Below are 142,435 nucleotides of genomic sequence, written 5' to 3' on the forward strand. Positions count from 1 at the left end.
TAAAAGCTTTTATGTAAGAAATAAAAATGGCTCTAAACACGGAACACTTGGCAATCTTTATTCTAAAGTTACTGAGCAACCCTGGTGTATATGTGCAAGTTCAAAACCAGGCTTTTTAGAGCAGAATGAGCCTTCAGTGTCCTTAATCTCTTTTTATAGGCAATAAAATGCATTTCCCACATTTCCAAACACTCCTTTCTGCCTTTAGAATTCACTTGCTCATAAGAAACAGTTTTGAACATCATCTCTATCAACTACTATGTTCCCCCAACTGCTTCAAGTCAAAGCAACACGACTGATTGCAAAGCAAGGCACCCTCATTCTAGTTACTTCCAATTTTCTATTTTTCTCTGAAAACAAGTCCAGGCCATTAGTACAGTTGAGTGTTAGACAAAAGGTTTCCAAAAAAAGCTAACATAATGCAACAAAAGTAATTTTATAACACAGAAAAATACAAGTACAGTTATACAAGTGTTCTTGTTCCAAGAACAATTGTAAGTGGGTTTTGTTTTGATTTTGAAAAATCTCCAATATCTCAGGGTAGCTGCAGTAGACCACACACTGGAAAAATTACGTGTTCTGGTCACTGTATAATAAGAAAGGATTTTTCTCTCTGAGACAGAAAAGGCCTATTCAAGGTTGGAAAGGGAGTGCAACTTGGAAGAATGAAGAATCAGGAAGCTGGGGGGATAGGTTATAATTGTAGGAGGAGGATTTGGTCTAGTTGTCTGAACAGCTGCCAGGGAATTAGGAAAGACAGCTTCAACTTTTTCATCAGCCTAGGCAAAACATAAGAGCTAAAAGCAAAAAATCAAATAAATTCCATTTTTATGGTATCTGTTATTAGGGGTGACGCCATCTCTGCTTGTCTATCTGGAGATAAGTTTTGCAACAAGAAGTGTAGCACAGATGGAAAATGAAGTGGGAGGATAAGTATCAATTCACTTAAGATAGTGGGTTTTCTGCCAAACTTTTTGTGGTATGCTCACATAGTATTCCTCAGCAAGACAATATGTAAATATCTACATCATTTATGGATGAAGATCCACTCCAGGCTGTAGACAAATGAACAGCAGATAAACCATAAACTGAGAGTCAATCCCAAGTTTCCCCCGATTTCACAGCCCACGGTAGTAAACCAGTTACATAATCTACTTTCCAGGTTATTTTACTGCAGTCGTTGGGCAATTTTGGATGGACGCCACTGAGTACATTTTTTTAACATTCTTTTTACCAATAAAACAAAATAAAAGATTTTATAGCCTTGATGTGTTTCTGGCATATTTTAAAAACTGCTGCTAATAAAACTTTTCCAAGATGAAACGGGAGGAAAAAATGACCAAGCTGTAGCAATGTAAATATCTCGTGATATTTTTTTTTTTAATTTTTGTAAATTTGGGCTTTTATGCAGGAAACCGGGAAACAGCATCACGGAAAAGATTGTGTTCAGAGAAGAAAACGCATGTAAGCACAACTTAGAGTGGAACAGTATCATGCTTCTAGCAGCCCATGTTAAAAGTAGCCTGAAAGAATCGTGTTTTCATGCACACCAAGGGCTTGCTCCTTCTGACCACTGAAGTCAGTACAATTCACCAAATAACTTTAGTGATGCATGAGCTAGTCCCTAAAGCAGCAGACCAGCTTGTATGTATGGCACTGGGCAGAGAGCCAAGAGATCCGAGTTCGTTCCTAGCTTGATACAAACTCCCTGTGTGATTTCTGTCCAATCCACCCAGGCCTCAGCTTCTCCTCTGTAAAGAGGGGTGATCTGTCTTTGTCTGCTTCCACTGTCAGCTCTCTGAATAGTCATAGTCTCTCTCTTGGCACACCAAAGCCTTTGGTTTTGGTATGTTGTTTGGGTGCTATTGTGATTTAACAAGGACTGACTAATGTGCACGCACCCTCAGCCCTCACAACTCTAGCATCATACAGTACTGCAGTGACTCTATACACTGCCCCACTCACTTCTGCAGGAGATAAAGCATGCCAAATGTATAGCAAGTACTTAAAAACGTGCCTTAAACACCAAACTCCTCTGTAGTAGGCTGACCTATGTATACAATACTGCCGTTACGTGCATCATCAATCACAAGGCACATGAGCTCGTTGATTTTCAAGGATCACCTCCTCCATGCTTGAAAATGGTCCATTCTGATAAGCAGGAAGTCAAGCAAGCACACCAAGAGACCGGCACGGATGACCGAAGAGCCCCTGATGATATTCCCTCTGTAGTTTCAAAGCACTTTTTCACTTCCGAGATCAGAGGTAATATGTTGTTACTTATTTTACACTACCAGGCAACCTTTTTAATGTTAATGCTTTTTCATGAAATTGACCACGAGAGGGCACCAGTACTGCTCAAAAAAAACCCCCCAAATTATAAAAGGAGGGGAGGGGAAAAAAAAAAAAAGAAAAAAATGAGTAGCTAAATAAATAAATGGGAATTCGCTTACAAACAGTATAGCTTCAAAGGCATAGGATAGCAGGTTCTACGGTCACGAGTCACGCCACTCACAGAATGCCCAAGTGTCAGGCAGCTACACGAATGCACTGCAGTGGGGAGAAAATGACTCAACTACCTAGAGCCAACAGAGCTAGTGCTTCTCCTGCTTCCCTGCAAGACTCCCTTTGCTTACAGACCCCCTTCCTTAGGGTGGATAGGCGGAAGGTTCACACATCTTTTTGTATCGGTGTTGTCCACAGCCTCCCCCTGCAGCACCTCTCTCCTACTGCAGGCCTCCCACACAGGAGCAGCCACCTTCACTGCTGCCCTTGGGAGGCTTGCCCCCGCCTCTCGGCAGAGAAAGCCTTTTTGTCCGTCATCAGGTGAGCTGCAATGTCTGAAACCACGTTTTCAGCCCAGCAAGCCCTAGAATGGGTGTGCTCATTTGATAGTATTTTCAATGCACACTGTCTATGAGGGGGGACTGCATGGTAACTCGCAGAACTAAAGAATGAGCAGCTGTAGCTCAAGCTGAACAGCTGACCTCCAGGACTGGGCGAGTTATTTTTTCCACAAAGACATCACCATAAGGAATTCTTCCAGAAACAAGAGAAAAGAAAAAGCATGTTATTTTTCAAGACTGCATCCTAAATATCTGATTCAAAATTATGCCATGTAATAACAAAACGCTTGGCCTCACAAAATCTCCCAGAGATCTCCCTGCCAAATACCATCTAGGATACGGATAACTGCACTGAGAGAAAAAGGTCTACAAATACCCAAATCAAGAGCAAGTGCAATTATGTATGAACGTATAGATCTTTCACAAAGCTAATTTTGCTTACAAAGGAAAATACCTCATTGCTAAAAGATTCGTACGGTTAAGCTAAACCTTTTCCTGCAGCATTTGCTGTGAATACAAAAGGATTGTTCTTTTTTGTTTTGGCTGTAAGTGAACAAAATGCTGTTTTCAACTAGATGTTTCTCCTAGTTTTTGTGACAGTTGGATTAATTCTGTGCAATTATTCTGTGAAAGTAAATTTATTCTGAACGCCCTAGTAAATTTCTGGCAGTTCAGAGGAATCTCCCATTTGGGACACATCCATTGCAAAGAACACCAGGTAAGTCAGAAATTGGGGAAAATGAAAATAAATCTATAACCAGGGTAGAAGGTAACACAGCTGCTAGAGAACAAGAGAGTCAAAAGAGTGCTTTACAGTACCAGCCTTACAGCCTAAACTTGATGAACCTTTTTGCACTATTTGAATAGCTGTGTCTTCTACTGTATTTGTAAAGGTATGTGCCAGAAAAATGGAGCAATAAAGAGTTCCAAAAAGTATGTATTAATTTGAAAAGTAATTGATAGAATATTCCACAGAGAATGGTGCATAAAATAATACTGTTCTTCAATACAGGTATAAAATTGTTTGCTTAAAAACTTGTTTCTTGTGCTTGAGCAATTCTTGAAGTACTGAAACTATTTCTAATACAGTTATCAAGCTAAAGAGAAAAAAAAATACTGATTTTGATTCAACTGTTATTCCTAGCTCCAAGTGAGTTACCCAAAATAAAAATCAGATAGTTACAAATGTCTAAAATGATAATAAACACCCTAAAATGTTATTAAAGCTATGCTCGAACTTTGGAACAGAAATATCAACACCCCTGCAAAAGCATAGTCCTCCTATGCCCATAGGGTTAATGCCTCTGCTATAGAAACCAACGATATACCTCGCAAAAAAATTTTCTGTGCTCCTTGCTTCTTTTCATATGACTGTCAGTTATTGCTAACAAGAATACAAAGGGCAACTCTAAAAATAAACTAATTTATTGACTATGCTGAAGAGCTAGATATGACTGGCAATGCCTAAATTAAAATCACATGTATTTGCAACCTTCTATATTCAAAATACAAACTTATTTAGACCCTGTGGATCTTTTAAATGGTTGTAGTCTGCTCTCTTCCCCCTCGCCCCTTGCAATCTAAATGTTCACATTAGAAATAAAGAGGTAAAGATTCTTTTAATCCAAGGCTAAAGGCTTTTGATGTTGAAGTAGATACATTTTCCCAAACCAGCTGTGCAGTTCCTGTGTTAATTAGGAGATATGGAAAGCTCTTTAACAAGCGCAGAAAAACAAGAGGTCTGTGAGGTCATACATTTATTACATGCTCTGAAAAGTGATTCCTTTGCCTTTTTGTTTTAGCCAAACTTGTTTTTTCATTTTGATCATGAATCAATCTGCAAGCCACACAGGTATTACACAGGCTGGTTGGATCTGGTATCACAGATCACTAGAGGCTTGACCTACAGTCCAGGGAAGTCAGGGCAAAGATTCCCATCAAGCTTTGGCGCAGATCCTAACTTTTTATGTGCAGGAGACAGATGCTACAAAGTCATGGTAAAAAGCAAGTCAGAAATAAATTGCTGCTTAGTTCTGTTTAGCCAATCTCTCCCTTTACTGACATCTCCTAACAGAGAAGGTGAAGAAGCACACAGCAGGCTCACCCATGGGTCACCTCATTCCAAAGGTGGTTTTTCCACCCTCATTCTGTCATTTGCCCCAGGGCTGTGCAAGAGGAGCTGATGAGAAGAGATGCTGTGTACAAAGCAGTTCCCTTCTTGCATGTTGCACAAAGACTGCAGCAAGGCTGGTTTCATAGAGGCAGGCACAGATGCGGTGTTTTCAGACCTTCATTTACCTGCTCTTGGGATCCCTAAGACTATGAAATGCTGTGTCTCACTGGCTTAGAGTACGTGTGCAATCCTGTAATCCCAGTTTCCTTTTAAAAGCTTTGGATCTATTTTTTCTTTCTTACAATGCTCCAGTGCAAAATATGATTATTTTTAATGTTATTTGTTCTACTTCTCCTCACCCTTAACCCCATCTTCAAATTCACCAACAGAGGCTAGGAATGTAAAATACATCCTTTGGGAAAATAGTGCAGTTCTACAAAGCCCTTCTGAAACTTTATTTTAAATGGTTGCAATTGGTCATCCCACCAATAGTTCAACCTGATTCAGCAGTTAAAATCTTAAATTGATGCTGTAACTGGATAAAAGGGATATCATCAAAAGTTGCAATTATTAAAACTGCAACAACTGCAAGTACTAATTTTCTTTTTCAACTTCCACAAGGTTTGTTTCCATTACACATTTAGGTGACAAAATGCTAGCAGCATATGCACTTTTATTTCTTGCTCCCACTCACAACCACTGTTTGCAGGGTTGTAGTTATTGACACTGGTGGGACAGTCTGAAATCCAGAACAAAACAGCTACCAACAAAGAGACGTTTAGAATATAGTAAAGATAAGTAACATTATGGAAAATATGCAGGGAGCACATCTAATAGTTGTAAGCATGCATTTCATCCATTTTCATCACCCTGCCAGAAGCTTACCTGCATCTTCCACTTTGCGCAAGCACTGCTTTTAGCCTTCAATGAAAATTGTACCTATTCAGTGTAAAAAGTAAGCTTTTCCCTTTTGATCACCCTAAGCCTACTTTGTAGAGCCGCAATACTTGACAATGCTCTTCTATTTTATCAGGTGGGAACTTACAGAGAACAGTTTGCAGTGATGAAATTAACAGCGATGAAGACTTACATTTTGAGAATATGGTGTATGCTTGTGCCGATAATACAGCTGAATTCAGCTGAGGATTTCCAGTGGACAAAGAATAATCCAGGCTCTTTCTATTATGGCACTTTTCCAGCTGGTACTTTTGAACTACACTTGATGGCGGGTTTTCTAATGCTCTAGACCTATGTGTGTGTGTGCACAAGCAAGCTACCAAAAGGTTTTCCTTGTTCTTTCACTGAAATGACAGAAACAAAGATTCAGACTCTTGCAGAATACACACTTAATATCACCTTCTGCACCTGGCTCTGGAAATACAGGGATTCACATAACCCTGCATTTCATATAGTCACTTAAAACAGTAATCTCAAGAATAAATGCTAATAGATTAATACTTCAAATCCAGATCTCCCTTTCCTGTCTGTGATTAAGATGCATGGTTTAACAAAAATCACAGCTGAGAACTTTCTCCTTTTTCATACATTATCTACCACTACTGAAGAACTATAAACTAAAAATATCCTTTGTTATGCAGATGCAGCTAACTTAAGAATGAACATGAGTGAAATAATCACATTGGGTTTGTTTCAAGCTGTTTAGTACTATCTAATTCACCCTCCAGTACTGCTTTATGAAACCCTGTCCTTTCTTCAACATATGTTTATACTCACACATTTCATTCAACCAAAATCAAAACTAAAAAGATACAGGCACTGATTTGTTTTCATGCTCAAGTTAAGTGGCTTATGAAATGTATTAATCGTGTCCTTTTGTATAATACTAGGGAAGTAATCCAGAATCTTTCCATATATTTTACATAACAGCTAAACTTTTAAATGTTAAAAACCCCAGAAAAACTAGCAAGCAGAAATTATGTCAGAACCTTATTTTTTTCTTACAGTGAGACACTTCTGCCACACTGTCCATGCCTCCTCACTGCAAAATTATAGTAACAAGGTTTAATACATGAAAGAATTAGACTTTTTTTTCAGTGCCTCAGAAAAGGATACCTTTAGCCTAGACCACATTTTCAGACAGTCCCTTTATACACACCGATACAGTCTGACATAGAAAACATTGGCCTCTTGTTCAGCAGGTATTCAATCATGCTCATTTCACACCAAGCTATGCAGCTGTAAAGGTGTTATCAATTACTTTCTCATATGAAAATTTAGTACGAATGCAGGAAACTTTAAATCATAACTCACTTATTTTTACTTTTAGGTTTTTTATGGGGTGTTGGAAGTTCTGCATACCAGACTGAAGGGGCTTGGGACAAGGATGGGAAAGGACCAAGTATCTGGGATGCTTTTACTCACAAGAAAGGGAAAACATTTAGAAACGAAACAGGAGATTCAGCATGTGATAGCTACTACAAAGTTAAGGTATTGTTAAAGAGGAACTATCCCTCTAGAAACATTCATTTGTTTTCATGATTTCATGATACTGATTTCCCATTTTGAAATAACAGCAAAGGTGAAATACTTCAGTTGCTCTATAGGCTCATTTAAGTTAGGAAGCCAAGGGATGATATTTTCAATTAGTTTAGTAAATTTTTTTTCCTAATAATCCTATAGAATCAATAATACCACAGTACTTCCCAAATATGTCTCAGTTTTTCCAGATTATTGTGTCCAAAGAAATATTCTAAATTTTGTGGGAAGTTCAAATGCTTAGTTAGAACAACAATGAACACATCTGAGCTTTGAATAAAATTAACATTTGTGTGTGTGTGTGTGTTCGAGCAGCTTGAAAGGGTTTCTATGTATATTTAAGAATAGTAAGACCATTAGGGGCTTTAAAATTCGGTCTGAATGTTTTCCATTTTTCTGAATGGATAACAAATAAATAATCAATAAAGCTCTATTAGCAATATGTTTCTAAGATTAAAACTGTAAAAAACAATTTCAGAATTACTGTCCTGGAGGAAAGAGATACACAGCAAGAGGAATCCAAATGACTGTGATAAGCCAATATTACATAATTGGAATTTCAACTAACTTGATAAAAGTCATATTCCACTGAGGGTTTTGCACATAATGAAATCCCAGGGAGAACCAGAGGTCTCAGCAAGAACCAAGAAGAAAGAAACTAATTATGCCTTGCTATCCTAAAATGGGAGATTTCATTTGATCTCTCTCAAACAAGTAGAAGCTTGAAAGAACAGCTTAATAAAAACCCACAGAGAGGCTGGAACTCTGACGTTCACTGGGCTGTTGCATCAAAAGAGATTGACACAATGATCACAGGGGCTATTTTTCAGAGAGGATTCAGACATAAATGACAACATTTCAACATTTACTTGCTACTGTGGGCTTGTATTTTGAGATACTTTCTAAAATTTGCTTGTGTGTGTTCGGTTACATGATCCTTTTTATATAATAACACTCCTCTCTTTGCTTTCATCATCATAATTCTCTTTGCATTGGCTCATACCATCAATTTCTAATTTAATTTAATATTGAAGATATACTATTACTTCGAAAAAGAACATGTATTTGCACTGAATATTTTTGTTTGTGCTAACTCCAGTATGAGACAGTAAACGATAGCCTGCATAATCATGTTTTTGTGCCTAAGCTGAAATGTTTGAGGTCAAGATTTAAAGGTTTGTATAATTTTTAAAACATACACATCACAAATTCTGACGTAATTGTGTTGCAGAACACCTCAACACATTTTTCTGTCCTCTATTTGATGGTGAAAATGTTCAGCTTCCATAGTTGTTAACACAAATATTACAGGATTTCTTCGGAGTCAAGAAGAAACATACAAGAAAAAGGAAGAACACAGGTAGAAAAAGCCATCATCTCAACACAAATGCAAAAAATAACTGATGGAATCCTTATTCTGCTCAGACTTCAGATATGTTAATTGGATTTTCTTTTCACAGGATGATATTCAGTTACTGAAGGAGCTGAAAGTTAATCACTACCTATTCTCTATTTCATGGCCTCGGATTATGCCCACTGGCATCAAAAGTAAGCATAACAAGTTCACCATATTCTTACCGGTATTAGTAGGCAAGTAATTTTACTCATGAGTATACCATAGCTGTTCAATGTTACTGTTAAATAGATTTCTCGTTGTCTGCAGACCAAAGTTTAACTATCACACATCCATTACAGCACAACCATCACTGTAATGTAAAATTCCTTGGCTAAAATTTTCAGATTTCTGTTCTTCCAGTTATTTGAAAAACCTAGGTAACTTCTTGTCTATGCATTTCATCAGCAGAGCAACTGAATGAAAAAGGAATACAGTTCTACAATGATATAATTAATAGTCTTCTGGAAAACAATATTATCCCTATCGTGAGCCTCTACCACTGGGATCTTCCACAGGTTGGACAACATTTAAATGAGTGAAATCTCTAATACAAATGCTTCTGATAGGAAAGGAAGTTTATTTCTAAGTTTAAGGACTATGCGTACTTTAGAAAAATGTTTAAAGATGTCTGTATGCTTTTAAATGCACTTATTTTTTATTCATTTGCATTTTATATATACTGTAGTTCATATACATTGAAGTTTTGAAAAAAATCTTCTGAGCTACTGAAGTATAAATAACAGTCTTTGTTAATAAGAAATGTTATTTTTTAAATAACATTATTGATTCTTGAAATTCTTATTTATGAAGGTTCTCCAAGACAAGTATGGTGGCTGGCAAAATATAAGCATGGTAAATTATTTTAATGATTACGCAAATCTGTGTTTTGAGAAGTTTGGCGATCGTGTGAAACATTGGATTACTTTTAGTAATCCTTGGGTAAGTCATCAATGCTTTCCTTCCAATCGCTCCCATTACTTTCACAGAACATTGGGAACAGGACTGTGTGACACTACAGAAAAGCAAGTTAAAAATTGGAAAGGGAAGGGGGAAGGGAGAGACTTATTCCATTAGTCTTTGTGCCCAAAAAGTCTCAGTGGCCAGATTCTGCACATGGACGGAGTTTTAATCAATGAAATTCCAGTGAAATGTTGAAAAATCAGTAGCTGGAGAGGAGAGAGGCACAGAAATCAGAGGCGCAGTTATAACTTGCCCTTTGTGCAGGGAACAGCAAACTGGCAAGTCAGCCCACTAACTAGTCAACAACAAGCCACAGCATATTATCAACCAAGCAGTGGGGCAGTAGATGCAAACCAAAGGGAGGGAAAGGAAAAAGGGGATTGGAGAGGATAGAGAGATTGAGACGCAGACAGACTGTGCAGAAGAGCACAGGACCTAAGCCCATAGGATGACAGCAAATTCACTACCTCAGCTGTTCTGAGAATAACGACTCTGTGTATTTGTAGGCAGTTGCTGAAAAGGGTTATGAAACAGGAGAACATGCACCAGGACTGAAGCTCGGTGGATGTGGAGCATACAAAGCAGCACACCATATAATTAAAGTAAAACTAAAATTGTGCTTTAAAGTATGTGTAAATTAAGAATTTTTAGCAGACTGATAGTTATTTTGATTCTTTAAATGGAAATACAGTTTTGCAATGATGCAATTTCCAAATAGCACATCGAAATTACCACCTGACTTTAAGCCCCCCATGCATATTCAAGGTAGTTGATGCGACACTGTTGCAACAACTTAAGATTTTTCTTTACAACTTAAGTGTCTTTTACAGTATGTTTCAAACTGGTTGAATAAGAAAATATCTGGGTTACTCTAGAAACAAGGAGTAAAATACTGACCTGCTGAAAGGACTTGAATTTTCTATGTGACTTCAGTAAAGCTAGCTCTCATAAAAATAAACTTTCATTTGCCCGAATAAATTAGGCAAAGACACCCAAAGACTGGAGACATTGGACAGGACACTATACTGAATGCTGTGTGTTATCTTCATGGAGACCTCCTGGAATTTAGGAAGGGAATCTTGCTTAAATGCTTTTTTGACATCTTATATGAAATAAGTTTTTCACAATATACATAAAAGAAATTACGTGATATTTTCAGGAACACCTTAGGGTAAAAACTGCTCTTGATTTTCACTAGCTTTCTATGCTGACCATGGCATAACAGAGTAAAATGTGCATATGATTATTTTTTCTTTTAACTTACAGACTCACGCAAAGGTATGGCACTCTTACAATAACACATGGCGTAGTGAGCAGCAAGGTAATAAGGATTCATTCTGTGATTATGCTTCTATTAAGGGCTTAAAGATTATGCATAAACTGCAGAATTATCACTTTGTGTTTTAAGGTATGGTTGGAATTTCCCTAACTAGTGGTTGGGGTGAACCTGTTGATCCACATAGCCAAACAGATAGAGACGCTGCTGAAAGATACATACAGTTTCATTTGGGATGGTTTGCAAATCCAATTTACAGAGGAGACTATCCAGAAGTTATGAAGAATTATGTAGGTAAGCCCCAGTAACCGACTAGAACTTGAATAAATTACACACAGCATATCACAATACCCCTTGACCAACGTGTCGTTTAGTCAGGTACGCGGACATCGGTCAGACAAGGCTAAGCAGCCCATGGGCCAGCCACAGCTCCTGACCAGTCCGGGGGACACACTAGAACTGAAAAGCAAGGCTGCTGCTGAGCCCAAATGTTGCAAATTTCAGCGCTCCACACTTCAAAGCAAGCAACTACCTCACTTTTCAGTCACAGTTTTTAGTGGCCTAACCAAGCCAGGGAGAGAGTTGGTAAATATTTTTCTGGATTTTTCACCTAAGGACAAGGAACCAGCAGTTTCTCATCTGTAAAGCTTGCCTTTCTACAGGGCTCCACTATCTTTGTTTCACAGAATGAAGAAGACAGGCAATGTACCCAGCAGCAAAGCGCCTGTGTTCTTGTCATGTTATATTTCCAATCATTCTGTTGACATTTACCATGCTCTTTGGAAAAAAACACACTTTAATTCACTGTCTTCTCCATGTATTGCACCCAACTTCTCCAAACCAAAAGGACGAAAGATTATTTAATCTTAAAAAAAGCAATCAAACTAAACAGCCCCTCTACACTAACACTAAGCTCAGGAAAAACGTATTTATTGCTGGTGAGGTAAAGAAAACAAATTTCTGTGCTCCTCAGAAGTATGTTTCCTATAATTATTTTGATAGGTAGGAAGAGTGCCCAGCAGGGCCTGGGGACATCAAGATTACCAACTTTCTCAGTGCAAGAGAAAACCTATATTAAAGGCACATCGGATTTCCTGGGAATAGGTCATTTTACAACTCGTTATGTTCTACAGAAGAGCTTTCCCTTTCTACAAGTGTCCAGTTACCACACTGACCGTGATTTGGCTGAACTGGTGGACCCAAAATGGCCAGCTACAGGATCTAAATGGTTATATTCTGTGCCTTGGGGATTCAGAAGATTACTCAATTTCATTAAGGTGATTACAGAGTAAATCTTTAAAAGAAAGCAAACAAAATAATGCCTGGTTACAGACAGAAGCTGCAGGAGCATTTTAGATTTTCAACAGCTTTACCTATATTTATGTCTTGTCATACTGGGAAGTTTCTTTGCCAAAAAACCCCACCCTAATTTCACTTCAGAAAACTACAGAATTCAGTAATTTTAAAATAAAAACCATAGCTAACTTAAATTCCTAGTTACACATTCTTCTTACTACAGGTAACTGTAAGTAAGCCTAGTAAATGGCTTTTAATGCATTTTACTAAGAATCTCATGTTCTGTCAAAATAAGACGACTTTGTTTATATGACACTGTCTAAACATATCTTTGCTTGCAGACACAGTATGGGAACCCTCTCATTTATGTGACAGAGAATGGAGTTTCTGAGAAGGCACAGCATACGCAACTGTGCGATGAATGGCGGATGGAGTATCTGAAAGGATATATTAATGAAATACTGAAAGGTAATTTTAAAAACATCTTTTCAGTGCATAAGCTTTTTGAGCATTTTCACCTTCTGATTATTTTTTGCTCTTGTATTTGACATCATAGAGAAATATTCACAGATCAAATAAGATGGCAAACTAGACTGATAAGTTTTCACAAAAATGACAATCTAGCCAAACATACTGATGCTAATAAATAGAGTAACCTACATGAGATTTAATACTGTAATAGATCATTGGTTTCCACTATCAGAATGGAGAAATTGCACCTTATTACAGTTCTTACAGAGCTCTAGTGCCTCTAAGCTAAAGATAACGTTTTCAAATAATCTAAATTACTTTATACTTGCCATTCCCCCCCACTCCCATCTCTTTCTGGTATAAAAGAAAACACCTACAGAACCATATTTTAAGGATGACGAACACAGGCAACAAGTTTAACAGAATAATCTGTGTTCTGTTTACAGCTCTAAAGGATGGTGTTAATATCAAAGGCTATACTGCCTGGTCACTGCTGGATAAATTTGAATGGAACAAAGGCTTCTCTGAAAGATTTGGATTTTATCACATTGATTTTGAAAACAAGAACAAACCACGATACCCAAAGGCATCCGTTGAGTATTATAAAAAGATTATCAGTGCAAATGGATTCCCAAATCCAAGACAGGTGACGTCATTTGCTAATTTTTTTCTTTGATATATGAGCAAATATCACATTGAATTCCATGAAACAACTTGCAGGAATACAGTACATGAAATGACACTTTGGTTCTGTGAATTAGGGATGTGTTAAATGCACAGGCCGAGAAGAGACAGAGAAAGTGGAAACAGCCTCAATCACTGTTTCTAAAACATTTCATGAACTCTAACTGGACTTAAGAGATGCAATCAAAAATTTTGAAACATAAGTTGCCAGTGCTTTGCCAGATTTCTAGGCAGAAAGTTACGCATATGTGCTACCTTACTGGAAAATTATATGGAATATATTACGTGCTTTGAAAAATTCTATTAAACAATTAACTATTAGACATATATTGCAATAAAAATCACAAAGATACAGAGAAACTTTCAGAAAATCATGTGTTAATGGAATAAAATAGTTTTGCAGCAATTGTAGTGGATAAATGTTCAAGGACAAAGAAGCAGCTGCTGTGAACGAGACAGAATGTTACAGTTTAATAGAACTGCTATATGTCAACCTTCTCAGGTGGAAAATTGGTATCGGAAGGCCATGGACACTTGCTCTATCGCACACCAACTCCTTGGTACAGGTAATGATGTGTCTTCTGTTTTATAAAAGCGTATTATGTAACTTTCAGATTTAAAATTTCTCTGGAATACTAAATTAGCAGGTCCTAAAAGGTATTTTCTCCCTGAAAATACAACAGTTTTCAAGTACAACAAGCCTCTAACCAAAATTTCTTTATTTACTCTCTCCAACTAAAATCACTGTACCTAAACAGATCAACTTTGGATGTTAATGAAATCCACAAACTCCAAGAGTCACTATTTAAGATTAAGACTAGGGAAGGCAGCATTCTCCTTAAAATAATGAAAGTGCTAATAGCTCTTCCAAACAGAAAACAAACCCAGACAAATCAAAACAACCATGCAGATAACAAAATCTCTAAATGTTTGACTGCTATATAAGATAGAACTATAAAAAAAAATGGACTAAGTACTAGCCTAAGATAGTGTTAAGCCACATTTCTGCTCTTTCATACTCCTGGTAACAAAGCTAATACTAGCACGACTTAGAGCAGCTGCTCAAGAATACTTAATACAGCAGACTTTCCCTGCAGTTTCCACAGTGCCAAGCTAATCCATCTCACTTAAGACCTCTCCAGTGTAATTCAGGACTTTTCATTAATTCCTGAACTAGAAGAATAGTCTACCACAATGGTTTTCTGAAACTTTTAAGAAAGATGAGGTATTATAAAGCCTCATGAGAAGGATGAGATAAATTCCACATGGTAGAAAAACGTCAAAACAGTCATCCTAATTTTATCCTACTTGGCCTCAACTGCCGAGTTACATGTTCTAAGTGAATTAATTGTGTTTACTGAACCGTTTGAGGCTTATCTATGGAGTAAAATTCTACAAAATAAAACCCATTTAGTTTTTCAAAGAGCTACAAGGCAATCATAAAAAGTCTGAAGTGCTTCCCAAGGATTTCTCTTTGACAATTTTACTTTCTACCCTTCCCTTGGGGTGGAAGGAAGAAAAATCAAAGGAACAGTAGAATACTGCTAATGAACTGAAGCCAATTCATAATAAGCAAAGTTTCTGCAGCCCTTCGAGCACTGACATATCTTCAAAAAAATAAAATAAAAAAAAGGGGGGGGTGCGGGGGGAGAGGGAACTATCATGGATTTGCTCCAGCTTTTGCAGACCTACAGAATTTTCTTTGTTTTGTTTGCTGTTTATGCCAATGTCAACGTTTAACAGAAGAATTTTTGCCATAAACGTTCAAAAACATCCTTTATCTATGGAAACTCTAAGTTCACAATTAGCATACTCCAGAAGATTAAACTTCTTATGTATTACTCATTTCTCAAATTTTAGATTCCCTGATTGCTCACATGGAAATGGTGACAGAGATTGTTCTTCCTACAGTTTCCATGCTCTGCATACTCATCAGTATTGTCCTACTAATATTCTACCTTCGAAATCATAGTTAAAATTGCACGCCTACACACATCTTCATTTTGCGTAATAAATAAAATGCAACTGTGATTATATGTTAGTTTACCACAGATGCCTTTTTATACCATTGTGAAGAAATACTACTTCACTTATCCATTTAAGTTTTTTCTATTCAATTCTCAAAAATATAATTTGTTAAAACCAAAACCTAAAGTACATTTTCTTTCTGCATTACTTTCTACTAATTTTTAGTAGCAGATTTTGTTTCTTCTTATTTTTTAAACGACTATACACTTTGTTCACTAGGAAAATAGTTAACTAAGATTAAAGTGATTCAAATCCTGAAAGTAGAAATTTCAAGTAAAAGCCGCTTGCAAATTCTGATTTCAATCTGTTCATCAATACTTTTAATTAGCATGTAACTGCTATTTGAAGACAGACACATAATTTTAAAATTGAAAAGCATTTAAATATTCCAAGAGCGCTGTTCAAACATTAGTTTGTCATGCACGTCTAAAAGCTAGGATAATATATACCTTACTATTTATGCGTGGAAAAGAACTATTTGAAGTGATTAATTGAAGGCAACAATTGTTCAGTCAAATTTGAACTAATGACTCCTGTCTCTCTAGTTTTGTTTCGAGGGAACTAGGTTTACCTCGTATGACTTTATAATATATTACAGACAGAAGTGTATTATATGTAATCCAAGCCCTTCCAAAAGTAATAGTCCCCTCAAATTCACTTCTGCTGCGGGTAGGAACAAGTTAAGTACATGATTATAAAAAAATTATTCCAGAATATGGTCATCTGGCTATATCTGTCCTTCTGTTGTGCTTGCAATTATTTCTCTAAAGCAAACCACCAAGTTTCCTATTTAGCTTGCACTGTATTTTCACACTGCATGTGCATATACTGAATGCAGAGCAGCAGCACATAAATCCAAGAAAGGAACTTGTTCTTAGCTTCTCTTCAAAGGCTAACTACTAAACTGATATTAAGATATAATACTAGGAAAGGGATAAGAAATAAGATACACTGACGAGAAACCAGAAATTATATAAATTTACAGTTTTTTAAAAGCACCAATATTGGCATTTTCCTTATTCTTATCAAGAATAGTTTCTTTTACACAAAACATATCTGTCTCCAATTATTTCATCAGCATATAATGAACTATGTAATTGTTTAGAATTACACCACCAAAATGTTACATACGCTATCTAATCAACATAAGAACATACACATCTCTCATCCCCATGTATTAAAATGATTATGCCCGGCCACTTATACTGACTTTTTTTTCCCAAAAAATGATGCAAAAGTATACAAAGACAACATTTCTAAAATAATTACTTTGCATGAAGGAAAAAAATTAATTTGAAGAGGAAAGAGAAGTATATCCAAGAATACTCCAAAATATAAATACAAGGACAAAGAAAATCAAACTGTAAGAAGTTCAAAATGCCCTGCACGAACACTTCCCAAATATATCTGGATGATGAAATGTCACTTGACACCAGGAAAACATGACAATATTGCTTGTTTTGTTAAGATAATTCACACTTTGAACAGTGTCTGATTGCATTCTTAATGAATAAAAATAAAACTTTAAACCCCAAAGTGCAGAACTTTATTGAATGATTGTAAATATATGAACAAAAATATCTACTGTATTTTCAGGATAATTATACTGTACAGTCATAATTGCACAACCTTTATAAACAAACTAGGTGCGTACGGATGAACTATGGCTATTTATGTTACACTTCAAGCATACTAAAGCAAGTAACTCTTTTTAAAAGATACATTGCTCTTCCAGTCACAGGGTGTTCCTAAATATACTGTTGGGACACAGACAATACTGAACCTTCCCCTTTACTGTACCTTTCAAGTGCCTGCCTGCAGAGTAACATGCATTATGTGAAATGCACCTGACTGCACTTAGCCATTGTAATAAAATACATTTTTTCTTCACTGCTTTCTTTAACCGTGGAATCAGAAAAGAGACCTGCATAAACAAAAGGAAAAGATATGATGAGCCACTCTTCTTAGAAAGAGAAATTGCAGTGATTAGTTCACACAGCAGCTTCAAGAACTGGTTTCAAAACTTCAGGTTTACTGTAAGTAGCACTTCATTAAAAAAAACTAAGAATGACAGGAAAGCTTTACTAAAGCATTACCCTGTATCAAACCTCACCGCAAAAAGGCAAATTATTTCTATACCAGTCTGTATGTTTAATTCTTCCCCCTTCTCATGCTTTTTCACTTGTTCTACATTTGATTGCAGCAAGGCATGTCTTCTCTCTTTAGCACCTGCTTGCTTCTCTGACTAGAGACCAGCATTCAAAACCAGGTAAATTTCTCTTCAAACCCATTCTCAGATACACTGGCAAAGATTTTAGAAATAAGTTCTAAGTCAGCATAATGAATGCTTAATCATATTGTATTTGGAACTATTCCAACATTTTAACGTTAAAAACAACTCAGCAAAGGTGAGAGGGCAGAAAGTCACCACTTTCTGAAATTTTTTTAGTCTCTAAATACCACCTCACCCTTTTGTTAAAAGGCAAAACATCATTTCTCTTTTGCTGAAAAGTGTAAGTACGAAAACATTTAGACCCACCAAAACCCAGTATAAAAAATGAATTTATTTGAAGCATGTACTTTCACTATTTCATTTCACTACAAATATTCCTCACCTGTATTGTTTGATAGCTTATGTTCAGCTGGAGGATTAGTACTAACTTGCCATGTTGTTCTAACCTTCTGCAGTCCATGCCCACTACTTATGTCCACCTTCCATACTTCTGGTTGATCACTGAGAGAATAATCAAAAAATGTCAAAACTCAGTCATGTATTCTGTCACATCTGAATTTTAATGCTACAAACATTGAAGTTTCTCTTACTTGCGATAGAATTTCTTGACAAGAGCTGGTCTGATCGGCAGTTGAAATACATGTTTCTCATTCAGAGGGTTTTCCTTATAATACTTTATGCAAATTCTAGAACAGATATCAACTAGTTACTTTCGTTGGAGAAAAATCTGTGCAACATTGCATAAACCTTGTGCAAAATTAGCTATACTCTCTGATTTCAGGATTTCCTTTGGTTTACAGATTTTAGTCACAGAGCAAAATTTAGCAGGAAGATATAATTGCTGCTTCTCCAGTCTCATTATCATCAACATTAAGCAGGGCTGCTTATTTTTTTTTATAAGAGAGTTTCTTTACAACTGTCAAAAAGAATCTATTTGGTTTTGTCATTTAAAGAGCAAGAAGTAAAAAAGCAATAATTACTGTGTCAAAGGGAAGAGGTTCTCATGTTTAAACTCAAGTAAGACTGTACAGCTGAGCATTACTTCCAGCATATGGTGAAGCTTTTGAACACGATGAACTTGTTCTTGTAGATCTACTGATGTGGAAATGAAGTAATCCTGCAACAGCAAACAGCTTCTGCTCTTAACTGGACACTCAATTTCTACAGACACACAACACATCCTCAGTATACTGAAATAATTTTCCTGTTTCTTTTGAGAAGCTCGAATTTTAAGAATGGCCCAGCAAACTCAGAACAAAGTTCCATGCTATCAAAGTACAGGCAAAGGTTCACTGCCTTGCCTGACAATGACCCATACCAGATACCCAGGAAACAATATACAAATAAGGCAACAACATAATGACATTTCTGCAGTATATTGTTTCATCCTTACGATTTGCAATTCAGTTTCTCAGCTTATAGGAATGATATGACTTGCATCCCACCATCAGCTAGGTGTGCTCTACTTTATACTACTTTCAGAGTTAAAAAAAAATAAAAATAAAGCATCTCACCAAGTAGGTTAATGTTGCAAGTTCCTGGCCTGTAAAATGAACAGGGGCAGGGGGAAAATATTAAAATTTACTATATAGCATCTGATGAAATATAAGCAACTTTCAGGTAATCAAACAGGGAATTCTACCAAAGAAAAGCACAATGTCACTAGGACTGTGATACGATTTATTGACATGATTACTCACTCAAAACAAGAAAACACCTGTAAAGTGGCATGGCTGTATAGGCATTATTTTATTTACCACCAAGGCTGCACAATGAAGAAACCCACCACATACTTGGAGACAACCACCCTCCTTGGGACATAGATTTACAAATAGTGAAAATAAAAAAGCAAATGAAACCAAGAATGAAAACAGGATGAAAAGCAAAAAATAAATGAAGACATGAAGAGACAAGTGATGCAGGTAACAACAATGATAAACCACAAACCCCTTGCACAGATTAAAAAAAATAATAATATGAAAGCTGTAATACTGAAAACAAAGCCATGTTTTCAAGAGAAAACACATGTAATTTACAAAAAGCTTTCCACCCTAGCTTTTGTTTCCAATATTATATATATAAGACTAATTAAAAATATCATTCTAAATACTACAGACTGTACAGACACAGCTATTACAAATAAATACCCTCGCCTCATTTCCTTTTAACCCATGTAGACCATAAAGGAAAAGACAGAAAGAACAAGAGAGTGCTATTTTTTCACCTACAGCAAACAGATAAGGAAACAAAACAATCCACAGTTATATAAATCTGATATTTATTTTATCTGAAGGTCAACTTAAAGGTTTTTTCAAATTGAAAAAGAAATACTGTTATGCAAGCTATAGTTATTTTGAAACAAAGTAATTCAACAAAAGTAGTTTTTTTTTCATTTCAAAACTATATACAACTTAGAAGTATAATTATTAAGGAGGCTGGAAACAGCATTTCAGCAGATGGGAGCAGAAGTGAGATCAAGGTTACCAAAACCTTCATTGTTTCCTGCATGAAATAACATGATTAGAGATTTGAAAGAAAAGGTAACAGCTATCAGGCTTACCGACGAAAAAATTGACATAATCCTTCTTCACCTTATCCAAACCAATCTCCAGGAGCATTTGAACTGGAGTGATGCCATCGAGGGAAATGACCTCCATCTTTCCATGATAAGACTGCTGAATCAATTTACTTAGCAAACTGCTACTCCCTTGATGAATCTAAAAATTAGAAAAGTTTTCTTGTGGTGTTAACTGTGTACAAAACATCATAAACATTGTTTAGAAGTACAACACCACGGAAACCGAGGCAAACTCTGATATGTGAGTTATTTACAAAACAATAAACACAGAAACGAGGAGCAGTTAAGTGACAAGCTATATTCTACTTCAAACAACTCAAAATTTTAACATATATTGTGAAATACAAATACATACCCACGGCTGCATCTCACCATGTTCCAGGGATTTTATGATCAGTGTGAAACAATCTATCAACTCTTGATAGGAACTGACACCTTAAGAAAAAAGATGCAGTATTTTATTTATCAGTCCAGGCTCTCTGTCTAGCTGTTAAGTCAGTAACAATAGGCCAACACATACTTGCAAGAACAAACCCCCTCATTTAAAGAGCGATAGCTGAAATGAGAGATTGCACTGCTTTTTGTTAAGTTTTTCATATCATGATTGTAAAAAGGGTTACTCTAAAGAAACAATGATCAAGAGACCACTGAACTGCACTTGACTGTTGAAGAACAGCACAGGGCAGAAGCAGATTGTCATGTAACACATTTTGGCTACATTCTTTCTATATACATTGAAGCTCGGCACATTTCATAAATTTAACTGAACATCTATCTAGAATATGAACTATTAGTGTCCATTTATCCAACTAACTGCTTCCTAAGCAAGAAAAAAACCTTCAACATTGTGCAGCTAACACTGCCTTTATGCAGGACACACTGCTGCAATCACAGTACATTTTCGCTATCTACAACTAAAAGAAAACCAAAAAACAATTGTAGCTATCTACAGCTAAACACAACAGTGGTCACACTAGTAGAAATGCAAGGGATTTAAAAGTTGCATAACTCCACCCCTCAAACAGAAAGAAGTTGTTCCAAATTCTGGAACAGCTTAACAAAAGTTAATTAGCAATCTGAAAATAAATTCATAAAAATATATTTTACTGAAGGATTGTGAGAGGTATTACAAAAATGATAAAGGTTCTGTCCAGCTTTATCAACTTAAAAATCGTCCTTCAGATCTAGAAACACAAACATTTGATAAAGTTTTCAGTCTTAGAGCAGATGAGTACTACCGACTCTTTATTACCTTTTACAATAAAATGAAATATAGTATCCCCTGCTAGATGCTGGTCTACCTTTATATGTTGTAAGGAAGTATATCATCTTACAATTCTAAAACTAGCTCTTTTAGAAAAAGCCTGTTGATAATTTTCTGAAGAGCTGACCAGTCCTTAAAACTCAGAGAAATTTATATACATTTCACAGAGAAAGCAGTACAGTATAGTAGATACACAGAACAGAAGAATTGAAGTAAAACATATGAGGCAAAACCCCACAATACACTTACTTCTCATTTTGCACCATAATTGTTCAGCAAAATCCAGGTCTTCTCGCTCACTGAAGACTGATTTTATTGAACTGTCCACCGCAGCTGTGTCACATTTGATTTTCTGAAAGTATTCGTCTTAAGTAAAAAAGGATGCCTAAGATTCAAAGACCTTATGAATTCAAATTTTCTCCAGAGATCAAAACCGGGTACATCACTAATTTTTCTCCTTTTCCAGGGAAACTACCACACAGAAACCACTAGCGCACAGTAATTTGGAAGCATATTTTTATTTAAACATGAGACTAATCCTCTTCAGAATGATCACACTGGATCACTGCTAGCTTTGGACCAGGAAGTGAAGCCTGCTATCAGAAAGACTTTCAATCATAGCCAAGTAAAGCTTGACCAGACTGCCTAGCAAAACCCAACTGCTTAGCTCAGGATGGTCCTTTTTGCCTTACAATAGCACGACACACAGTGCCCTGGGACGCCAAAATTCTCAGAACACAAGACTATCTTCCTGTTACCCTGATCCTAAATCCTTCTGGTTTAGCTGATACAGAAATCACTATATTTTTAGCTTATCAACAAAACGCAACTTCCCTCTCAATAGCAAAAAGACTCAAAACCTTTCCTCGTAGACTGAAAGGGAAAAAGAATCTTAATATAGCTGAAGACATTTTTCTAATTTGTATTTGTCCATTGCTTTAGAATATCATATGGCTTTAGACAAATAGAGCACATATCCAATTGATACTATTAAATTGGCCCCAAATCATTAAATTAGGCAAGAAAAGCAAATTAGCGATAGAACGGAATAGTGTAAAGATCAGAACTCCTGAAAGAAACTAGGACATCAGGAGACTGATAGCTTTAGGTGATGACAGACAATGGTGTGTGATTGCAGCTGACATAAACAGTTCAATTTGCAAGCTTTTGGTAGCAAAAAAGCAGGGTAATGAAGCAAATCAAAACAGCTCCACGCCACTAAGTTATATAAAGAATAATAGGCACTGGTAGATCATTCAGATAAAAAAAAAAGGGGGGGGGGGAGGTTTTCTGAAGGTAAAAATTACGTGGACTTTCTATTAGAGAATAGCTACGGAATTCCTAATTTTGCCGTAAGGCCTTCTTCCCTTATTTTGACACAGCAGAAACAGAAAGCAAGAGATCTTTCTTTCTTTACATCTTTGTCTATTTGTATATATACCTAAATAATATACAAGACAGTCAAAATATGAAACAATTACAGTTATAAGGGAAACAAGATAACACAGCAATCAGTAGGAAATTGCATATACCTCCGTTTCATTCTTGTTCCCAGATATACAATATCCATCCAGCTTCTTCTTTAGATCTAGCAGACAACAAAAATAAATTTCATCATTATGAAAAAAAAATACCATCAAACCCATTGTATAAATCCCCAGACACATCATAATTAACAAATACACTGACTGGATGGCTAATAGACAAATTTATCCACTTCAGAATTGGTTTTACTGGGTAAGAATAGAGTCTGAAAAGATAATTTCTTCAATATTTTTTATTATAAGCTATAGATTTTCCCCATATACCTTTACTAAATTCTAAGTATTAACTTGTTACATTCCAGTGTGGAAGCAAAAAGGGGTAGTAAGTGGTCTAGTAAGTGTCTCTGGTTTTCTTCCATATGTATTTGTCAGAGTTTTAGCCTGTTGTATCTTTTGCCGAAATTTCATCCACATACTAAAAAAATTTACAGTTGTATTTGAAAATCTCTTGGTGCATTCCTACATATGATTCTCTTTTTAGACTTGTGTTCTAGTATCTTAATCTTCTGACAATACACATATTGTTCACAACAGTATTCAGAAGGAATCAGTAATTCACTTCATTTTAAGATGTCATCAAAGTATTGTTTTCCACCAGCAAAGGGACACTTAGCACATTTAGAAGCTCATATGTGTGCCAGATAAACTTGAAAGATGCATCCAGAAATCTCTCAATTGCTTTTTAAAGATAATTGTGTCATTTTATAAAGAATTACTACTTTTATAAAAGATATTAGGACAAAGAAAAATGACAGAGATGTACTTACCTATTTAACTACTTTGTGTAGGTAGTTATAGCATAGAAATTAACATGTCTAATTCTAATACTTTAAAAATTGTATGTGGAACTTCTTTTTTTTTATTTCTATGAAATGTGACATCCCCCCAAGTATCAAGCAGCAATTACCAGTCAGAAATTCCTGTACCAGTTTGACAGCTGAATCGGACTGTAAGGGCTGAGGCCACTCAGTCACACCTGTCTTCAAACCCTCGGCCAAAGCCTAAAGGCAGCGTGAAAATCAAAATAACACAAATCAGTTCTTGTTTGAGGTTCCACATGTGTCATACATCAAGATGTAGTTAACTTCTCCAAGGATCATACAACTCTCTCTGTACAGCTAACCATCAATTTAGAAACTTCTTGAATTTCCTGGCTTTGGTGTTCATGAGTTGTCCTCTTGGTCTTCAAGATTCCTAAAATTGAACTCAAAGTTTATTCTAAAATAAAAGCCTAAAGTTATCTTTGAAACATCTGATAAAGTTTTAAATAAAGTAAATTAACACCAAAAAAATATATCACGATTCCATGTAAATCTGAAATTGGAATTTCTCACTTATACTTACAAGAAGAAACTGCAGTTCCTTATATAGCTGATATACAGGACTTCGGGGGTCCCCGGACTCCACTGCAATATTCTGAAAGTTCCAGAAGTTTGTGTCAGTTTCAAACTTTCAAAAGCAAGAGTCCTAAAATCTTCATTAGTAAAACTCTCATTAGCATAATTTATGAATTAGCTTAAGAATACATTGTGTTGCTTAAATAAAGAATAATAAACACAAATATCAGGAGTCAAACTTACTTTCTATCCTTTACACTACTCATGATGTAAGCCATGGAAAGAGTTTGGGTTTGTTTGCTTTTTCCTTCTTGACTTACCAGTGTGGCAGCTGAAATTAGCGGGGGTGTCTGCAGAATCTTATCTATAGGATTCCAGGTAATATCAACATATATATTCCTTTCATATCGTACAATTGTGTCCCCTACTGCAGCAGCTCTACTAAGTTCATACTGAACAAAACCTTTTGTCATCACCTAAAATGAACAGATTAAATAAATTTAAAAAAAACCAGCAAAAAATGCCCAAGCCAGCACAACATCATTTTGTACGCATGCAAAATAATTTTAAAAGCATTTCAAGCACACACACAAAAAGGGCTAGTATCCGACAAACGCATTACAACATAGGGAGTTCAAAAGATACTTCAAACTATTATACTATAGAATCATATGAAAGTGAGCTTCTAAATAGATCTATAAAGCTTCCCAAAACCAGTATCATACACCCAAACCCAGAGTTTTGAAACTTAGATTGGAGTCATGACAGACTGTAAAAACCTACATTAGATGTGTGATGGGTCATTTTATGTGCCATTTTGAGCTCTTCCAGGTTTGCAAAATTGGTTTTATTAGCTGTAGGACCTAGGAAAGGAAAAAAGTAAGAATCAAAAGAACATTTGACAGAATTCAAGTTTGGTGCTTAAAATTAATTCTCAAATACTCCTTTCAGGCAAGTACAACTTGTGTTGCTTTTTAGAAGGCAGGCATTCTTCTTGCGTTTGTCCTATTGTTAGTAAGAGCTGGTGTTAACATATAAATGTTCTATAAGAGTCTGCTTGTGTAAGAAGTTGAATGGCAGCAGTTTAAGTCTGCTAAGTTACTGCACCTGAGTGAAGGTATCCTGCAGTTACTATTGCATTATGTTAAAAAGTTATCTCCACCACACACCATGGGTTAAAAACATCTTTTCTTTTCTCTATCTTTCTTTCCTACCTCCCTGTTTTTTTTAAAAAAGGACGATAGAGTAGTACCAAGCCAACATCACACAAAGAACAAACATAGCAGCACTACATCAACATTCCTACATTTTTAATCCTTCCTTATGTAATTGTATGTGTAACATTATAAACTTACTATCACATGTAACCATATACAGATTGATCCCTGTGATTTTGTTTCCAGCTTTCAGAGGTTCAGCTCCAAGCCAACAAGTATGTTCAGGATCAGAACCATCACACCTTATCCAGAGGGGAGGGAGCACAACCAGTTCACCTATCTGCAAGTGCGTCATATTTGGATTTTGTGCCATTGTATATAATGAAATCAACTGCCTAGAAATATGAACAGAAAAAAAATATATAAAGATGCCAGAAAGTATAGCTAAATCTATTCCTTACGTAAGACTCCTATCTACTATGCTTCATTAGCGGACATCAAATCATTTCACAAAAAGAATGCAGTATTATAATCCTCTGAAGTCACAAAGGAGGAAAAAAAATATCATAACTGAGAATATATTTAATATAATATTTTAATTTACACTGAAGATTCTGAAGTTATAATTTAATCTTACATTTTAAGCATGTTAAAAGGATAAGGTACTTAAGCAAACTAGTCACCATGTTTTGGTACCATGCCTTGATATTTTATTAAGAGCCAAAGATCCCAATCAGCTTTATTTATTTATTTTTTTAACAGAAGCTTTACAAAAACAAGCACTGAAGTCTTAGTAAGCTTTCTTTGCTCGCCTACAGACAGTCCCATTAACCTAATGGGACAGCTCACAAGCACTTTTCCAGTACCTTGACTTTAGCTACTTTGTTAGGAATACTTTTAGCCAGGGGAGACCATTTTGAGGATGAAAAGTATCTACTCCCTAAAATAATTAGTAATTTAATTTGGGGGGTCTAGAAATAATACAGATTCTCAATATTAGCAAGAGAAACAAAAGTTGCAGAAGAAAACTACATCAAAAGGGGAGGAAGACCTTTGACACTTACTTTGCTCTGCTGACAGAAAGAGCCACTGGCCCAGAACTCTCCTTTGGTGAAAGCTCAGAAGCATAAATAGCATCATCAGTTTTTGATTTTTCCATTGGGTCACCTTCTTCATTGTGTCTCTAAGCAAAATGCATAGGTAAGTCAAAAAGTGCAAGGTATGTGAAAATATTTGATGGGAATTCAAAAGTCTAGATTACATGAAAAAAATCAACAACATACACACTTACTGCTTTCTGCAAAATATATATCATACTTTTTCCATTCCAAAATCCTCTGATGGGACTTTTGTGACTACCACCAATCAAACAGATCTCTACATCAGTCTGGAAAAAAAACCCAAAAGCAAAAACTTTTTAATACACTACATACAAATGCTCCATTTCAGCATTTTTTTTACACCAGAAATTGCAAAATTAATAACTAATTCCACAAACCATTTCCCAACCCTACTGTAACCACTCGTAACTCATAAGGCTTTCCTACTTCAGGAGAACACAGTTGCTGCATGCCAGAGGTGGAATCAAATCAACTGAAAATGCAACAGCTTTCAACTAACCAACACAAAAAAATTAATCTTTAACAGTTTGATTCTTTGAGAAACTGAGGTTTGGTTTGACGCACAAAACTTCAGATAATCCGAGACGTAAGGGATCATTGCTGTCAAGTAGCGACTGCAGTCAACAGATATCCTTGAGATGGAGATTGCTCGTTTAAAGTAACATTAAGTATCAATTGATCATTTCTCTGAATGTCTCATGAGAGCTCTAAGCACTGTTTGGAGACATTAAATAAATCAAGCCTGTTCGCGAGAACGAAGGGATATCAGTCTTAGGTTTTTCCATGCACACAGAGAAGTATTGCTTGATCCCTCACATCTAGTCTGTTTTTCACATTACTGTATATTTAAACAATCACTTGATTTTATTTCCAAGCTATTATCAAACCTACACAAATCCCAAGATTAACACAACTAAATAGCATTAGAGATTTTCCCGCCATTCCCATGTTCCAAAAGCCACTTGAAGCAACCGCTGTTCTCATACAGTTATCTTACCCCTCATAAAAGTACTTAGATAAAAAGCGTGCCACCAGAGCTGCAAGTGAAGCACAAAGCTCCCCCCCCCTCCCCCCCCGAGTGCAGGCCACAGCCGCGCAGGGGCTGCAGCAGCTCGTTCCGCTCCCACCAGCAGCCGCCCGCCGCAGCCCCACACTCGCTGGTGTACCTGATCATCACAACAGTTACAAACAAGATAACTGTTAACAGGTGCCAAAAATATCAGGTGGAAGGCGGGAATGAGCAGGGAGGTGCAGGCTGGTGCCGGCCCCGGGAGGGCGGCACTCTGGCACCGGGTCTCCTTCCCCCTCCTGAGGCAGAGGCAGACCCAAGGAGGTGTTGCTGAGGTAAATATTCTTTTTTATGCGATATCCCCACACATAATTCAGCTGTCGGTCAATGGCTGCGCATTTTAAACACACACACACAGGTTACGTGACTGTATTTTCACAGATATACTTACCTCGAAGAGATACGGATGTTCAGGGGTGCTTCTCCCCGCTTCTTCATATATTCTAAAAGAAAATAAAACGTTAACGTACGTAATATCTTTTCCTCTGCATTCCTCATTAAGCACTAAGCTTAATTGCGTAAACTACACCACCGCAGATCCAGAATCTGTGCCTCGGCAGCTTCCCCACACGCCGGGGCGCCGCTGCCCCAAGCCAGCCCCCTCAGCGTCACGGCAGCCGCCACCCCGCGGCGGGCCCGGACCCACCGGCGCAGCTGCCCGTACAGCGCGGCAGCCGCCCGCCACCGCGCCGCCGCCATCGCCGCCCGCCGCAACTGAACTGCGCGCCTCGCCCGCCCCCCGCCCCTACATCCGGGGCGGGTGCCCGACGGAGACAAAATAATTATTCTTTACTCTCCTAGGAGAAATTTTTATTTGTATTTATTCTCTCCGCACGCCTCCTCGTGGAGGAAAAAGAAAAAAATTACCTCAAAAATGTTATAATTTCTGTGAGACTGAGTGACTCGTCACGTTGAATCCCTCCGCCAGAAAGGAGTTCCCCGGTTTGGGAGGCGACTGAGAGCGACAGAGGGGCCGGGAGGGAGAGAGTTGGGCACCGCGCGGCGCGGCGCAGCCGGAAAGGCTCGGCCTAAGGCCGGGGTCCGGAGCCGACCGGCCAGCGCGGCAGAAGGCGGCGGGCAGGGTGCGGAAGGACATCGCTCATCTGAGGCGAGAGGAACGAGTCCTTCCTTTTCCGGTCGGGGCTGCGGCGGGGACGGGCGGCAGCACGAGAGGCTCTGCCGCCGCCACCATGGTGAGGCGCGGGCCGCGGGAGCGCGGCGGGCCGGGGGGGGCTGGGGCCGGGGCCGGGCCGGGTAGCGGGTCGGGGCTGGTGGGAGGCAGGCCGTGCCGGCGGGCAGAGCCGTGCCGCGGGCAGCCCGAGGGCTGGGGGCGTGGGGCGGCCGGGCGGCCGCCATTTTGGAGCCGTCAGCGCTGGGCCTGCCGCGTGGAGCGGTGTGGGGAGGCCGGGCCGGCCGGCGGGCTGGAGAGGGGCCGGGGCGGGCCGCGGCGGGGGTCGCGGCCGAGAGCTCGGCTCGGGACGTTAGAAGTCACGCTGTCCTCGGGCAGCGTGGGACGTGGGGCCCGCGTCACCTCCTGGCAGGGCTTTCTTATTTTGCTCACGTGTTTCTCTAAAGCAAACCCAAACGGATGCTTTGCACCCATGTAGAGTGAAAAAGAGTGATTTCTGTAAAACCCCTTTTGTTTATTTTAACCTTTTTTTGTTGTTCCGAAACAGGCTTTTTAGAGGCCTTGGTCTGGAACCAGGTCGCAAATGAACAACGTATCTTACCAGTACAACTGAGGTTTTGATATGGTTCCTTCACCCTGATCAAGTTTTTTTCTTGCGTTGGGGTCTCCACACTAACTGCAGCAGTCGGTGCCTTGCTAGTAACCAGTATTGGATACACAGATAGTACTTTGCTGTTAGGTGGTTAGTTCTGAGTCATGTAATATTTTTAATACCTCTAAAATGAATTGTGGATGGGAAGGGGAAGGAAGATGCTTTGCCTGTGCTATTGCCACGAGTTATTAATTAATAACAAATACAGTATAATGCTAAAAGATTATTTTTTTAAAGGGTGTTGGTCGTACCAGCAGGCGATTATTGGACATCTCTTCAGCTTTTGGAAGGGAAGCTGGTACTGCTAGCAGTTAAATTTTTCATCTCAAATTTTGAGGCATCAGGGATTGTTCAGAGTGCCCAGGCTTTACAATCTTACAAACTTCAGTCTGATGCTAAGTTTGGTTGCTTGTAGTCTATATTGGAGAAGTCGCTGCACCGTTTCAAATGTTAAACACAATCTAAATAACAAGCTTTTGGTGAACTGGATAAACACAGGTGGATTTTATATAGGCTCTTTTAAATGGTAGAAGGGAAGTAATTTAGAAGGTGTTTCTAAAGAGCCCAGAGTTTCACTTCTAGGTTAGTTTTGCTCAAATGACTTGGAAATCGATTGAATTTCAAACCTCAGGTACAGTTTTCTGAATGTGGATTGTGCTGTGGAGTACGATTTTAAGTGAAAATTATTGCTATGATGATGTAATTTGCGTCTTATCCAGTGTTCAGTGACAGTTGCCTGCTGTCAGCATGCTGGCACTGTTGAACTGAAGACCCCTTCATTCTGAGCAATATTTGATGAAACTGAGTGCTAACAATTGACCTTACTTGTGCTTCAGAGCTGGGTTTTTTTCTTTTTCAGGCTTGCGCTCGACCGTTGATATCAGTCTACTCTGAGAAGGGGGAAGCATCAGGCAAAAATGTCACCTTGCCTGCTGTGTTCAAGGCTCCCATTCGCCCCGATGTTGTGAACTTCGTTCACACCAATTTGCGCAAGAACAACCGGCAGCCCTATGCTGTCAGTGAACTTGCAGGTATGGCTAGACCACAAAATGGAGAGAAAAGCTTGTGTTAACCTTTGACTTTAATGTAGGTGAGCTAAAATTGAAACTAATTTAGAACTGAAATAAGAGAAGCTCTGTTCAGTGGGGTTCTGTATAGAAGGAGAGGCAACTCTTCTGGTTATTCAATCTCATTTAAAATTGTATGAAATTTTTGTAATATTCTGGGGAACAGCATGGTGATGTAAGTTCTTGATGCATCTGGGCTTTTATCTGAAATGTTGTTACCAGGAGTGCTGTGGTGCCTAGCTCCTTGAGTGGAATCTACATTCTTTGCAAGAAAAACAGAAAATGTCTGAAAGGATTGATCAGGCGCAAAACTGTGATGAAAAATAGTGCTTTATAATCCCTGCTCCGGGTTGACCACATGGCACTTCGCTGAGGCATTTGCCAAGAAGAAACCTGTGCAAATGGGCGTAAATAAAAAGAGTTGCTTCAAAAGCTTGCAGGTGCAGAGAGCTTCTGCTTCCCAATAAATTTGTGCTAGGAACATGCATTATCAAGTTTGTTTCTGATGGTGTTTCACGTAAACGTTTTAGCTTACTAGGAACAGCAGTGCCACTTTGGACCTCCAAATTGAGAATCAAGCTTAGAAGTTCATGTGTTAATGTACTTGATTCTACCAAAACACATCTTTAATGTGGTAAGAGTTAGTTTACCCCTGATCAGGATTAGTTTTGCTGAACTGATGAGATTCCACTTCATTGGTCCGTGTTTTTGAAACACATGATAACAGTGGAAGTTCTGATTGGTGTTCTTGAACTCAGTGTATCTGTGACTTTGGGAAAATTGCAGCGATGTCGCTATGTGAGTTAAAATGTTTCTGTTCCAGGTCATCAGACCAGTGCCGAATCTTGGGGTACTGGGAGAGCTGTTGCTCGTATTCCTCGAGTACGAGGTGGTGGAACTCACCGCTCTGGCCAGGGTGCCTTTGGAAATGTATCCTTTCATAGCTGCTGCTTGCATTGGGTGCACTGAACTCATCAAGCAGAAAAATTATTTTTTAAGTATGTAAATGTGAAATGGAATCTTCTACTTGAGGTAATGGCTACCTGCAGGGATCTAGACCACCAGGCTTGAGAAATTTGTAATGTGATTAGAACCTTCTGAATGCAAATTCAGACTTGCTTTAATGAACAGCAGCTGTCACTGATTTCACACACACACTGCAAGAGCCGTGGATGCCTTGAATCTCATGTGATGCATATTGTCTTGCCATGATGTCGTAATTTGCGTCCTACTCTGTGCTCAGTGACAGTTGCCTGCTGTCAGCATACTGGTACAGATGGTTGACGAACAGTTAATGCTGAGCAAGGACTAAAGAGTCTCACTAGAAAAATAAGCTTCAGAAAGGTTATTCTTAACTGTAGATACATAGATGTGTCGTGGAGGCCGCATGTTTGCCCCAACCAAGACTTGGCGACGCTGGCACCGTAGAGTGAACACGACTCAAAAGCGTTACGCCATCTGTTCTGCTCTGGCAGCCTCTGCTCTTCCGGCACTGGTCATGTCTAAAGGTGAGAATTCTGTCTCTGGAAATGTTTGCTGGTGGTTCTGCGTTGCCTGGGCAGTACCAGTCACTATGTGATTACTCAAAACATTTCTCGTGGATAACTAAATTCTTTTTAGAGGCAGTCTGTTCCTGGGTGGCAGGGTATTACTGTTACATACAGCTCGGGAAGGTAGCGGTTACGCGGTGTGGGAAGTTAGGTGATGCTGGGGCGCTTTTGTGTCTGTTGCTGATGTGAATCTTGTCTGTGCAGTTTATGGAAAGGAATTGAATTTTGAATTGCACGGCAGTTCGGCTTGATTTCTGTTCATGGAAGCCAAAGGTTTGCTTAATATATACTTGGGTACGTAAAGTGCTGTCAGAGGCAGACCCATGAGTCCACTAAAATGTCACTGCTGCGGTGCTACTAGGCCTGAATATTAGATCATTAATTTAATTTCCACCGTTTATTGTTTTGTATCATTTCTGACTATGTAAGACAGTAACCCTGAGAAATGCATACAGCTGAGATCGGTGGGTAACTTAGTGTCTTGTAAAATCCTTGCTAGGCCACCGCATTGAGGAGATTCCAGAACTCCCTCTGGTCGTTGAGGACAAAGTCGAGAGTTACAAGAAAACCAAGGAAGCTGTTCTCCTTCTTAAGAAGCTTAAAGCTTGGAATGACATCAAAAAGGTGAGTTGATGGGGATGTTCTTAAAAGCAAAACCTGGGTGATTCGACTCTGCCTTGTCACAGTAGGAACTCAAAATAGTGTGTGTTTTGATGCTGCCAGTAATGCCTTGGTAACAAAACTAGTAGAAACTGTAAAAAAAAGAAGAGTTTAAGCAAAGTAAATTTCTTACTACACTGCTTTACTCTGTCTGTAATGGTCTTCATTTTGGTGTTAGTGTAACATTAATAGCACGCTTTTTTTTTTTTCTTTAACTGTAAAGAATGATGAACTTCTCACTGGTCCGTGTTTCAGATACGCAGTGATGATTGTGAAGTTCTGACTAAAGCAGTTTTACTGTGTCTTACTGGTGGGATTTGGGCTATTTTGAATATTCACCGTGTCATTTTTATACAGGTTTATGCCTCCCAGCGTATGCGGGCCGGAAAGGGTAAAATGAGGAATCGCCGTCGGATCCAGCGCCGGGGGCCCTGCATCATCTACAACGAGGACAACGGTATCATTAGAGCCTTCCGGAATATCCCAGGTAATTTTAACCTGGGACACACTTGCTTTGGGGTTGGGAGACTGCCTAGAATGATGAGATTCCACTTCACTGGTCCGTGTTTCTGAAACACATGATTTTGTGGAAGTTCTGACTTGCTGAAGTAGCTAATATGTTCTAAGAATGTGTTCTGGTGATATGGAGGGTGTTTATGACAAATGTTACAGCCGTTGCTGACCCAAAACTGCATTTGGAGCAGTTAAAAATGAGGCTGTCAAGTTTGTTGCTGGTAAAAGGCTGATGATTATTTTTAAAACGTAATAATTTTTCATACATAGGTGTAACTAATGTCGAAGCTAAGAAGTACACTTAAACAGACAGGGGCTTTCTCATGTGTTTATTGCTTGGTTTTGCATTCCTTTATTTTAATCCCAAACTAAAGGGATTGGTTTGCCTGTTTTCCTACAGGAATCACTCTTCTCAATGTGAACAAGCTGAACCTGCTGAGACTTGCTCCCGGGGGCCACGTTGGACGTTTCTGCATTTGGACGGAAAGTGCCTTCCGCAAGCTGGATGATCTGTACGGCACCTGGCGCAAAGCCGCTACGCTGAAGAGCGACTATAAGTAAGCTCGGACAGCATGGGCGCGGCGGGGCTGTCACGGGCTCTTCCGTTGGGAGGCAGAATATTAGTGAGATGAATACGAGTACTTCTTCCTGAATGCCAGTTTTCATTGAACAAGCCATATTTTTATCACCCAACTTAACGCTTTGGACGTTGTTTCGCAGCCTGCCGATGCACAAGATGACCAATACAGACATTGGGAGAATCATGAGAAGCCAAGAAATCCAGAAGGCACTGCGTGCTCCAAAGTAAGAATTCTTACTTGAGGAATGTGAAGTGCTGTGCCCCTTTAGTAACTGCCACGCCTGAGGCTTTGTAGTGAGTTTGGCGATCTCTGCGCTGGGACGTTGGGTAGAGCTGGGGTTTCTTTAATTTCTGGGTTTAAATAGTAAGAGATTACGGTGCTCCAGACTTCAGGGAAAATGTAGCAGAATGTGAATTGTGAAATAAGATGGTGACACCTGTTTTCTTCTCAGGAAAAAGATTCGCCGTAGAGTCCTGAAGAAGAACCCACTGAAGAACCTGAGAATCATGATCAAGTTGAACCCATACGCCAAAACAATGCGACGCAACACCATCCTGCGCCATGCGCAGAATGTGAGTGAGCGTGGAAGCCGCTGGCAGCCGAAATAGGGTTTGGTGCTTCAGATTATGTGCTGATGATATTTTTGTCTTCTTTTATTTTTTAGCATAAACTTAAGGAGGAGAAGAAAGCCAAGGCCAAGCTTGCAGCCAAGGCCCCAGCCGAGCCCAGGGCCAAGACCGCAGCCAAGGCAGCCAAGCCTGCCAAGGCAGCCAAGCCGGCGGCCAAGGCCAAGGCTGAAGCGTGAACCCTGCGCGGTGCGCGCCCGTTGGGGCTGGGAGCGCGGTGCCGCGGGTTTGCAGCCAATAAATGCTGTCGGAGCAGGGAACTGCCGTCTTGTGCGTTCTTCCCGGCGCGGCCCTGCGTTTTCGAGCCGGTTTTCAAGTGGAAACCGAAGAGCAGGGCGGGGCCGGGCTGCCCGGGGCGCCGCTGGGGCCGGAGCGGGGCCGTGACGCCAAGCGGCCACGCGGGGGCAGCCGCTGCCCGGACACGTGCAAATGGCGGCGGCGTGACGGCGGGCGGGGGCGGGCGGTCCGCCCTGCCGCAGGGGGCGCTGCCGCCGCCCGGTGCGGTGCCCGCGGCGTGGCGGGGCGCGGCGCAGGATGCTGAGCCGCCTGCAGGAGCTGCGCAAGGAGGAGGAGACGCTGCTGCGGGTGAAGGCGGCGCTGCGCGACCAGCTCACCCGCCTCAAGGTCCGCGGGCACCGGCCGGGCGGGGGCACAACGCGTGGCGGGGGCGGCCGGGCCCGGCGCGGCGGGAGGCGGGGAGGGGGGGGCGCGGGCTGCGGCGGGGACCGCGCCTGCCCTGTTGGCCGGGGCCTAAGGCGCGATGCGGGTACAGCCTCCGCGAGCACCGGCGGCGCGGGGGTCCGCCACCCCTCCAGGCGCTTAGAAACCGCGCGGCTGCGGCGCTTAGCGGCATGGCTTAGTGGCGGGCTTGGCAGAGCCGGGTTAACGGGTGGGCTCCGTGGTCCCAAAGGTCTGTTCCAGCCTCGGTGACTGCGCCCAGCACCGGCGCTGTGAGCCAGCGGCTGCCGCGCTCGGGGGGGGCCGTGCCTGCTGCTGAACCCCCGTGGCTTTTCACCTCGGCAAAATACACGCGAAGCTACACACAACTGGGGTGTCCCGTTAAACGCGGCTGGTGCGGGGTCGTCACCGTCCTGCCGTGTATTGAAGCTGGAAAGTGGTGAAACGCGATTTAAAAGCTTTCTGTTATTAAAAAAAATAGATTTTTTAAATATGTAGTACTTGAAATACAATGTCCAAGAAATAAAAGCAAAGGCTTCTGTGTTCCCTTGTTTGCAGGTGGAAGAGCTGGCGCTGCAGTCCATGATGAGGTCCGGGGAGGAGAGCGTAGCAGCCTCGTCGTCTGCTGCGGAGGAGACACAAACGGTAAGAGCAGCCCTTGCCGGGGGAAGGCGAGGCACTGGCCTGCCCTGCGCCGGGGAGAGCCAGCGCTGTGAGCAGCTGCAGGTGCTGCTGTGGGTGGTTTGCATTTAGAGTTCTTCACACTGACTGTCTTTATGCTGCTTGTGAACTGAAAAGCTCAGCTGCAAAACCTGTCTGGTTTGGTGCTGGTTTATGTTTCAAGGCTTTTGCCTTTTCCCATTCCTGAAAGCAGCCTGTTGTTTCCAGGGAGGTGGAGAAAAGCCTCCTTTCTGCTGGCGTAGCTTCAGTTTGCCGCTCATTAAGTGTTGTGCCGATACTCTTCAAGTGTTTAAACCAACCAATGGTGGAGGCACAGCTTCCATCTGAACTTACAAAATGTATGGCCAGCCTGAACTAGGCGAAGCTCTTCTGTGAACCGGTGCTTGTCAGTGTGATGGGCTCTTGCAGTCAGGCAGCAGTTCTAGCAATGAGGTTCTAAACGACCCTGTGACTGTGCAGTTTTAATAGCAATTGGAGAAGCATTCAGTATCGCTGCTCGTTTTGATAATTTGCAAGATAAACTTTTTTATTGCAACAGACTCTTGGGCAGATGGACAATGAGGCTGCTATCAATCAAACTGAATTACACCTAAGTCTTAAACATCATGAAGAGGAGGAGGAGGAAGAGGAGGAGGAATCAGATTCTTGAGAGAAGGAAAAAGGAGAGAAGGTTTTTAATACAGACTCAGGAATTTCTTCATCAACTGTAAAATCACAAACAGATTTTTGTTTTGTCCGGTGTACGAACAGTGTGATATGCCAGGCTCTTGGAGCCGAGGGAGGTTACTCTTGAACACATGAATGTCACAAGCTTGGCACATCTTGGCTTACATGTTAAAAGAAGGAAAATTTGCTGCACAAATACGTAGCATATAATCTGTTCCACATTTACAATCTAATGTAGCTTACCAAGTCTTTTATATGTGGATGGGAGAAGCTGTTAATCAAGTCTGACTAATTTAACATGTACGCTAAAAGCAATAATTTGTCTGTTCTTATTTGCTGATGCTGACAAATAAAACCAGGCCGTGGAGGCTGGTTTCTTGAATCAATGATTATATTATAACCTCATTTGCCTGAACTGGGAATTTTAAGATACACGGTGAGAAAAGATGTGTCCAGGATTGACTCCAGGCATTCAGCTGCTCTGTTCTCTGTTACGTGGAAGACTGGACTCGTGATGGAGAGGTAGGTGTTCCTACACGGGAGAAGCAGGTCCTGCACCGTCAAGCCAACTGTGATTGCAGTAATGAGGTGGCCTCTCTTCCTACCTACTGGTGCTCTTTACTCTCAGCCTGACTGTAGTAGTGAAGGGTTTTCTACTTTTGCTCTTTCCCTGTAGCAGCCACCTAGCCTTTTACTTGTCCACAAATCGTACAGTTAAGTTCTGTGTTACTTGTAATACAGAACTAATATTTTTAAATCAGTGTTATTTTCTTTTTTCCTCAAAGTAATTTCAGAAATCTACCTTCTGCTTTCAAAGTATCATCAAGGAGGACTAGCGGTAGTTTAGGAACTTAGCTATAAAATGGAAAGTGATGTGAAGTCTCCTCTGTGATTTCTTCAGTGGTTAGGTGATGAGCCAGTGCTCCTCTTACCGACAGAGAATACCTTCTTTCATCGCGCAGAGTACAGACACCATGTGGTGCAGGGGGTTATTTTATCAGTTCTTAAAGACTTTTTTTTTAAAAAAAAAAAAGCACAGAAACCTAAACTGTTAAGCCAATAAAAAGCGAACAATAAAAGTAATATTCTAACTCAGCCACTTTGTCAGCTGCCTTACCAGTATCTAAAGGTGCTGTTGCTGTCTCTGGCATCACTCAGAGAAAATAAAAGCAAACTTCAGAAGAGTGTTAGTATTCCAAGAACAGGAAAGGAATGTTGAAAAGCATCAGGCACGGTGGGTGTGATCAGACTTGGATTCAACTTGCAGTGAGCACCTGCCATTGTCTGAGGAGAGATTGTTTATTTGGCTCGGATTCGGTTTGCAGCGATAGAAACTGAATGTAGCTTGATCCTGTACTAAAGACTAATTGTTCTTTGACAATCCTGCGCGTCTTAAAGGAGCTTAGAGCATGAGTGCAAAAGATGTAGCAAAGCTTTCACAAGACTGACAGGTAGTAAAAAAACCCTCCAAAAGTCCAAGGTGAAAATGTTACAGCTTCAAGCATGAAATAATTCTTTGACAGCATGTGTGCGAAGAGCTGGTTTGAAGGAGCTCAGCAGCCAGGCTCTCCATCCTTCACACGTTTCAGCTCCAAAGGCTAAATTTGACTGTTGAAAAACATTACTTGTCCCTAGCAGGGTCCAGAGTAGTTTTCATGGATATACCTCCTGCTGCCTTCTGTGAATGAGTCTTTTGGATTAAAACAGACCAGTTCTATTGCACATTGGAATAAAGTACTTTTCCTGGTGTCCTACTACGTATAACTGCGTAACAGCGCTTGCAGCGTTCCAGTTAACTGCCATCTGTGTAACAGACCAGTAAAATGGGAGTTAAATCTCTGAAAGCATATTTTTCACATACTGCATATTTCTTTGACAGAGTAGTAAAAAGTACTGGTGTAGTTCTTCTGTGTGTTAGTGTAATTCACATATAAAACCCAGGACAGATTTTAAATCAAGCACTGTACAGCTGTGTCACTACCACCACCAGTCACATTCAAGTGAGGAGGAGCTGAAGCAAACCTTGGATGTGTCAATGAGTCATTTCCTCTGTTGATGGGTTGAGGGCTACTCTATCCCTCTCTGCTACTCGATACAGTAAGGCCCAGTGGAAGTTCACATCTAGACTGATGGCGATTCCTTTTAGGAAAGAACTTCAGCCATTTCCTTGTCTGAAACATCCTTTCAAGGAGCTGAACTTTTTATAGAGCGGCTCAGCAAGGCTGTTACGGGAGCAGGGCATTGTGCTGAGGACACAGCTGCGCCTGCCTCTCCCCAGTCCGTTGCTCATAGCTGTTGCTGTACTGCTGCTGACAGTCTTCTGAAAAAAAAATAAGCTGAAGAAATGAGCGCAGTACAAACACCCGTGGTTAATGAGATGCAGGCAAGCAGGCCGTTCCCTGGCTGGGCAGAGCACACCATTCCCATGTTCTATGCCACAGTGCTGGCTTGCCCCAGGGAAATGCCTGTCACACCCCACGTGGGGGTTCCAGCACCGCACTGAGCATCAAGTGCTGCTGTACCAGTTGTACAGAACAGAACCTCTGCGGTCTGGCTTCCCTCTGACAGCCCACAGACACCCACTGCGCCAGGTATGAACACACTGAATGGCGACCGCCTCAAGCCCCATCTCACACTGTCATTTTACACACACAATCTTGTACCTCTGGGAATGGGGGATGTTGCACGGCTGTGGAAAAAGACACAAAAGGGTGTGTAATGCAGCAATGACTTTGGACTAAGGCTTTGGTGAAGTTTTCCAGTTCTAAAAAAAGGCTTTGGCAAGTTACATGATAATATATTTATTAAGAGAACCCATTGCTAAACATCCGAGAGAATAAAACAATAGAGAATCTTCATACACTTTAGACACCAAACACAGTTGTCATGAAACTTTAGGTTAAAAGAAAGCAAACTGCCTGGATCTTTGTCTCGATTCCGTAGGACACTTCCAAGAACTAACTTTTAAAAATCAATTAGAAAGACATACATCACTAAATCCAAGTATGATGATATGTTTTAAAAATAAATATAGAAATATGAACAAGTCTACAATTAGAATATTGCCCTGTACATTCCAAGAAATGCAGAGCTCTTTTCTTCTTTACTTAGAAAGAGAGATCTCTAACAACAGCAAAACTGGAACCATTTAGGCCTAACTTTCAGATACAGTTTGGCAGCAGCAGAAGCATGCTCGACAGATACAGTTTTAGAGCATCCCTAACCCTTTCTGCGTAGGAGATCAGGTAAGCATGATTGAAGTACCAACGATTTACAAAGAATCTCGATAAAGTTCAAACAAGCTGGGGGTAAACACCCCCAGTGATATTTTCATTAAGAAAGAATATCCATAATCACTTAAAATCAGCAAGCACTGTAACTTAAACATCTTACATTTTTGGTCAGTAAACGCAGGTAATCCAATACAATACCAATTAGTTTATGACAAAATTTAAAACCATTTGGCACATGCTATAAAGACATTCTTCCTTAAGAGGTGAAATACATGTTTGAACAGGTACAAGCTGAGGAAATAGGACCAAAATAGCATTGTTGTTAACAGATGTACAGTACAGGATTTGCTCTTCCATATTCAGACTCCAGCAGCATGCGTGGGTGTACTCGGTTGGTTAAGGCCTATGGTTGAACAAAGCCACCCCGCAAAATCCACCTCCTCCGCTTCAGATCTCTTAATGAAAGCGTGAATCTGAGCAGAGGAGAACAACAGTATTAGTCAAGCACTCAATCTGTTAAATAATTATGTGGAAGAACATGAAATACAGTAAGTCCAGTTCACTTTCGGTATTCAAGCCAGCTATAACATCTGGCAAACCACATGAAGTGCCCAGTAGAGCTTTTCTGCAGGATTCCAGCAATAACATAACGTAACAGCATAAGAAATGTACACATCGCAAAGTATTCCAGAGGAATACTGCCTACACAGTGCCTATTGCAGAATACTCACACCGCAGTATGCGATAAGGATGTGACTCAGCCACCTAAGGTAATACTCTGGAAAATGTTTGCCTGTGCACAGAAAAGCTTTTTGTCATACAAGTCTGATTGCATTTTGCACCCATATTGTACAGCAGGGTCAGGGCAGGGCAAACTTGATTTTCTGCAGTAAAACTTAAGCCTTAGCATTACACTTAAGGCTGTGAAAAGATCCACTGAAACAGATAAGGTCATTTCATGCAGAAAAGATGCAGGATTTGTTTGTGTCTAGTAGTTCTAAAGATTTTGCAAGACAAAGCTGATGAGAAAAAGGCAAATAGCATTTCACAATGGATAATAAAAATGTATTTAACTAGTCCATAAGGTATGGCGAATTTTCTTCTTCCATCCTCCTAGAAGTAGTAATCTATATACTTTATTATTGGCTAATAAACTCAAGAAAGAATTATTTTGCTAATTAATTTAACAGCATTAGGTCATATACTCACTGTAATTACCAAATGGCAGACTCCAACCCACCACTTTTCATCTCCTTGACAGCCCCTGTTCTAGGAGTGTGTGGAAGCCTGCAGCCCCTCCTCAAACGCTTTGAGCTGCTTGTGTCAATGACCACAAATGACACCAGGCCATATGCTCCGATCCTGATCTCAGGTCAGCTGAGGAACCCACCCTGCATGCAAGAGTGCTCTTAGTTCAAGTTATGAGCTTTCACTTACCATCAGCTGCTTCAAATCAGCTCTCTCAGCAGGATTTTTAATTAAACTGGGAAAACAGAAAGTGTTACACAAGTTACACGCTATTATCTTTCAAAGTTGTCTCATGCTGGTGTACTGCCCTGTCCTGAAGCAGCTACCACTCTAGATAAAAGCAGCAGGTAACGTAGTGCCTCGCACACACGGATTGGGGTCTGTACGCAGTCCCCCCCTGTAGGTTTCACAGGTATGGCTAGAGGTATGAAATCCTGAGTTGTCCAGTACTGGTCGGTGGGGCAGGAAGGAAGGTCTACAACAAACTGCAGAGATCCAATTCCTATTTAAACAAAAACTCAACCATATGAACTACTTTACTCCTCAAGTTTCTTTTACTCAAGTCTTCTCAAGCTCAGTATCAAGCACAGATATTGTGTAACTGTTATTCCTTTTGGAAACAGTAAATACACATACATAGCTTTTAATATATAAACTAACATTTCAAACTGCAATGAACTGCCTCCCTCAGCACTGGATAAACTGGTTCAGTGCTGGTACCACTGAAGTACAACTGGAAAAGTACACAGATGGGAGAACGACTGCTGTGATAAAGATGTTAGTTCAGGGAAGGACTGGGAAAGAACACACATCTGGATCCTGTAAGACTTCTGCATCATATGGGACAGTCGCTGCAAAGGTTAACCTTAGAAGTAAGGATTCTGCTTTAGAAATGTGCTGTATGATCAGGGTCCCCAAGTACTACGGGGCCTTCAATACTGAGGAAGTACTCCAAATTGCACAGAAGCAGACATTGCATCTTAAAAAAAGCGGAACATCTCTCAGCTTTGGGATTCTCTTTGGATGTATATGCTGTCAAGCTGGTGCCTGTAAAATGAGCTTTAGTCACATCAACAGTCACAGAAAGAGGATTATGCTAATTGAAATGACTTTCCATTTGCCATGGCCTACAAGCAGGGACTCCCACTGATTGATATTGATAAAGTAATGCAGCAGGGCTGATCCCAAATGTGCCCTTCACAACTTAGCCATAGAGAAAATACTCACCATTTGTTAACAAAATCTTGAAATTCAGAGCCAAACACACCATTGGGCAGTTTTGGAGGTGGCTAAAATTAAAAAAAAAAAAAAACACAAAACACAGCAGTCATTCAGCATAACTAATACATGATGATGCACAACCTACCCAGAGATCTACCAATAATATGTCCTACATCTGGGTAAAGCTGCGAAGCCCTACGCTACCCAGGCCGCCTTTTAAAGCTGAGCTCTGAAACAGAAGTCAGGCAGGCTTCAGCCTCCATACTTACGAATAAAGGACATGCTGTCACAGGATTTATAAAAGTAAAGATGCTGAGTTTATTACTGACTAATTTGGGTTATTAGTCTCACAGCTGGTGGAGTTTAGGTGTTTCAGTAACAAATCAGACCAGAGCTAGTTTCTACCGTTTTTGTTGGGTTTTGTATGTGGTGGGGTTTTTTTCCATAAACACACCTGAACAGGGTTAACAGCCTTGAGCTGTCATTAAAGAAGGCTCAGAGCAGCTGGCAGTGATTAGCACTGTTATTCTCTTTGCTACTAATCTCAGGTTTGGGATCGGGAAGATGCCCTGCACATCATTAGCTTCATAATCCTTTTGATCTAAATATGCTGTCCCAGGGAATGAGTTTGTTCAGGTTCTGAATTGAAAAATAATTCTGATGAAGACAGGAAAGATACTGTGTAGAACTGTGTATTACTGTCTTCTGCTCCATGACATTTGCTATATGGTCAAGAGTTAACTTTTCATGCTTACACCATGGGTCCTGCAAGCACTTACACACCGGTTACTTGTATGTACAGAGTTGAGATGTGGCCTGCTTTCCGTTACCCCTGCGGTACAGGCTTTGTTGGATGCAGCAGTTCATGCTGAATATTGCTTGCCCTACAGTAAAGGCTACAGAAGATAATCGTGCCAAATTCTCAACTATCACAGCTTTTCATCTTAAACTGCCCCCCCCCAGGGACGCTCCAAACACGGGACCATAATATTTTAAGTAATCCAATGCTAACTCTATTAAATATATATCAAAACAGGTTTGTAATGTGAGAGGAGAATTGTGCAAGGAAATGAAGCAATTTATCAGTACATGTACAGTAGCATAAGCAACATTATTTGCAGTGACCTGCACACCAACTGTGCTTTTTAACTAGGTGCATCAGACTTTATAATTCATTCACCTGGAACAATGTTATCCAGCTGTTACAAACCACAGCTAACATAAGCATGCTTCCCCCTGACCCCGCAAAGGACAGAAGCAGGGAAGTCACATCAATTTCAGTAGCACTTGTGAAAATACTGGAAACAGACTGGTATTTTAGAATTGATAGTCTTTGTTAACTAGCCTTGCAGCTTAACTATTTGAAAAATACAGTATTATCACTTAGGCTGTTCATAAGACTAAAACAAGTTAAAAAAAAAGTTTTGTATATGCTTGACCATACTGTTTGCTATTGAGTTGCCTAACAGGTTGCATGATGCAGGCTGGACAAATGCATATAAACCTACTTAACTGACGCAGAACAATGAACTAGATTTTTCCTGGATGTAATTTAAAATCAAGCCAACACAAATAACAAGGATGTCTCTCTCACACTGCAGCAATAAAAAGAGCAGAAGACCTGGCTTATCCTAACACTAACCCCATAGCCCCTCAATTCTGGGATACTTAAAAATATACAATTGTATTAGTACAAGTGCAAATCGCCAATTACCTCATTGACGATGTAATCAAGAAGTTCAAAGATTGCCATTGGGGGTCTGCTGTCTGGTCCATAGGCTAAGAAGAAATTGTAGAAGTGAAAAAATACAGCGTTACTCTCCTTCCATGGTAGGGGTGTTTTAGGAAGCTAAGTCAGATACTCACTCTATTCCTACATGGCATCCAGTAAATTTACAGGGGAAAAAAGGAACAGCAACAGGGAAAGACTTTAATGCAAGACGACATCGTTTCCAGGTCTGATCCAAACCATAACCTTCACTAGGAATCATCCTACTGTACTTTGATCAGCACTGCATCTTAAGAGACATGAACCATTACAATAGACTGGGATCTTAATGGTGCTCGCGAACACTCAGTTATTAACTAAAGGATCTCTGGTTCTTGACCGTCAGGTACCTCCTCATAGTGAGACTGAGCCAGGTGCCCAATACAATCCTGATTTTTTTCTTTTTTAAAGTTTAAAGCCACACTGCAGACCAGTACTGGGTAAGGAAGACCTTTAACCTGACAAAGGAGGGTACTGGAAAAGAGTTGTTGTAACTTACAGCTCACTGGTCGACCAGGAGTTCTTTGCCTGGGCGAGGTCTCTGTGACTGGAGAATCTCCCTCCACTGGGCAGCCAAACATTAACTCAAGCTCCTTCGAGTCAGGAGGAGGAATCGGGTATCTGCCAATAGCCATTTCTACCAGTGACAACCCCATACTCCATATATCCGATTGCACTGAATAATGAGTTCCCTGTAGTCTTTCCGGCTACAAAATAATAATATAAAACAAATGGGAGGAGAGACAGTATTGTAACAAGAAAGCAAAAGACTGCATTCGGCAACAGCCTAGATAAAATGAAGGATGAAACCCCAAATTGTTAGCGTAACATTCCAGTGACTTATTGATCTTTTTCTTTAAAATATATCATCTGGAGTTCCAAAAGTTCCACAAACACTGCATACCACCACTGCAAATTACTTTGAGACTTTTTAAAACTGATGCTATTATGTTGATGTTTTATTTCTTTAGCATAATATCTAAATGTTACAACTATTAATGATGGGATAATTAAAAAGCAAAAAAGCAAAACTAGTATGGGCAACTAAAGATTCACCTGGTTTCTCTGAGAAGCTGTTCTTGGTTTTCTGCTGTGGGAAGGAGAGGGAAAGTAACTTTATTGATTTTATATGGGTCTAAAAGTGACCCAGTACTCTAGTAATAATCTTGTGGTTTGTGACACTTTCCAGCCAATACCGTTCGCATAGCTCCCTATAGCAGAAATGCATCGATGCAAGGACTATTATATGCATGCATACTGCCATTTTAGATCCATAAACAAGTAATTTCTAAACAAACTGTTGAGCTCTATAATCCAGCAAAATAATAATGAAACATAACATACAAATTGAATGATAAAGCATTATGTAGGGCACAGACCTTTCCTGGAGGTATAATTATTGAAAAATATATGTACCAGATAGGAAGATAAACATGTGTTCTGCCAGCTTAATCGCTTGCACATTCTGGCCTGACAAACAAAAAGGCAACAGGCTTAAATTTTTTTCTCAGAAAAAAAACCAAAACTGAAAAGGAACAAACAAATTCTAGATAGATAATAAGCACATGCTGATGTAAGTATCACTAAAACTTATGCAGGTAAGAGACAGCTAGAAGTATATTCTGTATCCTCTTTAGGAGACTTGAACACTGGAAAGATATTCAGGTATGGGTTTGGGTTTTTTTTGGTCAGCTGAATCATGATTAAAACCATATGTGGATATTCCAATCACATTGTTCCACAGATACTCAGTTTTGGTCAACACAACCATTTTCTGTTTCTGCCTAAAATATAACACATAAGATTAGTCCTTAACTAACTCCTTTGGCTTAGTTTTTGCTCTTGCTTTATCAGTCCTACACTGAGTACTGAATGGTTTCTGCAATACATTTTTTAATACATCAATCTACATCATCCTTGAATCTGTTCTAAGGCTTCTCAAAGAAAACACTAACTTTGCTTTTCTGTTCTCTTTTAAAAGATCAAGCTCATATTTTACCAAAATGATGGAGATTCTTGCCAAACTATATGTGTACATGTATGTAATTTGAAACTTGCAGAACGTAAGAATACAGCATTACTGTAAAGCCTCTTCCCTCTGCCATAATGGGTGATAGTGTTGTTACATTAATTTTTTAACAATTACCGAGATTATATTTGAGCTTTCTTCAGTGTCCCACCTCAACTAGTTCCAAAGCCATCTGGATAAACTACACAATTGCTGAACAATGGATAAAGATACCCAAAACCAAAGACACACAATACATTTTCATAAATATAAGTGTAAAGGAAGAAGTGAGTGGATGAGAAAAAGCAGAACACACACACAGAGTACTAGTTACACAAAAATATTTTAAATCTAGAAAACACGTTCAAGTTAAATGTTGATTGTACACACCTTCAGATGGTAGCACAGGATGTTGTTCGGCACGTAACAATCCTATAGCTGTTATTTGAAAAAAAATGCTAAGGGACATACTACAAGAACAGGTATTTGAGACACTATCAAAAAGAATAAAGTCTCCATCGTGGCTTGGTCTGTGACATATGATGACAGAGAGCAAAACTAAATCTCAGTCTGTAAAAACAATGAATTGAAAATGGAAGGTAGAAAGCACTTTGCTCTCATTCCTTCTACTAGAAGAAAAAGGGAAAGCCAGCTGGATGTCAAGGGCCTAAAAGAGATGGAGCTGTGATTTTTTTGCTAAATAACAGCAGCCCCTAGATGTATGTGGGAACATAAGCCACAGTTTTACTTCAAGTATCTCACCAATATTAAATGACAAAAAGAAGAGATGTTGAAATGTAGGCCCCATGCTGAGCAGAAGCAGCATTATTATGCTTTTCTCCTTTAAAGTTTAAGCCCACACGGTTTCAATCAGAGCAGAACCTCTGAACACTCTGATTGCACAAGTTAATTGGCTGTATGCTGAACAAGGCGTGCAGTTTAGAATAAGAGACCTGTTATTCCATTAACTCTGACTTTCACATAATGCGTAGTTCACCTGAGGAGCAAGTTTCAAGGTATTCCTCCTATACAGGAATAAAGAACACCCTGTAAACAGTCTCAGATTAGCTGCTGTGGCCTTGTCCACACTAGCCACTCCCATGCTTTCTCTTCTTGCTGCAGCTGTGTTGGATCCCAGGGAGAGACACAACAGGATCGCTAGTGAGGCAGCAGCTTGCCTACGTAAGTGACTGCAGCAAAATGCTGAAGTGGAAGGAGAACCACACTTCACAAGGAAAGCAAGCTAAAAATACTTGGCTTTTTTGCAGACACATGTACACAAACCCCAAATGCATTAACCGATTTGATTCTGCAGTGTAGACACAACTGCATCTCTCTCGTAATGTTATAAAATATTCCACACGTTGCTTGTCTTTTCTTTCAACGGTTCCTTACCCCCACGCACAATCTGATATGACACTGGAATATTCCTGGAATGCCGGAAGCACTTGACTATGACAGCAGTAGTAACGGCAATAGTTGGTTTCTTGTTTGATTACTGGAAATGTGATAACTCTACCATAATGTATAGTAAACTCAAAGCTATAAAATCTGTACTTACAGACATGTAGGAGCGTGTGCCAACAAACGAGTTTGCCATAGAATCTATCAGTTGTCCACTGACACCAAAATCACAAAGCTTGATTTCACCTCTAGAGTTTACCAAAATGTTAGATGGTTTAACATCTGGAAAAAAATGAATGGATGATATATATTTATAATAGAAAAAATGGGAAGTTTGACAATGAAAGTAACATGAAAGGTGAGAATTACCATGTGTCTCCCTTTGTTTCCCTTCTAACTACGGCACAATTCTATCCCTTCTCTGGGAATACTCAGAGAAGAGATTTGGTTCCCTACCCAGGTCCATTTCACAGGCTCTCTATTTAACTACAGATAAATAAAAATAAATTTATTAAGTTAAAAGTGCAAAAAGCCTGTTAGTTTTAAGTTTTGATTTCATCCTGTTTCTTGGCTTTCAAATATTATGGCTTGGGCATCTACACCCTCTTTGCAGTGACTAACATTTGAGATAAATCTGAAAGCGTATGTCAGCATAACTCCTCTTTAATGATGTTCTTTTGCCTAGAAATGATCAGTAAAGAGGCCCTACACATTTATTTTTAAAAGGTCAATGAACTACAGCAGCCACATAATCAGCCCTAACTTAGTCTTCATATATATATACAAAGCATAAATCATCCTTTAGCAAAACATTGAGTGTGTGTTCTTGCTGTCCTGGGTTTTGCTTGTTTGCGTTTTTTTGGGGTTGTTGGGGTTTGAGAGTTTTTTTGGGGGGTGGGGGCAGTGAGTGATCTTGGTTTTGTTTGTTTGTTGTTGTTTAAAGCTCTGAAAAAATAATCATCTTATTATTGAAATTCTGCAGTTAATATACTTAGAGATTTTTACCTGTGATAGAACCCCCTCATGATTTTGAATTCATCACTTTTTCTAAATGGAAATTTAAGAAGGGTCACTGGTAGCTAAGCAACTAATAACAGCTCTTTGTGAATGCAAAGGTACAGAGAACAGTTGTTTAGTATTTCTTTTATAGCTGGAAGAAGTTTGGGGTTCTTTTAAATACAGCTTGTGGCTTAGCTGGTCATTACCAATGCATTATTGAGATAATTAATCAACAGCTCACATTTGCAAATTAATGCTACAGAAAAAAGGATACTATAAATCGGTTTTGAAGAAAGGTCAGTTCAGCCTATTAGAATTTCACTTTAGACTCTGCTGTTTGAGAGCAGAGCCAGAAGTCTGTAGCCTGTAGCGTATTTTCATTTGCTTTTTAGTTTTTAATACTTCATTTCAGCAGCTGAGGAGCTGACCTTAGTTTGTGATGTCAACAGGATGTCCCTGGAAAGATGATACTAATGTGACTCCTCATCACTGGAAAAAGATCTCCATGCAGAAAGCTATGCCTCACTGAACAAGATCCGTGGAGATTGGAAACAAAGACAAAACTGTATTTCAGCTGTTCCTCCCCCAGCCCCCTTTTAAAGAACAAAACAAAGCTGGACTGAAGTTACCTACTTTGAGAAACTGCAGCTGCATTTTCTGGTTCCTGACATCACCTCTCTAGGTAACTGAAACTGCCCAGGCACACTGGAAACAGGGGTTTTTCGTGATTATCTGTTCATATACAAGGTCTTCGAGTCTACAGCTTGTCCACTTCGCTTGGAGCAATCATCAGCCCACAGAAAATCCACACAGTGATCTAACACAAACGACTCCCTGGCCCTTAACGCTGAAGAATTCATGCCTGCGTACATCTTCTACCACAAAGAAAATCCTAGCTGCTTTTGCAAGCGGAATCTCACGGAGGGGTAAGAATATGGGCACATATTTTACACATACCCTTAACTGCCCATCCCTAGGAAAGTAACTGGCTTACAAACACTGCTCTGCTCAACAGACTTCCCTCCTGTGCGAGCAGCAGAGGTACTGGGCAGTCTGTGGAGCTGTTTACTAGGCAGGAAACAGAACGTTACGTACTGGTTAACTCAAAATAGGTCCTCAGTGAAGGGATGTTTTGGAGGCCTTCTGAGCATGCAGCTGAACCTTCTGCAAGTTTTGACTACTTGTAGAGACTTCATGACAAGTACAGTTCACAACAAAAAGGAAGAATCCAGTCCAGAAGTTTGATTTCCCAGTTTAAAATCTTAGCGGGGGCTGGGGGGGTGTGTGTGGGGGGAAGCCAAAACCAGAAAACAAGCAGATGGTGCAGTGAAGCAGTCAGCAGGGATTAGAGATTCCCAGCTACACAGGAACCTGCGCCTGAAGTTCTGTGTAAAAGCAAGGTGGAAAGAATGAGGTTTGCAAAACACACTGGAAGCACTGCACAGCCTGAACAAATTATTAGATACGGCCTCTAGATTTGTACTGCTTATCTATGCACATCTACTAGTTCTCAACTGAGAACAAAGACATAAATCTTTGCTTATCTCTACAGCTCATGAATACTTCAAGTTCACAATTAAATGGCAAAAAAATAAGGTTAGCATTCCACTGTCAGTGAACCAAACGACATTTCTCTTTATAAGCATCTTATGTACTCTAGAATCCACCTGGTCTTTTGAAGATTTAACTTTTACCTTCAGTGTTTCTACAGCTGATAATCCCACACTGTACCTTTCTTACAATAGCACAGCAAATCATGACTCCTTACTGGAGTTTTATATAAACTTGCCTTTCCCTCTCCATTTTCAGTTTCCTCTCAAGGTGCCCACTGCAATCAGAGCGTGATGTTTAGAAGGCTGCTGTCTTTCCACACCTCTAAATGTAGCACATTATGCAACTCCAGAGTGTCTGAGCACTTAAGCAGTTCCTCTGGAAACCAGGGATTTTTATTACCAAATGGAATAGGGATGCCAAGGCATCCTTCAAAACGTATGCTGTAACTTGCAAGAAACTGACAAATCTAGAAAGGAAAACCAAGTGTGCCAGGTAAGTATTTAAGTGTTAAGTAAAGTGAAAGGACATTTCATGTATCATCCCAGACAACCCAGAAACACGAGCAGTGTAATTCTAGAGAAGTCCTTAGCCGGTCCAGAGGGATGGATACATGACCCTAAAAAGGGAGCTAATTAATACAAAGAAGTTCCCAGGATTTACAGGATGCCCTGTAATCTCTGTAAGAGGCACGCCTCCTCTGCTGAGCCCTGCTCGCCCCCACAGGCACAAACCTAGCTCATTCTGAAAGAAAGGTGGCCCTGGACTTCATCGTAACACCATCAGGAAGAATTTCTTTTTGTACAAAAGTTACTGGCTAGCCAGACACTTGAGAACATATTTGTCTTGCAGCACATTATCGGAATCTTCCAACCAATTTCAATTCCCCTAAACCAGGATCTCCTAAGAATACTCCAGGAATTAACACACTAGAACAGACCACTGACAGCATCCCTGCTGCAGGGTACCTCCTGCCCTGGAGTTGCAGGCTGCAGCTGGAATTCAGAAACCTTACAAAGCGCTTCCTGTGCGAGACTAGGATTTCCAGAGGAAATCCCACTCCAGACTGTGCACGAAACCAACTAAAATCATGTTCTGATTAACTTTGAGGAGTTTTATTCAACCAGAGACAAAATACAGCAAAAAAGTTTGTGTCTTAACTTGCAGGACTATACTTTATAATTAGTTACAGGACATTTCTTTCCTTATTTAGTGCCTTCTGGTATTAACCACAAAGGTAAATAGGACCAAAGTAGCAGCATTTTCAATGACTTTCCCCGATACAAATATCTTTCACAGAATATGTAAAAATATCTACCACAGTCATGCTCCTTGCCCCTTCCTTTTCTATGCTTGCTTTGTATCCCACCAGTTTGTTTTCCAGAAGTTTTGCAATTTCTATCATGTCTTTTCTGGGAGGACCAAAACAAAGCGTGGCGGTCCAGATGAGCTAATGGTCTGTAAAACCACCGTATTTTCCATTCCTTCCTTAAAAAGCCCTAATGACTCCTTCCTTGAGCTGTCCAATGACAAGTAATGACATCAACTACACCAACATACAGAACTTCACAACTCTCTATTCAAAGAGGATACTCAATCTCTGATCTTAAAAAATAGTACTTTGATGAAGTTGCATAGCCTAAGAAAATTAGGTTGTCTTAAACTGCTCTGCGTGCACTTAGCCTATTGAACAGTTCATTGCAACACTAAGAGCTAGAGAAACAAAGCATTACCTGAAGCTCCTGACAACTTGATTTAAACTGATTTTTCTTCCCCAGGTTTATATACAGTGCAAAAAAAGCAGCGACACGAACACTTCAGTTAAAATCTACATTAATGGGTGAGACTAGTCCAGGAACCAAAAACCAAGATGGGTACCTATGTGTTTCAAAGTAGGGATCCCATACACAGATTCCTGCCCCTGCGCAAGTCTTATATTTTGTAGCATTACATTGCATCAAAAAAAAATAATCCCCAACCAAAAATATTGAGAATGGTGTGTTTATTTACTGGGTAGGCAACACAGCTGTTTTCATGCTAAACAGTTCCTTTTTTAAATAAAAGCATATAAACTCAACATTTTGCATCTTACTGTTAGAAGATGTTTTACAGCACCATACTTCTACTTTTCCTGGTAATCTCAAAGGCCAGGTCAGTATTACAAGCTTGCTGGTATTGCCATATCACACACAAGTAACAAAATATAGTAATGGAATAAATTCCTCCCTGAAAATGAGTTACCACGAGCCTTGCTCTCTTTACACCCGAGAAATTTTTTTGGCCTTATGTTGCTATGCACTTATGTTTAGTGAGGACATAATTCGTTTTTAAGTCTCCCACACTCAACACAACACAACCCCAAAAAACCTTTATTAAACCAAGCTCACCAACTGCACACATTTTTCCCCAGCAACAGGATGAGGGGGAACAAAGAGTACATGTTAGATGTTGGTCACACTATGTCAGTGCAGTGCTAGATAATCACCGAGGGCAAACTATAGGGGCTAAAGAAAGTAAACCACAGAAATCTGATTATTATAGCTGTGTCACCACAGTGACGCTGACCCGGTTATACCAGGACAAATGTGCTTGTACTAGTACTATTTATTTCAGCTGGGATTCAAGAAAGAGACAGTCTGGAAAAGCGTTGACTTTGCCAAAAAAAGCTTCACTTACACTACAAGGGTTTTCCTAGTGTAACATATTGCTGTTCTTGTACTACAGACCTGGCTCCATTTTGGCTTCACTAGGCAGCATCCTTAACCCAAGGCCACCTGACTTCAAGAGCTCTTAACACATCAGAAATTTAAAAAAAGCCTAAGTAAAATTATAGCATAGGAAGCTTTTTTTCTTTTTTATTACAAAAAGGCCAAGCATCTAATATACACTGACTTCTCTGTTATTTGGTATCTACAATGGTATTCTTGTATTTTGAAACCACATTTAACGTGCAGGCATGCATTATCTAAGCATGTTCTGACAATGCTAAACCCTACTGGCACCATTTCACTCTACATACTTTTCATGTATTACATTTTTTCCACTTGCCAATCCGTCCTTAATCATGAGTACCACACAACAGTACAGCCAGTAAACAGCTGAGCATCAGCCAACCTCCAGGAGAGAGCTGCACACAGCAGGAGAGCATCTCGCTCAAATCTGATGTGCTAGAAGCTGAATCACTGCCCTCCTCAAACATAAGTTGCAACAGTCTAGTGTGACAGCTTACACATGAGGTCCAGCCTACATATGGGAGGTCTATGAATAACACACAAAGGGCAGCCTGTAACACAGAAGCCAGCAAATTTGGCTCCATGTGTCAAGAGACATAAATGTTGTTCTGACTGGTTTTCCTTTTAGCTGCTAGCACCAGCCATGACCAATTTCCAAAACATCATTTTAGCTCCCACTTTATCAGACAACACATATTTCAATGTCAGCTTCTGCAAAAAGTATAAAAGTCACGTATTCCTGATGTTGTCAGAGCATACAGCATGAAAGCTGAGCTGAAAAAATGAGAATCACAACTTTTACATGAAACTACACGCTGCAGGACACTTTCAATCCAGTAACATTGGAAGCAACATAGAAGAGGAACCTTTGTTGGTCCATGCAGTTAAAGTATAATCTCTGATGCTGCAAATACTGTGAGTTAAGCTGCACCTAAACAAGATCAGGAGAACTTTATTTTGGATTTATCAGATTTACACGCTGTAGAACTGGAAAAAAATTTGCTGTCTCAGCAGCCAGCTGAATAACAACGCAAAAATGCCAAGTGACCAACATGGGAACAAACCACTGCTATGGCTGAATTGAGAACTACAGAATACAACAGTAACTCTTCCAGTACGCCCTAAACCAATATTACCTCCTTTCCTAAGAGTCTCCTTTATGCAAAGACAAATGACTTCACAACTACCACCAGATATCTTCACAGCCTACTCCAGCCTCCTTTCTCTGGAAAAGAGCTATATTTGATGGTTTAAAAAAAATAAAACAGGACAGAAACATGTAATAAATACAGTCTACTTCAGTCTAAGGTGATCCTACAACAGATTGTATAAGCTAGGATTGCCAATTACTCTTTTTGGTCTGCCCAACAGATGTAAACTCAGACACATATTAGTGTCTGATGAAGATATTTTTATCATATGAAGATTGATCTCATATGGTACAAAACTCACCGAACAGTTGGCATGGTTTATACACATTGCACGATCACCGCAATGAATAGTGCCATTCAAACAGAAACCATGAAACTCTCCATCTCCAGCCTTCAACTTACACTCATGTCAGGAATAATATAACTTATTACTTTACCATATCAAGTGTCATCTTTGTTTGATGGAACATGCAACAAATTAATGAAAGCTGGATTTTAAAAAGGATGACTACGCTGAAAATAAGGTAGTGCATTTATTTTACGGTAAACTAACTAAAGACTGCAGGAGTATAGCAGCAACACTCATTTTACATAGCTTCAGCATGTTTTTAAAATCATTTAAGTATAAAAAGAGATACAATTCTGCATGACAGATGTCTATAAATAGCATGTCAATGTAAGACAGCTGGTAGAAAGACTGACTTTCTTTTAAAAGTTTTAATGGCAATAGTAAGTGTTGAACTGACAAATTCATTTTAGGCCAGAGGTTTTAACTTTGAATATTTCCAAAGATTGTTGTTGCCATCCTTATTAGATCTGTACTACCAAAAAACTAGCAGTTGTGATGAAGAAATAGATACAGTGGGACAATGCTTTTTAAATATACTTTTCTTCGTGAAGAGTTAATTATGCCACTACAAAACCCCATCTATAGGTATCTTAACTGCCTTTGGCTTCTCTGTCTCAACTCAGTACAGGAATGGAAGCTACATGAAGAGCTTACCTCCATACATGTTGCCTCATTTCAAGTGCTCTTTAAGAAAGATACCCACAACTGTACTACACAGAGTATGCCCTCCCTGCAGCTACACTCGGCAATAGTTAACTTGGACCTAGTGCCATTGCTGCAGGTAGAAATGTTTGAGAGCTTCTCCAGTGCATACTATTGTCCACGACTGCAGCCTGTTTCTGCACCTGTCTGTGTTTACCTAGAAGTTTACCATGTACTTTTTTGTGTGGAAAAAACATTCTTCTCTTCCCAGAAAACGCAGGAAGGCTTATTTGGTAATTAAGGGAAATAGAGACTGAATCACTCTGGTCCTTCAACATATTCCTATCCTGACTGCAGAGGAAGTACCTCTTTCTGGTCTCAAGTTAAGATTGCCAGCTCTAGTGCATGCTGCCAAACCAGCCAAGTCACTCTGCCAGCAAGCAAACTGGCAAAAAAAAAAAAAAAATATATAATCCCAGATAAACCACAGTAAGATAGCAGAAGTTGAAGATACATGATAGTCATAGTAAGAAATTCAGACATTGCTTACACCCAAGAAAAACCCTCTGAACCAAAGCCATATTGAGCCATAAAGAACCAACCACAGAAAAAGCATGTATTGTAACTTGAATAAAAATTATATTCAAGAAAAGTTACAATGTAAAATTTTATCTCACCTCTGTGCATTATTTTATGCTTTTCTCTCAGATACGTGAGTCCTTTTATTACCTAAAGACAAATAAAAAAATTAATTTATGAAGCAGAAGACGTAATTGCATGCTTTGTCTATAGAAGAATTCCAGCTGAATGCAACAGGACAGAAATCCCCAAATGTAATCATTGCAAGTCAGTATGTTGTTTTAATCTGTACATCTAGCTCAGACTAGAAAAAGATAGTCAAGCAACATCTTGCTGGAAGTTTTGCATACAGAGTTTGTTGCACAATAGATATGAAGAGATAACCATGTAATTAAAATTTTAATGAAGTGCTAATTCTGTTCTTATCCAGAAGGATCAGCCGATACAAAAGCAGAAAATCAAAGCAAACACAATAGAATGTGTTACACATTCCAATGCCCTGATCTACCAAATGACATGTTACAAAGACTGACTTTTTTAAAAGCAAGTGACGTACTTAATCCGGTAATATTTCTCTCTCCCACATCCTTCAGTCCTGAAGTGGCAGCTTCCTGGATCTGGCATTACCACACAAAGACACACGTACCCGCTCCCAGCCTTCAAGAGCTACAAACACACTTACCGCAATGCTAACTTTGCCCAGTATCTGCTCTGGAATTCTTCCAGCCTTTTTCAGTACTTGATCCAAGGATCCACCATCCTAATAATAAATGTTTGAATAGTCAAGCTTTAATCAAATTACTCTCAAACATTTTAGACAGGACTGAAGCTTCAATTTGGTGAGGTAAAAAGCATTGATTTTCATGTTTAACATTGTTATGGTGCGTATCTGAAAAAATAAGTCACTTCAACAGGAAATAGTCAGGTTTATGTTTATTTTAAACAAACATTTAGCCAGTAACAACATCCTCTCAAATAAACACTTCACACAATGATCTTTCATACTAGCATTTCCATGGTTTGGAACTTGTTAAGGAAGTACTGTCCACAAATAGCTGTCAACCAAGCATGAAGAATCTTACAACTGTCTGTAACTTTAGGTCCACTGCAATAACATACAAGTTTTTTTCTTGTCACAGCCATGCCATGACACACTCTCCCCATCCAAAAGTCAGAATTGATAGATTTTATGATCCTGATTACAGGGATGAAAACTGGAAAAAACAAGAGTTCTCCTCCTGAATGTAACATGTGCTAGTGGCACCCCATGATCATCATTAAACCTGGATCCCTGTTCCCCTCATCTCCCAGATGAGATCCCACACAGAGAAAGTTGGCCTCTTCGCTCTGCATATCGGGCCGACTGTCAGCTTCCAAGGATGGAGGGTTGATTTGGCATGGCTCTCAGAGCCAAAATAGGAAGATACATTTTTCAAGTTTAACAATCTTGCTGATCTTATTAGACTAAATAAATAAATGCAGGCACACACACCCCCAAAGTCAAATACACTCCATTGTTGCCAAGAGCTTTTGAGAAGGAAAACTGTAAAAAATGCTATTTATTTTTAGCAACTAATCCAACAATAGGCTTGTGCATAATTCTAGAAAATCTAGAACAGAGAATGTACAAAGAAGAAATTAGAAAATTATCTCTCAAATTAAAAAAAAAAATCCACAACAGTATCCTGTTGTCTGGATCAGCATTTGATACCTCCTAGTACTCAAAGACAAAAATCCAACTAGAGAAAAGTAACTGTCTTCTACTTTAACCTAGCTTTTGGAAGTTTTCATCATCATCTGTACATGTAGAGCAAAAAGCTAGAATGCCAAGTTTTATTATTTGAGGACTGAAGTATAAAACCCTTAAGAGAAGGAAAGTATGTAAATACTTATTTGATCATGTATTTTTGTAAAAAACACACCCACATACACTGTACTCGATTAAAAATACACCAACAGAAAAAAGTCTATATAAAACACTTACATAACTAGTCTGTATTTCTGGACAGCTTTCTCAGCAGAGACCCCAGTATATTAACAAAGATTTCATGCAGAGAAACACACCATTATTTCCCACCCCCCTCCTTGAGGACTAGCTCCAGTCCTGGAAGAGGCCGAATACAATTCGACTGCCCAGTGCTGGCTGCAACCTTCAGTGTCCTTTGGAAGGAGACTCCAAACCTTTTGCCCGTTAAATACCTGCTGCTAAGCAAAGTTATGCACTGCTTTTGAATTTATATAGCTAAAAATATAAAACGCTCAAATCTTCAAGTTCCAAGCTTTTTCCACCTCCAACTTTTTGTTCATATTCATACTTATGTTTTGTAACTCACTGCTAAAAATAAGAATTTTGACTGACAGTAATTGAAAGATAGGTACAAAAAAAGACCATGGAGATTCTCATCTAATCTTTTATCCAAAAGGAGACCAAAAACTTCCACATAATCACCTGCATTAAGCTAACAGCTTAACGGCTTAATTAAGACTACAGTTTAAATAATCCACCTTCTCTTTATATTTCATACCTTACTGATCAACTGTTCTATGTGTAAAATCTTGTATCCAGTCCAACCTACATCAGATTCAGCACTGAAACACCAGACTTCATACTGCCTTCTCTTCAGCCTAAGAGATGTCTATTGTCAGATGTATCATTCCCTGCTTAGCAACTTCCAAAACCCAATTGCTCCTGTTAATTTTTCATTGACAAATTGAGATTCTTTAGGCCTTTTATTTCAACATGTAATTATATGCCACCATCACCTCTCTTTTGGCATGCATTAACATATGCGCTCTTTTAGCAATTGCAGAGGTGCACACCTGGGACATTTAATAGTGTATTCTGAAGCAATGCTCAGGCATTTTTAACATTTATTTTCCTATTTTTCACTATTCTTTTCAGTTCTGAGAAACTAACTTCTGTATAATTCCCAATAGTCATTTGTATTTTGGGGTATGCACACCTTCTATTCGGCTAGCACATGCTTAAAAACTGGATCATGATCACTCGTTTCTAGGCAACCATCGATTTCTTCTAAAAATTTCCGTTAGAGAAGACCAGAGAAGCATTAAAACAATCACATGTACTTTCCAGAAAAAATAAGGTTTCTCTCCAAAGAAACATTTTTTTTCAGGGAAAAAAATAGAAAATGTCTTCAGCCTTGCTGTATTTCATATTGTTAAAAACATCCTCTACTAAGCAAATGAGGCAAAAAGTCTGACTGACCTTTAATTACAGAAAATTTACTTTTAGTGTTTGGCTCCATATGGTTAGAGAAAGGCAAACAGAAGTCGAGAAGTACGTGTACTTTTCTATTAAAATGAAACACAGTTAAAAATATTGTTGCTATATTAAAAAGTTGTGTAAGATCCTTCTGGACTTGTTCACTTCCTGTGCACTATTCTTTGTTTGCATTTTCCACAAAATTTGAAAAAAGGAGACAAAATATATGGATTCATCTAAATAAGAATAAACTACATTCTTATTATAATAACTACTAAGGACTATACAGCTGTAGTATCAGAGTGATTTTGTTCACTCTGCATAAAAACAAAACTAACCCCAAATCAGAACAAGTGTCTAAGCAGCAGAACTGGGTAAAATTTTTAAATAAAACAAAAGAAAAAGGGCCACGGATAAAGGAGAAGCAATTGGGAGGCTACATTTGTACAGCTTTGACTTCTGCAGAAGAACAGATACTGGAGAAGGGGATAAAACAGACTACCAATCCCAACCTCGGATTTGCAAAGTAAATCCAGAACACAGTATTTCATTCTTTATTCATGCAGGAAGGTCTACCTTGTTAACTTCAGTCCTGTTGAACTCAGGTTTTGCATTAATGGGCTGTTACTAGCTGCAAGCTAAGACAGATTTATATGTACTTACCATATGTTCCATGCAAATGCTGATTTCTCCATCACTGTAAAAAGCTCCATAAAAGCCCACTATGTATGGAGAGTTGCACTCATGTAGAACTTGCAGCTCACGAATGATCTGGTTTCGAATAGCCGGCTTGATCTCTAGATGAATTAACTGTAAAATAAACCACTATTATTTTCTGAAGTGGCAAAGTGCCATTCAGAAGGAACAGGTTGTTCAGAGAGGTTTTCAATACATAGCTGGATAAGGCCTTGAGCAGCCTGCTCTGATCTCACGACTGCTTTGAGAAGGTCAGATGCATGACCTCCTGAGGACCCTTTCAACAAGAATTATTCTGACTTCATTATAAAATAATCCTTGTTTTCTTAGTGGCAAAAGGAAAAGAAAACACTACAATACAGCATAAAGAAGGTTGAAACATCAGCACCCATGAAAAGGTGGGATTTCTACCTCTTCTTTTCCCAAAAGGCTTCTTTACTAGTAACTTCTTGTTCCAGCACATTTTCTTCACTTCTGTTTTTCATGGGTAGTTCAGAAACTGAAGTTCTTTATGTTCAAGAAAAGCCATGAATAAATGTCTAAAGGAAATGTGTCAAAGACATACTGACTCAGAAGCAGCTGCTGAAAACTAATTGCATAGGTGTTTGTAAAGCCTTAGTAGAAGGAATGAGCTGAACCTTGAATTAAACACTCTGCAAACTGAATCTAAAGGGGAAACTAAATACTTTGTTCTACTAGACTGTTTCTCATACAATACAAGTGTATTTCTTTTGTGAAAGGGAAGACTAACAGACATTATGGAAATCAGATTTTAGTCAATATATGAAAGAAAAATTGCAGTTCAAACACCTCAGTTGCATCAAATATTAATGAACTGGGGCAACACTTCCTGTTAAGCACACAGTAGGTGGAAAAAAAAAATCAATTAAATTGAGTTAGTTGAAGAAAACCTCAGTGATTTGCGTATTTTTTTTAAATTCTCACACCTCAAAAATGGGCATTTTTCTATGCTTCTCTTCAAACTGTCAGTGTACTGAGCATGGTTTATTCTTAAAACTAGTACATGCACATTTGCCTTTAGTTTTGCTGAAGATAACCGTGTCTTCTTAAGAGATACCTGAACTCTTTCAACTTCTGAATTTACAAACACAGAAGTATAACAATGCAATCTGGGATTTGAGCACAACCTGTGTTTTATCCTTCTGAAAGGCTGGGTGAACCACAGTAACCTGCCTGCCACCTCACCCGCTGCAGTACAATGACATACGTGCTGGCACACTGCCTTGAAGTGCCACCTGGGCAATGAGTTTTGCTTCCGGAAGGAAGAGGTATGAGGTGTCCTAATGAAAATAATCAGCCAGTATCAGAGATGCATGTTCCCTTACTATACTTGGTTCTGAGGGATATTCAGAGAAAGCAAAAGCTCCTCACAAACAAAATGAGAATTAAAACATCAAGCTATTTCAGTTAAAAAAAAATAAATCTCAGCTCTCTTACAAACTAGGTCACAACCACTATTAGTTGTAAAGCATAAAGCTGAATCATTGCAAAATAATCTCACCAGAAGGGCAAGCACCTTTTTGTACAGAAGCCACCAGCACCCCATGATGAAACTATAGAACAGGAGATGACACTGTACTCCAATGCATTCCCTCATTCTCAGTTTTTTTGAGTTTTCTTTTTCCAGTATCATCTAGAGGCCCTTTTCTGGTCTACAGCGGTGAAGGAAGATCTTAGGACAGGTGATATCTTTTCCATTCCTCTAAACTTATGGCCCAGAATACAAGGTATTATCCCTTTTCTCTAATTTATACCTTTCAGCAAGTTTTTAGGCCTTCTACTCACTATAGAATCTACAACATTTTCTTTCAAAGACATACACTCACCTGAAAAGATAGTATTGTCAAAATGGAAAAAAAAAGGGGTGGTGGTGGAATGAATGCCTATGCTTTAATTACTGACATATGGAACAATTTCTGAAAATCTGGGAAGTTTAGCATAAGCAAATGCAACCTTTCCTACTTTTTGAAACGCAACTTTTGTGAAAGTTTGCATTAGTAATGTTCTTGTATTAACACCACTTACTTCTCTAAATAAAGTCACTGTATTTCATTGAAGACAGCCTCCTTTATAAGAGTAACCCCTACATTCCTATTTTTAGGCACTCACCTTTCTTGCCATTATGAGACCAGAAGGCTTGTGAGATACTTTGAAGACCACACCACCATTTCCTGCTCCCAGCTCACTGATCTTCTCGAAGTCATCATCCTTCAGCTCTCCAACTTTTTGTTTCTGGGTAAGGAAAGCTTCAAGGCGCTTTCGTTGCTGTTCGTCCAACTCCAGTTCTTCCAGCTTCTTCTGAAGCGCTTCCAAATTTGTCCTGTACAACACAGAAAGAACAGCTCTGTTACTAAGCTGTTTGAGCGTACCCAGCAGTGTTGCAAGAGAAAGAGCAACAGAATACTGGGGTCAGATTAAATCCACATGTTTGCACCTATATATATCTAGAAGGATCCAACATGCACAGTCATCCCCATGAGACATATTATTGGAATTCTGATTTAAGTAAACAGTATTTTATTCAGATGAAAAATGGCAAATACAAACAGATGATACCCAGTTTCCCCATCTTTGAGGTTCTGTCCCAATTCACGCATGTTAAGTTTCACTACCTATGGGAGTGGTTTAATGACTCAGCACTTATGATCAGAGATCTCATGAATCACAGCACATCACTATTTTTAGTTTCGCATTTTCAAGAATAATGTTGTAATTTCCTACAGAGTTTGTCTAAATGTTTTATCTACTGATTTTCATATAACTGTGTAACTAATAATCCATTCAGAAGCTTCTCACTTACGTAGGACAAAGTTAGCAACCACAGCCAAACAAACATGTATTAAAAAAATACAGCCACTAGAAACACAGACGTTTCTGTGGGGTTTTGTCATTGTCATTGGGGGTGGTGGTTTTTTTTTTTGTTTTGGTTTTTCTGTCTTTTTGTGAGGGTGCAGGGTGGGGCGTTGGTTGTTCGAGGGTTTTTTGGTTTAACTGGGGAGAAGCAACAGCCCAAAGGCTTTAAGCTTCCTTTTTCTTTTCTTTTCGGACACATCTACTAGAAACCTAGGTTTAATATTATTAGGAAATACAAAACAGAAACACAAAACTTTCCACAGTAGTTAAATTTGGGATTCCAGGCAGAGGTTCAGTTTCCCAGGAAGAGGTTTGTTTTTTTTTTTTAATAACTAAACTTCAGATCCTATGGAAACAATTCCAATAATGTAACAGCTTAAAAGCTCATTTAAAATTTTCCTGCTTTCAGCTGCAACAGTAAGTTGCTGCAAGAGTAAATATTTAAACAGCAAATAGCTGTTCTGCTTAGCAAAACTTAATGCAATGTTCCTACGGAGTAACAGTGTTGCTAGGATGAAAAACTTGAGGAACAGAAACTACTTCTTCAGAGCCTAAATCACTTTCCAGTATCAAAAAAAACTCTCAACGTCAATAATAAAAAAACCCCACCCTATTTCTATTCATCACTTCATAAAATGCCCACTTTCAAAACACGCTGTACAAGAGATCTCCCCTGAAAGCCCCATAAAGTGCCAGTCAGTTGAGAAGATACAAGGTTGATGCTCCAAGAAGCAATGACAGATAAGCCCCAGACTCAAGAGGAAGACAAAATTAGAGGATGAAACCCTCAACTCATTTATTAGACAGCCTGCACTGCCAGGCAGGATAACAAACTTGGTCTGACTGTATGTAGGGTTTAAACAATGCAAACAGAAATAATATAAATATTGACAGCTTTTTCTTACTACACAATCACTATGAAAGTTCAAGTGATGATGTACTCCTACTTCATTTATCAGTTTAAATATTAGACAGGATGCAATTGCTAAGCTAACTTAGGAAGTTATAAAGTTTAGAAGAGCTAAATAGAGGAAACAGAATGACACCTGATGGAAAGGGGAGTTCTGTTCAGTCTGTTATTTTGATGTTTTAACAGTCCAAGCGTAAAGATTACCAGGCAACATGTGTGAGCGATTTTCACAAACACTCACCCTGGGCAATATAATTTGGCAACGCTGTTCAAAACCAGAGCAGTCTTACATAGTAAATTTTTATGTACTTATTCTACTGTAGTTATACTACTGTAACTATCTTAGTATAAAAATCATTGCATTCTGGTGCAGATAGTCCATTTTCAGACTCTCCTGCAAAGAGAAACATACTCTTATTTCTGTCCTTGTACCATGCTTTATACCAGTATGATTACACTGGAATATAATCATACAACAAATATCCTAGAGTATCCACAATGGCAAGTTTCCTTGTGTAGATAAGCACAGCTTATAACAACATTTAAGTTAATCTGACTTACAGACTCCCTTTTAAGGAGAAGCCATTAAGAGAAAGACAGTTTTGAAATCTGATTTCTAAAATGCAAAACAAAGCAGATTAATCACTGGATTCTTTTTTCCCCCCTCAAATGTGCCCAGTAAAAACAAATAAATCCTAGCCTGAAGTCAAAGTAACATGTGTCTTTTCTAGGACACAGCTGAACTAGCTCTTCTTACACTCTGATTGCAAGATAAAAATTGGAGCAAAGTTAAGCACCCCTTACTTTCCTGCAATAAACTCTGGAACAACAAACGCCCGCCACAAACTCTGTCTTTTACCTTAGATTACTGTCGTGAAAAGACAGAACTCATATTTTTCAAAGAAGATAGGCTGGCAAACTCTGCCAGTACAGCACTCTGATACACTCCCCACGCCAGACTGCCTGCGGTCAGCAAGGAGGGGAAGTGCTCTAGTGCATGACTTGCAAGGCCAGGAACGCACCGCCGGCTTGCTCAGGTGGTTCGCTCCTGTAGTGGGCTTGAACAGAAAGCTTTCTACACACACTTGACAGATACATAAATTCAGTGTTTTTCTCTTGAGCACAGTATGTTAAACTGATTAGGGAGTACAGATTATTTTTCTTTATTCTATAAAACCATACACAACTAGCAGAAATGGGTAACAGATTCCTGGAATTTTTAGGGCCACTACCAAGACAGTATCCTTCAATTATTTCTCTGTATTAGGAGCAAAGCAACTTCATAGTTCACATTACTCAAAAATAAACTCTCTCAATAGTACCGTTTACCTGCTTTTACCCTGTGCTTATACGAAAATCATCACTGCCCAGAACATATGGCCTGCAAAACATAATCAATGAGGCAGTTTTATTGGATGTGACTTTTGCAGAGATAAACCTACTATTCTGTATCACTGCTTTAAAGGAGTCATGACCACGTAGAAAAGAGCTCAGCATCTACTACCTGGACCTCTTTCAAAAGAAGCCAAGCCAATTCAGGCTATACAGCAGATTTTGAAGGAACATCCAAATAATTCAAGAAAACTGTGGCTGTGAAGTTAAGTTAAATATCTCTGAAATACAAATATATGAAGCTCCTAAATGTACTATTTCAATATTAAATGCCCTTTTGATATATAGGGCCACATTTTCAGAGAAACTCAGCAAGCAACACCTTCAGCTCTCTCAAGTTTGCATATGGAATTAATGCCAAAATGGAACAAAACTCTCCCCTCCCCCCCAAAAAAATCTACCTTTACAGAAAATTTCAGTTTCCTTTGAAAAATTTGGTCCAGTAAGTCACAGCAAAAAATTATCTTTATGTGCAAGTTTTGAGAAGGTGCTTGCTGTCGTTTTTGGGATTGCTGAAGAAGGTAGGGCTACTCATTTGGAAAAATAAAGAAACTGGAGACACAGAAACAGGATGCAACACGCTTTTCTTGGTCTGTTTTGAAGAAAAAAACCCAAAAAGCCACTATTCAGTTTTTCCTCTGAAGCAGAAGGGGTTTTCTAGGTTTAGACACACCACAGAGATGCTTGAGCACCTGCCTTAGACCAGACAAAATGTTAGTGTGATGAAACAAAACACTCGATCATGCTGACGCTTTAGTAACAAAAAAATTTGCTAGGATAGCATTTATCACATCTACGTTAGTCTACATACATCTGTAAAAAGCTTTTTCTTTCCTCCCCTCAATAAACTTGGCATCCCCTTGCTTGAAAGTATAAATTATTATTGGGGTCCTTGCTCAAACACTAGTCAGAAGATTCCAAAGAGTGTCACAGATGGAAAAGTATTTCTCCCATGAATCTCAGTACCTCACATTTCTCCATCTAGAATGTGGCCACCAGCAAACATCACCAGAATGTTCTAAGATCATACAGTAAAACCTTCATTAGTTGCAGTGATGTGCAAGACAATGACAGCAATGAAGTTCTCAGATCTCACTTGAATTTTTCACAGCCAATTCTCTAACTGTAAATTAATCTGAAGACTTTTTGTGAAAGTATTAACCCAATAAATGCATTGTCAGAATTACTATTCAGAATGTAAGTAACATCTCCAGTTAGTTTTATGATAATTGAATGACAGACAGCAGGATAGATTTAATTTTTTTTCATTCTGATCCTTTGCTTGAAGCACTAAATTTTAATCAACTTAAAATGTGAATAGTTAAAACAAAAGAATAATTGTATCATCAAAACTGGTGGTGGTAATTACTCTCAATATTTCTAGGAGGCAGGACTTCAGTAGTTTTTGTTTTGAACTCAAACCACCATAAGAATACTATCCCTTGACCAATAACTATGACTTATCTGGACCCTCACCACATAAAAACATCACAGCCAAGATGCAGTGCAAAGCACATACAGGAATAGGTGGATAAGTAAATTACTGCACACCAAGTTTTACAACTGAAACTAAATCAACACATATGAAATACCGAAGAGGGAAAGCTTAAGTCAGTTCATCACTAGACCACCATAAAAACGTTAAGGAAGCTTTGGCAGCTAAAAGTAGCAGCACGCGAGTGTGCTCATGTCTGCCTCCAAAAGGAGCACTAGTAGTTAATCTTATATAAAACTTTTATTTGGAGACAAAGATTCCTATTAAAATTCATAACCATTACCTGCTGCAGTCTTGGAGTTGTTTTTTCACTGTCAAAGTGCTATGCCTTTGCCAGAGTTCCATCAAAGCAGGAAATCATCAAATCACCTCAGTGCTTCACTATTCCAAGCACTACTCTAAAGCAATAGGTTATCATTTAATTTATTGCTATCAGTTTTACAGCCAAGCACATACTAAACATATTGCACTAGGGAAAGAATCCAGCTTTCGTAATGTGATCATATGAATGAAGCCAGGGGGAGGTCAGTGCTGTTTTCTCCATTTGTTAAAGGAACAGTGTAGCTTCACAGGCTATCAATAAATACATTCTTACTCAGCTAGCAGAAAGAAGAAAGCATACCGTCTTAATTGTATCTGAAGTCCAGCAGTTATTACAAGATATCTCTTCCAGACTAAATGGAAAGTTAAAGATGCACACTCAGGACTATTTTTTGTCCCCCCTGCTCAAGTGCAGCACCAGGTGCTCTAGAGGAGGAATTATCCCCACCCACACTTGATCAGGTAGGATATTTCCTATTCCTAAGTCAACACCACTTCTTCCTTTTTGTACACAAGCAAGTATGCTGACAAGTGCAGTGTCCTCCTAGCCACACAGCACTTCTGCTTTTTTTTTTTAAACTTCAGTTACAGAACAGAATGCACCCAAACACAGCCCACCTCCCCACAAAACAGTGACCCTCTGATGTGTGCAGAGAAACTTCACCTCTGCTACTGGCAGTTCACACTTTGCAACATCCCCGTTTTAGAGGCAGGAAGACAACTGCAATCTGACATCCTGGGGGAAGGCACATCCACCCCTTCTGCAGCCAGTCTGCAGAATATCACAGAGGGGAGAAAGGTTTTCTGAGGAGAATCACGGCATGGGATGCTGGGAGCTTTTCAGATTCAGTGCCACCCCCTCTGTATGGGCACTCATCTAAGACCTTCAGAACCATCTCACCTATCCCAGTACCTTACCTCATAACAACAGCCAGAAGCAGATGCTTAGATAAAAAATACTGGGTGGCAACAACAACAAAGGAAAGTCAGTACACAGCAACACCTCTAGTTACTGCTGGTGTACACGTTCTGTTTTCTGCTTCCCAGCGATGCACAGGATAAGCTACATCACAAGTACCATCACTTCCCAGGTTACCAGGTCACTTTCTGAGTATCATACTATTCCCTTAAGGTTTGGTTGTAGGTTTTTTCAGACTTTATTAAACATCAAATCCCCTGTGATTTACAACCACTGTAAACATGCGTGTATCACACACAGGTAGGCAACGTAGATACATATTAGTGAGTTTGGGGCTATTGAGCAAACCTGTATTTCCTACACGCAGGTTGGGCAGGGAGGAGCAACGGGTTCTGCAGAGTGCTCTCACCCTATACACAAAGGTGGGCAGAAGGCAGGAAGAGACTTCTCAGTTCGTGACTTTGGGGGCAGCCACCCCAGCACAGAAGAAAGGGCACCTGGCAGAGATGCATTAACATTTTAGAGCATACTAGCTCTCTTTGAACCAGTAATGAGAAGAAAAATGCTACTTTTAGTCTGCTAGTACATGATATAACAAAACCAGAAAATAAATCGTTACTCTTAATTCAGACTAATAATAGTCCAAATCTTTGAGAATTTTTGAATTCACACTAGTGATATTAATCATATACTCAACCCTACAGGCTACATTGAATTGTACTCAACCATGAAGTCTACTTTGCAGAGAAGAAAAAAAATGCAGTAGAAGGAAAAAAGTCTGATACAGCCTTTAACAGTAACTTGTCAAATAGTTGTTCAAAGTTATTACTATCAGTTTTGCAAGCTGAACAATTAGTATGAGTGAAAGCATAAAGAAGTACATTCACTTTCAGATCTACTGTCACATGAGGATACAGGCTTGGGAGTTGTTTTCCAGAACAGTGACAGTAATGCTTTCCCCAAGCCTACACAGCTGTCAATTTAGAGAAGAAAGTAGGCAGTTCACTACATAATTTCCATGAACCACCTCAATCAGGGAGCTGAAATAAAGTATCAGGAACATGGAAGACATTCTGTGGTTTTGAAAAGACAGACTAGTATTTTGTATGACTATACCAAACCTGGGCAATAAGACAAATTTATTTAACTTTTCCTTTAACCAAGATCAGTTCACAAAATAGCATGTAAGATAAACGTAATTACAGTACTCTCATAGCTTACTGCACACTTACAGGTGTGTCTGTGTCTGGACTAACTTCAGTGCAGTCTCATCAAACTTGCAGTTAAAAACTCAAAAATATCTAAGCTCACTGTAAGTGCAAAGGTGTCTTGTTTGGGAAAACCCCCAGTATTTTTCAATTCCTGCTTATTTCCAATCCTGGCAACATGTTAGAGGTCCTTCATAAGCAACCCTTACAATGCAGGTGGGATATGATTGCCCCACTCACCTGCTCGTTCTAGCATGAATTTTAACATCTGAAAATACAGTTTCACTTTCATGATGCAATAAGACATGGCAGGGCATATTTTGAGGTTTAATACTGCCAGAAAAAGTTACCCAGTAAGAATAAGAGGCAATTTGATTACGATCTGGTTCTTCGTAAACAGTATGTAAAATAAAACTATTAGAAAAGTATTGCTCTATCCAAAAAAGTATCCTGCTAGACTAATTCAATTTAAGAATTCTCACGTTTCTGGAGCTGAAAAGCATATACTTTGAAGAAGAAATATGCAATACAACTTCAAGTCTTGTGTTGAATCTCCAATCAATAGGAAAGCTTAACTTCAAAAACTCCTTATGGGCTGAGCTGCTGGGTAGGAATCTTTGCTTTAAGCTTCCTCTTTTACTTTAGCCTAAACACCATCCCATTAAACATTTCAGACTATTTTTTTCTTAAATAAGCTAAAGCATGCCAAAGAACGTGTTTGAACTGAAGACAGTTCACCCAAGAGAGTCAAGCCACAGATGCCGTAGCACAAATGGACAGCTATCAGATTCACACCCACGGTGCCTCTTCCTACCAGATTTCTCTGCAGCTGTTCCCAGCCACCACTTGGAGTTACAGCCCTTTATCCCAGGTGGCAGGCTCAGGCACCCCTTTCACATATTTAGCTCTGTGGCTAAACAATGCAACTGATAAGTTTTGTTGGGCTTAGGGCGTGGTTTTTTGGAGGTTTTTTCCCCCCCTCAATTAAAAAGGCCTCCTTAGAACTTACTGTAGCACTGAATTCAAAGTTTGCCACAAATGAACTCTGCCATCTCAAATTAAGAAATTCAAAAGGCAAACCTCCAGAACCAGAAATCCAAGTTTTCAATCTGCCTTTCATAAGTATCTGTGCACCTACCACTGACTTTTCCTAGCCAGCACTAAACACAACCAGAACAAGTAAACCACAGGGCAATTAACACTTCCTTACAGACAGAAAAAGGAACTTATTTATTGTTTATTTAAAACACAAAGGATAAATAGAAGTTATAAAATTCTGACTTTGCCAACACTTTTATTTATAAAGTCCTGCTTTTCCATTGTTTTTCTCTGAACTGTGTGTTAAAATTAATGATAAAAACAAGGCATGAACAGGTGCAATAGTAATGGTAACAGTATCTTCACAACTCCCTTATGTGGTGGATACACAGCTTTTAAGAGACTACAATAGTAAGAAAGATGAAGTTACAGTATCAGTTTACAAGGCCCGTGAAAAAGCTGGGATTAGAACTGAGATGCCTTCTGTGCAAGAGCTCAACAAGGAGCACAGGATCACAAACTTCATCAAAAGCCACAGTCAATACATCAGGGACTGGGAAAGAAAATTGCCAGAACATGCAGTTGAAAATATACAACAAAACCTCCGTAACTGGGACTGAGATAAAAGCCATGGATGGAAGGTTTGGATCCTTGCCTGTATTTCAAATGGAGGGACTGCATAACAGAGAACATTTGCCAGTATAGCCATTTAGAGGAATAAATTAATAATTTTTACTTAATATATGTATAGACTGTACCAACACATATAAACACACACATCTATACCCAGACAGAATAATTTTCCCAAAAAAATGTATTCTTCAATTATTATATTTGCTACATTATATCTGCTGATTCATCTTCCCACCACATTGAAAAAAGTTCTAGAAAAACACAGAACAATGCTGAGCTGTAAAAACAACACTGAAAGAAAGAAGAGTTGCCAGGAATTTTCAACAGTTCGTTTTAAAAACTCGCAAGTAGATTTTTAAGATATTTGTTCATCCAAAGAATCACACACTACTGGAATATCTCTGCCCTAGTTCTGAGGGTGTAAAGTAAACAATCTGCTTTTGTCCTTACTCCTCTTGCATGTGTCACCCAGCCAGGGACACCACTTTACACCTCCTTCCACTGGGTGCTTGTGAAGCGACCAAATCCAGCTGAAAAGAGCATGTCAGTAGGTAGATGTTCTGCTGGAATTCAACTCTCCTCTTGTTCAGACAAGGCTCAGGATGCCAACAGCTTCTCAACAGATGTTTGCAAAGAGATACTGAGCAGTGAATTAGTCTTTCCCAGTTGCTCAACTCCTGTGGGCACTAACTGGCAGAAAGCCTTGCACATTCATTCCAAAGTATAATCAAGATTTTGTCCAAGTAATATTGAACATACATCAAATCAGAAGTCATCTGATTAGTAATTTCTACCAACACATTAGTAAGTTTAAAAAATATATATTCCATTCTTCCAAAGATTACTTCATTTTTTAAATTTTTTTTTCAAAGGAAGCAAAGAACCTGTTTCCAAAAAAAAAAATCAGCAAGCTAGCAACCAATGCTGCCAACTAACATTGCTTCCTCAAAGACACATTTTTGTGCTTTGGCAGTGGAATCTGTACACTTTACGAATCCCAGTCAATCCCCAGGGCTATTATGGGAGAACAAACGCAGCTGTAAAAAGGGTAACATAGGCAAGAAGGGGTGGGGGAAGCCTTTTTTACTGGAAGATTTAGAACTTAATAATTTAAAGGAAACATCTAGGTTTACCATACATAAAAGAAAATTCCTTCCTCAGTTCATGTCACAATGCTTCTCTTGTATACACTGAAATAGTCAATATCCACTGAAATAACCTGTCTCATGTAAATTCCCAATAATTTCCCTTTTTTTTTTTTTAAGATAGTGCTAAAGCAAAGACTCTTTGCTCAGATTAACAACAGTAGCACTGTTGTTATGCCAAATAAATAATTCAGCTACATACTTGGTTTACCTAGCCCCTTTCAACCTTTTTTTTTTTTTTAAGTCTTTGGTGACCAGGTAATACTGCAAGGTCTCAGAGGTAATCTATTCCTCTTGAGAAAGATCTGAGACTATTCAATTAAAAAAATGTGCTACTCATTGTTGTAATTACTGAATTTCAACATATCTTAGTAGTATCTCTCAGGTTCCAAGTATACTGTCACTTCATCCTGCAAAAGCCTGGACTCCTGCCAGAGGAGGTGGCTCTGCCTTACTTGTACCCCTAGCCATTCATTCCTAAGCAACCAATTTGGGTAACAGACTCATTTAAAAGTTAACTAAAAAGTACTGCAAATTCTCAGCCAGATTACTCCCCTGCTTAAGTTCACTGTGCAGCTACATCAATGCTGCTGTGAGCAGAAGAGGGCAGCCCTCCAAAAGCTAACCTGGGCTTCTTTGGTGGGCAAGTCCTCAAATCCCTATGCACATCTGACTCACTGTCTGTAAAAGTTAATACAAGAAAAGCATCGCGAAGCCACAGGCACAGCAAAGAGAGGAAGGGACTTCTTCAGAAGGTGCAGGATTCCGCACCTGCTTAACTGTGAAATCACATCTTCGTAATTATCCGCAGAATGGATGTCGTAAAGGTCAGAAAAGGAAAAGTGGCTGGATTCTATTTAAAGCCTGCTTCCCTTACCTTTCATTTCATTGGAATACAGCAACATATGTTTTTAGACACAGTTTTTATTTAACTGTCCTAAATGGTTTAGGCTTTTCGGAAAAAAAGACACCATAATAACTAAAGTATACCTCCATTCCTATCATTATATTTAAACATACATGTAAGTACGTAACATTTGTTATGTACTCAAAGATTTGTTATTTACTGTCACCTCAGCATTAAGTATCTTAAAATCTTTCCTACATCCATAATTGTAAACTAAAAGCTGCTTATCAGGTAAGAAAACAGCACAGGTCGATTTGCCACTTGCATTGATTTCTATACTAGTCACATATACTTCATTATTGACTTCCTATATTATTTCTGGATGAGGGTGCTGAAAATTTATAAGGTGATACAGGCTCTTACTTGTCACTATTGTAACAGATCATATGTTCTACCAGCTTCTTAAGTATTATTAAAACCCTATTTATAATTCAATAAAGGACTATGCCAAGTTCATGCACATTTAAAGAGAATGCTATGAGCATGTTTTAATCTAAATTTGGAAGATTTAGTGAATAACAAAAAGCTCACAGTTTCCTTGGAATTACCTAGCATTTACGATTGCCTGACTAAAATGCATTCTCTCATTCCACATGTATTTGTACACTTGGTTAATCCTTCATTAGCAGGGGGATGAAAACAAGTTTCTGATATTTTTTTTTTCTTAAAAATATTTACAAGGTCGCAGTAATTCCACATGCATATTCAATGCAACCGCAGTCCTGCCAGATCTGTCAATAAAATTCCAGGATCTAATCTTCCTGAACACTACACACAGGTCCAAAGCTCCCCTGAAGCCAAAAGAATTCCATAGAACAGCTGCCCCTCCTCAGAGACTTTGTGGTTTTAGAAGGAAAGAAAAAAAACTCTCCCCAGAACAAAGGCAGAAGCGACCCAGCAAGCATTAAAATTAAGAACTCTGAAAATCTTCCTTCCATTTAATCTAAACTCACACCCAAGAAAACTCACAAAAAAAATTACTTCACGGAGGACAAATCCTCTTGGAACAAGGTCTATGGGGAAACAGTCCACTGGTTCTGCTGCTCCCTCATGCTACTCCACAATGCCAACTTAAAAGACAGAAAACCCCAAAACCACACTACAGATGATGGGAGTTAATCCCCCTTTCTACTCCTAAAAAGCCCAAAGTGAAGTTCCCTTGAGAAAGATATTGGAAAACATGAAAATTACAAGATGCATAGTAAGCAAGCAACTATTTATTTTGCAAGTTGTAATATAAATTGAAGTTCAAACCAGTTTTGCATAATGCCCAAGTTCTTCTTTGACTATCAAATACAGGCAGCTGTACTCAGAGGTCATGCCAGCTGTTCAGGGGCTTCTTTAAATGCAATGTAAAGAGAGCAAACTGAAAGAAACATCAAGAAAAAGCTAGCAAATTAACACCACAGTTCTTAACCTGTGATTGGAACTTGCCAGTCATCTATTTCTACAGAATTACTCTTTGGTTTGAACAGTTCTAAGGCACAGATGTACTATAAATTCGAAGTTTTTACAGAAGAAAACCCAGAACTGCCCATCATGAGCATAAGGACCACCAATAACAGCATCATGCCTCATGACCTGTTTCCACTCACAGTTGTTGGACTTTCAGGCCTTTGAAAAAAATAGTTCCTAAGGTGGAAAAGACCCATAGACAGTACCTTCTTAAGTTCCTCTCATAAATCTCGTTCTTTAGAGAATACTAAAGGAAGATGCAAACGCCACTATCTACTTTTTTTGTTTACATTTTTACCTAACTAAACACAAACCAGAAGCCTTTTTTCATACCATCCTCACTCCTCCTTGCCAAGAATATAATCTTACTCTGCTCATTCTACCTCACAGTATACCTCGCTGCGTCACATTTAAGATTTGCTTGGCCCCATCTTCCTAGAGCAGAGATGGTAGCTGAAGCTTGATCTGGGAAGACACTGGTTGTTGCTAAAACACATACACGGTTTGTATACTTTATAATTCTTTAAACAGAGCAAGGGGGAAAGGACATTTCAATCCCAACCACCTTCTCAATGTCAATGCTTGTACAACAAGAAAAAGTCAGTGGCACTCAATTTGAAAAAAATTATTTCATTTTTATATTTAATCAAAGTCCCAGGCACTTCTGGAAGATTCAAGTTATAATACCAGAGACAGGGAAGTTGTCTTTATTTAATGAGTCAAGGTAAAAGGTAAGGCTTTAGAGCAGTTAGTTTGTAAACATATTCAAGTGTAACTGATGTACAGGAAAAGGAACCAGAAAGAGTCTCTTCTGTAATTATGAGTTTTAAGCAGTGACAAACATTAATAGGCATTAACTGCAGCAGTAAACTCTTCCAATGTAGACAAATGAACTAAAAAAAATAACTATAATGCTCATTTGGTGGCTTGTTGGGATTGTTGTGCTCTATGACAAAATATGTTGTATTGACTATTACACTTTTTCAAATAAGTTACAACAGGCTGTGAATATAGTCTACATTACAGGCCAAGATATTCTATCTCATTAAATATAATTTAGGATCTCAAGGCACAGGCTCAATCAATTTTTTTTTCCCCTATATGTGCACTTCTGGACATGGGCATTTTAACTAGTAAGTTTTAATACACTTTCCTAAGATCAGTGCAACACTTCAAAGCTCATTATGCACTCTAACTTTTAGACATTAGGTTTTGATCAATAAAAAAGTACCGATTTTTTTAAAAAATTATAATATAAGACTAACTACGGAAGTCTTGGGTTTTGTGCCATCTCAGTTAAAAGCAGTTTAAGTAAATTAATCACGTTTAGATATTTGGTTTGAATTAAAATTTATATTTAATGAGAGACAAATAGATGCTTGATAATTTTTTTGTTTAAGACAACAAAACAGTTAAAAATCAGTAAGAGTTTGACAGGCTCATAATGGATTACTAATAGCATCAGCTGTTCCAGCGTTCAGTGATGAGCCATTATAAGACTAGTGCATCAAAGAAAGCAAGAGACCGAAGCTGGAGAACAATAAGGTACCTTAATTCTGTTCTGCTATGCAAGAGAATCGTTAGGTGGCTGTTTAATATTATGTTTTCACCCAGGAAATAAAATCAAAAATCCACACATAAACACTATGCACCTCAATATAAAATGCTATTTGAGACAAGACAGTGGAACATCTGTTTCAGCACAGGCTGTACATAGGATGATACACGTCCTTATCCAGCATTTAGTGGAATACCTACAGCAAGCTAAAAATCCACTTGTACCTTATCTTCACTGGCATTTTATATTAAATTACCTTTCTCAAGATAAATATGATCCCTCGCTTACTTTTTTTGTAAAGACACAATTAAAGAATGACATGAAGCAACTTTCTTTTCACATGAAGAAAAAAGGTTCTGTAATACAGGAAGTGGCATTATCTTGAAACCTACCCCTTGGTCCTTTGTAGAGCTTCTGCTTCATATTCTGGGTCTAGTTTGGATTTAGGGAAGACAGAAATTGGGTAACAGCAGTCAGATATTCAAAGGGACGGGGAGTGAGAGGTTTGAAAGGAACAGAAAGTGGAAATTTTGTTCTTGTTTCTTTTGGCTATTAAAACAAACTATCTGAGCACGTTCAGTCAAATGAGAAGTATTCCTTTTCTTAATTTTCTTTCAGGTTTGTTTGGTGTTCTTCCCCCTGCCCCGATTTTCTCTGCAAAATCTTTGCACAGGTGTAACTGTGCAGCTCCAAAAGTAGCAGAATAAAATTAAGCCTGCAGCTGGCCAACGTCATCTTGGTTTCATTCTGACAATCTGAAGCAACACAGAGCTCAAGAACAGCAGCACAGGTTCGACTCCATGCAACTGCTTTTCAGCGGGAAGCATCAAAAACAGAAATGAAGCTCACAGCACAGGAAAATCTTTCATTAAGTTGTCTCTATTGTCCAGCAGGGTAGCTAGGGATTTGGATGGCCCTAGAGAGAACCACAACATCCTGTACAAATAATTAACCGCTACAAATAACAAAACCTGCTGTCAGAGAAAAGCATTGTGAAATTTTCATTAAGATATTTGGTATACATATATTTAAATTGCAAGTACTCTAACTCTCCTTTATACAAGCTTGCTAGGGAAAAAAAAAGAAAAAAAGGGGGGGGGAAAGCATCAAGCAGGTGAAAACCAGGCCTCTTATGCATACTTCTTAAAGCCCTACACCTCATGCTATAAGCTTTCTCCTACTCTAGTCAATGAGTTCCTATCACCAAGGATGAAGATGGAGGGCAAGACATGAATAGAAAGCACAACATCCTGACTCACCCAGCCCCTTCTTCTTTCATTTCCTCCCTTTCCCCTTCCTTTCTGCCAGGAAGTCAAAGTATCATATGTTCTCATTCCTAAAAGTATTAAGCTTCAGTATTTTAAAACTAGCAAGAGATTCTGGGGATCAAATACCCATCACAATATGTTCTAGAACTTTCCACCATGACAGCTAGGAAGTTTCTGAATGCCAGTGTACAACTACTGATGGCCAATATATATCCATTGGGTTTTGGGCCTAAATAGCTTACTTCCTTCTGGATGTTTAGGTCCTTCATGCATTTACAGATGGTAATCATATCACCTAGCTAAGTAAAATAACGATTCAGAGTTTTTTTTCATTCTTTCTCTTGAGAGGTTCTCTCCTCTGAAAAAGAACAGGGAAGCATCCAAGATCATTTGCAAAGTGACAGGTTTGTATACAGTGGAAGCAAATGAGTAACTGGAGACTCACCTAGCCAAAATTCCATTATACCAGGAACAGAGCTTTAGAAAAGTGTTAATATGGTAGCCCACAGATGCATAGCATACTTGAAACACTTGACAATGTATACAGGCTGACAAACACCTCTACTGTTGATCCCAAGCAGTAACCAAAGGAGGAAAAAAAAAAAGCACAAAGCAGGAGAGGGGGGAAAAAAAAAGAAACAATCTTACAGATGAAGAAAAGAAAAAAGTTTTCAATTTAATTCCAAAAACATTTCCAAACTCTGATGCAACTATTCTTTGCTATTTGAAATCTTTCACAATGATGATTTAATGTTAGCAGGATGAGGGGATATTTCCATGATTAATTAATTCTGGCTTTTTATAGGACAACAGATTGCTGGATTTACTTTCACTAAGCTACTTCTTTTAGAAATACTTGACACATCTCTAAACCTGGCAAAAGCTGAGTATAAGGTCTTATATATGACAAAGAGCAGAAGTCTAGGAGACACACATGCCAAACAAATCAACATAAAGAGAAAACTGAGCAAGATAATTCAAAGTAAACAAGATTCAACATTCCTATGAATTTCCAAAGGTTTCCAACAAGTAAATGAGTATCACACATATAAAGGTGATTTAAACTTAACATTTCTTGAGTGAAGAAACACAATATTTAATATATTGCATGTTTGGTGATTAACTTCAGGTGCTAAAATCAGCAAGTGATAGGTATGTCTGATTTATTTGAGAACACAAAACTAATACGCAGTAGGGATCCCTGAAGACTAAATCAACATATCCCCAACTACCTTGCAGAAAATAAACTAGAAAGTGCTATACAGGCAAATATAAAAATAGTATTTTCCCCCCATCAATCCAGAACAAAAACTGCATAATATTCAGATCATAATGCTTAGATACAATCAGTAACTCCTGCCAAAGAATAGTTTTTAAACAGCTCATCTCTCAGTTAATCATCAAAAGAGTTTGCTAGAAATGTCACAGCTGTTAGATGCTGAATTTTTTTTTTTTTTTTTTTTTTTAAGGTGTTTGGGTGGTTAAATGAGATCGGAGCCTGTCTGAAAATGTGGCAACAATGACACATGCACAGCACTTTAAAGCCCAAGCCTTGTATGTCTCACTGCAGCTCTGTCTCGCACACCCTCTGTCAGGGTGGTACACCAGCTTATGAGAGCTCAGTTTACATACCCAAGAGAAGACCGAACTAACCATACAGGGGCAAGAATCTGTTCTTCCAAGACACATCCTTCTTTTGTTTCAAGGCTCAGTTAAGAGCTAGCCCATCACCTTAATCTAAAAATTAAGCGGCAAACACAAACCTGTTAACCTCAAAGAAAAACCTCTTATGACACCTCACCACTTTAAGGTGCTGGCACTGCACCTGCACAGCTGGAGCCACCACGCTCACCCAGGACCACAAGCAGCCTGTAACAACCCAACACTCAGTCTTCCCCCCCACAGAAGTGCACCCATGATTAGCTCAGACCTACCTTCCACACGTAGGAAAGCTCAGAAGCAGTTTCTCCAAACATTCACTCATGTACCTAGCACAAGGTGCTAATTACTGAAAAACAGATTTACTGAAACTAGCATTAGTTTGGTTTAAAGCCAAGGACAAGGAGAAAAAAAAAACGAAATACCACAGGACGCCTTTTTTACAAATCGGTGATTTACCATATGAATTCTCCCACAGATGCACTTATGAAAGACGCTATCGGAGATGTGTAATTTGGCACTTACTAGGTAATTATATAATCTAGGAATTCAGTGGATACCAGCACGGACTACGAGAACAGAGTTACCCAAGTTTTCCCCTATTTTTTCCCCCGGCTTAATTACCTCGCGCGTCTGACAGAAGCTCACCATCCGCTTCCCCGGCTGCAGAAACTCATAGCAGCTACCGCGGCGGGGGCACGCACCCCCGGGAACCCACTATCTGATTTTTCTGGAAACCAGGCCGGGCCGGTTTACAGCGAGGGGCGAAGGGGAAGCCGGCGCGGCGGGGCCGGGGCCGCTCCGCGGGTGGGACCGGCGCTCTCCCAGCGGGGCCCACCCCCGCCCCGGCCGGCGGGAGGGCTGCGGCAGGGGCGGCCGCGCCCCGCACCTCAGGGACGCAGGACGGCGGCGGCCGCAAGGCGCGGGCAGCCCCGCCGGAGCCCCGGCCACCCCCGACCGGCTGCACTCACTCTGCGGAGCTGGTCCCGTTGACGGCGGAGCCATCCGGAGCGGGGTTCAGCTGGATCGGCCCGGGCTTCTTCTTCGGCATTCTGGCCCCCAGACGGCGCAGAGGCTAGCGGACGGAGGCGCCCCGGCCCCGCTCCAGCCAGGTTCGGGGGACTTCCTGCGGCGGAGCAAAGTTGGGGGCTCCGCTTGCCGCCGCTCCCCCCGCGGGCTGCGTGGGGCGGCCTCCTCAGCAGGCGGGCACCCCTGCCGCCGCCAGACCCCGGCCGCGCCGCGCCGCGCCGCCCCCCCCCCCGCCCCAGTGCCGGCCTCCCCCGGCAGAGCACCGCTCAGCTCCCTCCCGGGCAGCTCCCGGGCTCAAAATGTGCCCTTCTTCGGGCCTGCGCCTGCGCGCACCCCCCGGGCCGCCCGGCGCGCAGGCGCGGTGCGCAGGCGCAGGCGCGCTGCGGGCAGAGAAGCCGCCCCGAGCCGTGCCCTCACGGCGCTGCCCGCAGCTGCGGGTGCCGGGGCGCGGGCAGCGCGGGGGGCCCTCCCGCCGCCTCGCACGGCCAGCGGCGTGGTGACAAAGTTTGCGCGTTGTTTGTCTTGTGCTTTGGAGAAGTCTCACAGCGGTTAATTAAAACAGCCGCTCCCAACCAGCAGTATCGTTTTGCCCGCAGAGCCCCCCTCCCCCGTTGGTAGAACGGGGGTTATGGAGCGGTGCATTTATCTCCCTGTATGCCATCGCTGAAGTACCCCGATGTGGAAACTACTGCATTGGTAATTAAAACATAAGCCTCGTCTGGGGTAATAACGGCTGCTAAATTTTTCCCAAAGTAAATGCCTGAATTAAAAATGGAAACTGAGGACTACAGTTACAAAACTGTGAATTATAAATAGTAAAACGAGTATGAAAATTAAATACCCGAGCTGCGTTTGTTAAAGCGCTGCTGTAGCCTCACGGAACGGCCGGATCTGGTCATGTACGTTTCACACATTCGCACCATGGTGGTGTGTACATCACTGTGATGTTCTCACTTGCATCGCTCTGATTTTGGGGCTATCTAGGATTTTGTAATAACATTATTTTAGTGAACCTAAAAATATAATTTTATTTTCCAGGCACTATCATGTTTTAGCATACAAAAGCAAGAATATATGCCTGAGAAAGTATGATTTATAAAATAATTTTTAAAAATCTATGTTGTATATGAGGATTGTACTTTATGAACCTGCTGCTTCTTTTACAGTTTTAAGGTTAGATGTAAAAGTCCTGAACATGCAAGTCCTGAACTATTAGAGTCAAGGCTGTGCCCCCATACCATGGAAAGAAAAGTGCCTCTTTTATACGGGTAATTCTGGGGAGGAAAACACTAACATAAATAGGAGGTTAAAGTTTCAATGAACAAAAAGCCACCTTACTGCTGAAAAAAGCTTCCACGCTGGGATTTAAACCGAACGCTGCATTGCTTTAACAGCTTGCTTCCACACGTCTGTCCCGGGCTGCAGGTCAGGGGAGGTGATCCCTCCACTTCTGCTCCGCTCTGGTGAGACCCCACCTGCAGCACTGCGTGCAGATCTGGGGCCCCCAACATAAGAAGGACACAGACCCATTGGAGTTACTCCAGAGGAGGCCACAGAGATGATCTGAGGGCTGGGACACCTCTGCTGTGAAAACAGGCTGAGAGATGGGGTTGTCCAGCCTGGAGGAGAGAAGGCTCCAGGGAGACCTTCCTGCGGCCTTTCAGTACTTCACAGGGCTTAGAAGAAAGATCTGGACAATTTTTTTAGTAGGTCATGTAGTGACTGGACAAGGGGTGATGCCTTTAAACTAAAAGAGGGTGGATTTATATTAGATATTAGGAAGAAATTCACTATGACAGTGGCAAGACACTGGCACAGGTCACCCAGAGAAGCTGTTCTTTTTCCAAGAGGGAGAATTTAAATGTAAAGATTCCTGTTATTTAGTTGTACATCTTGGCATCTACCAATGGCCCAATTTGGATCAGCAAAGCCAGTCTGGACATTACACATGTGCAGAGTAACTATGACATTTATATGCTAATTATATGATAAAATTAATGAGATAAAGGCAATTACATGTATTTGACTTTCATTAATAGAATGACATTACAGTCATGCCTCTGCTGCTGAGATCTGTGAAGAAGTTTGGTAAAGGCTGGGCTTCTCTGGAAGATTAATTTCTCATTGTCTGAATCTGGTGGAAGTTAAGATGAAAACTCCTGTAAGGAAAGGCTGGGCTTCTCTGGAAGATTAATTTCTCATTGTCTGAATCTGGTGGAAGTAAGATGAAAACTCCTGTAAGGCCTGTACCCTGAGAAGTTAAGCATTAAGAAGGGCTTGCAGATTCCTTCTGCTTTCTGACACAGCTGAGAAGTTCTTTCCGTTGCTACTCTTAAGTTTTTGTACTGTACAGCGCTCTGTCAACTAATGTGACACATCTAGAAGGAAAGACACTACACTTACTTGTAAATTTGCTTAAGGGGTAAATTAAATCTCTCACAGAAACACGTCAGCCAAGAACTGAAGTAGTACAGAATAACTTGGTGCTAAGGTGGTGGTTAATGGTTTGATACTGGGTAGAAGAGTGAAATACCCGTTTCTTTGGCAGTTCCAGCACTAACCACTATAACTAGTATTGTATTTCTCTGCTTTATTTCCTTTGCCTGAGAGCAGAAAAAGATCAATGCCCAGAAACACCTTTCTTCCTTGCTAGGCAGCTGCTCCAGCGGTAGCTTCAGGACTGTGTCTCGAGGCTAGGAGTGGGAACGGCTCACGAGCTCCCGCAGCATTCAGTGCCTGTAACAAACACTACGCGTGGTTTCAGTGCAAAGGCAGTGACCTCCATCTTGCGAAGCAGTTCTCGGTCACACGCTCTTTATCACTCATTCCATAAACCACATATTTTGCTGAGGTTCCCTAACTTTTGAAGCAATGTGGTCTTTTTTCATATACAATGCAGACATATGAATACAGCACTTAGATCAATAACTTCCTTACAGCTGTGGACAGGTTTTATACTCCAGTAAGTTGATTCGTCCACAAATAAAAATATAAGAAATCGGGACTTATATAGTTATTTGAGAATTTCTAATTATATGTTATTTTCCTTTCTTTTTTGCCACAGTACTAAGGTGCTACAATAAAACTGAATGACTATCACGGTAACTCATGAAATATCAAGTCCTTCTATGTTAATATCAGACTTTTTCTGAAGAAGACATTGAGTTGGAGCTGAGGGGGTTTTATCTTTTACACAACTGTGTGCGGGGAAACACAAGGACTCCTGTGTCTGAAACACTAGACTCCTTTGCAGAGAACACGTGAATATCAGACAGGTATCAAATGCACAATTACTATATATGCTCCATATAATTGCAGTTGCTCTATGCCGTAATTGCCCACATGAGTTATGCAACTACAGTTATTCTGCTGTGTTGCGAAGTATGGCCTCTTTTTCTCTGAAAAGATTATTGCAAGGAAGTTTTCATTTAAATATTTGGACTAAACAAAGAAGTATTGTAGTCGTAAATTGTGAATTTTCATATAGAGTTTGAATTATTTTTCTCCTTGTAACATTGCTTGGTTTTCTCCATCAGAAAAAAAAAAAAAAAAAAAAGCAGATTACATAAACAGATGAATGACTGGACATATCTACCGAAAACAGAGGTTTTGGTATGCAAAATTTTTGAAACACAGCAATGAAGAAGTGTGGATCACGTTGATTCACTCAGCTGACAGTAAAAACGCAAAGTAAATTCCGTAACAAAAGTTATATTGTAAGTATTTTGCATAAAGAAACACTCTGAATTCCACGTTTTAAATTTTTGTGCTTTGCAAAAAGTAAAAGTGTTTTTAATCAAAGTAGTCATTAATGCTTTTATAGAAATAGAAAATACAAATTAATTTCCCTATATTATGCAAAAATGCTGTATTGTTCCTAAAGTAGATTTATAAAGTAGAAAATATTGAATTATTATTTTCACAGCTTTGCAGTTCAAGGACACACTCCCTCCATCCAATTCCAGTTATTAAGAGATAGCTCCCCCCCCCGGAGCACTTCATATCTGCACTGCAAACACCATACTGTGGAATCTTTGGAAAATTACGGAATTCACTCATCTCTTTTAAAGTCACTTTGACCTACAGCACAAAAACAAAGATATTTTGAGTTGACTGAATATAGAAATAAAGTCATGTGCACATGGATTGATGCCACTGCAGGAATCATTTCTGTCTAACTGCTGCTGCCACCACCAAGTTGCTCAGGCGCTATCGTACACCCAGAACCTTTGAGGGACCCAAGAGCAGGGTGGCTTCAGGGCTTTGCTAAAAGCCTAGCAGGACACCTTCTTGGTTTTGTTGTGGTTGATTTTTTTCAAATGGTTGTCACACTGATCTATATAGACATACCGAATGACCAGTTTTCATTTATGTGATTATATAGCACATTTAAAGTGTTTCGAGATCGTTGTACGTTGGTTTGAACTTCTTAACTTCAGTGCATTTGCAACTAAGAATTAAGCACATTTCCCCAGCCAAAACAAAACACATGTTCTGGGAATTTGAATATTCTCTGTGGAAGGAACTGTGTTTTGCTTTACAGACAGGTGTTTCTGAAGGTGGATCACAAAGGAAAAGAAGCAGAAAAAATAAAAGGTAGCGTAATTTCTATGAAAGACTTCTGAGCAGGGAGATTTTCTGATTTATTGATTCCACCGCTGCTTGGACAAAAAGAACTGAAATATGTCTGTAAATAGAAATGGAACAAAGAAGCTTGGCTTCATTACCACTTTCTTCCCTCATGGCAACCTGATTTTTGTCTAGTTTCTTGCAGGAAAAGGAAAACTTGATTACTGTACAGATAACTGCGTCACTAAATTAACCCAAATTCTTAAATGCAATTGCCACATAATGCTGCATATTTTACTGCCAAAACATATACATGCAAACTCATATTTGTAAGATTCAATACTTCTTAATCTATTTTGTGGTTAAAGCAATTTAAGGAAACAGTCCCATAATCAATTGAATTTAAGAAACCTGATTCAAATTTGATTGAAACTGGCCAATAGGATCAAAAATTATCAGAGAAGCAGACAGATGGACTTTCAAACAGCCAGAGATCACAACCGGTCTTGTACATTTTGTCTTCTTCAAGAAGCAGGGATTGAAAAGAACGCTGTGGATCAGAACCCATTCTTAATTGTTTAGTAATATTCTAAAAGCTTAGTAATGTTTAAGATGATTATATAATATAAAATTTACATTAGATTAGATAAATCACAAATAGCTGAAGTTTGCTCAGTCCATCAGATGTGATCTCCAACTAGCACAGCTACAACAGTACCCATTTTGCGTAGGGTTTATTGCATGCACAGCTTTGCCAACATAAGTGGCTTTTTGCAGAACAAGTACTGCTCCCATAGGAGTAAAACCCTTCAAATGTGGTAGCAGTCAATTATCCATTTTACAGATTTTCTTTGTCATATGTTATGGGTAACATAAAACAGGAAATGAGACTGAAATAATAATTAAGTGCTAATTTTCTAGAGCTTTTCTAATGAAATTACACTATTCAATACAAAAGCGAGTACCATTACCATTTCACCTAAACTAGAAACCAGAAGTGTTTTCTAGAATAGAGGCAAGGGGTTTGTTGGTTTTATTTTTTTCCCTGAGTTGTTATTTTATCAGCATGTGGCTGGTTATTCATTTCCTGAGGAAAAAAACAATAATCAATGCCTGCCAGCATATGCTTTTCATTTAATTAGGAACATAGGACTGGAAAGAACCACCTCGGTCATCAAGTCCACTCTCTAATTAAACACTCTTCAAAAATATTGATTAATCAAAGTTGCATAAATATGGTAGGTTTTGTAACGCTGTACTCCTCTGCAGAGACTGTAAGTAGTCTTCTGCTTTAGCCTTTGTATAGTATTTTTATACCTTTCCAGCACTTTTTTCGTATCTGTTATCAACCTATTCTGGCAAAGACCAGACACCACAGGACAGAGCTCTGCTTGTGCAGACTGGTTGACCTGGGTATACAGAGACTGGCCAGCCACATAAATTAATCCTGCTTTCTCGCTGCCTTTGCTCTCAGAGAGCCCTACTACGCTACTTCTTTTCACTTTTTTCACAAAATCACTAGTTGATTTTGTAGAAAATATGAAGGGACTTAAGGGAATTTTGAAATCTTGAGCCTCCAAGTTCAGTTGACATTAGCCATGTATTTAAAACCAATTACTTCACATATAACACCCCCCCCCCCCCCATTAAATATTAAGGAAAACATTTACATGGAAAGATGTATCACACTAATAGCTATGAATCAGATACTTAGATTACACCCCCAAAACCTCAGTGGCTTGTAAAGATTTTTTTAATATAAAGAGTGACTAGTATTTTCAATGCAAAGACCTTACCATGTAGACATTGGATTTTCAGTAACTTTAACAAAACTTTAACAACCTGTTTTGAACTGGAAATCAGCAGCCACTTGCTCTACAATTATTAGTATGTCTTTGTGTTTATTTTCATACTTGACGTGGCTGAGTCAATTGAAGAATTGGCCATATCTAAAAAGTTAAGATAAATGGATTCAATGCTAACAAATCCATTAAAGTGTTCTCCCTATATTTAATGTATTCTACTCTATAAAAGATGCTGCTTCATTTGGGAGTACACATTTTAAGCAGTATCTGTTAAAATAATTTTGACTAGAGGAAAATACATTTTGGTTTTTTTTTAACTGGAAAGTAACGGTGATTGATTTTCTTTGTCATGTTAGAAGGAATACCTTACACTACCAGAAACATTGCATGTCAAATGTGAATTTATAGAAATAAAGCAAAACCAATTCCTTTAATGTGTAATATTGGACATCATTAATTTCTCTCATTTTGCTTAAATGAAGAGCCTATAATTTCAGTGAGATACACTTCCATGGACCAACCTGTCAAAATAGGAAAACAGCTTTCTTCAGATGCAACAGCACTGGAGACCACAGCCCGGAGCCTCTCCTGTTGTCCCTGCAGCCTGCAATCCAAGTCCTTAAATGGCATTTTATGCGCACAACTGCCTCGTCTCAGAGGGTTTGGTGTGCTTATTACAGCCTGGAAAACTGCAAACCGTTGTCTTAAATCACCATAAGGCTTTAGCCAGCCTCCGTATGGAGAAAAGCTTGGGATCGCGACCTGGGATGGCTCTTTAGTGAGCCTTTTCCTAAGAGGCAGGGAGCGAGAAAAGGGCTCAACATAACTATTTTGAGTGCCATGCTTAGGGTTGACTTGCCGTGCCGCCTGCCAGCCTTAGTGCTTCCAATAAAACTCTCCCGCTGCGACCTTTCCCTGAGGACGCGCCCCCACCCCGCCCGAAAGGCCGCTCTGGAAGCGCCTCAGCAGCGCCGCCCCGCCCGCCGCGCTTTGGCGCCAAAACCCGCCGCGCACGCGCCCTGGCCTGGCCGCGGCCGCTTGACCTCCGCTCGCTTCAGCCAACCAGCCCGGAGCTCGCGAGACCTGGCCCTCTCGCGGCACCGGGCGGGGCGGGGCGCGCCGGGCGCCGGGGCTCGGCGGGGCGGGAAGCGCGGGAGCGTGAGGCAGCGGCGGCGGCGCGGAGCCGCGTCCCGAGAAGGCGGGCGGGAAGCCCTGCTCCCCCCCGTCCCGCCGGTGCGAGGGGACAGCTCCCCCCTCAGTGCGCAGCGCGCCGCCGGGCTGCTCTGGCCGTGTGCGGGGAGCGGGGCCTTCGTGGCGCCCGGCGGGTGCTGGGGCGGGCCCTGGAGACGCCAGCCGCCTGCCTCAGTGCCCTCCTTCGGCTCCCTCAGCCTCCGTGAGGAGTTCGCAGCCCGCAGGTAGGGAGCTCACCTGCGAAGGTCGGTGTAAGACGGACAGACGCGTTGTCTTCTTGTTACTAGAACTGTCTGAGAAACAACTTTCCCTTAAGGAAAAAAAAAAAACCAAACAAAAAAAGGTGTTCCTGACGCCTTGGGAACGCAGCCGTGGCGAGACTGGGCCGTCCTAAACCCGGTTGTGCAGATATGGTAAAGCCGGGAATTGGATTTGTGTAAGGAGCCGGGAAAGGGGAATCCTCCAGCGTTCTGCGTTCCTACGTGGGTAAGCTGTAAATCAGAGAAATTACCACCCACCTCTGCCCCGTAGTTTTTGATTACCAAGGATGTGAGTGGCAAACAGCTGTCTTGATAAGTGCTGGGGTTAAACATCCGTTTCTTTTGTTTTATTCCTGTGACCCGTACCTGCCACTCCCAAGTGACTTTGAGGAGTTTAAACATGACAAACCCTTATTTTATTCGGCCTCCTGAGGCTGGATCGTGTCATCCCTCTGTATGGTATCAACTCTTTAATTTCTATGATGCTATTTGTTCTGGTTGGCAATTTTTTTCTGGTAAAGCTGTGGACATACTGTATACAGCTGATGCCTGTGCTTCTGCAGCAGCTTTTTCTTCTCACTAGTCTTCTGAATGCTTTTGGTATTTCTGGCAGGAGGGGATAAAAAGCTTATCTGCGGCAATGATAGATCCTTTAGAGAACAACTTGTTTGAACTTCCTGATTATGAGAATACAGAAGATGAAACGTTCCCGCCTCTTCCACCTCCTGCCTCTCCAGGAAGAGATGATGCTGAATGGGCTCAAGCTAATGGAGGTGAACACTTGTGACCCCTACAGATCCCATTTTGCAGTATAGACAGTGAAGTGCTGTGAAATCAGTCCTGTTGGTGTTACCCTTCACTACTGGAGTTTACTGCATAAAGATAGTCTTGTGTAGATAAGAAAGCAATCTGTAGAATTTAAATTGTTATTGATTCTACATTTCCAAGCTTGTGGGAGAAGTTTATTTTTGTAGATTCCATGCAAATGTGTACACAAATGAATCTTTATAAAATTCAAGCTCTTCGGACCAAATGCTGCTAAAGATAATTATACAGTGGTGATCTATAGTTACCCTTTATGACTTGGATTTTGGAAAAGGTAAGTGTTGAAGGTAGTATTCCACGGGTATGTTGATAGATTTTGTGGAGTGTGTGACCTAGGAAAAATCCAAGATTCTTCAGGACAGTAAAACTCAGAAATATTTGTATTTGGAAAGATCTCACTCTATACTGAACAAGCTAACAGGAAGTATAAAGATTTTCTTTTAACTATTGTTTACTTCTACTCATATTTGCCTGTACTGTTAGATGTATGTTTTCCTTGATCCCTGCTCTGCCTGTTCACTAGAAAATAGGAATTTGAATAGATTTAATTCCTTGATATTTAATTCCTGATGTTTGAACAAAAAGTACACCAAGAAATCACTATGATACCTAGCTGCTAGCTCTGAGATGAGTGGTGCCTTGTCTTTTGCAGTCAAATAAAATATATGCGTGATAATCAAAAAGTACATGGACTTTGGTTCTTAAAAGACGCGCTAATTGTGGTCACACATCACCTCTTTCTGTTTCTTGAAGGCGATGCTGGTGGTTTAGGTCTGTCTTTCAGATCTCTTGGTGGAAATTTTGGGACCTATCATTATGTTTATTGATAATCTGAGTTTCTTAACTTTTAGAAGCATCATCTACTCTCGGTACATATCTCATCAGAGATATAATATAAAAGTTCTAAAATTAGGAAACGTCCCTTTCAACGAACCTACTTTGCTACAAAAGTTGAGTCGTCAGTATTACTATTTTGAAGAGATGGTGTATTTCTAACCTGTCTTGTGGGAGGAGCAAGGTGAAATAGGCAGGCGTTTGTTTGGACTACTGTACCTGCAATGGAATACTTGTGATGCTGTCTTTGATAGCGTAGAAATTTAAAATTTGCATGATGCAATTGTAGTTGATATCGATTGATTTTATACTTAAAGTATGTTATTTTTCTTTATTGGAACCAGATGGAAACCAGCAGTCACAAACAAAGGATTCTGCTGTAGCTACACGGAAAGCAGTCAAAAGGCCAATGCCTAAACTAGATGCCCAGAGGTAATTTTTTACAGAGTATTTCTTTCCTTGATGAATTTGGTATACGGCTGTGGAGAACAATTAAAGTTACTGTGATCCCTGTATGGTCATGGCCAAGTCAAAGATCAGGAGTTTTGGAGATAAAAGTGCCTTTTGTGTGCTGTATCTCAGCCTTTTTATTCCTTGCCTACCTGTATAATGCTGTAACTGGTCAAACTTTCTTGAGTCTCCTTGGGACTTTGTTAACAGATATTTATTATTTATGCATAGGACTCTTCCACCGATGTTTTTAATTTTGCTTCAGATATAGTACGGTAGATTTCTTTCTTTAATTAAGGTCTGCTTCAAAATAAAAACTCAATATAATTGTGATTGTGGGGCACTACCTAAAATAGACTTACACCTGACTTACATAGAAACTAGATAAACTGTATAAAGGATTTTAATAGTTTCTTTGCTGTTATCAGTAAAACTGGTGTGAAGTTCTTTATAAGTAATGGAAAGAGTCTGAACTTTCGGTTTCTTCCATTTTAAATAGTCTGATGAAGTTAGTGATACCACAGCGATACCAGAGGGTCATGTGTCTAACTAGTTTTACTTGGCCATTATAGACACTAGAACTGACCATGCAGTTTAAAAGTCCTGGTTCTTGCAGCAGTCCTTATCCTATTTTGTGCATTTTAGTAATGACTTCTAATTCTGTAGATCTTTCAAGGAGAGCTCTGTTCAGAGGAATGTGAGGTATTTTTGTTGGCGCGCTGGTTCTTTTTTGTTTGTTTGTGAGGGTTTTGTTGGTTTTGTTAGAGTGAGAAAGTATGAGTTTTAAATACCTTCCCCCATTTCCTATTACCAGGTTAATTTCGGAAAGGGGACTTCCAGCCCTAAGACACGTGTTCGACAATGTAAAGTTCAAGGGTAAAGGGCATGAGGTAAGACATAATGAGCTTTTGTTTTGTTTCCTGGGAGGTCAATCTAGATTTTGTAGATTGCTGCCCATCTGATATGGGGAAAATTGATGTTACGCACTGGGTAGCCAGCTTTCTAGCAGTGTTTGAATGTACTCTGATGTGGTTTGTAGTTGCAAATTTAAAAAATCAAACATACATGAATGTTTTAACAAAATCTATGTTTTGGTCTTAAAACTGTTTTCGTCTACTCCGAAACTAGAATATCACATGTGTGACTCTTTGTATTGTTCATAGAAAGAGGTTTCTGAAGTTGGAGCAGGCTGGTAAGACTGTCTGCTATGTCAGGAATGCCTTTACCATCTCACTTCGTGGTCTGTTTCCTCTCAGTGAAAATACTTGGCTGTTGTGACACCTCTATCCCAAAGCTTTTAATATTTAAAAAAAAAGTGTGAAATACCACTTAAGCAAAGAGGAAGCAGTATTTTCTCTACAAACTGTCTATGTCTTGGATACACGTATCTTAAAAGATACATTTTAAAGAAAAATAAAAACCTTCTTTTTCTTTAAATATCATCAGACTATTGGCGCACTTGCAAGGATGCCTGTGCATCACTGGTTTACAGAGAACAGTCATGGTATAAATTTTCTCTTTACAACTGGAGGCACAAAGAAACTAGGCAATACTGCAGATCTGACCAAGAATCTTTATTAAATAAGATTTTTTAGATGTACGTTTTTCTGTATGTTCTAAACATTTAAATAAATGCCAGCTGTGGCCCTATGGGGGCCACATTTTTATTATTTTTTTTTCAGTCTGGGTTCAGACCTAGGTTGCTTAAGGGTAACTTGAGAAGCCTGTCAGATACTTTACAGTATATGTAAATGCAGCTCCTGAACCTGAATTGCTGTTTTTCTTATAGCTTGAAATTGCACCTACAGACTTGGCTGTGGGAAGAAAGATTACCCATGCATTCATATTACTTAAATTTTCAAGAGACTTTCAAGCTGCAGATGTTTAATATTTTTAGAAATGTTACTGTCCCGTTTCCCTCGGCAGTCTACTGACTTAGTCAGCTTTTACTAGCTGGATGTCTTCCTTTATGCTCTAGGCAGAGGACCTGAAAACACTCATACGACACATGGAACACTGGGCTCATAGACTGTTTCCAAAATTGCGGTTTGAGGATTTTATTGACAGAGTAGAGTCTTTGGGAAACAAAAAGGAAGTTCAGGTATGTTTTGCTCTGTCCGTTTCTCTTCATGTAGTATGTGAATATCCATGAATAGTCTAAAAGGTAGATTTAGGAGAGCAATTACACACCAAAAGAGGCCTTTAAGTTATGCATACTGCTAAGGAGTATTATGTTGTTCAAATTAATTTATCTCTTTTTAAAAATGGCTCTTTTCAATATTTAAGTTTACATTTAGCTATAACCTTAGTACTTCAGAGAATTGGCTTCAGCTTTTTCAGGACATCTTCAACCAAAGTAATTTGCTTAAGAGTGCTTGAACTTGTTGGATTTAGGGGGGTGGGTTGGTTGGTTGTTAATGTTTGAACCTCAGAAAGAAGACTTAGGACAAATGCTGCTTCATCTGGCTAGATGGTAGGTGAAGAACTAGGCATATGATCCACAGCTTTAAAAGTTGTGGGTCAAACAGACATGTAGTGAAAGGAATATTTTTTTTCAGAGTAATAAAGTGTAAAAAGAAATTTGGAGTAGTGTTAAAAACATATCTGTAAGAAAATCTTTTGTGCAACACTGCTGAAGTATCAGTGCTTTAACCTCTCATTTGCAGACCTGCCTAAAGCGAATTAGACTTGATCTTCCTATTTTACATGAAGACTTTGCAGGTAACGAAGGTATGCTCATTGTGCTGTTTGTTGAGTAGTTCAGTGCTTAAAATTACTTTACTTTCCCTCCTACTGACCAGAAATGAATGAATCATGGTATGTTTTTGTAATGTAGAAGAAATTCTTGAGTGGTTCTCTATTTTAAAACCAAGCTTCTGTGAGACTTCCAATAACAAAACTGAGCTGGTTCTTGTATTAAAATGCTATATATAAATATAAAATAAATAAATGAATTCGTGTGGTGTACTGAAAGGAAATGGAAAGTGGGTATTATTACCAGCATTGTTAGAAATATGCTTCAAAAAAACTGCTAAACCCACAATTATTAAGTGAACATACTGGTTTGTATTGTACTCATATGAGCATGCTGTCTGAAGATTTCTTGGATCTTGTTAATGCAGAAATCAAAGACTCGTGGTACTGTTTATACTACAAGCTGTTGCTGTGCAGTCAGGCTGTAGTGCCCTTTACAGAGAAAGCAGTTATTAATGCTTGTGGGCACCCTTGTGTCTGTTTGTCAGTCTTGGCATATAGCAGCTATTGAGCATTTCTTCTTCCAATATAAAAATGCAGCCACTTAACAAGTAGGTAATTTAAGAGTCTCTTGCAATCAGATTATAGTTTTTAGACTAGAAGGAAATAGTTTTTTTAAATTTAAAAAGAGCAGAGTTCATCTGGTACTTTGAAAGAAACTTTATTAGCAGAAATGAATTTCAGTTGTTCCTAAGATCCTTTGTAGGTGTTCACACTTCCACTGTGAGTCTCTCTTGGAAAATTATCTACCCGTTGTCCAGTTTGTTTTCATGTGAACCTCAGCCTCCAGACAAGCCAGTGCCTGGGGAAGGTCTTCTGGTGGATGAGTTAACAGATGGTGAAGCCTTGCCTCACCTGTGGGACCACCTTTGGGCAGTCAGTGAGATGTGGCTGCCTTCACTGTTGGCTGCATTTGCGAGCGATGGAATGCAGCCGTAAGCAGCCACAAACAGTAAAGCAAATGGTTCCTGCCGACAGTGTCTGTAGAGCTATCAGATTTTTCTGTGCGATGGTTCCATACACTTGTATTTAAATGCGGTTCTGATCTGTTCCTGAACTATGGTAGCGAGAGTACTGCTACAACTGGTCAGTCTTCAGTTGAAAAACTTGTCTTGCAGTTTTGAAATAAAAACTCAAGCTAGAATATTGTATTAAAAACCAAATCCTTGTTGTCACCTAACTTCTGTATTCACAGGCTTAAAGCGGTGGCAGAGGCACAAGCATGCTTGGCCTTAGGTACTCTTTCAGAGTGCTCTGCTTCTCTGTTGGTGGGTGAAGTTTGAATAATGGAGTTGGACAGCCTCTGTTTTGCATGTGTTATGTGGCAAATGAGTTAATATTCCATAACAGTAGCACACTGAATTCAAAACTGACTATTCGGTGTCAATGTTTGAACCTCTGTCTGATTCTGGTAACTAGTCCTGTGGCTTCCCAACAGACAGTGTCCTGTTGATAGGGGTGGGAAGAAAATTATCTGCCCTTTCGGTAAGGTTTGCCTGAATTGACTGCTTTTCACCATCAGGCACAGCTCATGATTGCTAACGTAGTAGACAGAGCTATGCCTCTCCTAAACCAAGGCTTTTATGGTTGTATGTGTGAGATCTCCCACAAGTGTTTGTTTCTAACCAGGTGGTGGAGGGGAGAGCAATGGGCTGGACACGGCCATTGAAGATGAACCTTCCTGCCCTGGAAATGCAGAACAACAACTCGCTTCTCTGTCTGGTACAACTCTTACGGAAGAGCACCAGCAGCGAATGATGAAGAACAGGCAGCTGGCCTTGGAGCGTAGGCGAGCAAAGATGCAGTGTAACAGCCACTCGCAACACAATGGTAATCAACTAGGTAACTTCGGTGTGTAACTTAAGTGGTAATGTTTTAAGGTCAGTAGCCTGGGAAGCTCATACAACTGAGCTGCTGAGTGAATTTAATGGAAATGGTAGTGATTGCTTTTCTAGTAAGTAGCAAAATGTGTAACTGAAACTTAAACTGTTACTGTAGTTGGACAACTCCAAAGCCAAGTCAGAACTGCTCTCCCTACTTAGTTGTCATGCCCAGTTGTGACAGCTTGGTCTTTGAAATGAAACTCAGCTTGCTGGGCATCTCTGGGGCTGGCTTTCCCGCAGACTGATTCTGGTGGTAGAAGCTGCGGTTAAAGACACAGAAACAATGTTTTCTCATGGTAGGAAATTGATTTTTGTTTTGTTTGGGTTTTTTTCAGCAGAGCTCTCCACTAGTTACTTGGCAGAGGAGATTAATACCCCAGGGGCTCAGGATCCTGCTGACTTTATTGAAGACATGGAAGGTACCACAGCTGAGGGTGCGGTTACAGATGCTGAAGATGAAGAGTTGGAATATGCCACTGAAGAGCAGTAACTGTTCCCCATACTTTGGGCCACTTTCTTGACCAGAAGACTTTGAAGTATTATCATTATATTGAAATGTAGCTGGCTCTTTGCATTCTGACTCCGGAAGTCTTCACTGTGACTTCTGTATTGCACAGAGCTTCAAACTGCAGGTGAGCAGCTCTGTACACTGGGAAGCAGAACAAGGCTCTTCATCTGCGTTGGAGACATCTTTTCCACCTCCTGCAGTGTTCTTCAGGAAACGTTAATGAGTTTTTTGACCTACTTTGAATTTTGTTTACAGTTGATTTCAGACTGAATTAGCTGGGATGTTGACAGGTGCTGTTTCTATTAAAGTTGTATTGTTTAGGGGGGGTTTAATAGAGGGTATATATAATAGCAGGTGGTGTTATGTCTGAGCAGGTGTCCTGGATTTTTTAACTTGCTTATCAAGTACCTGCATCTTTTTCCTATAAAATGGAAGCTATTAAATTTCAAAAGTCAAACGTGAAATTCTTGTACGGAGCTGTTACAGCTACAGGCCCTGCAGCCTTCCCCAGCCCTTGTGCCCGTCAGACATCTCCCCGGGGACAGGCACAGCCCCTGATACAAACATGCTTTGGCTTTGACCACATGGGTTATCTCCTTGGGCTGATAGTGCTCTCTGCTTTGAGGCTGTTATCCTCCTCTTACAGCCTTGCTTCTCTTGCACACACTCAAGCTTTTTTTCCCTTTTGTGGAATGAACAGTCACTGTGGTAATGGTAAAGCCCTGCGCCACGAGCACAAGGCAGACTGCTGTGCAGAACAGAACCTACATTTCTAGAAACTTAATTAAGACAAGAGCAGCACTTGGATGAAGTAAGTTTGTCACGCGTGTTATTTTATGCTAGATATTTTGCCTGTGTATACAAGTATCTTAAGGGTGAGTGCTAAGAGGATAGGGCCGGGCTCTTTTCAGTGGTGCCCAGAGGCAGGACAAGGGGCAGTGGGCACAAACTGCCTCCCCCGGGGGTTCCACCTGAGTGTGAGGGAAAAATTTTTTACCTTGAGGGAGACTGAGCCCTGGGACAGGCTGCCCAGAGGCTGTGCGGTCTCCTCCTCGGGAGCCATTCCAAACCTGCCCGGCCGTGACCCAGTGCAGCCTGCTGTAGGGAGCCTGCGGCAGCCCGGGCCAGGGCGCTTCCAGCCACCATGATGCTGTGATACGCAGCTGGGGGATTTCAATAAACAAAATGCTGTGTTCTGGTTAGTATGAAGGAAACTGCTTTTTATATCATTGTAGCTATGTGTGCAAGGTTGCCGACAGCTGTTGGAAATCCTTAGGTAACTTAATTTTTGGACAACACGGGAAAGTAATTTTTGGAATGATAAGTTAAAAGAATTCATGACACAGTCTTTAGCCTGGAAGTTGAGATTTATCATGTATAAAATCTTTCAAAACTCATACATGTTCATCACAGTCAGATAAAAATAATTCTTATTTAAAATAGACATTTAATTTCTTATTAAAAGGACTTGAATCTTTTAAATAATGCTTTTAAAAAAAAAACCCCAACTTCATGATACAAAGTGAATAGGAGCAGAACATGAACAAGCAGATGTGCTAGGTTATAGTTCAAGTTCTGATGTCAGCTGAAACATCTAATAGTGCCAAATCCCTGATCTCCTCCAGCAGCTGGTACAGGCTTGCCCCCTTGGTCTGGCAGTACTCCTGATAGTCTTCGTCAATTGCTTCAACCCTTGCTGCCTCTTGCGCACGCTGGGCTTCGGCAGACTGACTGACTTCTTTTACTAAGTCAGACTTCACCACGTGAAAATTCTGGGAAACCTCTGCATCTGGAGTCTGGTATGGTGTGTTCCTGATTATTTCCAGCTTGATCGTGTCAGCATGGCAGCGGGAAGTCTGCACAAGTATTTTCACCTTAAAAGCAACATAAAAAATAATTTTATTTCTGATAGCGCTATTTCCTTTTACTTCCCTCAGATTAAATACTCACTGTAATATGATCAAAAAGGCTTAATGTAACTGATTCTCCAGTAGTTGTAGTGGAAGTAATTTTGTTCTGAAAACGATGGAGTGATCCAGGCTTCCACTCACAGCTCCTATCACCTTGACAGGAGATGACTAAGCCTTCTTTGTTTTTCATATATGCAGCACCTTTGATTCCATATCTACAAAAGAGCAGGTGAGTACACAGAAACTGTTTTAATGATTTTTACCGTTACCAGTTCTTTTACTTTTGAAACCAACAGATGGCTACCTACGATTATATAAAAGCAACATCAGGGGGCAAACACTGTAGCCTGATAATCTTGCTTCAGGGTCGGTGATGCACATTGTCAAAGCAAGCCCCAGAGCATGAAGATATTGACTGAAGTGTTTTGAAAGCAGCGAAATAAAATATAGTCAGTGATCCATGATCTTGTGTGTTGGGTGGAGCCTGGAATGCCCTGATAACAGAAGAGAAGCAGCATTACAGGTTCTTCCAGACAGCACGGTGAGGAAAGAGTTCTCTGCTGAAATTACTTGAAGACCAGCAGCATGGCTGCAGTGGGTTGTCTGTAAGGAAGCCTCTCCTGGTTAGGTTCTGGCTCTTTGGCTGTGCAGCCAGCCAAGCCATCTGGAGTGCTGCAGGTGACAGGCCTACATCGAGCTGGTTTATATCCAAGCTCAGTCTGGGGCCAGGATCGAGCAGCCCCTGGCTGTATTCATGGAAGCTGAGGGTATTCGTGTAATGGTTTCCTTTACCTAACACCGCTCTAGAATGGTTTTTAGTTCGCTTCTGGGTTTGTTTTTTTAAAGGAGAGATCTTGTGCCTTATTTCTCATACCTGTTAGCCAGCCAGGCAGACAGTGTTGCTACAGTAACGCACACACACAAAGATCATTAAGTAATCCAAACTGTGCAGAGCCAGCAAGGGAAAGGCCAGGTAGTTCTCTTCCCCCAAGGCTGGGGAGCTGGCCAAGGCTTAGGAAGGCAGCACTCTCCAGTTCTGTGGTGCCGAGTGCCTTCTTATATCACTCACTAGTCATTTTTATAACATAAACAGGACAGATTTAGTGCACTTTACAGATTTAAAAGCTCAGAAATTAATAGGTAATGTTAGCATCACACAAAGAGTTGCTTTCTACGACAGAGGCTGAGCTGAGGTAGAGGCACTTCTGGGAGCCCAACTACCATAAACAGCACCATGTAAACATTTCTTCTGTTTCCCTGCTGCCTGCAAGGAGTAGCTGTTGAAAAGGTGCTCCCAGCTGCATAACCGGCAGTCTGTACAGAAGGGAAAGAGTGCTGAAGAATGCATGGCTTTGTGATTTGGAAAATCACTTTCTATTGTGTTTCTTTTTTTAAAAAAGGGAGAAAAAAATATTCCAGTCCTTGTTCTGCCTTAGCAGCTGCTTTGGCAGAATACGGCCTTTGCCCTTTTAATGTTTTGAGATACATACTGTGCAGCATAGTCTTACCATTTCCTCATAGAAACTTTTCTTCAGAGTCAAAGCACAGAAAAGCACTGCTTATGATTTACAACAAAAATCTAAAATGCAGTCATCTGTCAACACCAGACCACGCTGCAAACACTTCTTTTCTCAAGGACTGGTGATGTCCTGACAGCATTCTAGGAACACTTCTTATTTTTAAGCTCAGTTCAAGCTCCAATGAACTCACCTTGGTACAAAAACAAGGACACCGTTTGTTCGAATTGAGTAAATAACACCATCTGCTATGCAGCGCTCATCTGTTTCCGGGGTTTTGTCTTTGAAGTACATGCACTGGAAGAGTTCAGTGGACTGTTTCTGAGCACGCTGGGCTGCCTGCAAGCACCCGCCACAAAAAGGAGACAAAAAAATTCTGAATAAATATTTCAACGAGCTTGTTTGGCTTCAATTTCCATAGTTTCTTTTTCCCATTACTTCCTTATCTGTGCCCTAGAAAAATTTTACCTAAAAGGAAATCCTACAGGTAGCACACATGAAATATGAAGTCACATTTACTACCACCCTCAGAAGAAAACTGACATTTAAGTAAAAAAACCCCAAAGCATTACAAATAAAAATGAAGCGATGCTATGTCATTGTAGAACCCAAAAGGTCAGGACTGCTATCCCATCCACTGGGCAGCATACAAATGTACGGAGACACACTCGATGACCATCTTACCCGGTTTCTGTTATTAATGTGTCTGCACAGCTCCTCAAGATCCTTATTACTGAATATATTACTCTTCACATCTCCTTTAGTTTCCTTCAGAGTTGCTGCTATCAAGAGTCTGTGGACAACCATATCAGCATATCTTCTAATTGGAGAAGTAAAATGAGTGTACTTCTCTAAGGCAAGTCCTACAAATAAAAAAGCAGTGATAAGGAATCAAAGCAATGAACTGCCTCCCCCCAGCAGTTCAGCAATAATAACGGGAACAGCATAAAAAATGAAGTGACGAGATACCATAATGATGAAACTCTTCCTCAGAACAAGAGCCGGTTGAGAAGTACAACGCGTTAGACATTGCCTGAGTGGCCATAGATCGCAACAGCTGATTTACAACTGGATCCAACGGGTCATTTGCTTTATCCAGAGACTCAGCCAATGTTTTGTTAGACCTGTCAAAAAAAAGTGTTAATTCTGAAGATTATGCCATCTTTGATCAGAATAGCTTATAGGTAAAAATAGCATACAAAACCATGTAAAAATTGATTAATAGGTATTAATGGAAAAATATGAGTGACAAGCAGAATGATGTTAAAACTTTTACCACAGTTTACTAACAGCTCTGCTCTAGAAAAATGTTTACAACCCCTCCAGTTTTCACCAACAGACCTGTCTCCTGCAACCTGGAGAAGGAAGGACAGGCACAGAGCCCCATTCCATGCAGCACAAACCAGACGGTGAGCTGCTCCAAAACCTGTTCTATGGGGAGAAGGTGACATCCAAGTAAACAGAGCCACTACTGATGCCTCTCACGCTCTGATGTCCAGAAATGATGCCTCCCAATGTGATGAAGCTCATAGCCTTCTATCATCTTGAAAAATTAATTCTGAATTGAGTCATTTAAAATTACTATATTGCACAGAATTAACTTGATTTAAACAAGTACTGTATTACGCTGCTATTACAGGAAATACGGTGCAAACAAGGCTATTGCAGAGCTTAACCGCTCACAGTGACTGAACAAATTATTTTTGGGTATGTCTGAAATTATCCAGATACTGCCATTTTCAGAACAGCTGGCAGCGTGCAGGCAGCACCTCCTGCTTAGATGATCATCTCCTGCTCACAGGAAGGTTAAGGTAGCGGGTATTTTTAAGAATTGCTATGCAGCATCTATGAACATTGATACTCAGAACTGTAATGATTTGTAATGATAAGATACCTCAATAGTTAATTGCTTAACTTGAATTAAGTGCTTAAGATAAATAATAAAAAGATACCGTGTGTCCATTGAGAAACCTTTGGCACTGGCACATTCTCGAAGTTCAGTGAAATATTCCTGCCGTGGTGGGGGGTGTTGACGCAATAGAGCTTGGTGAGGAAAATTTTCTGAAATCTTTTTTGCCACCCAGTGGTTGGCAAGAATCATACATTCCGCTACAGTCTCATGCACCTCCAGCGGCTGCTTAGGGATGAGATCGTGGATATTATGTTTATCATCCAGTTGCACTCGGATTTCTACCCCTTCCAGTTCCAGAGCACCACAGCTGTTCCGCTTAGCTCTAACGTGTCGGGCTATATCGGTGAGTTTTGATATTGCCCAAACCAGTTCAGCCACCCTGGTCTGTCTTGTTCTTTCATCCAAGTTTCTCAGCTCTGGGATATCACCAACAACACTAGTGTCTCCATCTAATAATCCCTGTGCTGCTTCATAAACTAGCTTGTACGCAGATCGAATGATGGTTTTGTTGTAGCAGACACTCAGAATTTCGTATGATTCTTTTTCTAGCTCCCACAAGACACTTACAGCATACCTGAAAGATAAGATCACAATTCTATAAATAGTTCTAGTTGACTTAAACTAGCATTTCAAGCACATCCAACTGTTACACATTTACAAGTTCAATTATGGGGGTTTTTTTTACAGGAAACATCTTTTTCTTCATGAAACAAACCAGCGCTCAGCAATGCCACTAATTAATGCACTTCCCTCTCTCTCTCATGTATCATAACTTAAATGAGGACCAGCTACATCAGCAGCATTTTCAATCCATCTGTTGAAGCAGAGTACCCCTAAGATATAAGGCCACATCTATTTTAAAGCACAGCTACACTGCAGCAGTTATTTTTCTTCATTTTTATTTTCAGTCTGATGCATTCACAATGAGTATCTGCACCCTGCATATCTTCATGCCAGCCAGCCAACTAACCCTGTAAATTGTAATAAAACAGGCTAACAGCATGTTTGAGGAATAGGACAATAGTGAAAAAAGCAACCATTCATATGGGTACATGCCCTCCAGACCAACACCCATGTCAAAAAACAAATGAAACACAAAGATGCCTTCACCTTTAGGCTGCTGTTTAAAAATAATGCGAATTGCTAAGGGTATAGGTAAACATTATGGGAGAATGAGACAGTCATTGTATAATACTGTATTTCTGCTTTTTGTGACTCCTTACTACTTCGCTTACAAATAGTAACAAATAATTCAAAGAACAAGTGCACCTAACTGCAAAGAGCAGTTACTATGGAATAGGTTAACACTAATGTTAACATTTTTGGGCACCCACAAAGTGTTCACAATGGGTGGGAAACTCACCCTCCACACACAATTCCCCCTCCCCCAGCCAAATCAGTTTCTCATACAGTGACACGACTGCTAAGGACAGCCTAAAAGCAGCACTGGGAATCTGCAACTGGGGCAGAATTGGGGAAGACTCACCCTCACTCTCTCTTTTGTAGCAGCATGGTGAGAATATAAAACTGATCATAGAATTACAGAGGTGGATATTCAGTATTTAGAGTTAACTCCCCCTGAAAAAAATGTCTACATAAAAAAAATAATTTGTGGTGCTCTCTGGAAACCTCAACAGGGCTAATGTAGGTATGAAACCTTGCTTTTGCATCAGAATTAATCTGTCAGTAGTTAATTTAATCCAAGAAAAGATTTAACATTGATGAAAGGTAAATATTACAAGAGTTCTTCTAATGGGGCGATGTGCCCACAACTAATGATTTCAGGAATGCATTTATCTTGTTTAAAAAAAAGGTCCATGCCTCAATCTTCTCAGTGATCTCATTGTTTGAATCTTGCATGCACTACCTCTACGTTCAGCTGGACTGTCCTGCTCAAACGAAATGCTTCGGCAGGGTAAAGCATTACAAAGTGTTCACCCTACCTAACTATCGTAGATTGAAAAGTATTTTTTAGTGTACGCTGTTCTTTCAGTTGAGGATTTAGTAATAACGCAGAAACGTCCAACCAACTGATAAACACAGAGACTGGCAGTGATAATGAAATTACTTCTAAAAATCTCCTTCCTCAGAAATATTATAAAATCTTACCTATCAACTCCACTAAGAAGAGAGCATATGTCAGCACTCAAGACAGAGGGCAGCATGTCATAACGACGATCCGCTAAATAGTAAGTTGTTGCCCTGAGGAATAAAATACATTTACTATTGTTTTCACAAGGACTCATTGGTGCGTATCTCCCAAGCACTTTGGGGTATAAGCATAGCTTCACCAAAACAAGACACAGCATGATTTTAAAAGGTTATTCTTACAGAACAAACACATGTGCAATACCAAAGTCAACTTACTAAGGCCAGAACTAGGGCTGTACAAAACAGGCTCAACTAAGAAGAGATCATTTAATGGCTATACCTAACGTCTCTGCTCTACAGTTTACATTTCTTTGCATCTACAAAGAATACATTTCATAAAGTGATTCAGCAGTTTAAGTTCAAAGCAATGGCAATGAAAGTAAAAAAGGAATGCACTATCTGGCATATTAAAACACAAGGTTGAATATTACAACATAAGCCTGCCAACTACCTCTAGAATTGAATTCATGTAAGACTTAATTCCATTTTGTGGGTGTTCTGTGTGAAGATTCACCCCCCTTGGAATGCAAACACGTGGTTTGTAAATACTTCAAATCTCAAATGTTGAAGTAGACTATAAAGCAAACAATAGTGATTAGTGAAAGATAAACCTAAACTGTAACTCTGTGGAAAAGAGCAATTTCATAGTAAAACAGCAAAGCAGTAGGTCAGATAGCAGTTTCTTCCCCAGCAGGCCTATTTTATCCAAATAAATGCAGAATACCATTAGTTACACATTAGTTTTAATATGCTGTTTTCATGACGTGAAAGAAGAAATAATGTTTCCTTCCTTCCAATATTTCTCAATGTTTCCTTAAGGCAGCATCACGAACTTCTAAGCTAAATACATTTTCTAATTTTTAGAAAATAATTTACCTTGCTCTGGCCTCAACATCAGTGTAAGAATTTGCTGCCACAAAATGGGTTACATCTGCAATGTGGACACCTAACTCCAGATTCCCATTAGGCAGAGTTCTAAGGGAGAGTGCGTCATCCACATCCTCGCAGCCTTTTGGGTCAATGCTGAATATCAAGTGTGTATCTCTCAAGTCAAGACGTTTTTTTTCCTCCTCAGGATTCACCTTCCATGGATTCTTTGAAGAACTCACTGGCATTTCACTCATCTGTATAAAAAGATGATTGATGACTATCTTCTCTACAAAAACAAGCCAGCCAACAAATTAATTTAGCTTTTCTTTTTCTACACTTTTAATTGTTTTGCATGCTTTTTCATCCCTGACAAATTCTTCTTTCCTTCCATTTTCCACGTCAGTCTATTACATGTACTTTACGGAAAGTACAAAACAGAATTGAGAAGAATGCTACAATATTGTGGTGATATTGCAGCCCTGGCAAACATAACCACTGCATGCTGGTTTTTTTTACATTCTTTCTCTTTCAATTAATTGTAAGTATAATCAAAGTAAGTTATCTATGAGAGCTGGTTGCTCTCCTGGTTGAAGACAAAAGGATTTAAGACAATGATTTCAGTAGGACCAGGCCTTTAGGATCAGTCACATAAACACATATGGAAGACAGCAATATCTTAAAAGTCAACCTCAAATTACAATTAAGAATTGTCATCTCATAGCGAACAGATTATCTTAAAATCACTCTTGATTTGAAAATTTGTAGTACCATAGAACCACTGATCCAAAAGTAATTTCAGAAAAATTATCTATAAATAGTTTTCAGCTTTCAAAAACCTGTTGGCAACTAAGGCATTCAGCTCTAAGAGGGTCCCCCTCTTTGAGAAACAAGACCCTGGAAATCAACAGAAGAGAATGTATCTAATCACAAAGACTAACCTGCATTTCTGAGAAAGGGGCAACACAAATGCTGTTCTCCACCAGAATAGCTGCAATTTCTCCCTCAAGATCTCCAATTCTTCCTAGCACTCTCACAAAGTGTCCATTTGGATATACGGAAGTTGACTCCCAAGAATCAATACGCACGACAACTCTATAATCCTGCAGCAAAACAATTGTTAGAACAGCAATCTGTTCCTGACAAGCAATCAGGGGAAAAAAAATGCTATCCAGAGTCTAGCAACTCTAAAACCTCTACAGAAAGGAAAAAGAAACCCACACAATGAGAAGCATAGAGGCAAATACTGAGAATTACATTTCTTTCCTGTCCAAGACACACTTGAGGTCATTACATGGAGAATCTCTATCTTAAAGTATAAAGAATGAAAGCAAAACCAAGAGGTACACAATTATTCTTATACCAGAAAAGACACAATTGGAATTTACTTCTTGGCCATGAAGAAGTACTTAACACTACAAGGTAAAAGCAGACAGGAATGAACAAACTTCTCTCTACAGCAATGGCAGGTTAATCATCGTAATACATTATCAACTTGTTGAAAAGCTCTCCCTACTGCTTTCATGAAAGTTATGTATAGTCACAGCTCCAATAAAGCCACAAGAGCTATTACAATTTACACCCCCAATATGACCTTTAATTTATCAGAAAAAAACCAAAGCAAGTAGTATATAAATGCTCAGGGTACCTGGACTGTGGCCCAAACTCAGAACTCAAGGAAGCTTTAGTACCTGAAGCTGACGTGGTTTTCACCAGAATTGAACATGTTCCTTCAAGGCAGAAATTGAACTATTCTCAGAGACTTAACTTTATTAATAGTTTTACCCATGTTTTTGCCAAGGAAATCATTAGAGCATATACACCCACACAATTTTGTAGGAACACAGGATAGAGAAAGACTTCAAATTACCTGTAATGCTTCAGCCTGCTGGGTACTGATCCGAATTTTGGGAATTCGGTAGTCCCAAGGTGTAACAAGGATTTTCTGAGCATTTCTGCCCTGGGACTGGGTCTCTTCTTTAGAGGGGAAAGTGACCACATAGTCCCTCCAGTTCTTCTGAAGGATTCCAACAACTTTACCTTTTAATAGGGGACATTGTTGGCTGTACATTAAAGAGTTAAACAGGAACATGAAAGCAAGTATGTGGGAGGTACAGAAGATTCATTGCTTTGTAATATGAACTAATGTGTCCACAAATCTGTACTACACTTGCTAACAACATATGGTATTGCAGACAACAATACAATAAATTATCATTGGCACAGCTAGAATTTAATGAGCTTTTATTTATGCAGACTAACTCACTGTATAGATTTCAACTGACACAGTACATAAAGTATTCAGAGAGATTCCCACCACGACTGAAACGTGGCCAATTCTAGTAAAAATTACAGAACATTCTTAACAGCAAAAATCAAGATCAAATAGCATTTTCTTGCAGGAAGAGAATTAACCTCCTAAAACTTTTAACTCTGACCTCAGCAAACTTTGAAGATGTAGCTATACTTGCAGAGTAATATTTTCAAGTCAGGCTCTAAGTTTCCATGGTACACAGGCATGTCACATTTTAACGGGAGTTCGATACTTCACCTAACAAAATTTTTTTTTCATCTTGAACATTATTTATCATCAAGGAGTTAAAAGGATGCTGTTATCTTTCTGTGTAATCAACAATGACAGTTGAGGATTCGAGCACACCCTCTGGTAAATTAGTCTGTATTAGAATGTTAGTTCGTCTCTTGAAGAGCTGTGAAGAGTGACAGCATGCATTTGGGTAGCAAAGTATTCCAAACTCAGTATTTCTGGAAGAGAACTACAATAATTCAGCTATTTCTGAGAATGAATTTGAAGGAAAACAAAGGGGTGGGTCACATATAGAAAGAATTTAGTGGCCTTCTTGTTGGGATATGTTAGAACGCTTTCATTTGGGATAACCACTTCAAATTTACTAAGGTGCAAAAAATGTGACAATCACAGAAATCAAGGGGACTATGTAATAAAGAGTGCAACACAGCTTGGACCAAGGAAGTGAGGTAATCTTAACAAAGCATTTCATCATGCTATCTACTTTACCTGTGGGCATAGGGTCACCAGTGGTGTCTGCAGGTGCTTTATCCTCACTCTCATTTTCACAAAGGGCAACAGTCCTTCCTTTCCATTCATGCAAAGGCAGTAACTCAACAGCTACCACATCACCATGGATTGCACGGTTTCGAGCTCTGGCCTCATAAATAAGGATGTCACTTTGGAGTTCTAGATTTAAAATAAAAAGAAACAGAACTATAAATTGTTAATTCTTCCACTCTTGGCAGCGTTCTGCTGAAATAACAGAAAATGACATTTGCAATATATTTTTTTTTAAAAAGGACTATTGGCAAGTAATTAATATTTCAAGAAAATTAACCCCCCCTTTTTTTTAAAAGGAGATATTACACAATTCTGTAAGCCAACTCTTGGATGAAAAGCAGCATAGGCTGGCCGAGTTCATTGTTTTTAAGCAGCAACTTTAAAAACACACAACATAGTTAAAATTGTGGAAACCACTGCCACAGGATTCTGAAGAGGGTCCAGAATAAAGCAAGTTTTTAAAAAACTATTAGTAAATCAAACACTGGTTGACTGCAGGGCCTGTCATGGGAACATTTGAAAGTACTTATTACTGAAAGCTGAACTAAGTACTGCACAAAATACTTGCACAAAGATCATGGGCTGTTCCCTCAAAGGTATTTATTACTAACTCATACCAGAAAGACAGTACTGGTGTTCCAATCTGCTCCAAAAGGCATTTTTCCTATTATGTTCACAATGACCAACTTCCTAATCCTGCCAACATCTATGCAAACACTTATTTCAGTCAAATGAGTGGTCACCTGAAGGCAGAACAAAGCACAGGGATAATAAATTTGCATCAGTATTCAACCTCCAAAAAGATCTAGGGAAACCTGTTAGCAGGACAGGAGTCCAAAACACAGCCGAAGGTACTAAGAAAGATGAAGCAGGACATAAAGGGTATTGCTTTCTCAAGAGGCCCACCCTCTGGGTTATCTTCAGCCTCCTTTCTGGCCCACGACAATAACTCAAGCACTGCAGTATCTTAGCTTTCATCTTGTTTAGTAACCGGACAGCTACATATGTATGGCTGCACAGCTTCATGTAAAAAGCACAGACTGTGTCAAAAAGGCATTGAGTACATCCTCTCATTGTCTTTTCACCTGTTTCTTTGCTGCCAAATCCCTGAAGTCGAACAAAAGCTTCCAGTTGTGCTCTATGCTTATTGACATTCAGTGTACCCTAAAAGAAAATAACAAACCAATAAACAGAATGAAACAGTCACACCTCTAAACTGCCAACTTCAAAATATAAAATGTTGGGGGTTACGATTATTTTTACATAAAATAGTAGTCATTATTGATAAGTGGGGTATTTTGAACACAACTGTTCTCTCTATAGGGGGAAAAGATACGATGCAGAACTTCCAAGTACTTGCTTCTGGAAAAGAAAAGGAAATTCTTTTAAATGCTCAATTTAATTGTGAGATGGTAAAGATCCTTTTATTCAAAGCATAGGCAGTGTAAGATTACTTTTGCTGCCTGCCTTAATATAGAATCTGGAGTTACTCCTACAAGAAAACCCTCATTATTTTTGTTCATATTCTGTTCTTGCCTCGCTGCTGAAATTGTCAAGAAAGAAGGAAATTACTACCCTAATTCTTTAAAGTATTTTTAAGACAAGGACACTTGTCCACCAACAATCCATAGTACAATGGATCTGTAGCTGGTACAGTTCTGTGGTTTGGATTTAGCATGAGAATAATGTCGAGAACACACAGATGTTTCAGTTTTTGCTAAGCAGTGCTTACTCGAAATCAAGGACTTTTCAAGTTTCCCATGCTCTGCCAGTGAGCAGGTGCACAAGAAGCTGGGAGGGAGCAGAGCCAGGACAGCTGACTAGAACTAGCCAAAGGGATATTCCATACCATAAAATGTCATGCTCAGTATATAAACTGTGGGGAGTTGGCCAGGGGCTGCTGATCACTGCTGGAGGACCGGCTGGACACAGGTCAGTGGGTGGTGAGTATTGTGCATCACTTGTTTGGTTTTTCCTCTTGAATTTTATTCCTCTCTCCCACTCTCCTCTTCATTACAATTATAATTCTTTTCAGTTATTAAACTGTTCTTATCTCAGCTCATGGGTTATACCTTTTCCTGATTCTCCTCCCCATCCCACTAGGGCAGGAGGGGGAGTGAGTGAGTGGCAGCGTGGTACTTACTTGTTGGCTGGAGTTAAACCATGACACTGACCGAGAGATCTCTGTACAGTATTATTTATATTTAAGAATGAGATCTAGCTGCTAGTTTCTCAATTTAGAGGTGTATCACATATCAACCTGAGGAAAAATCCATAGCAAATTTAATATTCTAAATTACTAATTATGATTTTAACTTCTCCAAGACAAAAAAGAATCCATGTGTTCACAAGATGAAGTAGGGGAAATACGGAGAATCCTAATGCCTTCCATCCTCTTACTCCTGTTTTTTTTATTTTCTTTCCTCTCCCCACTATAGCAATACTTCTTCAGGTAACCAGTCTAATTCAGGCAACTAAAGAGACCAAGCACAAGACTGCACTGTTCTCTGTATGCTCTCTATATAGCAAATGACCTGTATGTATCTTCCAGATTTGATTCCAGCTTCCAATATTTCCACAGGTAAGTGCTCAGGATATTCTTTCCCATTGTTTTCTTGGCTTTCACTCTCCCGTTCACGCCGAGCTTGAAGTATAGAGTCAAAGAGCTCATGGGCAGCCTTTAAGTCAGGCCAAAAGTTATCCAAGTAATTCTGTGTGCACATACATAAACAAACATGAAATATTTAGAGATCTGTTCTTTGAATAATGCATTTGGAAAGCCCATAATGGACAAGAGCTGTCTCAAACGCTAACTCAACTAGCACTTCCAAGTGGTAATGGTGTGTTTGCTCTAAACACCACAGATTTGTTCCAGGTTCAACCTAACTCATTTGCTAAGTACAACAAAGGAGGCATGACTGTTAAGACAGCATCCTAGACTAGAGATTCAAAAACTTTTTCTACCAATATACCCAATTCAGGCCACATACTTCTTGCAAAGTGCCATAACAGAAAAATCAAACTGGCAACCCACTATTATGTTTACACTTCTTACATGACTTTTTATGCTACATTTGCTCCACTTCCCATTGTCTCATAGCAGTTAAAAAACTCAAGCATCATCATTTAATATAGCTTTAAGGTAAATCTGTTTGGTCCTGTTTTTACTTAATGTCTTTTCCCAGCTAAACATAAACATGCCATCCATATAACCTACTGAATACAAGCAGTATCAGAGATCAACAACTAAATGCAGAATGAATTATCTTCTCATGCACCACTGTATCCTAAGTAGTCAAGGCTAAAGTAAACTGGCAGAATAACGCTGATGGATATTTATGCTACAGCTGTTTATGGACTGCTTGCACTAAAGATTTAGACAGCTGGCTGAGGTAACTGATCATTGTTCACCAATGCCAAATTCTTTAAAAACAAGGAAAACAACGAGAAGGGCTCCTAAGACAGATGAACTCTAGCTTTAAAGCTGCCATTTTTCTTTTCAGTTCTCTGGTTCGCTCACTGCCACCATTTTTTATGACATTCCCATGACTGACATCTTTGCTTTCTTTGATAAATGAAGACATGAGTTACCATCATAGTTTTCTTAAACATAAAGTCTGAAATGATCCGCACCATACATTGGGCTTTAATGTACTTGCTTCATCCATTTGATATAGCATAAAGGAAACCACCTTCTACTTTTCTGGCATGTTACCTTGAAGGAAATCACAAACACTCCTTCTGTTTCATTTCCATACTGCCTGATAGCATCTTCATCTTCTGTAACCATAACAACTGGCATCTGACCCAAGCAGTGATTATAGTACCAGACTGCTGCATTGTAAATACTCCTAGAAAAGCAAAGTTTGAAATAAGGTTTCCGATATATCTCATTTGCTACTTGCAAGACATTTGCCAGCTTTGTGTGAACAAGATTTTGGTTTAACACGTATACTCTTGAGATATATACACCAAGCTATATAAACCTTATATCTGCAAAAATTTTTATGCGCAGTACATAAGCACCAAGAGACCAGAGGAAAATGAAATGTTTCCTCTCCAATATATCTGCTTGTGCCCTAACTGCAATGTAACATACTGTTCCTCTGAGGGAAAGTTTGTAAAAAGCAAGCTGGCACTGCCAAGACTCCAATGCTATGGTGTTTACAGGCTATCAGATATTACATCTAACAGTCCAGTAAGGTTCACGTGATATATTTATTATGCTAAAGCATCCTTTAAAATGGCTGCGCACCTTGAAAATGATCCAGCATTTTTTAATTCAATTGCATTGAATTAAGTACATTTTTGTCTATGTTTCTAAGAAAACAATGTTGACACTTTCTTAATCACAAATGGACAATCTAGACTTTCAGTTATTGCCAACTGTTCCGGAGCTAAGCAGAGCAAGAGTGTGAACTCTTATGTACACAATACATGCTAATATTCCTAAATACATTATCACAATGTTGTCCAGTGTAGTGCTACATAAGTTAAAACAAACCTGGTCTGCCATTTCTCCATGGATTCTCCCTTCTCTCTTGGCAAGTAAGAATGCTGGTGGAACTCATTAGCAAACACAATACAGTCATGACGGGCATCCTTTACTAGATTTCGTAACTTGTTGTACAGTCTGTAATATGAAAAAGGTAAATATTGTCTTGTGCTTTCTTTTGCTAATGTTATTTTAACTCCAGATGAAAATACAGCTGAAAAACTCAAGGAAAGGTATTGTCACGCACAAAGAAATTATCTCATTGAATTACATCACTGGTGACAAAACCTAAAACATCATCTGTAAGTGAGCTTTTCATGATTTCCATTATCAATGCTTCTGACTTTTAAACATTTGTTATTCAATGAGCCCCACAAAACACTGTAAGTATTTAGGAACTTATTTTGTCACTGCTGGGACAAGAGCTATTTCTTCAAAGGCATTTGTGTTTTAGAAATGTAGGAAGACTTTGGTAACACTCTTAGAGGCTATGGCAATACATCGGTTAATGTCTGGTAAGGTAAATACTACATAACAGTATTAATTGCTCCCCATAGACAAGTGCTCAGTCTTTAATACAGCAAACCAAAACCATGTCACAATCTGGTTGTGGCACATGATCCATTGCTACTGCAAAGTGTCCTCAATTCCTATCATAAGCTATCTGACTAGTTAATAATGCTACAGGTTTAATATTGTTCCTATCAAGCAAAAACTATGACACATTGATGTCCATGGACCATAAAGGATTACAGCTCTTTCCCTTCTGTAAAAGTATATTATAAAGACACTTGAAAGACCCAAAACCAAATTAAGCACAGTATATTTGCTGACTTTGGGTTACTGACACTTGCTGACTTTGGGTTACTGTGCTTAAACATACACTTCACAAGCTAGTATCTTTTTTTCAATCTGATTTTAAAATAAGATATAATAGGATAAGTACCTGCGTCCTTTTTGATGTTGCACAGCTTGACATGCTGTCTGCATGAAAATAGTACCCTTCAGCTCTGGAAACTCGAGAATCTCAAGGTAATCTTGAACAACCTTGCAGTCGGGGACAACATAATGTGTAACATCATCTGATAACAATTTGCCATCTAAAAAATAATCCAGAATTTAAATGTTTAAACTTTCAGTGGCAATACTGGTTTCTTAAAAATACTTTCAGATGTCAGGAAATTAGAGTTGTGTAATCTCAACAGTATACATACCTCTTTTCTGAATGAACAAAACTATGACTACTGTGGTACAAGCTCTAAAATTTATGAGATAACCCTTTTGCATCCACTGATGCCAAAATTTAGTGCAAATTCTATCCAAATGAGTGAAAAAGATCCACTTGCTTTATGAAAAGGACGGAACTTAAAGAGTGCAGGTAGCAGTCTTTTTTCTGTACTTCCATACGAAGAAAGACAATGTATACCTGCCACAGAAAATCTTTTCATGGCATTTTCAAAGGGTATAGAATTATGGATACTTCTGTTACACTGCTTCCACAGATATCTCTATTAAACACTATCCATTTATAGCAGGCTCTTTTTATGTATCTTTACAAAAAAGAATACAGATAAGGGTGTATGTGGAGAAAAGCAACGCTACTGCAAAGAGATGTTATTGAATCTAAACTATTAACCATCATTATTTATTTCCTCTAAAGAGATTCCATCCCTTAGGAACACACCATCAAAATACCACGAACAACCATCACAGATGACATCTTAAAATGTACCTAAAACCTGACGAGTTTAATTGCTTTAGATGTTTCAAAGATTACCCAATGAACTTTTGGGCGGGAGGGGATCTGTATTTTCTCTCACTGCCTATTCATCCCTTATGACTTTATAAACACTGAACTGCTGAACTTACCGCAGTGCAGGCAAATTATATATAATAAAAGTATATAGATTTTGACAAGTTATGTTATTTTCACGTATTTCTCAGAAGCTGATGCAGGACAATCTGTCTATTAACTGTGATCACTAGAAGTGTGAATCCAGTAGGCAGAACTCTGCATACAGTAATATGGCTACATCTCACACTGAAGGCATATAATGGATGATGGCAGAATGCATACAAGAAAGGTAATATTTATCAATAATTCAGAAGAGCATTAAAAGTGAAATGTCACTTGAAGATTTATGTAATCTGCCCATATTAAGCTATCCTTGCCTAACCTATACATCTAGATCAGAATAACTTCTAAGTAGGCACAGCACACTACAAGTATCTGTAGATGTGATTTATGCAGGCAGTCTCTCACAGTGCATGAAATAAGTTTGCTCAGCACACTGTGTAGAGTCAGGAATGAAAACAAATGTTCACCTCACTTCTGAGTTACCTAGAATAATTACAAAGGGACATATCCTGACACTTGCCTGCAGCACAATTTACATTTAAGTCCAGAAGAGGGGAAGTTAGGCATGGCAAGAGAGGCAAGACTTTTTTTCTGGTATGTGCCTGTAACTTATCCTTAAGGAATTAATAACTAAATGCAATACATTGGGGAGCAGTAACTATCACTGGCCCTGACATCCTGGATAGCAGTAATATACTGCACTACCTTCTGCTCGCAATTACCATGGGCACCTAATTCAAAAGTGACAACATCTATGTCAATCACAGTTCAGAAGAAGGAAAAAAACCCCAAAACTATAGAGTTGAAATTCTCCACCTTTTCTTTTAGGTAAGCAGTTAAGCAAACAATTTGGTCGATTCAAATAGGCTGGATATTATGTTATTTGCCAGTTTCCTGCATCAAATAAATTGTGTTATTTAACAAAACCAAAAAAACCAACCCCTTAAATATCAGCCAAAGGTCACATGATGATCTATGATGCACATAATAGCACCACGGTATGTAAAAACAACAACAAATCTAGACATCACAGGGACTGGCAGTCTTCCCGTGTCTGAAATGACCGGATATAACACAGGCAATTACATTTAATTACTTAACAGAAATCACTGCTGATGCAGAGTTAGTCGCTTCAAGATAACGGCTTGGCCCCACTGCAGTACTTAACAGGTATGTACAGCATTTAATTAATGGTATAAACCACCACCCTGAAAAAACTAATACATTTTTTAAAGATCTTTGTAAAACAGGGAAGTGTGAAACTTGCATAATCCTTTAGCCTTTTATCACTGTCTGTAAACTGCTCACAGTTAAATCCTGTAACAATCAACTTCTCAATTCCTTTTTCTCTTAATGCCTGGTTTATTTCCGACAGGTTTTGCTTTGAAAGGGTACTTTTGCTATAGCCTTGCTTTGGTACCGTCTGTTTTTTCCACGACTTTTACGCCGCTCTTCCGCACCGGTGGTGGCCGGCCCGGGAGGGCCATGGGGGGCCTAGGGCAGACCCCAGCACCCCGCAGCCCACCCCGGCCCCCTCCCGCCGTTCTCTCTCTTTTTATTCATGGCTCGTCCCGCTCGCTGCCCCCCCTGAGCTGCTCCCCGCGCCCGCACCGGGGTCCTGCCAGCTCCAGTCAGGCCTCCGCGTCCCGGCCCTCCCCGCCTGTCATGACCTCAGCCCAGGGATCGCCCTCTGCACCCAGCTTTGGCCTACGGAACCTGAGGCACAACGGCCCCCCCTCCCGGGGCAAGCTGCCCACAGCTGCAGCTCGCCCCCGGCGCGACCGTGGGTCTGGCGCCCCGGATCCCCCCCCGCCTTTCCTCACAGGAGCCCCGACCCCAGCCTCCCGCCGCCGGCCCCCTCACCGCGAGGACAGGCGGCCGGGCACAAGGCGCTGCGGCACGGCACGTCGGGGCGCAGGTAGTGCTCCCGCACGACGCGCACCGAGCGGCCCTGCTGGCCCCGCAGCTGCAGCACTTTCTCCGTGCGGAGCATTGAGATGGCGGGAAGCGGCAGCCCCTCGGCCAGGCCCGCCGCTCCCAGAGCGCTTGCGCATGGTGCGCGGGGCGGTGCAACCGTACGAGGCAGAGACTCGGTGGAGGGGCGGGAAACGAGCGGGCTGGCGGTGCTGGGGCGTGTTGGGCTGAGGCGAGGGAAGCCTGAGGGGAGGCGGGCACTTGCTGGGGGGACCGGGGCTGCGGCGGAGGGGAGGCGGGAACTTGCTAGGGGCAGACGGGCACTCGCTGAGGGAACCGGGACGGCAGTGGAGGGGAGGCGGGCACTTGCTGAGGGAACCGGGGCGGGAGCAGCAGGCGGGTGGGAACTTGCTGAGGGAACCGGGGCTGCAGCGGAGGGGAGGCGGGCACATGCTGAGGGAACCGGGGCGGCAGCGGAGGGGAGGCGGGCACATGCTAAGGGAACCGGGGCGGCAGCGGAGGGAAGGCGGGCACTTGCTGAGGGAACCGGGGCGGCAGCAGCAGGCGGGTGGGAACTTGCTGAGGGAGCTGGGGCTGCAGGGGAGGGGAGGCGGGGACTTACTGAGGGAACCGGGCGGCAGCAGCGGGCGGGCGGGCGGGAACTTCCTGAGGGAACCGGGAAGCGGGAACTTGCACTTGCTGAGGGAAGCGGGGCGGCAGCTGAGGGGAGACTCTGAGGGGCTGGGACCAGGTGGAAGCTGAGGGGGAGACTGGCCATTGGCAGGTGCTGAGCCCTGGGAGAGCCCTAGCTTGTGTGAGTAGAGAGGACAGATGCTCTTTTTGATGAGAAGAAAACCGAGAGATATGGAGGACAGTGGAGAAAATGCTGAAAAAGTGGCTGGGATGTCCATGGAAGGCAAATGGGAAGCTCTGTTAGGCTGCAGTGGTCTAAGGATGGGGTGGTCATGGTGAAGATAGATGCAAAGGTTTTCTGGTTTTAGGTTTCTTTTTACAAGGGTGGGTGATGTGGGGTTTTTTAGCGTTAGAGCCACTGGAGGATCAAAAAGTGTCCAGGGAAGAGCAAGAACAGAGCAAGGCTGTCTTGCTTTGCCTAAGCTGTAGTCTCACATAAATTGATATGTGTGAACCTCAGTGGTCTTTCATGGCATCTTCTAGGAGAAATCCCAGGTCCTTACCTCAGATCATCTGGTTTTGTGTAATCACCTGCCAGCACTTAGGGAGTTGAGATGGGGAACAGGGCTAGGGTGTGTGAGGAGTGCAGGCAAACACTAATGTCAGCTAATTTTACAGTAGACACCAATATTCTTCGCATATATGTAGGGAAAGGTAAAGGTACTGAAAGATTAAGTCTAGCTCGAGATCAAACAGAAAAGTAGCAGAAGGTCATGAGTGCAATGCACTGTTTCTGGGTCTGAGTAAGTGCTCTCTAAATAAGGCTGTAATTGTGTAAGCATGGCATTTTGGGATTATTATTTTGACTATTAGAAAAGCATTCATACTTACAATATCAATTAATTGCCTACATCATAACCTCACTTGAACATAAATACGTGCTGCAGACTAGCTAGTATTTGTCCTTATGAGGAAAAAAGACTGGCAAAGAGCCAAGGCAGTATGTCACTGTATGTGCCTGTTTATTCTACTTCTTATTTTTCACATGTTTTATGAAATTTGTATCTCCAGTGACTAATACTTCTAAGTAACCAATTGGTGCCAGTAAATGGAAGTACCATCTGTAAGAAACTGATTTGCAGAAGCCAACTTCTCAAACATATGAGGAGGAGGAGGTGTTATAACTTAGTGAGAGACGACCAAAGTGTAGACTTGGTTTTGGTAGTCAGGATGATTTTAGACATATTATGTAAGCAGGATGTGAGAGGAAAGGAGAAATGGAGACGAAAACGACAGAGCTCTTGTTCAGTAAGAACAAAGATGAAATAACCAGTGGTGATGGGAAGAAAACCACAACATTTGGGAGAAAAGATATTTAATTCAGTTTGAAATGTAGCAGGTGCTGATTGCTGACACAGTGAAGAACACAGACCAGTGTGCTTACTCAGTTTCATTCAATGACTGCAATAGCGTGAAGGTTAATTAAATAAAAGTGACTGAGATCACTGCTCTCATTTTATCACTGTTTCACAGAGAAAAATCTAAGACCTGTGGGCTAAGTTCATGCATTGTTGGTACTGTTGAGTAGCTGCATGATTATTTCTAATGTCCTAGTCAGAATATTTTTTTTTTTTAATTCTCAGTTTCCCCCTTCCCTTCCTTCTTGTGGAGAGCAACCTCCTATAAGTAAAAGGCAGAGAGAACTGTTTTTGCTTTATCTAACAACAGTTTTTCCCAGTGACATCAGAGACAAAACTTCATGCTTGTCTGGTAATTATCCTTATACATTGCAAGAAGTTTGTGTGTGGACAGCCAAAACTAACAGGGTAACAGAGCATCTTTAAAATAAAGCTGCAAAAATGTTCTAAGTATCAGAAGATTGTATTAAGTGTTGAGGAATGAAGGTGGAGCGCAGCACAGCTGCAGGATGGTGGGACATACATTTCCTCATGCAGTTTTCCTTCATTAAGTGCTTGAGAAAAAAACCATGGTAGAACAGAAAGCAAGCAGTACAAATATTCTTTTCATAGAGTATTCCTTACTTCATACTGTGCTCCCTTGGATAACACCACTGAGTGCTAGAGAAGCTTTTATTTTAAATGAGTGAGAAAGTATCTTTAAAGTTCAATTGCATGTTTGTTCTTGTTTATGTTGTGAAGTGTGAGCCTCTCAGGAGGTCTCCCTGCTTGGAAAAGCATGCTAGGAGATGCAGTACGGAATTTCAATGTAGTACCTTTTGATAGAAGTTGCTCAATATTTTGGCAAATGTTTCAGGTCATTGGAGAATACCAGCTTTTGGCTCAAGTTTCCCAAGCTTGAAGCCTGACTCATCTGACCAGTGCCTGAAAACACTATGACCTAAGAGACTAATTTTGAGTGCAGAAGTGTAAGTTTATTATGTCGATCATTAGGCAGCTATACGGGGAAATGGAATGTGCACAAGGCAAAAACAGGCATACAAATATAGGCGTAATACATTGTTCAGCATTTAGTGTTCACCTGCTTACCAGTATTTGTCAGTTGGTACCACATGGGTATGTCTTTGCTATGCCTCACTTCCGCCTTGGCAAAGCAACTGCTGTTTTCTTCTTGCAATGGGACTTCTTCCTTGGATTTGTAAAGCCTGTTACTATACCCACCTCCCTCCCTCCTGTTGCGAGATGGGCTGCATAGCTAAATTTGGCTTAATTAGCCAAGTTTAAGATGGTGACAGAAAAATAAGTAGAAATGTATATAGCAAATTATATTCTGGTCAGCTACTGTGCTTATAAACAACTCTACAGTAAGGATGGGGTTATGTAAACTATGAGGTCTAATGCAGGCTGTTTAAAGAGAAGGAAGATGGAGTAGCATAAATGAGACAGAGTATTAAAGTCTGGGATCCACACAGCCATAGAATCAATAGAAATCATATCTTTCCATTTGAAAAAGCCCTTTTTTTTTTTTTTCTCCAAGAACTCCCATTACTGAGGTAGAGGGTGCAAGATGTGATTACCTTACAGCATCTTTGAAGTTGGTTCCTCCATTCTTAAAGCAATTTTGAAGCAACTGGCAATTCAGCATCTGCTTCTAACTCATAAAAAACTAAATAAATGCTGTCTTTTCTCTTGGAAATTCCTTCTCCAATATTGCTGGCTCAGTAAAAGTCAAATATTGTAAAAATACTACTCACATCTGGAATGTTCTCAAGATTAATATGCCATTCCTTGCACTCATAAACAAGTGTAATGTACAGTTCTTGCCCGGTCGCACTCTGGATGCCAATACATAGTGACTTTTAAAGCTTTGGTCTCCTTCCTACTAAGCAGCAGAGATAAAGGAAGCTGTCTGTATTTTCTGAACGATAGAATGTAAACTCAAGATCAGTATCCATGGCTCCATTACACTTAGCTGCATTTATGAAGTAGAATTCTTTGCCTTCATTTGTGAGAAAGCATGTAAAAACCCGCTGCGTTTGTTAGGAGTGATGAAATATGTGGTGATGTCATAGCTGAAGGTCCAAGAATTTTATTACATGGTCAGAATGGTCAGCTTGTCATTAACTGATGTAGCACATGCTTTTATATTGTTCTCTTTATCAGCAATATTCCAGTTGGAAATCTCTTTCTACTTAAAGGAGCCGTAGCAAGGCTAATTATTGTTGGAAAAAAAAATCATTTCTAGTCTGGGTTTGCTAATTTGGTTTTTGTCTTGTGATATATTTGTAAAACTGGAAAGCTCTCTCCCATCAAATTTATTTTCATCTTCTGCTTTTATGTTGTCTTCTAGTGATCTCTTTTGCTTTTTGTTTGATAACTGAAACAGGTTGAACTCCTAATTTTTCATGTTTTGCAACTCTTTACTGTTTTTGTGTTTTATTTTTGAAGAAGATTCCTTTGCTTAAAATCCTCATTGCATTGTTGTGTCCTAGAATTGAAAACTGCACCATGGCCTGAAACAGATACTGTGTAAAAATCTTCCTACTTGTTCTCCTGTACATGCATCTTCAAATTCGATGGGGTTTTTTTCCTTTTTCAAATTAGCAGTGTGCTGAGGGCTCAAGTTCAGTTATTCATCTATCGCTATTTTCAAATATTCTGAAAAGTCAGTATTTCCTAGACAGGATTGCTGCTATGTAAGCATGGTTTACATCCTTTTGTTGCTTGAATTTTAAACTTTAAATTAATTTATATCTATATATGTTATTTGCTGGGACCCAGTTTATGAAGTGATCTAGGTCTGCATCTGTCCTCTGGTGTGCCACTCACATGAATATGCAAAAGAAGTCTCCACAATGACCCTAGTAGGAAATCTGAAAATAACATTTAATTATAAGACCTACTAGTTAAAATTTCCTTAGTCAATTTGATATATGCCATGCTGATTTGCAGCTTTCAAAGAAACTCTGTGTATGCTAACAAACAGCTAGTTTTCAAAAAGCTTTAAATTCCTAGCAGAATCCTTGTTATAGTGGCAATATTGCATTTACTCAACAAGACTAAGAAAGATATCAGGTTGTTTTAATAGGGTTTATTTTCTCTAATCCTATGTCAATTGGAATTAATTATATCACCCTCCTTTAATTATTGTTGAATCCCGTATTAAACTTTCAGTTACTTTGCTTGGGTTTGCACTTTGACTGACAGACCTGTAATTATCTGGATTATCCCATTTATGCTTTAAAATAATTTTATAAAATATTACAAAGAACATGCTAATGTTATTTTTATTTTAGTGAAAAGAAAATGATTTTTTGTTCGTACATTAGGCTTTCATTTTTTCTCCCTGGATTTCAGTTAGTCCTAAACAATTTTACTACTTTTAAGTTTGCAATACCGGTTATCACCACTGGGAGACACTATGTAATTGATTTTGGGTTTAAAGGGTAACTTCCTTCTGTTACCGTGTCTAATAGGCTAAAATTCAACCTTTCAGCTTTTGTGAACAAACTGCTTTCAGTTGCTTATAACGTAACTAGACAAATTTCTTCTCAAAATAAACTTGAAACTGATGCTGTTCTGTAATAATAATAATAAAAAAAGTCCTGCAGGTCTCCTCAGTCGTGTCAGGAATATGAAACAACATGATGTTTACAATTCTTGGAAGTATATCAGCAATTTTTTTATCATAATACCTGATTTTTACTATATTATGCATTGATTTTCTTCCCACCACCCTTTTCCTCCTTGGATGCAGTTCAAAAGTTTACATCATCACTGAACTGCAAAGTTGTATGATATTCCATTTCACTTATTTTCTATACCTTTACTTTGTTTCCTCCAGGGTTTTTACTCTATTTACTGACGAGAGATCTCAAATATTATTTAAAGTAAAAGAGCCTTTATACTAACATCATTAGAATGTCAAGCTTTAGCTGATTAAGGAGCTTTAGGTTATTTGTACATGATAACAATTTGGTGGATTCCAGTATTTTTGCTTTCATAAAAGGTGTTTATATTCATTATGCTAGAAATTATGAATCAATTTAGTTAGATCAAAGGAGTCCTCCATATCAATCTTTTTGTCATCAAAACGTGTTTGATTTGGTTGAAATCTTTGCATTGAAATGATGCTTTGTGGTGCCTTGGCCTCTGGAGTAGCTCCTGTGTGATTCAAAAGATAATCGCAGGTAGAGATGGAAAGACCTAACAGGTCACCCTTTCCACCCACCACCAAATTGGGATTGCTCCCTGTAGTATACGTAGCTCAAGTCTGGGGTCGGTGCTGCACAATATAATGTTCTAAGGTTTATTTATTTATATGCCACAGTAAATAGAAAACAGGATTGCAAGGGTGACTTTTTTTTAGCCCTACTTTCAAAATTGCAACTAGAAGTTTCTGGGTGAAACTGATTAATTTCCTTTTAGGCTCCTATCATAAGAAATTAAATGGGGTTGACCTGTAGAGAACCCTGCTGTTGTGATTTGCTCTGCAAATGAGATACAAAAGGTTTTCCTTGAGAGCTCAGAGATGTGTATTAAAACTAAAAGGAAATATATCATACTGCATTTCTGGTCTGTAGCTGCATCTTATGTGCTTTATATTTTTCTCACTAAAAGGCACGAGTAAAGATTTTATACCCATAACTGCTCTATCCTCTTGCAAATCCTATTGCCTAGCTGGGCGGGTAAATAACATTTATTCTTTTAAAAATTATTTTTAATTTAAAATTGCAAAATTTCAAAGTACCTTCTTTTGTCATTATTATTGTAAAGAACTAAGTCTTAGCCACAAAGAATTCAGGTATGCCGTAACTGTATATAGCAATACTCTGACCTATGCTGCCAGGTTCAGTATGTAATGATATTACATTTGTGTTTCCTTCTGTGAGTGTGTGAAAATTGACCAACAGTGACTATTTTGAATTTAGTGTAAAAGTCATAAAATGACATATGTTCTGCCAACCATTGATTGTGCAATTTGAGGTTTTCATTTGGCAAATATTCAAGCTTAAAATGTGTTTTTCATGATTATTCCCCTTATTAAAGCTCATTTGCTATTCATGGAAAGTGAGCACAAAAGGGATGTGAACAGTCAAAAGAAATCCATTTAAAAATTCAAATTAATATCCAAGGGAAATGGATTGCAGTATTTGCTCAACTCTACTGGGTATACTTTGCTGCTGAATGTCTTATTAATGGGTGTCTTTGTCACTGTCCTTAAGGCTTTCATCACAAATGTTAGCTAGTTTTGTTATGACTTCATGTTGCAGTCATTATGCGAAATTTGTTCTTGATATTGTTAAAATGGTTCTGTTAGAGTGATGCTAGGTAAGAGTGTGTTTACCATGTGGCTGCTCCTTTTTCAAATCAGTTAAAAACTTATTGTTGTGGTACTAACTACTGAGTTTAAATGTGGTGGAGTCAAAGAAACTGAGGTCGTCATCCCTTCCTAAACGATGAGGCATGACTTCCAATAGCCTTGCCCATACCAGCCTCAGGGACTCCAGTTCTCCCTCTGTAACTGCCTATAGAAATACCATAGTAGAAAATATAGTATATAGTAGAAAATATACTTAACTAGTGATGGGAAGAATCTGGGTCATAGCTGTGAGAGCAGAAATTAGTTAGCAATGTGATGGGGTAGTGACTGTGGCTGAGGTGTCAGCTTAAGGCATACCAGTGTTGTCTTCACCCTCTGTGTGCTGAATCATGGAATAGTTGAAGGTAGATTTCTAGACCCTCCTTGTTGAGCAGGTTGACTAGGACCTTGTCTAGTTGGGTTTTTAATATTTCCAAGGATGGAGATTCCACAACCTCTCTTGGAAACCTCTTCATGCCTGACCACCCTCACAATAAAACAGTTTTTTCTTAGTTTTAAGTGGAATTCCCTGTTTTTCACTACTTTGCATCCTGTCACTGAGCATCACTGAGAAGAGTCTGGCTCTGTCATCTTTACTTCTCTGATAGGACTATATACACACTGATGAAATCCCCCTTGAGCTTTCTCTTCTTATATTATGCCTTAAGCTAACTCCTAGAGCTTTCTGGAGGGATGGACTTGAAATGAGAAAAGACTTTTTTGGGGTTTTGTTCTTCTGGATGGCAGTTAGGGATTATTTTCATTACACATTGGTATAAATATAGAAAGGAAATTGATTTGAAGTCCAATGGTAAAGAACAATATAAGTAGTTGCTCTTTTTCTTTATTTTTAAATAAAGCAAATTGAAATAGCCTTCACATGTGAACCTACAGTAACACTTGGCTTACTGTAATTTCTGAATGAAGTAAAAATGTTAAAATGCGGGCTATAAGCTTTATACTATAGTTAAATAGTGCAACATTTATGTGTCATAATTCCCTATTATGCTGGACAGTTAAAGTTATGTGAGCAAAGGCATGGTTTCCAGGGGTAGATAACTGAAAAAGAATTTGCTGCATCATTCAACCTGAGGTTTTGGAGATGCATTTATTCATGCAAATTGAGGTCAAATGCTAGTGCTTTTCAGAAAGGTCTTGCTTCTTAGCCAAATTTATAACTGCTTGAACTAAAGCAAAGAAGATCAAATTATTTGCCTGGGATCATATGCCAACTGAGTGGCTCTGCCAGGATTTGAGCCAGAGATCCATTCCCTTGGTTCATCACCCTTGACTGTAAATAGTAGATTTCATTCTGGTTTATGAAGATATTAGGCAGGTAGCATAATGTTTTATAAGCTTCTGAAAGAGACTGAGCTGCCATTATAATGAGGAAATAGTCTAATGGGCTAATAAAAAGTTAAGAAAAAAACAGATACAGGAAATACTAGAGGAAAAAATTAAACCTTGGACCAGTAGTTTACTCTTTTGTTAAATAGTCTGAACCAGTGTACAGGGTTTCCCTGGGAAGGCCAGTATGGGTTGCACAGCGAGGCACTCTGGCTGTCCCTGAGGCCTCCAAAGGGAGAACCCACCATGGATATTGTAAGTTACATCACTTCAGGTAGATACCTAAAGTCAAGGATGTAGGCTGACCTAGCTTCTTTCTAGTGAACAAGGAGAAAAACTGCTGTGCTTAGAAATGGGTGACTTTCATACTCCTTCAGGTACAGCACTGCCCACTCTGCAGTGATCTTCTTCTCACCCAGAGTTCTGTCCAGATCTGTGGAACTGACAGTGTATAAAGAGATGGCCAAATACATTGTGTTTCCTCCCTTTACAGGTCACAGGGAAGAAAGTGGCTGCTGCTATGCATAGTGCACACAGAATCATTTGAGTGTGTGCTCTCCTGGTATAAAGAGGCTTTTGTAGATTGCCTAAGACATTATAAATATAGATCAGTAATAAACCAGCATTTCAACACATACTTTTCAGAAGATTTATGTTTAGCTCTAGGAATTGAGCTACTTTACGTGGCGGCTGATATGATGTGGAACTTTCTGGGGATGCAAAGGACATGAGAACGCCCATCAAATACTAAGATGCTCATTTAATCTAGTGATAGACTGCCTGATATTGTATATTTTTCATATTGATGCTTATTTTAGGGTTTTTTTCCACTCTTTCTCTAGTCCTGATTCCACATTCCAGTACATAGTGTGTGCTACTGAGGAAGTGCAAAGCACCAGCGTGAGGAGGTGTCCCACATGTTGGACTAGTGTGTGCAGCTGCAGGTAAGAGAAAGTTTTTCTTCTGGTGCAAACCGAAGGCAAAAGAGCAGACCCAACTCTGTGGCAGAACAGTTCTATGTTTAGATTCAATGTGACATGTATACTCTTTCAGACATGACAGCTTATACCTTTAGAAGCATGTAAGAAAATGGAGGGACAATCTTGGATTATTTAAGTCTAATATTTTTGCTTAAAGTTGAGTTTAGCATGTTATTTTCTAGCTTATCTCACCACCCCTGCTTTTTTTTTTTTTTTTTTTTTTTTTCTCTCTCTCCCCTTCTGGTATGTCCCATTCCTTCAGTTTCATTTTTGGAATTTAATATCTCCCGTTGATGATTTCTGTTCCTTATCTTCCCTTGATCCATTTCTGCTTCTCTGTTAGATTCTGTCCCCTTGAGTCTCCAACAAATGTCTCCCCATATGTCAGATTAAAAAAAAAAATTACAAGATGCTAGGCTGTGAAAGGAACTAGAGAATGTTTATGTGGTTGCAGCGGGTTGACCGTTAAAATGACTTTATTTCTACAGCATTTCACATGCTGGGCTTGACAGTTTCATTTCCGAAACAATTTATACTCACTAAAGTCCATAACAGCATTTCCATTATTTTCTTATATGATTTTTGTTTGCCTATATATTATCAAGTTAGCTTCTTCTATTCAGGCCTGATTTCAGACAATAGGAATACAAAGTGGAAAAATCCTTTCTAAAAAAGACTGTAGGTTTTTATCTGTTAAAGCATCTTTCTGTCTCCCAACACATTTTTATCTCGGTCGTCTTTTCAGCTTCTCCTGTTTATTTGATCCAATGGTATGACATGCAGGGGAGAGTTAGATGAAAGTTTCACCTGAAGCGTATGCATGCTCATAGCTGAGGAATGTTACTAAAGCTTCCTTCCTCATTATTCACCAAAGTCCTCGTGCTGTTCCAGATACTGCTTCCAGAGCATACCATATTAAAGCAAAGGCTAACTAGAACTGTTGCTTCAAATTAAAACGTAGGGGGAGTAGTTATTTTACTAAACTAGTACTAGTGGACATCACAATAGGCTAGGATGAAGAAGAAAGGTCAATTTTATTTTCTTGCTTTTCTAAATATAACATTGTCCAAGCAGCTATATATGTGAAGTTCCATTTTTCTTCTAGTTAATTAAAAGGAAAAAAAAACCCCAAACAACACACAGTTTGCAGTTTTGAAAAGGAAACTACAACTAGCATTATATATTCTTGAATATCATCATTGTATTAAATTCTGGCACAGTTTGCATAAAGAGATTGTTAGAATATCACGCACTGGAAATTTGTAAGAACAAGTTAAATGTTGGGAATAGTCTAGGTGTAACTTGCTCCTTGCCACAGTAATCAGATCAGTAATTCCCAGGCTTTCTAGTCTAGCAAACCATTGTCAGCTCTCAGGACTTCTCTACAGCCCAGCAGATCCCCTTAGTTCAGTGGTTGCTGAAAACATAATAAAGACAATGCTTGCTATGATTTCATAAATTACAGTTTGGAAACCACTAGACATAATGATGGCTTTGGTTCCTTCCAGCTTTATATTTCTGTGGTTCTGTACTGCTGCCATAATTCCAGGGCAATGGTAGAATAAGTTTGTGATTATATATGATAATAACAACTGTCTGAGCTACAGTTCTTACTACAATCTCATTTGCTTGCCTCAGAGAGACTGCTTGCCCAGGGAGGTCAGCAGGTTGTTTGCTTCCTGTTGAGCTAATTGGCAGGGTGACAAACACTGCATGCCAAGCAAATGCATTTGTTTAATCTCTGCTGGTTGTGGATAAAAACCTCCAACAGACAAGAGAGGCTCTTTTTTTTTAAGAGCTGATTTAAAGCTGGGTGAAAATGGGTTGTCCCCTTAAACCCCAAAGTATCAGTATTAACTGCTGTAGATGTGTACAAATAATACACGTCCAAGCTCAGTTTGGATCCCTTTCTTTATCTGACAGTGCATTACTGGGACAACTACTGATACCAGTGTAACATGAAAAGTTTATCAGAACCAGGTAAGTTTGATGTCCATTATTATGTACTTAAAAGCTAATGCCAATTGTTAAGTGCAAGACTGAATGGAATATGGGAGAGATGAGGAGCTTCCTGAATTGATTTAGGTTGCATGAAGCCAGTGGTCAGTACCTTTCCACTTCTGTATAAAGGGCATGTGCAAGGCCCAGGGGAGTCAGCGCGAAGATTCTTTTTAATGTTCATGGGTTTTTGATCAAACCCTAAAGACAATGTCAAGATTTAAGATGTTTTGACTTTCAAACAAATGCTCTGGTGCAATTACATAATTTCTATTATTCTCATTTAAACTGATGTGTATTATTCATCATGCTGATCAAAACATGTTTTGCATCGCTGTACTATTTCTAGTTTGATGATTGTGATAAACTGAGTAACCTTTTCCAGCCTCTGAAGTTGTATACTTCCTTCAGATCCTTCATTTAGCTTGTAAAAGTGCTCTTTAAGTTTTAAAGGACAACATTTGTGTTTGTTTTCACCAATTATACATTACTGGGGGCTAATGGTATTAAAAAAATATAGGAATACTTTTAGGCCTGATTCTTCTTCACCTCTTTCGGAGATTTCCATACTCTCCATTTGTGTGTAATGTGCCTGTTGTTGCCATCTCCCTGTAGTAGAGGGCTATCTGTTTGGTATCCTTAGGATTTGCAGGTTTTAATTAGAATGGATTTATGTTGATTAGAGCTGATGGGATTGAAATGCCATGTAGTTATTAATTTCCTAGTTTTAATTTTGCTACTTAGTCATACATTACCGAAAATATCTTAGAAATATTTTTTTCCCCCTTGTAAAGTGGCAAAACAGACAAATAAATGCATTGCAGCATGCTGTCATTTTGCAAATAAACTTCTGGCAGATTCTGACTTTCAAAATTCTATGAACGCCTATTGAGTGGATGAAAATGAAAAGAAATATTTGCAACCAAGATTTCTTAGATTTTTTATGAAAAATGAAATAAAACTTGTGGGAATTTCTGTTAGGATTTGCTATTTTCTTTTAAAATTTAAAATGTCAATGAACATAATTCCTTGAAATTCCAAAACTTGAAAATGTCCGTTATAATTTTTGTGTCTGTAGCATGTGCAGTATAGACCTAGATTCTGTACAGAAGTTAATATTAATCAGCACATGGAATGCTATTTCCATTTTTGCAGGTAGGAAAACGAGGCATAACATAATCTGTGGTCCAGTCCAGTAGTCATTACAATCAATCTAAAGGTGTATCTTTAGATCTGACTGTAGCAAGATAAGGTCTTATGCAGAATGGACTAGCTTTGTAGGCTGCTCATCTCTGCAATGATGAAAAAAAGCAGTAACAAAAAATCCCACAGCAGATAAAAATTCAGATTATCCTCTTTCCAAAAGTCCCATGCTGAACCCTTTGAAGATTAAGATAGCAGACCACGGCATTGAAATATGCAAGACCAATTGGCAGAGTTTTGGACTAGGAATCAGGACTCCCAGGTTTTATTCCCTGCCTTGTTGTTGCAACTGTAGCAGTTGCTTTTCTTCTATTTTGCCCTTACTCTTTCTTGCTTGTGTGTTTGGTGGGGTTTTTGGGGTTTGGTTGTTGTTTTTTTTTTTGAGATTGCATATTAGTATGTGTACATGGAAATCAGTAAGTCCTGAGTCTTGATGAAGAACTCTGGGTGTTACTTTTCTACAAATAAATTATAATGGCTAAAGATAAATATGGTCATAGAAAATGGGTACAGTTAAGAGAATGCTTATATCCAGTGTTCACATTCAACTAGTTCCTAAAACGTCAAGGTAAGAATTCATGCAGAAATCTATCATAAAGATAAATTCACAGCTTCTTTCAGCTTGTCTCTTCTTGCTGTAATAAAACCCATTCCTCACTGAATAAAAGACTAGTGAACTCAAAATTCCTTTTGACAGAAACATAGCATAGCAATGTGCATTCCACAGTGTGTCCAAATAATGCCAATTGCTGTAACAGTACATTTCATACAGATTTAAGTTCTGTCCTTAATATTATGTCTATCTGGAGACAGCTGTTTTGAAGAAAACTGGCTAAGCGTGGTGATAAATTTGCCACAGCATATTTAGAAGTACTTGTAAATAAGGTATAAAAAAGATATCATATGGACTTGTTTCAGAATGTCAATGGTAGGAATTTCTATCTGCTTCAGTCCTTATTTTAACTTTATTATCTGGTTTGCTATCACTTGGAGTTCTGGCCAGCTTTCTCCAGAGAGGAATTTCCTAAGGGAGAGCAGTCTCTTGCATTTCTGTGTGAAGGAGCAGAACCTGGGGGACCTCACTGTATTGGTGTAGGCAGATGAAGTGAATCACCATTCTATTCTTCTTTAGCTGCTGATTTTTTGGTCTGTACTTGCTTATGGCTGTTCCAGCCTTTGGGTTTTGGTGAAGGAGAAATTCTGGTTCTTAATATCACTGCCTTTCTTCACAGAAGATCTCTTGCAATATTACTACTTTATGTCAGTGCCAGCAGGTTTCCAAATTGATCCACCTCCATTTCAGGAAATGTAGATGTATAGTCTTTAAACAATGGTGCTCTGAATGATGGGACAAACTCAAGAGACTGGTAATAGTGTATGCAGCTTTTAACTCAATTACAAATACAGCTGATAACATTCAACCTGTAGATGCCTGTTTGGTGGTATAAAGTTGGGAATTGGTTAAATTCCTCTCATGCCCTTGATTCTACCTCAGCCAGTACTACGAGGAATGTCCTGTAGACACGCAGGAGGCTGACCGATAAATTATCCTTTAACTCTCAAAAACAGAAGGTGAAGATGTGGTTGGAAGCAATCGGTTTCTTGCTTCAGTTGCAGTATGTGTTTTCTTGATAGAAAAAATTGTCGTCTTGGAGGCTATTCACATTGGAATTTTCACTAGAAAGACAATGGTTGCTGTTGACCTATATGACATTGCTATTAATTACGCATTATATATGCTGCTTTTCATATTTCTTTTTCATTGTGAGGAACCTCTTTGCTTCTCAGTTCATAAGCGTAACTCATTAAACTTAATAAGAATTCAGGTGTTCTAGAGTGATTGTCAATCTATTTTGATATCCTTCTCCACGCTTACCAGTCTCATGTGCTTCAAATAAAGGCAGAATGTCATTCTTGTTGCCAGCATGTACTTGAGTATCCTGATGTGTTTCATACAGAATTACACACTGTAACTCCTTTTCTATGCTCTGGACAGCAAACCATTTATGCTGCAAGACTGTAATATACCCAAGCCATTTTAACTGCTCAGGCTACTCTGATTCATCAAAATAGCTGATCTTTTTATACAGCAAAGCTGTCACAGCTATCCTGCAGCAGGGAATTCCACTCGTAAATTCTGTGAAAATTTGATCTTTTATCCAGTTTCCTTTATAATAAAAGGAGTAGTAACTGTGTGTACAACTGACTTCCTTTTGCTATTTTTGTTAGTAGATCAAATTTCTCCTTGAAATAATCAGCTACCGTTCACTTGAATTAGTGCTTTTTCTTCCATTTTCATCAGTGCACAATTATTTTGTTCAACCTTACCAATTTTTAAATTTACATCATGCTAAACAAAAAATAATTTCATGCCCTGGTCCAGTGCAGAAGCCTTGATTAAGAAAAACAGTAGTTACTAAGAATGCTGGTCATACGCACATGATTAATAGCAGAATTTGACCTCACGTAGGATAAGATTTACACAAATCCCTTAGTCACTGGCCAGTTCTTAACTCATTTTGAGTGCCCTTTATATTGTGTATGGGGAACAGACTTAAAAGCTGTGTTAATGGAAAAACCAATTGATGTGATTGAATCAGGCGCTATATGCTTAGTGTCTATTTGAATTACGTGAATAGCTTCTGTATACTTTTGGTGGTGTTATGCAGGATTAATGTTTTCTTTTATTTTGTTGTTGTTGTTGTCTGTTCATTAATAGTACTGGGACAATTTGAGTGAACCTCTGTGTTTGAGAGAATGGGTCCATGATATGGAAAAAGGTAAATTAATGTTGTCTCTGGAGTAGACCCAAACTCTTGAAGGGTATCAAAGCTTTTTCACCCTTTGGATTGAGGTATTGGACTTCTGCAAACCTGGTAGCTTAGTCAACAACTCTGACTTAGAATAAAGTGAAATGCGAGTCCTGTGAATGCAGGAGTTGCCTTTCTAAATGAGAGTAAATTCTTGAAATCGTTATTTGGATAGATCAGGGAAGTCAAACAAAACATATGCAGAACTGGCTCTAGTTAAGACTATTTTCTACGCTGCCTACAACTAAGATGTTTGTATTTGATTTGGACACTTTGTATTGGTAGAAGGGAGTCATGCATAAATGAGGCCAACACTTATTCAGTATTATTAATGATGTTGTCTACTCTTAGTTTCTCAAAAACCAGAAAACTAATAAATTTTACATATTGGAAAAAAATCGCAGATAAATCAAACAAATATATAAATCCTTTAAAGTATTTAATATGTGTTAAAAGGACAGAATGATGAATTCAATATTGAAAACCAATATCAAGTTTACAATTATGTACCATTTATCATCACTGATTGCACAGACAGCATATTATTGCAGGGAACAGAATGATGCATAAACTAAAACCCTGATTGGTTTTATAAAAAGTTAAAATTCATGTTGTGTCTGAAAAGCTTTGTTTTTCTTTTTCAAGCATTATTTTCAATAATAATTTGTTCGTTCAGACACAAATTATGCATATTTAATTTCTTGAGCTTTAATATGAAATGTGTAATAATTTTTCAGTGTTAAAAACTGATGCTTTTGCAAACAATAACATGATTAAGTATGCTGTTATTTTCTGAGGCCAGATTCTCCCTTTAAGAAAAAAGAATATAGGGAAAATGAAAATGTGGATAGGAACTAGTTTTGAATTGGATGTGAAGAAGCAGGCAAACAAAAGCAGTAAAAATGCTCTTGAAAGGTGATTTGACTTTGAAGAGAAAGCATGTGCAAATGGCCATTTCTTACTCGGCAGATCTTCTCCTAGGGTAAAATTCTGTCTCCCCATAAAGTCAATGGCAAAGCTCCCAGTGACTTCAGTGTTTTCAAACTTCTATTGTCTGTCTGTACTGAAGGATATACCTGCTTACCTGTATGAAAGAGCCGCGCTTCTTTAAACTGCTGTTGCCCCAGCTGAGCTGTGGGAGAGGGAAATGAATTCTTCTCTGGCTCACACTTTATCAGCAGAATTATTAAGCAGTTTTCTGTTGCAAAGTTGCTCTTGGAATGCACTCTTGCCTTTTTTTTTTTTTTTTTTAAATTCTTTTCTCATTTTCATGTTGGTGCTCATGTTGCATGGGTATAACCAAAGATATCATTTCACCAAACTGAAGCTGTGCACCCATAACCGAGAGTTATTTTGTCTTTCAGAATTTCAACAACTCATTCTGATTTATGAAAGAATCTATCTAAGCTTGAAGATTCAGCTTGAGTTTACAGAGTTATAACTCTAGGCTAGACTCATTGAGTCAACAATAATAAGAAAAAAGCCAAACCATTTTTTTATATCTTTATTTGTAAACTGTGCATTTTAAAACCAGAATTACTGAACTAGAATCAGTGTGCTGCAATCTAATGCTGCTTATACTGAATGTCTGTTTAGGGGAAGGTTGCATTTAAGTAGACACCAATAATAAATGAGCATTATAGTAGTCACCCTCAAATGTAAAACACATCCATAGCCAGATTCATTGACATTTACTAACATCTACTACCCTTCAAGTAGACAAGTATATTGCACAGAAAACCAGAACTATACTTTCCAAAGGAAGTTACTGAGCTGGATGAGATTTTACATGAGAAAGAAGAGCAGGGCTGAATGCTTTGTCTCAAACATCTGTAAACAGTCTACAACAGTGTAATATCTTGGGGTTTTTTTGGTGTCCAAGGCAGTCATAGTTTGATAGGACATTTCTTTGGAAAGTTTTAAGGAGAACTCTGAAAAGACAAAAAATAAAACATGAGGGAAAAAAAGTGTGGCAGCAAGGTGGTCTAATTTATTTTAAGCAGACTGGTTTTGTCTGCGCATTTCAGACAGCATCTTACCTTTTCACAAGAAAAGTCAGGGAGGCTAAATAGTTCTCCAACTGGAAACTGGTGACAAAACTAAGTCATAAACAATGCTGTCAGTATAGAGCAACTGGTGTTTTTAATATTCTTATACAAACAACAAAACCTAATTATCTTTATTTATTCAAGAAATCTAGTTCAAATTTGATCTGTTAAATTTTATTAAATAATGAAAATAATAAATAAACATGATTGCTAATTTATTATTGATATTCATTATTAGGATGTTTGTAAAAATAATTAGAAACAGGTTGGAAAAGATGGGGATGAATTTGCCTCAGGCACCAATACTGCTGCAGATCCTGGTCAGGTTGCCTTAACCATAGCTAACAAAGAAAAATAGTCATCTGGAGCTAGTGAGAGAGCAGGGAGCTGGGTTTGCAAAAAAGAGGTGGGGAAGCCAGCAGTCACTCCAGCACGCATCATGTATTCTGTCCACTGCCCCATTCTCCTGATTTAGGTGGCTGGTGCAGGACCTTGGGAAGGCTGCAAACCAGGGCAAGGCAGCAAGGGGAAGGTTGGGAATCTGAAGGCATGAAAGCTGTGGTGGGAGTGGAGAAGTTTTTTGGGAGGCTGGAAGATTGCAGGGAGTCCCTTATGGAAACTGTACCAATTCTGGCTCAAACTCTCTTTATCCATTTTGAAACTCTGCCATCACCTGCGGTCATGTACTGGCATGTTACCAGGAAACTCACAGTGCAGACAAAGGGGTTTGGCAGCCTTATATGTACATAAAATATTGTGCAATGTGGCTATTCATTGTGTGGCTACAATGACAAAAAAGTTCTATTAGCTATTTTGGTACATTATCAAAAAGGGAGTTGGTCTTATGTTTTTTACATACTGAGATGATAAAGGAGGAACTCAGCCAGCATTATTATTCTAATTAGAAAATAATCAGTACATAACACAAATAGAGTATTTCATCTTGAAAAGACTGTGCAAGCATAAGATTGCTGGCTAAGAGCAAAGTTAATGCAGCTGTTCAGATCACCTGTCATAAGCATTTTGGTCTAACGATTTTTACCATTATACATTTGTAACTTGTGGTACATCTTTCAGGAGGAAAATGACGGCCATGGGGTGCAACTCGTTCCCGGTCTGATACCTCTCTGAGCATCCAGTGGCACTGAGCCACCCTAAAGAACAGCAGCAGTGCAGTCGATTTGACAGTACGAGGGCAGATGCTCTGGACGGTAGAGGATGCTAGAGAAGAGGTAAATTTTCCATCACGCTTTTCTGTCTACTAGCATCCCCTCCGTCTTGCCTGATATCAGCTCTAGCCGGCTTCTCTCCATCCAGGGACTGCTTTAGGCAGTCAGAGCCCTGCATGTGTTTACCTATGCACGCCCCTACAACTGCGTGCGTGTAGTTGCAAACCGAGGCACCTTGAAATGGGTCCAGAAGTTTACATGATCTCCCGCTAAGTGCGTCAGAGGAGTTTGATAGGTCTCTGCTCTGGAGATCCCCTTCTTTTAGCTGCAGGAGGCAGGGAGCCTTGGTTTTTCCTCATCTGCTACCCTCTGCTGAGCTGCTAAGTGTTTCTGCCTCAGCTATAGAGTTTGCTTCCTCATTCCCACATGCACTGTTCGGGCGGGCAACCTTGGGATGCCGGGGTGTCGATTCTTTGTCCTCTTAGTCTGTTTAAGGTATTTTAATTGAATCGGGCGGAGAAAAAAACCAACCCAGAACACATACACAAACCCCAAGGTTTCAGGACTAGATCCCCCTTCCCCCAAACAACAAATGGTTAAATAAATAACGAGATGCCAAACCAGTCATCACCAAACGAGTAAGCCAAAAAATCAGCGTCAGCGCCGCAGGAAACGGGAAAGTTTCTGCGCTCTGAAGCCGGCCCCGTGGTACCGCGCGTAAATGCAAGAATCCAGGGGGAGGGGAGCGGAGCGGAGCGCTGCCCCAGTCCGGCGTCCGCGGGAGCCGGGGCAGTACTGGTGCGCCCAGCCCTGCATCCCGGAGCGACAGCCCGAGAGATGCTGCTGTGACTTGGTTCTGCGCTGGGAAATGAACGGCTCCGAGCCCCCACCCCCGTCTCCTCCCTCCCTCCTCCTCTTTCCCCCTCCCCCGTGTCCTGCGGGGAGGCGGGTTTAAGGTGGGTCGTGTGGCCGCGGTAACTTTCCTAACAGAGCCAAAGAGGCGGCCGGAGTCCCCCGCAGCAGCATCGCCTCCCTGTCCTGGGCAGCGGTGCCAGTGCGGTGCACCCGCGCGAGCGGCCCTGGCTCGGCCGTTGCAGCCCGGGCTGCCGCTCGCCGCCTCCCGCCGCCGCCTCTCGCAGCGTCGCGCTGCCGCCGCCGCAGCCCCACGGATCGGCCCCCACGACGGGGCTTCGGCCCCGGATCCCGCCGAGGTAGGTGCGCAGTCGGGACAGGGGCTGGGCGCTGCGGGGGACGCGACGCCGAAGCCCCTGGGTCTGCAGCTGCGGCCCCCCACGCCCCGTTTGTTCCGGGCGTTGCTGCTGCTGCGGGGCAAGGAGCTTCCTCTGTACCCTCTGGCTGCAAGGGAGGAAGCCCCCTTCCCTGCTCCTCCCGGAACTGCCCAGGCATCGAGGACAACCCGGGGGGAGGCAGTCTCCCTCCAGCCTCCCGTTTCTGTCCCTTCCCTCGATCTTTCTTTGGGTTCTTGTTGGTGATTTTGGAAGTGCTGATCTAGGAGATGTGTGCGTGGGTGAAATCTTACGGCTTTATTAGGACTCTCCCCTCTCAGCGCTTCTCTCAGAAACCGCCCCCCCACCGCATGGTTTACTGGGGTGTTGTGTCGGCACGAACTTTCTTCTGGTTGCAGGAGGCAGATTTGGTCCCTGTGTATCCCCGTCCGTGGGCTGCTGCTCTGCGCGGGTGAGCGGAGTCTCGGGCTGCGCCTCCGCTGTCGGGTTGTAGCAGTTTCCCTTGTCTGTACTTAGCAGGGCTCCTGATGAAAAGGGTTGTTTTTGGGATAAGGAGAGGCACAGGGTGAGAAGTTGTAGGATGCAGTGTGTAAGTGATGCCTGTTTCTTGAGGCTGGGGAGCTGGTGGAATCACTCTCACTGGTGCTACTCGCTGCCAAACATTCCCTTTTGCTTAGGAAGGACTCTGGCCGCCCTGCCAGATGGCTCTTAACAAAGAGAGAGAAGTTTGGGAGTGTCAAGATATCAGCTCCCAAATAAAATGCTCACCTGACATCCTCAGGTGACAGCACAGAGTTTTGATGTCTATGTTTATTAATATTCAGCTGCAAGCACCGGGCATCTGGTTGGCCCGGAGAGGTGGGCAGAGGATCAATATTTTGTGAAACCAAGGCAGCCGTCTCTCAAAGTATCACAGGGCTTGGAGATTTAAATAACCCCCTGTGATCACTAAATACTGTGAAGGCTGGCATTAGCCCCCGTTCCCCCCCTCATCCCCAGCAGAAAGAAAGTCCAGAGTTAACTAAAAGGAAGCCTACAGTTCATATGTTTATGACCTCCTGGTTTAGAACATAAATAGGTAGCATATGAATTATGAATTAATTAGAATGCAGTACCTGTCTACCTTCCATATCCCGTCAAATGGGGGAGACCCTTGCCCACCCCCACCCAAAATATTACCTGTATTTTGGTAATGGAAATATCGAGTCAGGTGATTGGATGTTATGTCTCTTAATTTCACATTACAGGGCTGAGTAATTTTGTGGAGATTTCTTCTGGGATAGCCAAGTCTCAGTTTGAATCCTTCCCATTCTGTTAGATTTCTCTTAGAGTGCAGCCAGAGCTTTTCTCTCTGTTTGGACCTTCCTTACATGTCCACTTTGTTATTAAATCCCACAAGTTTTTCTTCGCAGACTAATGTCTGATAGATGGATTCCTTTATGTGTGTTGCCTGGCTTATAGTAGTGCTAAGTAAAGGCAAGTGAACCAACCAACCAGTCTCATCGTAGGATATGATTTTATGTGATCTTTTACAGACTGATGATCAGGTCTTGCAAAAGCTGATGAACAAGTTTACATTCATGGGAGCTGGTCTGGAGTCTATTAAAGTTAGTGTGAGGCACCTGAATTGGCTTTGCATTAGAACAATAAATACTAATAAGCACATATGTTTAAGGATAATGGTACATGCTTGCAAAATTAGTTTCAGTGCAGGTACAGGAGTTCTTATTTGTCACTAACATTTTCTGAAGGCTTCTTCAATGTGCAAACTGTTGAACTTAACTTTTCTTTCTGCTTGTTAATATCTGAGTAAATTTGTTACAGAATTGCAAAAGTTGAAAAGGTGACAGTGTTTCAGTGTTTCAACATATGAAACATTGAAAATGGTGGTGTGGTCACTATGTGGTTTTCAAAATAAAATTTCAATGTCTTTCTTTCCAGTCATCTGGTCATCCACTTCATAAAATTTTATAGTTTTAATAAAAAAAAAAATCTGGAAGTAAAATATACAATATTAGAGATGCATTATGCTGCTCCTGTTTTGTAGTCATTGAAAAAAGACTAATTTTATCTCTTGTTTTACCATTAAAAATACATTGATAGTCAGAAGTATCAAACAGAAGCCTGTGTTTTCTCTTAATAAGTTGCAAGTCTGTAAGCATATTTACTATGAATGGGTCATTCAGCCATTTTTACTTTGAATAATCCATCGTTCTTTAAATGCTAGGCAGCAGAATTAATATTTAAGCAAATGCATACAGCAAAACTATAAATCTCTGAAAACAGTTAATTATGTTGGAACTGTGAATGTACCTTCAAGTACAGGCTGTATAAACTATTTCTCTGTGGTGTGATCGCCATTCCTGCAAACCTTTTATCCTTCTCTGTGAAATCATTTCTAATTCTGTGCTCCCGCAAAGTATGTGCTTAGTTATTGTTTTCAAAACCATGTGGTTTGATCTACTATTTAAACGTAATATTTATGATACTACTTCGGTTGCTCAGCTTAAAAAGAGATGTGCTGCATACCATTGCCTATTAAAAAGCTTCTATATAATTACTACTTTTTGCAGTACTGCTGTGCAAATCTCTGGGGTGGAAATTTAAATGGAGGCTTTATACAGTTCACAGTTACTTTATATAAAAGCTATAAGCTCTTTTTTTTGAGACGTGGGGGCTGCAGGCACTGGGGAGTGTGTAAGTATGGTGCCTGCATTAGTTTTTACATTTTAATTATTGCAACATGCATACTTGCCATTGGCCTTCATGTACTTCCTGGTGCATAGAGGGTCTGTCTGTGGTGGGTTCCCACAAACTATCCATCTGTACCACTTTGGGTTTGAATTACCTGTTTACACACTTAATTCTTATTTTCATTTTATGAAAATGTGTCAATTCTTGTTGCATCTTGCAGAGGAGTGCTAGAAGGCATGGGTTTCCTTACACATACATATCTGTGCAAAAGAAAGTGTGACACTACAAGAGTCAGTCTAGTTCCAATTCAAAGCCAAAGTCACTGGGAATTTCTCTACTGATGGTGATGGAGTTCAGACCGTGCTGTAGTTGCAGTTAGGACTCAGATCTCACAGTCATCTAAGGGTCTCCAGGGTATCCTGCCTGGTCTCTAGTTGCTGCTCCAACAGCATTCAGTTGTCCTGTGAGACACATGTTGTATCTAGTGCCCAATGCAGATATCTTAGTGTTCCTCAGGTTTCTCAAACAGCACTTGTCATCCCTGTTGAGGCAACGGGAGTCCTTCTCTGCCTGTCTCACATATTACTAAAAATGACTAATATGTAAAACCTGGGACCAAGGAAATTATTCATGATGGTAATTGTAACTAATGAGATACCCCTAGAAAGGGTTGTTCAGATGTTAATGGAAAAGATTAAAAAAATTCAACCTCATTGTTCTGTACTGTGCAGGCTGACCATGCTGCAGTAGCGATTGGTACTTTCCTTTGCACAAAACTGATTGAAACCTCAGCGAGGAAGTTCTGTATGTTAAGGAGAGAGAGATGAAAAAGCTTGTAGAAAATTAGAAGAGCTACTCTCAAAGGAGACAAATCCCAGATAGAATCACTTTTTAAGATTGCCAGATGAATTCAGCTATGTGATACTTCTGTGTGATTCCTGTGAGTGATGTACAATTGGTGTATACATATACAGAGGATAAATTTTATTTAAAGTTTACAAAATGTGATCCTTAGCTTAGGAATTAATGATTATGTACCCATTCATGAAAAGATGATATTCCATGCCCTTGGGAAGATCAGACTGGGTAGCTATAAAACAGTGGGCTATAGCCCAGACAGTCTAAAGTATTCAGTTAGGATGTCCAAAGACAAGTCTAGAATTCTCTAAGTTAAGTGTGCTTACAACCACTTGTGTATTAACAGTAGTGCTAAGCCCTTCAGGCCATTTCTCCTATCTGGCTGCTGTTCTGAAGGCAAAATACTGAAATTTGTATGAAAGCTTCTTTCAGAGAGCGGGAGAGAGATAAAACATGAAGGTCACTACTTAGCACACTCACAGAAATACAGCAGGAAAGAAGAGCACATCCAACTTGCACCAGATTGTAAACAAGACCACAACTGGTAGGCCTAACTTTTTCTTTTGCAGTAAGAACTGGTACTGAGAATTTCTCCTAGTAACAACCTGGCTATATAGGCTGGTGAACGAGCAGGGCATGAAGCTGAAATCGGGTTCACTGCTAGAGATACGCTTTGCATGGAGGAGGAGTAAGGTGCAGTAGCTGAGTGAAAATAGTTCTATGCTCAAATTCATATACTTAATTTTCTAGGTTTTTCAACCTAAAGCGTTTGATGAGCACTAATAGTCACTCTGAAAAATGTCTTAAAGGGTTAAAATGGCACCAGAGAACTGCCAGAAGATGACAGCTTGAAGGTTAGCCAAGTGTGAAATTTGTGAACAAATCTTTTTTTTTTTTTTTTTTTTTTGTGTCCCCCATGTAACTGGTAGATTTGAGTGGAAATGAGTTCAGGCTCTCTTAAGTTCAGATATGCTGCTGAAGTTTTCTGTAACCTTTTTTCTTGGATTCCTTGTTAAGATGTAAACTTTTGCTAACTTCCTGTTTTTATCACATCTTAGGTTACATGATTTTTTGCAAGGTTTATGGAGTGTTGTAAACACATAAAAATCTGCTTTCTCTAGAACAAAGAAGGTGGGAAAAAACATAGACAAACTGTAAGATGGAGTAGTGGAATTCACAGTTGCCTCCTTAAGGGGCCAAACCAGGAAGATAAATTAAAAGCTCCAAAGCTCTTTAGTTAAAGGATATAACCTATTTCTATATATTGTATGGCTAGATAAGGTGTTTTGGGAGCATATTCTACTTCTTCATAGGGTTTGCATTTCTAATACTCACATCTGTTTTTGAGACAAATATTCGAATAGGAAAAACTGTCATTTGACACAACTATTTTAAGAGCCTTTAAAGGTTTTTTGAGGATTTGGTATAAATATTTGTCCTTTTTTTTTTTTTACCAGCATAAAACATGGAAGTATACGGATATAAAGCCAGTGTAAGCATGAGGAGAATCAAGTTCTTTATCATGCTTTTAAAATCTACCAAGTGAGGGAAGCATGGATGATTTGTAAGTAGTCGACTGGCATATGGTACCATTACGATAACATCATGTTCACAGCACTTTCCAGATTGATATACAACCTTTCTAAAATAAGCTCAGTAGAAAAAGAAAAAAGAATGTCAAGTCATTTAGCAGCCAACATGCTTTTGGTAGCAGCATAGGACACTGGTAGGTGACTTCACTGACACTCAGTTTGTCAAATGAATTGTGCATCATAGTCTAGTACCTACTTGACAGGCAGTCACTCCAGAAAATTGCCATTCTACTTTGCACACTGGGGTCTGATTCGTGCTTTCTTAATTCACAATGAAATGCTGTGTTCATTTTCATTCCATGCAGTCTTGGCAAAGTCATGGAGGTTAGCACAAGGTATAGAATTTGTTTCTCAGGAGGAAGTCCAGTATTAATCCCTTTGTTAGCAGTATAACGAGAAAGGCTGGGGTTATCTGGGGATGGAGACTGAATTATACTCTAGTTCTGGACAGAAATATCCAGACTTGAGATTGAAACTGTCTCATTGACATGCTGTGTCATTTATGGTTCTCAAGGAACGGTAAAATCATAAATATTCTTAGAAGCAGGAGCCTTGACAAGACAAACTATGGCAGTGTTTCACTATTCAAAGGGGTTTTATCTACTTGCCACAGCTAGCTTAATTCTATTAAAGAATTAAAACAACGATACTTTATATGACATTATTATAGCATAAATTATACTTTTGTTTGCCTTCATTTAAATGTAAAAGCTGTAAATATCACTTTAAAGAAATACTGTGATTAATTTGAAATCATATTAAATTCTGTGTGTTAAAATGGATAAGGCAAATCAGAACCATTAAAGTTATAACACCTACCATTTCTCAAACTTAGTAAAAATGTCCAATGCAGGAATGTTCTTCATCCCTTCTCCTCATTCCCCACCCCCTTTTTTTTGTGTGCATATTTCGGGTAGGTATTTTGTCAACCAAACAGAGCCAATCAGTTATTTTATAGATACAATTCAAGCATCAGAAAATTTACTTCTCAGTGTTACTATGCATTGCCTTCTGCAAAACACCATGTGACTAGTCATGCACTGAAATGCTAAAGAAAGAAGTGTTTTATACCAGTGTTTATTTGCAGAGAGATTAGACATTTGGAGGCTTGTTTTTGCAGATGGTATCACCTTTAGGATTAATTGCCTTCTGGATATGATGCCTGCCACCCTTCTCCAAGGAAGTCAAGGTAGTCCTTGGTAGTCTACCAGTCCTCGAGCTGGACTAGCAGACCAGACCAGGCATCGTAAGTTTTGGATTACTCAAATCTGGCGAGATTAATCCCACCCTTTCATAATAATGCCTAGTTTCTATTTTACTTGTGAAGAAAGGTAAAAAGACTAAAAACTATTGTAAATGAATGAATGAACAAATTTAAAAAATATCATTTGTAACTCTGAACATTAATTTAGATATGATGGATCTTGATAGCTATAGTGTTAAAGCAGGACAGAGCTGTGTATACAGTGATGTTTTTGCTGTTTTACTATAAACTTTCCCTGAAATAGGATTTTTGGATGTAGCCCTAGCTATTACCAGCAGATGTTATAATAGGAAATAACATTGTACTTAGTTACATAGAATTTTGTTTTGAGGAGCCAAGTATAGTAACTGCAGTCACTGACTAGAACTACTAATAATGGCTTTTCCAGAAGACTGCAAAAAACTTGAAAAAGAAATACTCCAACAAATCAGTCTTCTTTAGTGGTGGTAAGTGTAAATTACAGTGAGAAGTTCTTTTGGTTTGGAGTCTTTGGTGCCATTACAGCTGTCGTTAATTATGTATTGTGTGTTTTAAAGGAAAGACATCAGTAGCCTATCGGATATATTTGCATATTAATTGAGGATTGATTAGATGCAATCTCTGCAGTGAGGGCTGCTGGGAGTAAGTCACAGAAATTACAACAGTGGTAGATTATATTTACAAAATATTCATTTATAGTAAATAATGATGGTCAAATACACAGATTTGTATGCTGCAAATGCGAGGAGACTCATTTGCTTGGTACTGCCTGTTGCAGGAGATCCATGAGGTTGTTACGTAGCACTGGGTTATAAACTGGGCAGAAGCTGTGATTTATGTAAACTGAGATCTGTCCAATGACAAAATACTGTCTGCTGTTTGTGGTCAAAAGATAGCAAAGTATCAGTTAACAAATGAATGCAGTGGGTGCTCTTAATACTTGAGACAGCTGCTATGTACATTCCAATCCATAGGAATTTTGAAAAGTTTTATTTTTCTTAATCTTTCTTTCTGGTTTATATTGTACCACTCTGGCTGATAAAGATGTAAATGAAATTTATTTCTCAAAATATGTTCCGTGGGATTGTTTGTGGATGGTCTGAGTGCAGCCTGGAAACTGATCTTGTTCCTCTTGCTCTGATCTGTAAAATGCAAAAAATGTGGGAACCCTGTGTGAGGGGCAAACAATGTTAAACAAGAAAGGCAATGGAAACCATTTTGGTAGGCAGAGGTGTGTGGGTAGGAAAGATACAGAAAGTTACTTATAGGTAGAAAAGAGCAAGAAAAAAAAACATAATTAGGAAAATAAACAGGAGAGGACAAAGAAACAACTAAATAAAATTCAGCAACAGATAAAAGGCTCACCCAGACATTACTGAGTTAAATGAGAATGTTAAGGTGAGGAATCAGATCTGTGTGTGGTGTGCAAAATCCTTTTGCTTGACAGAAAAAGAAAGAGAGACAAAGAGAAACAGCAGGATGTTGCTGTGCTGATTAACGTCCAGCATTTAACTCTGATGGTTTCTAGATAATTCAGGCATCCTCCTAATATTTTTAGCAGATGTTCCCCCCCCTGCTCTCTTATTTTTCTGCAGGTCTGTCTTTTGTCTTATCCTGCCTTTTAGGCTTTGTTTAAGGATTGAGTTTTCTGCTCGAAGGGCAGCTTGGTAGAACATTAAGCAGAGGACAATTTTAGGGTCTGTCTTCTCTATGTAGTAAAGAGCTAAGTTTAGGTTGTTTCTTCTGTATGCAGAC

At 39.6% G+C, this 142,435-nt stretch overlaps 7 protein-coding genes and 6 non-coding genes across 22 annotated transcripts; 10 read left to right on the plus strand and 3 right to left on the minus strand.

The window, feature by feature from the left end:
• The first annotated feature begins 5,948 nt into the window (after positions 1-5,948).
• Positions 5,949-15,967, plus strand: LCTL (lactase like). Its single transcript, XM_037395225.1, has 13 exons — positions 5,949-6,161; positions 7,247-7,407; positions 8,916-9,003; positions 9,260-9,366; positions 9,662-9,790; positions 10,318-10,413; positions 11,078-11,132; positions 11,220-11,381; positions 12,090-12,364; positions 12,725-12,851; positions 13,301-13,500; positions 14,041-14,104; positions 15,399-15,967. Exons 1-13 carry the CDS (start codon positions 6,023-6,025, stop codon positions 15,512-15,514), a joined length of 1,719 nt encoding a protein of 572 aa, XP_037251122.1. The 5' UTR covers positions 5,949-6,022; the 3' UTR covers positions 15,515-15,967.
• Positions 15,968-17,089: 1,122 nt separating this feature from the next.
• ZWILCH (zwilch kinetochore protein) lies at positions 17,090-28,872 on the minus strand. Of its 3 annotated transcripts, none has more exons than XM_037395223.1 (18): positions 28,737-28,872; positions 28,261-28,312; positions 26,971-27,066; positions 26,744-26,862; positions 25,878-26,074; positions 25,306-25,385; positions 24,843-24,998; positions 24,530-24,601; positions 24,093-24,186; positions 23,174-23,229; positions 21,891-21,993; positions 20,733-20,812; positions 20,360-20,516; positions 19,314-19,342; positions 18,780-18,916; positions 18,390-18,485; positions 18,182-18,300; positions 17,090-17,490 (listed from the first exon to the last, which is right to left on the minus strand). In XM_037395223.1, the coding sequence occupies exons 3-18, from the start codon at positions 26,992-26,994 to the stop codon at positions 17,399-17,401; spliced, it is 1,611 nt and encodes a 536-aa protein (XP_037251120.1). In that variant the 5' UTR covers positions 26,995-27,066; positions 28,261-28,312; positions 28,737-28,872; the 3' UTR covers positions 17,090-17,398. The 3 variants fall into 3 exon arrangements, with proteins under 3 accessions (XP_037251120.1, XP_037251118.1, XP_037251119.1); XM_037395221.1 differs by lacking the exon at positions 28,737-28,872 and adding an exon at positions 28,516-28,673; XM_037395222.1 differs by lacking the exons at positions 28,261-28,312; positions 28,737-28,872 and having other exon boundaries at positions 26,963-27,054.
• Positions 28,838-34,826, plus strand: RPL4 (ribosomal protein L4). The gene is made up of 10 exons (XM_037395227.1): positions 28,838-29,062; positions 30,510-30,681; positions 31,541-31,647; positions 32,087-32,225; positions 32,767-32,891; positions 33,285-33,414; positions 33,841-33,997; positions 34,161-34,244; positions 34,473-34,593; positions 34,686-34,826. Exons 1-10 carry the CDS (start codon positions 29,060-29,062, stop codon positions 34,824-34,826), a joined length of 1,179 nt encoding a protein of 392 aa, XP_037251124.1. The 5' UTR covers positions 28,838-29,059.
• Positions 30,338-30,438, plus strand: LOC119151892. Its single transcript, XR_005105595.1, has one exon. It is a non-coding gene; the product is annotated as a small nucleolar RNA SNORD16 (small nucleolar RNA).
• On the plus strand, positions 31,389-31,460 carry LOC119151903. The gene has a single exon (XR_005105606.1). It is a non-coding gene; the product is annotated as a small nucleolar RNA SNORD18 (small nucleolar RNA).
• On the plus strand, positions 31,922-32,021 carry LOC119151891. The gene has a single exon (XR_005105594.1). It is a non-coding gene; the product is annotated as a small nucleolar RNA SNORD16 (small nucleolar RNA).
• Positions 33,147-33,214, plus strand: LOC119151904. The gene has a single exon (XR_005105607.1). It is a non-coding gene; the product is annotated as a small nucleolar RNA SNORD18 (small nucleolar RNA).
• On the plus strand, positions 33,460-33,530 carry LOC119151902. Its single transcript, XR_005105605.1, has one exon. It is a non-coding gene; the product is annotated as a small nucleolar RNA SNORD18 (small nucleolar RNA).
• Positions 34,827-35,106: 280 nt separating the features above from the next.
• On the plus strand, positions 35,107-37,690 carry SNAPC5 (small nuclear RNA activating complex polypeptide 5). 2 transcript variants are annotated; one of them, XM_037395229.1, is made up of 3 exons: positions 35,107-35,271; positions 35,884-35,970; positions 36,214-36,538. In XM_037395229.1, the coding sequence occupies exons 1-3, from the start codon at positions 35,182-35,184 to the stop codon at positions 36,331-36,333; spliced, it is 297 nt and encodes a 98-aa protein (XP_037251126.1). In that variant the 5' UTR covers positions 35,107-35,181; the 3' UTR covers positions 36,334-36,538. The 2 variants fall into 2 exon arrangements, with proteins under 2 accessions (XP_037251126.1, XP_037251127.1); XM_037395230.1 differs by lacking the exon at positions 36,214-36,538 and adding an exon at positions 36,545-37,690 and having other exon boundaries at positions 35,134-35,271.
• Positions 37,691-39,457: 1,767 nt separating this feature from the next.
• Positions 39,458-79,561, minus strand: MAP2K1 (mitogen-activated protein kinase kinase 1). Of its 2 annotated transcripts, none has more exons than XM_037395226.1 (11): positions 79,230-79,558; positions 61,607-61,817; positions 59,444-59,590; positions 56,240-56,317; positions 55,656-55,707; positions 47,712-47,836; positions 44,642-44,849; positions 44,089-44,153; positions 42,381-42,442; positions 41,343-41,388; positions 39,458-40,378 (listed from the first exon to the last, which is right to left on the minus strand). In XM_037395226.1, exons 1-11 carry the CDS (start codon positions 79,307-79,309, stop codon positions 40,265-40,267), a joined length of 1,188 nt encoding a protein of 395 aa, XP_037251123.1. In that variant the 5' UTR covers positions 79,310-79,558; the 3' UTR covers positions 39,458-40,264. The 2 variants fall into 2 exon arrangements, 1 of the variants encoding a protein (XP_037251123.1); XR_005105399.1 differs by lacking the exon at positions 41,343-41,388 and adding an exon at positions 41,115-41,296 and having other exon boundaries at positions 40,264-40,378; positions 79,230-79,561.
• Positions 79,562-86,785: 7,224 nt separating this feature from the next.
• On the plus strand, positions 86,786-94,830 carry TIPIN (TIMELESS interacting protein). 6 transcript variants are annotated; one of them, XM_037394190.1, is made up of 8 exons: positions 86,786-87,338; positions 87,726-87,885; positions 89,116-89,203; positions 90,036-90,111; positions 91,200-91,322; positions 91,888-91,942; positions 93,605-93,817; positions 94,194-94,830. In XM_037394190.1, exons 2-8 carry the CDS (start codon positions 87,753-87,755, stop codon positions 94,346-94,348), a joined length of 843 nt encoding a protein of 280 aa, XP_037250087.1. In that variant the 5' UTR covers positions 86,786-87,338; positions 87,726-87,752; the 3' UTR covers positions 94,349-94,830. The 6 variants fall into 6 exon arrangements, with proteins under 6 accessions (XP_037250087.1, XP_037250082.1, XP_037250084.1 ...); XM_037394185.1 differs by having other exon boundaries at positions 86,787-87,338; positions 91,888-91,951; XM_037394187.1 differs by having other exon boundaries at positions 86,787-87,338; positions 91,888-91,951; positions 94,197-94,830.
• Positions 92,863-92,999, plus strand: LOC119151897. The gene has a single exon (XR_005105600.1).
• Positions 94,831-95,714: 884 nt separating the features above from the next.
• Positions 95,715-114,209, minus strand: DIS3L (DIS3 like exosome 3'-5' exoribonuclease). Its single transcript, XM_037394184.1, has 17 exons — positions 114,028-114,209; positions 111,253-111,406; positions 110,316-110,444; positions 109,527-109,662; positions 108,346-108,522; positions 106,897-106,975; positions 105,758-105,937; positions 104,594-104,763; positions 103,665-103,826; positions 102,733-102,980; positions 101,815-101,907; positions 99,746-100,279; positions 98,763-98,917; positions 98,478-98,656; positions 97,987-98,132; positions 96,317-96,491; positions 95,715-96,240 (listed from the first exon to the last, which is right to left on the minus strand). Exons 1-17 carry the CDS (start codon positions 114,155-114,157, stop codon positions 95,935-95,937), a joined length of 3,153 nt encoding a protein of 1,050 aa, XP_037250081.1. The 5' UTR covers positions 114,158-114,209; the 3' UTR covers positions 95,715-95,934.
• Positions 114,210-142,435: the final 28,226 nt, after the last annotated feature.

This window comes from Falco rusticolus, chromosome 7 (genome assembly GCF_015220075.1).
Source record: "Falco rusticolus isolate bFalRus1 chromosome 7, bFalRus1.pri, whole genome shotgun sequence".
Classification (NCBI taxonomy): domain Eukaryota; kingdom Metazoa; phylum Chordata; class Aves; order Falconiformes; family Falconidae; genus Falco; species Falco rusticolus.

Bases quoted from the DNA above. Each gene is read 5' to 3' on its own strand.
- MAP2K1 (XM_037395226.1), bottom strand. From the start codon at position 79,309: ATGCCGAAGAAGAAGCCCGGGCCGATCCAGCTGAACCCCGCTCCGGAT. The intron at 61,818-79,229 runs GTGAGTGCAGCC...TGTGTTGTACAG, and splicing joins AACGGGACCAGCTCCGCAGA to GACAAATTTGGAAGCGCTTC. The intron at 44,154-44,641 runs GTAAGTTACAAC...ATTTCTTCTTAG, and splicing joins TCCTGGTCGACCAGTGAGCT to CCTATGGACCAGACAGCAGA.
- TIPIN (XM_037394185.1), top strand. From the start codon at position 87,753: ATGATAGATCCTTTAGAGAACAACTTGTTTGAACTTCCTGATTATGAG. The intron at 87,886-89,115 runs GTGAACACTTGT...TATTGGAACCAG, and splicing joins ATGGGCTCAAGCTAATGGAG to ATGGAAACCAGCAGTCACAA. The intron at 91,952-93,604 runs GTATGCTCATTG...GTTTCTAACCAG, and splicing joins AGACTTTGCAGGTAACGAAG to GTGGTGGAGGGGAGAGCAAT.
- ZWILCH (XM_037395221.1), bottom strand. From the start codon at position 28,568: ATGGCGGCGGCGCGGTGGCGGGCGGCTGCCGCGCTGTACGGGCAGCTG. The intron at 27,067-28,260 runs GTAAGTATATCT...TTTTTTTTCCAG, and splicing joins AACATCCGTATCTCTTCGAG to ACTGATGTAGAGATCTGTTT. The intron at 24,187-24,529 runs GTAAGTATAAGT...CGCTGCCTTTAG, and splicing joins AGGAACTGCAGTTTCTTCTT to GCTTTGGCCGAGGGTTTGAA.
- LCTL (XM_037395225.1), top strand. From the start codon at position 6,023: ATGAAATTAACAGCGATGAAGACTTACATTTTGAGAATATGGTGTATG. The intron at 7,408-8,915 runs GTATTGTTAAAG...TTCTTTTCACAG, and splicing joins ATAGCTACTACAAAGTTAAG to GATGATATTCAGTTACTGAA. The intron at 12,365-12,724 runs GTGATTACAGAG...CTTTGCTTGCAG, and splicing joins GATTACTCAATTTCATTAAG to ACACAGTATGGGAACCCTCT.
- RPL4 (XM_037395227.1), top strand. The intron at 32,892-33,284 runs GTGAGTTGATGG...ATTTTTATACAG, and splicing joins CTTGGAATGACATCAAAAAG to GTTTATGCCTCCCAGCGTAT. The intron at 34,245-34,472 runs GTAAGAATTCTT...TTTTCTTCTCAG, and splicing joins AAGGCACTGCGTGCTCCAAA to GAAAAAGATTCGCCGTAGAG.
- DIS3L (XM_037394184.1), bottom strand. From the start codon at position 114,157: ATGCTCCGCACGGAGAAAGTGCTGCAGCTGCGGGGCCAGCAGGGCCGC. The intron at 101,908-102,732 runs GTAAATTATTTT...TTTATTCCTCAG, and splicing joins GATGTTGAGGCCAGAGCAAG to GGCAACAACTTACTATTTAG. The intron at 98,918-99,745 runs GTATCTTTTTAT...TTTTTTTGACAG, and splicing joins GGTTTCTCAATGGACACACG to GTCTAACAAAACATTGGCTG.
- SNAPC5 (XM_037395229.1), top strand. From the start codon at position 35,182: ATGCTGAGCCGCCTGCAGGAGCTGCGCAAGGAGGAGGAGACGCTGCTG. The intron at 35,272-35,883 runs GTCCGCGGGCAC...CCTTGTTTGCAG, and splicing joins ACCAGCTCACCCGCCTCAAG to GTGGAAGAGCTGGCGCTGCA. The intron at 35,971-36,213 runs GTAAGAGCAGCC...TGTTGTTTCCAG, and splicing joins CTGCGGAGGAGACACAAACG to GGAGGTGGAGAAAAGCCTCC.